The sequence below is a fragment of the Acanthochromis polyacanthus genome, chromosome 23, assembly GCF_021347895.1.
Source record: "Acanthochromis polyacanthus isolate Apoly-LR-REF ecotype Palm Island chromosome 23, KAUST_Apoly_ChrSc, whole genome shotgun sequence".
Classification (NCBI taxonomy): Eukaryota; Metazoa; Chordata; class Actinopteri; family Pomacentridae; genus Acanthochromis; species Acanthochromis polyacanthus.
The window spans coordinates 17,809,542-17,934,501 of record NC_067135.1 but is presented as its reverse complement, the minus strand read 5'-3'; the positions used below and the strand labels follow the sequence as shown (position 1 = coordinate 17,934,501).

The window sequence follows — 124,960 nt, the reverse complement described above, 5'->3', positions numbered from 1 at the left end:
GAAAACTCTCACTTTTATTCATGAGCTAAGATAATGACTCAATGGTTTTCAAATCAGGAATAGCCTTTCAACATAATTAGCTAACACAATTGAAACACAGGAGTGATGGTTGCTGGAAATGTTCCTCTGTACCCCTATGGAGGTATTCCATTAACCCTTAGATGCAAGAATTGATGTTTTTGTCCTTTTTGGTTAAAAATAATCATTTGTGCTATTGTTTGTATTATATTTTTGTCCACACAAGAATGATTTAAGGTTTGAGATTTTAATTTTTCACTTTAAAGCAAATTTTGAACATTTTGATAATTGAAAAAGAAGAACACAGAGCAGCAATACAACAAAGTCAACATCCACATTTTTCCACTCTTTTCCTCCAGTTATTGCTGCTCTCGGTCCCTCCAAGTTTGTGCATCACCTCTTGTATGATATCAGTGATAAAGAGCTTGGAGTAGTAATACAAATATTGCAATTTAAAAGTATAAAAGGTAACCTAAAAATTTAAATGGAATGATATAATGAACATGTTTTTTGACGAATACCTGGAATATAAAATGCTAACTTTTCATTCTAAAGATATTGCAATTGCATCTAAGGGTTAAAAATCAGACGATTCCAGCTAGAAAAGTCATTTACCACTTAAACAATATCTAGACTGTATTTCTGATTCATTTAATGTTATCTTCACTGGGAAAAATGTTCTCTTCTTTCCAAAATGAGGACATTTCTAAGTGACTCCAAACTGTTGAACGGTAGTATGTGTCTAAAAAGTCAACTTCACTTTTTAACTCAGGAGCAGAAGAAATAATTGTGATCAGTGACACCAATCTAATGAATGCGACCTCACCTGTGCTGCTTTTACCCTGAACCAACTGCAATGACAAAAGACAACCAGTGTGCAACAGGAAATGAGGCGAGGGATGGAGAGAGCCTACATATTGGACATCCCACAGCGATAAATGGTTGACCTGATATGAAGCTGTTGGAAGGACATCTGGACATGGAGCGATGATCACTGTGATCTATCTGTTATCTATCTGTCCCCCTTTGAAGGCACAGTATTGTTATATCATCATAAGCAGCACAGAAGCAAAACCACTTGGATATTTTAACCTTCTCTCTCGATCCTTGAACCCAGCAGGTTGACTTGCGGTTTGTCGGTGAGCTCTCCTTCCTTGCAGAACAACAGTCTGCTCCCCATCACAGTTCAGCACCTGTCAACACTTGTGCCAGACCAAAAGTGAGGGGAACTTTTGGGAAAACAAAAACACTGCATTTGGATTCATGGCAACCAGGATAATTTTCCACTCTGCTCTTTGTGCCAACCATGATTTAGAGCCAAAACGCTCATGATTGTTTTTTAAAGACATCTTTCTTGTTGTGTAGAAACAGAAAAACACATCAAGTCACCTGTGGAGGGAAGGCTGATGTGTGTTTTGCTTTTATCAAAAACTGATCATCTGGATAAACATCCTGGTAAAGTTTATGTCAAAACCTCGTCTATTATTCCCATCCTGTCCTTGCTGTTGCACACTGGAGGGGAGAGAACATGATCTCTGTGAAGATCTGCTCGGATGATGAGGGGGTTGGCATGTGAGATGCTTTTCCACGTTAACAGAGGATCTACTTGCATCCTCTGAACTTTGATATCCACAAGAATTACGCTTTATTGTCACTGTTAAAGCTTTACTACTAGAAGATGCTGCTGTGATTGAGGGTAATCTTGGCAGACCATAGACCAACATAATGATGTTATTACTGGTATAATAGCAGAAATTTGGAGTGGATTAAAAACTTACTGAAGAATATTGTGCTGCATGTCCTCTAATGATGATACTGAAGTAGTTTTTACTCCAGTGGATCAACAAGCTGAGTAAAATGTGACGCTAAAATTTCATTTGGGGAAAAGATCTTTCAGAAATCATGGACTACATTTAAAGAGATTTTTTTTTTAACAGAATTTCAAATTTGCATATAACTTGACAAGTTCTAAAAGTATCATTTTTAATCTATTTTGGTGGAGAGTTACGGTCAGATATCTAACCTCCGTCTTTATTTTTACCAGTGATGAGAATGTCAAACGCTACCATTGAAACGTTTAGGGTCACTCAGGCAATTTCATGTTTTCCATGAAAACTCACATTTTTATTCATGTGCTAACATAACTGCACAAGGGTTTTCTAATCATCAGTTAGCCTTTCAACACCATTAGCTAACACAATGTAGCATTAGCACACAGGAGTGATGGTTGCTGGAAATGTTCCTCTGTACACCTATGGAGATATTCCATTAAAACTCAGCTAGAATAGTCATTAACAATGCCTGCGCTGTATTTCTGATCCATTTAATGTGATCTTCATTGAAAAAAAAATGCTTTTCTTTGAAGAATAAGGACATTTCTAGGTGACCCCATCTTTTGAATGATAGTGTTTTGGTTTTCTTCATTTTCTTCTCACCATGGCTGACTGCTTGCTCATTGGTAATCACAAGTCAACTTTGGATTGTTGGATTCTCTGTTCCTTGTTTGAACTTCGTAAGGTCTTTGTTACTGCCTGAAGTGCTATGAGATAATACGTGTTGTGAATTGGCGCTATATACTTCGTCCCTTCCTCTGTCTTCGTTGCAGATCAGCACACCAGCTCGCCTCGACTTTCCCCTAAAACTGTAGAACTGCTCTGCACTTCACAATGGGAAGTTGTAATTTTGGAGTAAGTCAGCCATACATGTTACAATTGGATACTGATTCTGAAGGAAAAGAATGATACAGAAGGTCTCACCCTGCATTGACAGGATTAGTCTGAATCTGTGTTTGTGAGATGGCCACTGGTGAACAGTATTGTAAGTCTTTATATTTTTACCAGTGATGAGAACGTCAGCATAATTGGGTTGAATGTTGGTTTGGGCAAAAAGCCAAAACTCAACCTGAACTATGTGTCATTCTTTCCAAGGCATTTGTCAATTTTATAGCTGCTTTTTCAGATGTGTATGTAATTGCCAACAGTGTTCATTTTTACTCTGTCAAAACTAATAAGCAAAAATGAAGAGGACCTAATGTTGATCCTTGAGATACACCCTTTGTCTTCATTTAACTTTTCACTGAGTTAAAGACCTTCTAAAAATGTCCAACTTAAAAATGTATTAATGGTTTTCTAGATTTATTTTAAACTATACACAAGATTCAGCTCATTTCAGCTTCTACTGGTTTGTTTTTTATTTTTCTTAAACTTTTTTGCTTTTTTGTAAGCCCAACATTAGTTATTCTCCACCCAAAAAGTGCCTTAAAGCTCTCACCTTGTTTCTTTGCTCAAATAATTGAGGAATGAATGTGGACAGTGCATGCAAATGTCATTTATTTCAACTCCATGCCCATTGCTGATGGTTAAACCGAGCTGCAGTGCCATATTGTAGCACTTTTAATGGCGCAGCTCATCCATCAAACAGAGCATTGTGAAATGTGCTCCTATTCCGTCGTGGTGAGTTAATGTTGACTTTTATAATTGCCCCTTCATGGTATTTTGTTTATTGTGATTTTAGTCTCTTAGCACACTCGTAGCTGCGGGGTGCAAAATCTGGCAACACAGAGGACCTGTCATGGGCCACCGTAAGAGTTTTATTAAACAGTTAAACATTTTTATTAAGCAGTTTTCCTATGTCTTATTTAGGGATGATTCCCGTTATTAGCTTGTATTTGTGTTTTTAAAATCATTCATTAAACGCATCAGTTTGTCTCCACTTCCAGCTAAGAGCACTGAAACCCCTTGTGCCCTCGTATCTGTGTTGCCAAAGTGCAATATTGACACACAAACGTGCTATTTGAGCCCTCAATTTTGCTTTATTAGACTTGTCCTGCGTCCAAGGATAGCATTTCTTAAGAGCATTGTAACTACACACTCTCAAACACACTCGTACACACAGAGCACACCTGGGGAAACATTCCTCGAGGGAAGCCATCAATCAGTTTTATGTCTTTCTCTGGGAAAGTTTCCTCCTCTCCAATCAAGCGTCCTCCCTCCCTCCTTCCCTCCCTTCTCCACTCCCTCCCCCACCCTCCGCTTCGATTCTTCTAATATTTCCATCTGTATCAGTTTTGCTTCACATCTGAGAACGATCCACTCCGGTCAATTAACCATTTTTTCCCTATTCCACCGAGGGATAATTGGAACAAATCGCAGAGTGAGATCTTTGCCCGGATGATATGAGATAAGAATACTGCAACCGAGTTTCCTCTGCGTCCTCAATTTGCCCGCCAGTGGTAATAAAACTGAAGGTGGAGGATCTGCACAGTGTAAAGAAAAAAAAGAAAAGTACTTAACAAGCCATGAAATATTGAACTGAGTCTTAAAATTCTGTTTGAAAGAGGGAAACCTATTTGCACCAAGACTACTTTTTATACTGAAGGTACATTTGCAGAGTATTACTTTATTATTATTGCTGATGCCTTAATGCCCTCATAAAATAAGTATTTCACTGTTGCAGTGGAACTGATTTGAATATCTTTTATGTTGTTGGCTAGTGTATTTGGAATATTGCACAAAATGATCTCATGTTATGCTGCATTAGAGTCTCCAATGGAGTGGATAACTGTTTCTGTTAGATAAATAAAGGATATAATACTTGTAGCCTCAAGTCAAGTATGTGCACTTCAAAATAAAAACTACAAAAAACTTTTAGTTGCATGCAAGAACTGCATGAACACACAAAAATGCAGTTGGAAATTGTTAAAAGATGTTCAGGAAAGAATGGAACTTCTTTATCTGGAGGCTCTACAACTAAAATCTGCCACACAAAAACAAAGCTTCATCTCCTAAAACACTGAAGTTTTTTTTTAATGTACACTACTGTTCAACAGTTTGGGGTCACTTAGAAATGTCCTTTAAAAAAAAAAAAAGAGTAGAAGATAACATTAAATTAACCAGAAATCCAGTCTAGACATTGTTAATGTGGTAAATGTTATTCTAGTTGGAAATGGCTGACTTTTAATGGAATATCTCCATAGGGGTACAGAGGAACATTTCCAGCAACCATCACTCCTGTGTTCTAATGCTACATTGTGTTGAAAGGCTAACTGATGATTAGAAATCCTTTATTATGTTAGCACATGAATAAAAGTGAGAGTTTTCATGCAAAATGTGAATTTGCAGGGGTGACCCCAAATTTTTTGAACAGTAGTGTGTGGTGTATATCATTCCAGAATTGGAGGACATTTACACATTTTTGAAAAATAAACCTTCTCTTTCACAATTTTTTGCTCCATATTCATAAGTAAATTAAAGTATCAAAAACTTGATTGGCTCAGCTTACACATCAATGCTACCATTTTTGTTCCATGTTTTATTTAGTGTTTGCTAACCCTACACTGATCACAGAAACAGGGTTGCTAATTCATGCTAGTGTTAGCTTTTCCTCAGGAGTAGAAGCTAGATATTTAGCTAGCTGTTACTGCTGACCAAGAGGACAAATTGACTGAGGGAAAATGTTAAAAGAATTTGTCTTATCCTGATAATATGAGGTAGAGTGAGACATTCAATGAATGCTGACAATATTATGAAAATATGAAAAATAGAAGAGACGACACAGCTTTGCTCTACACATTCTTTTGGAAAACACCACAAAACAAATTTCATTATAACTGTTTTATTTGAGGTTTTATTTTGAGATTCATCATTGGGGTGGGAAGAATTTTAGGGGGAACTCCAGACTTATTTGGTATTTAAAAATATTTTCAAACATTTTCTAGTTTCCTAGTTTTTTAGATTTGGTCTCAGGACAAGCACATTTACACACGTTTTAGCATTTTGTTCATGGATTATTAGAAATTTCATGTATGGGATGTAAAATGTCCTCCAATTCTGGAATGACCCTGATATATTCCATACAAGCCAGTTAGAAATTACAGAAGATATCTTACTTAAAGTAAAACATAAATGAACTGCAGCTTCAGTGAACAATGCACAGAACAAACAAAGCATTTCCTATGGATGCATAAAGAGTTCCAAAACACATTAAAACCCTTTTTCTATCTTAGTAGGTACAAAATGAAGACAAGTTGGTAAGTGGGAATCAACATTAGACCATGTAAAACGTTTTCCAAACCTGAAATTAACCAAACACAGAACTGTAACAGAGTCCATGCGATTCATTCTTTAAAAAAAAGAAAAAGAAGAAAAACATTTTTGGCTCAGGATTTGGCACAGGCGCGCCGTGCGTCAAACAGAGACTCCTCTCGAGGTGGGAGCTTTTGGCTCAATGCACTTTCTATTAGGAGAGACACCTCCCCGCTGATCCCGTTAATTTGCAGCCCTCCTGCCCTCCTCTCTCTCTCTCTCTCTCTCTCTCTCTCTCCCTCTCCTCCAGGTCCCGGCGTGTTGCCCCCTCCCGGTAGGTCGCTCTGCTCCTCTGGATGTTCGGACACTTGCTGCGCTCCGCTCCGTGATCAGGAGGGACCGCGGGAGCAGAACAAGTCCGGAGAAGGAGAATCACTGGGAGGCACATGGTGAGCTCTTGTGATTGATTTCTCTCTTTTTTTTTTTCTTGCATCATCCCTCGAAATGTTATCTGCTGGACGTCTGTGATTGGCTACTTGTGAAGTTTTTATCTCTGCTGAAGTCGCTGTGAGGAGAAGCAGGAAAGGAACCGCAACTCCAGTTTGTGCGTTTATTTTTATTTTTTTGTTGGTTTGGTTGGTTTTTTTTGGCACTATGGTAAAAAAAAAAAATAAGGCAGTCATTCAGGGGGAAATAGGTGAAAATATGCCTAATAAATGACATTATATGACATTTTAAAACTGCTTTGCGCTTTTTAAAATCTGAAACTGATTCACCAAGCAGACCGTGGCTTCATATTTGGCCCGACATCGCTTTTATTATTCTCATTTTATTTCTAATTTAACTTATTTGGAGCGGTTGAACCATAAGACGAGCAAAAAATGCATCCTATATTATATTATAATAAAAGCCCAGGTTGAAGTTTTTGTTTACATTTTTTCTTGAAAACATATTGGGTCTGAATGACCTCCTAAGAGCTTTTTACGCATTAGGCAGGTTTATTATAAATCCTCTGTTTTTGTGTCTTTTTAAAATATTAATTTAAGCATTTAGTTTCTTGTCATTATGTATAATTGTAAAACATCAAAAGCGTAATATGATCAGAATTTCTAGACTGATCCTAAATGCCAAACATACGCACGACTAATTACATGTTGTTTGTTTAAATCTGTTAGATCAAACTGTGATAGCCTCTAAGATATATAAATATATATATATATTGTTGTTCCTCTCTGTGAGATAAAGTTAATTGAGTGCAGCTAATTTCTGCAGAACAAGTGCAATTATCTGAGCAGAACTGAGGCAATTAGTCTCCGGACTTCACTCTCAGCTCTTGCCAAAGTAATCAAACTAAATACGATCAAAATGTATATTTAATGGACCGTGGCAAGTGAATCATTAGTCCCTGCTTAAATGCACCCCTCGCAACCTGCATGTGGCTGCAGGCCGTTTGCCTTTTTAGGTCCGTTTGCAGTTCGTTAGTTTTCCTTAAATCCCTTTGCAGGACAACGCGCAGTCAAACGGGCAGATTGCGCCTTTTTCAGCATATAGGGGCTAAAATGTTACACCCAGAGTCTCGAACCCTCTTCAACTTAATTAACCCAAGCTGTGTTTTTCTTTTCATAATCATTTTAAAAACCAGTTTAGATAACAAATTTGCTGACACGGGGTCATGGGTGCGTTTTATTTGCGGTCATAAATGCGCAGCCCTGCGGTGTTTTCTGTTTTGTTTCATTATTAAGCCGCCTCATGAGACTGTGTGGATTTAATTGAAGCACAATTAAAACCAGAGGCCTTGCATTTGTTGGTCCCCCCCCCAATCATGCCCGGAGTTGTCTTTGGCCTGACTGCAACATGGAATCACCATGATTTCATTTCCATCTGCTTTTCAATATCATCATGTGAAGCTGGAGCTGCATTTAAAGCGTCCTGCCAACTTGTGAGGCTGTAAAGGGGGAGATTTGACAGGAAACTCGCCTTTAAATATCAAGCGGGTAACATGTGGTTTTTTATTTAAAAGTGAAGCAAGCAAAGCTCCGGGGTCGCTGCAGAGGCGGAGGCACCTTCCATGTGCCTGTGGAGGTACAGTTGGCCCCTGGGGGCCCCGCATACCCACCAGGTTGGCAGTTTGTTGGAGGTGCAAACGTGAAGGACAGAGGCCTTTAGCTAAAGATACAAGCAGTGATAATCCATTTTGTGCTGTCTGTTGCTTCCACCTCCTGGGCTGCCCCACTAAAATTAGATTATTACACCTAAAACAGAACCCCTGGAATCCGCTCCGTGTGGAATAACACACACATGGGCTTCGACTGTGCAGGCAGGAATGCAGTTTGGGAATACAGACCGCATGCATAGCCTCTCTCTTCTCACCCAGATTCCAGTGTTGTATTTCTGACGGCTGAGGACAATTGCAAATTAACAAAGGTGTCAGTTTGGTAACATGTGCCAACAGGTGCCTTGGTGCAGCTTCAAACATGTCAGCTATAAGAGAGAGCTTATATAATTGATCATATTTATTTAAAGGCTCCGTGTCTTGGAGCAGAGTTGCAACATAGAAGCCTGGGAAATCTTCCTGGCGACCATCAGACTGATATAAACCTGTCTTATTAAACTGCACAGCCTTGCGTTTGTTTACCACGATTCAGCCCTTTGAAACGTGTCGCAAAGTAGCAGTGCATTTCCAATTCAATACGTTTCTCCTCCGTCTGCTAGGCCCGAGCTGCTGCCCATGACGAGGAATGTTAAAATGTGTGAGACGGGCCAAATCCAGCTCATCTGCTCACCAGAACAGCTTTCAGACCCAGACAGGCCTGCAGCTCTAAAGTGTGAACAGGTCAGAGCGAGTTAGCAGGTAGCAACACAGAATACCACACGCTGGCTTTAATTAGATTTCAAAATAAAGCTGCTTGCTCATCGTTTGGCAAGAAATCACAAAAGGCGTGCGTGTTGCGAAAGAGAAAGTTACAAAAAATGGCAGTTTATCCCTCAAAAAACTGATAAAATCTTATATTGCTGCTTCTTGTGAGGTGATTCCCATTTTCTGCAGCTCTTCTAATGCAACTAAAAACATACAGTGGTAGAAAATAAGAGCATACAGGAAAAGAATGTTTGATTACACATTTTTCTCTATAGCCCTGTATAACTATAACATTAAAAACACAGACCCAAATGGAATAAAACTTGCTAGGAGGAGTTAAATACTGCAAATTGTTCTATTTCATATTCAATTCAAATTCATTTCCACACTAGCAGTCAAAAATTTGGACTCGCCTTCTCAATCAATGCTTTCTATTTATTTGTGAGTAATAATGAGGATTATCACTGTTTTTTACAACATAATTCCATCTGTATTCTTTTACAGTTTTGAGGTCTTCAGTATTAATCTACAATCTGTAAAATAATTAAATAAAAACCATTAAATGAGAAGGTGTGTCCAAACTCTTGCAATTAATTTTGATGCATTTTTAAAGATACAATTCACCTTGCAAAAGAAAAGGCTAGCTGCATTTACTTGGATTAAATGTTGCAATACAATAAAAAAAAATGTGCACATGAGCTTAAATTGCTCCACGCTATTAATCAAAAGCTTCGGTTTCTGCCCTCGGAAATAAATGAAGACTACCGAGCACGAACACGAGCGTCGTTCTCTTCGCTCTCCACTGTTCGACTATGCTGTAAACATGCCCCCAGGTTGTCAGCAAGTATTTTTCCAGCCCCTTGCCAGCCAAGCATAGCTGCTTCTAAAGATCACCCGCTGGAGATGTTGTTGATCTCATCACACCACTATTTGGCTGTATAAGCTATTCGAAAGGCGAATTACTGCCAAGTCATTTCAAAACTTTCTCAGTAGAGTCATAAAAATGAATGCACATTTGTGTTATAGATAGTCATTCTTTGCATTTTAATTTTAATTTTGCAGCTACAGGAGAGAATAAAATGGGATGATATTCAAGCAAGGCTCATTTTGCAACTAATGCGCATTAACAAAAAGAAAATTGCGTGTTATTCTCATCAAGAATCCGTTCATCTTCAACACGCTCGTCCGACACGCCGGCTGTGTGAATTTATGGAAAGCGGCAGAGAAAAAGCGTTGAAACCATATCCGGTGGGTTATGTTGGTGGTGCCAGACAGATGATCTGGTTTCGGAAGAGAAGAGAATCTGGATTTGGCCTAGAGGGGCGCATTAAAAACCTCAGGGGCCTCTCTCCGATGAGCATCCATTTATCAAAGTGGTTGTAATGGGCCAATGTTTAATTAGTCATGTAATGTGACAAAGACAAGAGCAAGTGCATGTCATGGGAATGTTAAACAACTTTCCCCTTTCTCCTCTAGCCTTGTGTGTTTTCACCCGCCCCAAGCCTGAACCTCAGCCGCCTACGCACACTCATAATTCCCCATCCAGAATGAATTCTTCAGTATAATCTCAACAATCCACCACTTCCCTGAATCCTCTAATAACCTTTGCCCTGCTCACATTCCCTTTGAAATTTTCACCCCTTGTTGTACAACCACTATACTGACACCATATGAAATCAGAGACCTAATTAATCATGCGATCGACTTATAAGTCTTGCTTTTTATCAGCACGTTCAAATTCCCGTGGGGCATGTCTCGACATGTCAGGAATGGCCGGCCGAGGCATTCTGGACCCCAGGAATGTGGCTCAATGGGACCAGGGTCACAGTCAGACCACTCATCACTACACTTGTATGCTTTCATGCTTGCAGCGTTTCCTGTAGCAACACCTTAAAACAAAGCCGCATGACACGCCTCATCTTCCCCTTTTGTCCTCAACCATATGTGATTGGCTCACTTTCCAGCGGGTCTTTGTTTTTGGAGGTCAGGAACGGAGCAGTTTGTCCAAGGCAGCCGAGGGAGTGCTATGGCCTCCACGCCGGCAGGCCCCTCAGAGCTGTGTGGTCCCAGAGGGAAGCCTCATATTTCGGTTGCTGGCTAATTGAGCTGGATGACGAGGCCGAAGAGGCTCTCAGCCCCGTCCTCTCCTACGGGTTTGGTTTATGCAGCCCTGCTGACTTTGCTGTCAGTGTCACACGCTTGTTAGGGCACCATCAATCTCACAGCAGTTAAGAATATTCCCAGAACAGAATGAAGGGGGCAGGTGATAAATGTTCAAGGAGATGGAAGAGCAGAGGGAAAGTTGTTTGAAAATGCACAAGGAAGGTAGTTATTGATGAGAAAATGACAGGTAAGAAATGAGAATTTCTCAAAAGTTAAACAGGAAGGTGATGAACTTTTTTTGCGAGCAGAGCGGCTTGTTGGGAAATGTGCTGCTGGGCTTTTACGTGAGTGGTTCAAAACAATAAATCATTGGTTTCAGAGGAACTACGTGCATTGTTCATTTTGTCCACATGCCAAAATTAATGTTCTCCAGTATCAAGTCATGACAGAAGAATAAATTACATTCATCACCAGTTGTAATAGACGGGAAGGGATTTGTACGCACTGTGGCCTTACACAAGTCTGTGTTTGTCTTTACCACGGAAGTACCCAAGCAGGGGCTCAAGTCGAACACACATTTCAAACTATAAATCATTTCCTACCATCCTAAGCACTAATCTCCAGCTCCTCTTCCTCCCTCCCCTCTTTCCTTTCTGTCTATTTTCTCATAGCCTCTATTCTGGACAGTGACACTGCACACTGCTTGTGCTCGGGCCCTTCGCCTGCAGCGCTGACCAAGGGTAAAATGATTTAAAAAGACAGCAATAAATGTGATTGATGTGGTGCAGCTCTGGGTTTAGGCCCAGCTGTCGGGCATGTTTTTTGTCATTTCAGACAGATCCGCTGGGTGCGTGCCCTTCTTCACCCGCACTCATCCACTCTTTTTGGGGTTGAGGGGAGTTTTAAGATGGATACGTTCATGGGGGTTGTCAAGGTTATGGGTTCAAACCGGTGGCTGATGCATCTGTGAAGATTGGAGATTACATTTTTACGGGATGAGGTCTTTACTGGAATCTACCAAAAGCCAATAAGATGCAGTTGAAGCGATGCAGCAAGCTGGTATCATGTGTTTTCAATAAAAGCACAAGTGGTCTATCTTAGATTTCCGTCTTTGACTTCAAATGCACATCATATAAATCAATCAGTTAATGTTGTTTTTTCCTTTTATGATCTAGCTCCCGTCGTCTTGTCTTAAATTTTTATTTTCTTCCACAGGCTCGATGACATGATGTTCCTACCCTTTTCCCCTCCCCCTCCACCTTTCTCTTTCCTGTCTTCCTTCTACTCCTCCTTCTCCTCCCTCTGTCCCTCTTCTCCTCCCCCCTTTCCCACCCCCCGTTGAGCTGGACTTCACCACATGACCCCTGCTACCATCCAGATGGCCGTCCACGACACTGCCTGTCAGAGTTCATCAACGCCGCCTATGGGGTCTCGGTCAACGCTAGCCACTCGCTACAAGGGCCCGACAATGACAGCAACATCACCACGCTGACTGACCTTCACAATCCCCATAACCTCACCTGTTGGATGACCCATACAGGTCCTGACACCGGGGACTGGGTCCTTACGCTGCCACTGGGTCGCCGCTTTGAGATCACCTACATAAGTTTACAGTTCTGCCACCAAGGGGAGCCATCAGACCCCATCTCCATCTCCATCCTCAAGTCGATGGACTACGGGCGTACCTGGAGGCCGATGCAACACTACTCAAGCAACTGCCTCGAGAATTTCAGGCTCCCCTCCCAGACCATAGCCAAAACAAGACACCAAGAGACGGAGCCCCTCTGCTCAGACCCTCGGCCCCTGCAGAGGCAGCGGGGCGGCATGGTGTTGGCTTTCTCGACGCTGGACGGACGGCCGTCATCTCCTGACTTTGACTACAGCCCCACCCTTCAGGACTGGGTGACAGCCACAGACATTCGTGTGGTCTTCCACCAGGTGTCCAAAGATATCAAAGTGGGTAACTTGGACAAGATGGACGACAAAACACATGATCTCAGAGGGACTGGTGTTCTGAGGTGGAGATCAGGCCACAAGGGCCGCAGTGAAGACCAGGTTGATAAGTTAAACACAGATAATACACTGGCATTTTTTGACAGGGAGACAAAAAAATCAGAGAGGAGGGGGAGGAACAAAGGAGAGAAGATAGATAAACAGGGCAGGAAGGGTCACTATAAAGGTACAGGACAAGGTGAAGATGGACACAACGTGACCAGCAAGGAAGGGGGAGACAGTTTAAGCACGGACACACTTGCTTCTCCAAAGAAAGGTGGAAAGGGCAGAGGGCGTGGTCGCAAGAAGGAAAGCAATCATTGGCTGCCTTGCCCCAATGGGGGCTGTAATTGGTCGGTTGAGGGGCAGAGCAGGAGCAACAAAGGGCGGGAACTGAGAAAGAGACGGAACAATAATCTCAACACAAGACAAAGTGTGAGGAATCTGCAGGTGCTACAGCCACCTGCTTTTACGTCTCCTGCCCAAGCTCCTCTGGCGCTGTCTGACCTGCAGGTTGGAGGCAGGTGTAAATGCAACGGACACGCTTCCAGGTGTCGCCGTGACGACGCAGGCCATGCAGTGTGCGTATGTGAGCATCACACAGCAGGGCCGGACTGTGATGTGTGCGAGGATTTTTACTTTGACAGACCGTGGCATCGAGCTACACCCACTCATCCAAACCCCTGTGTTGGTGAGTCCTGCATGCTGCTGACTAAAGCTGTGTTTAAAAAAAGTTACACAGGTTCTCCCCCTTTTTAAACTCCACTCACTCCAGTAAGTGAAGTCACTGAAATAGCTCAAACCAGACATCTGCTTTCAACATTCGCAGTCATTTTTTCCATATCCAACAGTAGACCTGATGGTGCTGGATTTTTGAGCCAGATCCAGGTGCCAGTATTCGAGAGTTTAAAAATGTAAAAACAGTGTGTCCTCTACTGTTCTGTTTTCTTCTTTCAGAAACACATTACATGAAAACATTAAATATAAGTTGTTGAAGATTAGTGACTAAAATACACACACTGGGAAAAATGCTCCTCTCAAAACAAGAAAAAAAATTTTTTTTCAAAGAACTTTTATCTTGAAACAAGTGAAAAAAAATCTGCCAATAGAACAAGTGAAAATGACTTGGTAAGATTTCCTGAAATAAGATATGATATTAGAATACTGAGATCTGAAAATTAGCTGTGAAAGCTTATTTTAACCTTCCTGTTGTCCTCATTTACGAGCACCAAAAAAATATTGTTTCCCTGTCTGAAATGTTATTTTAAAAATTCAACAAAAAAATTGCAAAATCTTCAGGAAGAAAATTCCTTAAAAGTTTCGATTAAAAAAATTATTTTTAAGAAAAAAATCCTCAAATCTGGCAAGAAATAAAAATTTGAAAAAGAAAAAAGAAAATTGTAAATATTTGCAAAAAATGAATAAAAATCTTCCAAAAAAATCCTAAAAATATCTTAAATGATTACATATATATCAATAAAGCTTCTAATATTTTCTTTAAGAACATTGAGGGAAAAAATCAACCAAAATTCATCGAAATTTACTGGATTTTGGTTGATTTTTTTCCCCCTGAATGTTCTTAAATAAACATTTTTTTTAAGCATTTCTTTATTTTCCAACAACAAATGTTCAAAAAAATTCCCCCAAAATTTTGAAAATGTCGAAGTTTTCACTGTGAATATATATATATATTTTTTTCCCACATTTTTAAACTTTAAAACGGGTTAATTTGACCCCCAGGACAACATGAGGGTTAAAACAAGCTAATTTCAAAATTGTTGGACTTAACAAGACATTTAAGATGCATTGTCTTAAAACAAGTCCCTCCATCTTGCTGAAATGTCACTTGTCAAGTGAATTCATCTTAAATCAATTGGAATGAGACATTTTGACTAAAATAAGACAAATAGACTTGGTAAGATTTTTACTTTTTGCAGTGTACTGAGAGGGACATTTTGTCTGAAAAACACACTTTGTGATGGAGAAATTATGCCTGGAATCCAGCTCTAACAAACACCCTGCCAAAAATGTCACGACAGCAAACACTTTGCTTGTTTTAGGTCAAATTAAAAAGAAACCTTGAGCATTTCTCACGTTTTTATCAACCCCTGGGCCTGTACATTCATACAGAACAATCCAAAACATCAGAGGACTTTTTCCAAGCATGTTCTTCTTTGGTGTTCATTATTTTTCCCTCTGTCCAGCCTGTGAGTGTAACGGCCATTCAAACAAGTGCCGCTTCAGCATGGAGGTGTTTCAGCAGTCGGGCAGGCGCAGTGGAGGCGTGTGCCAGAAGTGTCGCCACCACACGGCCGGACGCCACTGCCAGTACTGCCAGAATGGATACACCCGCGACCACAGCAAGCCGCTCAACCACCGCAAGGCCTGCCAACGTCAGTCACTAGATGTGTGTGTTCAGCGTGTGTGTGGTGGGGGAAGAGGGCTGCACTGACTGTAGTGGTGCAACCAGATGTTTTTCACAGGAATGGGCAAGTTAAAGCCATTAGCTATACTGGGATGGCACAGTGTCTCCTTAAATGTTGTATTTGTTTTATCATATTGCTGAAGAGGGCTGCACATTAGCTTGGTGGTTAGCACCGTAGCCTTGCAGGTAATAGATTCCCAGGGGATCTTTCTGCATGGAGTTTGCATGTTCTCCTTGTGCATGTATGGGTTTTCCACAGATTCTCCGGCTTCCTGCCACGGTCCAAAAACATGCTGAGGTTACTTGATAGCTCTGAATTGTCCGTAGGTGTGATTGTTTGTCTGTATATGTAGCCCTGTGATCGACTAGTGACCTGTCCAGGATGTCCCCTTCCTTCACCCTAAGTCAAATGGGATAGACTCCAGCCCCCTATCCTAATGAGGATTAAGTGGTCAATAGATAATGGATGGATGGATGGATGAATATAGCTGAGGGCAAAATAGTAATTATTTGTTATTAGCTTCTTCAGGCAAGACTGTAAGAAAATCTGTGTAGAAATTCATGAGAACTCATATGTAGTATAACAATCCTTTCCAGTGTCGCTTTTCGTCGACTAAAAAGTCTCGAACAGTTGATAGTCATACATCTTAATTGCTGGGACAGATTATAACATAACTACAATCTAAATCACATTAAATAGATACACCAAAGGCATGCGTGTCAGGACATCCACCAAATTAAGACACATTCATCCAGCCTTTCTTTACTTTCTTTTGGCTGCAGGTTCTGGATCAGTCTGGCATTGTTTTTCAGCTTGTACCTGTTTTTTTGTCGTTTCTAAAGACGGTTTCACATCTATACGAGTCTGTACAAGAGCTCAACTGACTCCACAACGAAAGCTAAATCATACACAGCTTTTTTAATATAAACATGTACAAATAATTTTTTTATTTACATATTAAAAACTGAGGCATTTTTATACAGTCTTTACATTTTGTAGTGACAATAGCAGAAAAAGGAGTGTTCCAAAATGATTGCAAATATTCTATGGTTGGCCACTTGAATGGGAGCAATGGTAGCAGTGAAATGGTTCCACCAATAAGTTTTGCCACAAAAGTAGCAACTCGATAGCCTAGCCGCGCTAGACAACCCATGGCAACGAATTTAATTCTCTGCCAGAGTGGGTCTAGTTACCCTCCATAAGGCTCGAGGCTGGATGCTCCTAAAACCGGCCGGATGAATCACCATGAAGTGTAGAGTCAGAAGGCGGGCGTAACTAAGTGACAACAGAGGCGCGACGATTCTGACAGAAACAACCGGAAGCAACTAGCCTAGCCGCGCTAGACAACACACGGCAACGAATTTAATTCTCTGCCAGGGTCGATAACAAAAACGACAACAGTCGTTGAGCTCCATTAGCACCGACTCTGAATAATCTTTCTGTTAACATGTCTGTAATATACTTGAGCTTCACCCATTGACTGTATAAGTAAGGCTTCACCGAACTCCCGCATCCTCCGATTTCCGGCGCTCTAGGAGCCTATTCGTTGCACTGATTGGTTGTATACCTACCCAATTGCTGCAGAGTGATTTGATAGACAACCTTTGAGCCCGCCTCCCTCCCTGTCGAGCGTGCCTAGACCCTTGCGTCTTCAGAGCATGGGTCTAGCGCGGCTAGGCTAGCAACTAGATGTAACTCCAGTTCTATGAATATATCCATATATTACGCTGTTGGTTGTGTGAGGTGGCCAGAATAGACCAGTCTATGGTGTCCGTGACCACCCCTTGGCTCCATCCCTAGTTGAGAACACGGAGGAAGAGCATGACGCGCACCTTTGACTGACTGTACATTCCTTGGAAGATGAAAAGCAAATCAAAGTGTGTGACGGTGTTTATGTCTGACTGTCTGAATTTGCGTCGCCGTGTGTGTGTGTTTACACGACCGCTCTGTCTCTGTCCGAGCGTACAGAAGTGTTTATGGGGTGGTTACATTGTGAGAGAGGACAGCTATTCCTGTTAGCGATAGAAAGTCAGACAAACCCCACTGAGCTGCCACCTGTATCGCCCCATCGTGCGACCCCTGACCTTTGACTGGTCACACGTCCGGAGGGACTGTGACACTGAAGCATGCTCCTGCGGAAGCTTGAACCTTATATATCCAGAGTTTAATGGGCTCCCAGAGTTTACACACGTGCAGGCATGAAAAAAAAATGCAAGCTGGAGCTAAACATCCTTGTTGTTTATCACTATTTATGCAAGAAATAATACTACTTGCAAATTCAAAAGCACAGCAACAGAATGGTAGATGTGAGCTTTAATTTATTGCTGCTATTCTCACTGAGTTACCATTTAGAGAGTGGGGATATAATCACTCATTTTCCCCAGTCGGGTTGTTTGGACTCATTGTAAGGATTTGAGTAAACATTCTACGAGTGTGAACAGAGCTGCTGAAGTGTGGCTTCCTTTCTCTATCTGTCTTCTCTCATCGGGTCTTATCCTGTGATAGTAGTGGTAAATAAAAAGCTTTGCTATGTAAACCGTGGCAAATCCAGGCAGTAATCATTAGACAGCATCATGGCCCATACTGAGGGGAATAAAGGAGAAAATTAATTTATTAGGAGAGATTGATTTGGTTTCCATCTGGATGAAGGCGGTTCTTTCTCTCTAAAATTCCCTCACGGAGGAATTTGTCTTTGTTCACCTATCAGGACAGGTACAAAATAAACTCTCTGCTGTTAGCAAAGGCCTTTTGTCTTGTTCACCCCTCAAGGACAGATGCCTGCTGTCATTCAGGATTAAACCTGGGCCCTGCCAGTGATGGATGCTCTTCTTAATCCTGTCTGTTTTATGTCACATACTTTTACTCAAGTTTTTTTCTTATTATATCCTTCAAGAAATGATGAGAGTTCCTTTCAACTCTCCATAGCAGTGTTTGCTTATTTTGGATCATTGTCACTGGCACACAAAGTTACAGAGACTAGCTATAGAAACATAGAAGCATTTAACAGAAAAGCAGCCAGATGTTTTCCTCGGTCGCTGGTGGAGATCGAAACTGAGCTGAAAAGAAGATTAATCTGGGACATGCCGATGTCAGATGACTTTAAAATTAATGCTTATGTTGTTCCATTTCTGCTGGATATGTGAATAAGCAACAAAGTGCACGTTATTGATGTTGTTTAACCCTCCTGTTGTCTTCATTTACCCAAAAATATTGTTTTCTTGTCTGAAAAAAAAATCCCAAAATTCAGCAAAAAAATCCTCCAAATATCTGAAAATTTGCAAAACCTTCAGGAAGAAAATTCCAATATTTCCTTAAAAATTTCCCTTAAAAATTTTATTTTAATAAAAAAAATCCCCCAAATTTGGCAAGAAAATTATTGGAAATATTTTCAAAAAATGAGAAAAAATCTTCCAAAAAATGACTAAAAATATCTAAAGTGATTGCAGACATATCGGTAAAACTTCTATAATTTTCTTAAGAATATTCACAACAAAATCAACCAAAATCCAGTGAAATTTGCTGGATTTTGGTTGTTTTTTGTCAGTGTTCCTAATAAACATTTTTAACTTTTCTTTTATCCACTAAAAAAAATTTAAAAACTTCCCAAAAATGTTGAAAATGTGGAAATCAGAAGTTTCACTGTGAAAATTTATTTATTTTTCCACATTTTTGAACTTTTAAACGAGTCAATTTGACCTGCAGGACAACACGAGGGTTAAAGGTACTAAATATAAGAATCAGTTTCTATTCACCAAGTAAGACTCTAACCTCATCTTGTTTCTTTTCCAGCGTGTCAGTGCCATCCTCTGGGAGCTGTGGGTCGCTGGTGTAACCAGACGTCAGGTCAGTGTCTGTGTCGAGATGGAGTGACCGGCCTCAGGTGTAACCGCTGTGCTCCAGGATACAAACAGGGACGGTCCCCTCTGAGGCCCTGCATACGTAAGTTTACCACCTGTACTGTTGCATATTCCTGATCTGATCAAATGTGGAGACTTGTAGGAAATATGACAACATTTAAAACGATCCATCCATTATCTATACGCCACTGCAGGGCTACACATAGAGACAAACAATCACACTCACATTCACTCCTATGGACAATTTAGAATCATCATTTAACCTCAGCATGTTTTTGGACTGTGGGAGGAAGCTGGAGAAAACCCACCATGCACATGGAGAACATGCAGAAAGATTCCGCAAAGGCTGGGACACAAACCGGGATTGTTTGATTGAATCGAGCCATTGTGCAACCCCATTTAAAATCAACTATATTTATTTTCCTGAGAAGCGTTGGGTTGCCTTATCAGTCCCCACTTTTATCCATTTTCATCTAAAGCTAAACAAAATGGCTGGAAATATATCAAGCAGCTCTCCCCTACTGATGGACATCTGAAAGCATAGCCTTCTCGTTTTGTTTGTTTATTTTGGAAGACTAGATTTGATGGAAATAATGAGAGTAAGCCTAATTAAGATGCTCTCTTTGCATTCGATACGTGTCACCCTCTGGCATTTAATAGGTTGTTTTCAGTCATGACAAAGTGACCCCCTTCAATCTCATTTGTTCGCAGCCTAAATGGATTAAAGCCTCCTATCGAGCTCTCTAAGCCTTTATCAAATAGTAGCTCAATATAAAAGGAGCCGCTGCCCTCCAGACTAATTTGGCCCAGTCACCCTGCGTGTCTCCTTTTCAACATCCCTGGAGACGGTTTCCACAGCAGTGTTAACATGAGCTGACTGCTACAGGGAAACCTCATCTCTCCCTGATCTGGGAATCAAGAGGATTGTTGCTACTCATATCTCGATGCACAGCCAGCACCAAACTTTAGCCAGGAGCGATAATCCACGTGCACGTCCCCGGCTAATCACACGAGAGCCGACAACTGCACAGACTCTGACGCTGTGTGAGCCCCAATCAGGTGACATAGGGAGCCCACCGCGAGGAGCTTCACACCTGTTGCACACCTCGAAATGCCTCCATCGCAGGCCCAGACCCATAACTCTCCCAGCGAAAGGAGTGAGTGAAAGAAAACCTTGTTTGTTTTTACTGCCAGACCATCACGGGCTATGTATAGCATCTCTCAACCCCCAACACCACCTCCAACACCTCGCCATCGCCTCCTCTCCTCGCAGGCTGACCTAAAGGCATGGAGTGAGGCTAAACTCAAACACAGACCCAACTAAACCATTTTATCTGCACTGTAACCATCTCAGGAAGGATGTGTTTATTGTCAAGCTCCACAAAGACGACATATCAAGTCAAATTCAGGCAGCAAGACATCTATGCAAGAAAGTTACATTAGACCCGTGGATACAAAGCTATGACTTCTACCAACTAGAAAAGCACACAGAGAGCATAGTTCTCCACCAAGGCTGCTCAGTTGTTTCATCATTTCCGACGGATGAAATCTTGTAAAACTTTGTGGCAGAAATCACAGCACCATAGAAGGTGGCCTTTACTATAGATGTACCCACAAACAAAACGACCTTACACTGAGCACAGGAGTGTGTTATGCATGTGTATGTCAGGGTAGAGACTGCGATTTGGTAGAATTGGAGTTTCTACCAGTAGAGATTGCGATTGGAGTCTCTACTAGTAGAGATTGCGATCGCAGTCTCTACGAGTAGAAACTCCAATCCTACCAGTAGAGATTTGTCAGGGCTAAGGTTAGACTTTTAAGGTTAGGGTCAGGGGTCAGATTTAAAGTTCCATCTCTACTGGTAGAGATTACAATCGCAAACTCTACTGGTAGATACTCCAATCGCAATCTCTACTGGTAGAAACTCCAATTCTACCAAATCGCAGTCTCTATCCTGACATGTACATTATATACGGATACCAAATCGCGTGACCTAAATATGTAGCAGATGAAACTTGGAAACATCCCCAGAATTTAGTCTATTGTTCCTTGTGTGATTTCCTACGGATAACTTCTGATAAGTCCGCAGCGGCTGATTTGTAGTAGGATCGCAATCATGTGATTGTCGGCAGGCAAGCATTCACTTGTTGTCATGGTTACAGTGACGCTGTGCCGCTATCTAAGAATGATGCAGAAATCTTTAACAAATCCATGGATCCAGACTATAAGCTGCATCACTGCCAAAATCTAATCAGTTGGTCCTTGCGTCATTTCTGGCCTTCCCTGAAAATTTCATCCAAATCTGCTGATCCATTTTTGAGTAATGTTGCTAACAGACAGACAGACAGACGGACAAACCAACGCCAATCATCAAATAACTCCACTGCATTCCTTGTCGGAGTAAAAACTTCCTCAAGCTCAGGTTGGTGAAGAACAGGGCTCCTTAGCTACCCAGCTAAAAATCAACACTTAAGATAGTTGAGCTGCACACAGAGTCACATCCTATAAGGTATCGTTAAATAATTGGTTACATTCTGAGCTCCATCACAGCTGTTCAGTATATTTTTATTTTACTGCAAAATTCTGATGTGGTTGCTAATGTGAAAATATTACACATAGCCTATACCATAGAAAACACATTTTACTCTTTTAGTGTAATTTGCTGTAGTTGGATGAGTTAAGATTAGGCTAAACGGAAATCTCAGTGTTGTTAGTAACAGACAGGTTTTTTTTTTAAACAGAGGTTTTTGTTCGTGTGTTGTAGGGTTTTGTGAATTTTTTTTCTCCTCTTCTGTTTTCTCCTGGATCGTTTAAAGTTAGTCAAGAAAATTGCTATTACTATAAATTCATTATTACACAGAAAAGAGTATAAATAACCAATCTCACTTCAGCTTGTTGCTAAAAGCTGCCAAGCCTCATTTACCTCAGGGGTTTTCAAATATTTCTCTTTCAAACCATGTAAATCATCACAAATAAGCTAATTCCATTGAGAATGAGCATAGAAAGCAATGGAATGAGCTTACTCTGCCAATGCCTCACATTTTCTATTCATTTTTTTCTCTTCAAATTGGTTCAAAAATCTACAAAAAAAAGCATGAAGAGCTAAGCACCTATGTTTTAAGATCTTCTGGCTAAAACCTTGAGAAATGTACTCATTATTCACTCCATTTTTGTCATTTTTGACATCTTAGTAAATAGTCTTTCTTCACAGCTAAATGAAACAATACCTAAATACAGTCATTTATGAGAAATAACATGCTTTAAATACCTTTAATTTACATGAATAAATTAAACTAATTGATCACATTAGCTTCAATGCGTTTGCATAGAAAAAAAACAGAGAACATCTGTACACAATTCGCATGAGCTTGTAATTCCAATAAAGTAAAATAAAGTTTCATTTACTGTCATGTTGTAGACTTATTTTACATTTGTGCACAACTGCTTGTTGTCAGACATAATTTCATATTTAAACTTCTTTTTTCATCATATTTAATATTGTCATAATATATTATTTACAGGCCCTTTTAAAACACAAAATGCTTTCATAAAACATAAGAAAACACACTGAAAAACCCCAAAAACAATATGAACTAAGACCCATGAAGGCTATAAAACACACCGAGAAAGAAAATGTCGTAAATAAAGTCACTGAAAGCATTTTTTTTAAAGTTGGGTTTTAAAGGTGATTCAATTCTAAGTGAAAACATTATTAAAGAAAAATGTATTTTAAGTAGGATGAGGGGTAAAACATGGTCTGCACAGCACTGAGTGAACACACAGGTAGCCTCAAATGCTTCATTACGACCCCTCATTTATACTGTAAGTTCATACAAACACACACATACACACCTTCCTGACTTTTAAACATGGGGGACCGTCAGCTGGGTGGGGGTGTTGGGTGTCACTGGCCCAGTTGTGTCAGAGAAGACAGGACATTGACGGGGGAACGGAGCGTGAGCTTATATGGCGGCGTTGTCTCACACACACACACACTTTTACAAGAGGCCTGGGTAATGCATGTGCAGCCAAACAGGTTGTTCATTTTCAGTCCCCAAGTTCACTGACATGCAGCCGGTGAGGGAACTTTACTAGACTCTGTTTAATGTTTGGGACAAAACCATGCAAGAAGTGAAGGTCTGACCTTATTAAAGTACAGAAAGTAAAGTGTGTGTCAGTGTCACAGTGTTTTCAGATATTTTTAGCTGAAATCATAGATCAATGAACATAGAATGACCTTACGCTGCCAGTGTTTCACATTTTGTATTCATTTTTCCCCTCAAATGTCTTTAAAATGGTTTAAAAAATCCACAAAAAAGCGGGCTGAGCTAAGCCCCCATGTTTTAAGATCTTCTGGCTAAAACCTCAATAAATGTATTTACTACTTACTGCATTTTTTTGTTATTTTTGACCTCTATCTAGTAAATATTTTTTCCTGACAACTAAAGGAAACAGTAACTTAATACAGTCATTTAACGAGAAATAAAAGGGGTGTGTGTGTGTGTGTGTGTGTGTGTGTGTGTGTGTGTGTGTGTGTGTGTCACAGTGTTTCTGGGCCGTAAAAGGACCACACACTCGGCGGTTTTGACACTTGCTTATCTTCTGTGCGGGCATGCCTCACGTACCGAGAGGCATTCAGACATAACTGCAACAAACTGACAGCTCATGAAGGTAGCCTGACGCCTCCCTGTATCTGGTCCTGCCACCTCTTTCAAGAGTCTGTTTATGTTTGCAGGAATTCAAGAGGTCGCCCCGACACCGGCCTACCAGCCTCAGTACAGCATAGGTGAGTCAAACAAGGCATTATTCTGCATTCTTATTTGAAGTTCAGGTGAGCAATAAGACCGTTTCATTCACTTAGTGGCCACTTTATCTTGTGAAACCTGATACAATCCAGAACAATGGCTCCTCTATAAATTCTCGCGTTACGAAGCTTCTGCATTTCAGTCTTTCCTGACTTTGAATTTGGCTTCATGTTTATTACTGAGGTCATAGAGGAGAGTAATATGCATTTGATTCTACATGTTCTTATTTTCTTCCCCTCCTTTAATGGAATAGACAAAATATTAGACATGTATGCATATGTTGTGTCCGTCTTTAATATCTGTAATTGTATTTGCTCATTGTAGGCAATGTAGCTTATTAATTTGAGTTTTTATTTTGAATTATCCATGACAGGTCTGTTTTGTGGCTGTTTGTCTATTTTTTTATTTTCTTTGCAACAATCCGAAAAAGCACCTCGATTTTCGATGCAATAAGAACTAAGAAAATTTCTGGAGACTATGTTGTTGTTTTTTAAAAATTCTTGTCTTGATAGACAGTTTTTATTGCCCAATAATATCATAGTGCTTTTTGTGGCCAACTTCTGAGTTCTCCCACTCCCATGCTTGTATTTTTTACTACCGTTAGACAGTTTGGGGTCACTTAGAAATGCCCTTATTTTTGAAAGAAAAGCTTTTTTTCAATGAAGATAATATCAAATTAATCATTGTAGACATTGTTAATGTGGTAAATGACTATTCTAACTGGAAATGATTGATTTTAATGGAATATCTCCATAGGGGTACAGAGGAACATTTCCAGCAACCATCACTCCTGTGTTCTAATGCTACATTGTGTTAGCTAATGGTGATGAAAGGCTAATTGATGATTAGAAAACCTTTGTGCAGTTATGTTAGCATATGAATAAAAGTGTGAGTTTTCATGGAAAGCATGAAACTGAATGGGTGACCCCTAAACGTTTGAATAGTAGTGTACGTTTTATTAATAAATCAAATGGAACATGTGTGAGATTTAAGTTAAAAAGTTCAGCAATCTCCACTGGAAGGAAATTATGCTTTTTACATGTGATAGTAAATTCTGATGGGTCATATGTATTTCAAATAATCTTTCAGTTGTAAATTCTGTGATTCAGTATTTCACCACACTACGTCCTTCCATCATAATAAAGTATGGGAAAAGCTATAAATGACAGCTGCTTTATTGAACTCGCCAGTCTTTCTCTTCTAATTTAATAACAGGTTCTCTAGTCGGTGTCAGCTCATGTACAACATTCAGATTTATGGCACTTGCATGAAACCATATATCAAATCTTCTTGTGAAGGCAGTGGGCTGTCTTTTTTTTTTTTTAACAGATCAGTGCTTGAATTGCTTCTGGAGCCGCTCCTCTGAGTCCTCATGAGGTAGCTAACCACTCCCTCCTAGCGGCGGCCTGAAGAATGTCCCACCTGCTGCAGTTGGGATCATCTGTTAGTCAAAGGATACTGTGATGACAAATAGAAGCAGCCATATTGTAATTAGGGGAAAAGACATGTGCTGATGTGCTTGCTGTGAAATGATACCCTCTCATTTGATGCATTCTCCGTCTCTCTTTCTCTGATGTAGCGGAGGAGTGTGTTTCCTACTGCCAGCCCTCTCAGGTTAAAGTCAGGATGAACTTGGAGACTTATTGTCTCAAGGACTATGGTGAGTGTCAGGTTTTTATTTATTACTTTGTCAAAAAACATAATAATGGATTAAAACTGTTCTTGTTTGGCTATTTATTATATTAAAAGCCTACACTGACATTCAAAAGTTTGGAGTTATCCAGACAATTTCATGTCTTCCATGAAAACTCACACTTTTATTCATGTGCTAGCATAACTGAACAAGGGTTTTCTAATCATCAATTAGCCTTTTAACCCCATTAGCTAACACAATGTAGCATTAGAACACAGGAGTGATGGTTGCTGGAAATGTTCCTCTGTACCCCTATGGAGATATTCATTTAAAAATCAGCTGTTTCCAGCTACAATAGTCATTTACCACATTAACAGTGTCTACAATGATTCATTTAATGTGACCTTCATTGGGGAAAAAAATGATTTTCTTTCAAAAATAAGGACATTTCTAAGTGACCCCAAACTTTTGAACGCTAGTATAAGCCTAGTATAACCCTCCTATTATCTTTGGGGTCAGTTTGAACCCATTCAATGTTTAATGTAAATAAGGATTTTTCCTATGTCAATGGGGACAACTGGGTAAACATAAAATGAATGTGATGATTTGTTTTCAGTGTCTTGTACATATGTTGTACATATCAGTGTTTTGTGGAGTCCATTTCACCCTAGGCTTCCAGCTGTATAAAACATTTGCTTTGGATGATATTGAGATCACTGTAACATGCAATTTTAAAATCTTCAAAAAGCTTTTGGACCCTGAACTTCTTGAAATTGTGTCCTTTTATCCTGCAGTCAAATTGACCCTGAACATAATACATGTTACTGTTCTTGATAATATGAATTGTTTTTCATTCTAAATGTTATAGATAACAAAAAAATATGTGTTTAGAAATTATATAAAGCCATCAAAACACCAAAAAGATGTCTGTCTCCAATATTAAGTCATTCAGTGAGATTTTTTTTGTGATCTGCAAATTTCTTCATGGTTGCGCTCCAAGTATTCTGGATGTATGAGGGTAGTGAGTGAGGGGTTGTTTTATTGAAAGGACTATTTGGATAGTCAACAGACAGACATAAAATACCCAACACAAAAAACTGGGGAACAATTTTAATTTAAATACTTTTCTGGAGGTTTAAATTTCTGGAGTCAAATTAACCCTGAGGATAAAACGTGAGTAAATCTCAAGGCAGTAGGAGGGTTAAAACAGTATTTTTATTGACTTTTTAAAACTGCTATAATGTATAATTAGAAATCAAATAGATGTACGCAGAAAAATGAATCAAAATCTTACATGCTGAAAATGTTCAAAGAAAATAAAGTAATGATAATGCCAGAATATCATGTCAGAGATGTCTAAATATGTTGTTTCTGTCCTGGTCAGTGCTGAAGGTGCAGGTCAAAGGGATGGAGCGTTCAGGTCCCTGGTGGCAGTTCTCCATCTCTGTACAAACTGTATTCCGCATAGGGTCTACCTCCCGCGTCCGCAGGGGCCCCCAGTCCCTCTGGGTCCCCGACCGCGACCTCGGCTGCGGCTGCCCCGCCCTCCACGTCGGCCGGACGTTCCTCCTGATTGGAGCCGAGGAAGGAGAGCGGGGCTGGGGTCCGGAGGAGAGTCGCCTGGTGGCCGACCGCTCCACTCTGGCCCTCCAGTGGCGGGAACACTGGAGCCCCAAGCTCAGGGGCTTCCGGGGGCAGGACAAGAGAGGACGCTGCCCCCCGAAATCCACAAACAGCCGCCAGCACTCCAAGGAGCACAGAGGGCCTCAGTCTGGCTACATCCCCCCTCACCTGCTGACTGAGAAGGACTCCGATCCCCACGGTGGGAACACACACTCTGGGAACGCTGACGAGGCTCAAGCCTCAGTGGCGTCACACACACTCTCTCACACACACAGACCAGCTAAATCCACTGAGCCGACCCCTTCTGCTTTTTCCACACCTGCTCTGGTGTGTTCTACTCTAAACCCTGAGTAGAAACCACAAGAAGACATAAAAAATGATTTGAAGACTTTTATCCTCCATCTGCAAAGCTAGACATGTTTTTTTTTTTTTTTAACTTCTCTGGAGGTTCCAAGAGAAACCAGAATGGAATTGTCTCCAGAGTCAGAAGAAACCTGAGAGAAATCAGGAAGCACACACCCCTGTTTCCTCCTGTAACTGTTTGTGCTTTTTAGATAATATAAAGCGGTAAATCTCACGGATGATGAAAATATTCCACTAAGACAAATGTCGCTGTGTGAAATATTAATATCAGAATTTTAATATTTTCTACTAAAGAGTTTTTTTGAAAATTAAAGCCTGAAACATCATGCAGGATTTTACTCATGAAGACGTTTTTTTTTTTTTGTCGTGATATCAAGACTTCACTACAACTATTGTGGACTCAAAAATTAATAGTAATGATATTATTGTGATATCTAAAAATTGAAATATAAATCATATTGATATCAGTCAAATTGATTTTTAAATTTGTTTGTGTTTTGTCACTGTTTTGCCAAAGAAAAATGTATTAAGTGTTATGAAAGAGAATTTATAACCATAAATACACTGTATGCTATTTATGTTGGTCCATCCACCTGGTACAGTAGTTACTAAAGCTGGATTATTTACATTATTATTATGTGTGTGTTATTAAAATGAGGTCTGTGTTTTCTTTAGTGGATATCACTATTATCATGAGTACATACACTCCTGTTCAAAAGTTTGGGGTCAATTAGAAATGTCCTTTTTTGTGGAAAGAAAAGATTTTTTTTCTAATGAAGATAACATTAAATGAATTAGAAATACAGTCTAGACATTGTTAATGTGGCTGAAAATGGCTGATTTTTAATAGAATATCTCCATAGGGGCACAGAGGAACATTTCCAGCAACCATCACTCCTGTGTTCTAATGCTGCATTGTGTTAGCTAATGGTGTTGAAAGGCTGATTGATGATTAGAAAACTGTTGTGCAGTTATGCTAGCACATGAATGAAAGTGTGAGTTTTCATGGAAAACATGAAATTGTCTGGGTGACCCCAAACTTTTGAACAGTAGTGTATATATTGGGAAACCCCTACTCAAGTCTTTCATTGAACCAACAATATTTGCAAATTTACTAGAATAATCAGAATTAGAAAAAAATGTACCTCTATTTTTGTGCACAAAATATTTAAGTTAAACTTAGTATTAATGGTTTCTTGTAAATGAGTCCAAAACAATACTGACTTTTGTATTTTGAGTTTATATTAAAATTTAACTCAATGAAGTTAATTTTCTTCCTTAGAATTTGCTAAAGTTAAAGGTTTATCTCACACAAATATGCACATTCTTTGTGACTTCATATCTCAGTTCAAACTTCTAAAATGGGACATTTCTTTACACCAAATGTTCACCTAAAACTGTGAATTTTTATTATGTCAACAGCAATGTTTTTATAGAATTTGAGTTGCTTTTTCAGTGATTGAGGCAAAGAAAAAATAATACAAACCTCTCTTCCCTCACACCTTGCACTCACACGGTACAATATTTTTGGGAAATTGACTTTATCTACAGTCTGTTCCCTCGCTAGAGCAGCTGACACACAGACCAAACTAACCCCGGCTTGATTTTCTAACCGTGCAGGAATCCTCAGACAGGTCGTTAGGAGCCCAGATATGGATCTTAAAAGCATCGGTCCAACCTGTCGTCATGACTTGTGTTTCCATTTGGGAGATATAGCGTAATGGCTCAGGGGAATGATGGTGTGTGTGAGTATTAAGACAGATGGAAAAGCTCCTATTTGTTGAGCAGGCATGTTGTTTTGGTAGCTCCTGTGTCAGTGATTGGCTGTGCTGCTGAGTTGAAGCCTCCGATTGAAAATAAAAAGAGAAAAATAGACGCGCTGAGTGACGACCTCGCAGCCGAACTGAACATACAGTACACCGAGGGGGGTTGGAGTGTGTCTTTGAGCTTCTTTCTCTACTCTTATGAGGTCCAAACGTCCTAACAACCACCTGGCGGCTTATCCAAGCCCCCAAACAACCACATCACAAAGTCCTGCGATAAATTATCCAGAGGAGAAATAAATTTAATCAGTAAAGAGAATCCTTTGAAAGTTGCTTGTATCTCCTTGATGTTTAAGAGTTTGGGGTCACTTAGAAATGTCCTTGTTTTTAAAAGAAATGTAGAAGATAACATTAAATGGATTAGAAGTACAGTCTAGTCATTGTTAATGTGGTAAATGAATATTCTAGCTGGAAACGGCTGATTTGTAATGGAATATCTCCATAGAGGTACAGAGGAACATTTCCAGCAACCATCACTCCTGTGTTCTAATGCTACATTGTGTTAGCTAATGGTGTTGAAAGGCTCATTGATGATTAGAAAACCTTTGTACAGTTATGCTAGCAGATGGATAAAAGTGCGAGTTTTCCTGAAAAAGGTAAAATTATCTGGATGACCCCAAACCTTTCAACGGTAGTCTATATTAGCGATAAAACATCCCAAGTATTACATATCGATTTCAACAAATTCCAAAGGCGAATCTTTGTCTCCTTTTTCACTCTGCAGCAGTTTAGACTCAGAATTGGCAAAATGTTAACACAATCTGTAAATATCTCTGATCAAACATAATAAAAAAATCTGAATTTTTATATATAATCTGGTAAATAGGTCCTACAGATTTCATTTTCATCTGATTTTAAAAATATTGTGTGTGTATTTTTATTGTCATTTTTCAAGTTTTTCCTACTGACTGGTGTATTTTTGTTTATAGAGAAATGTATGCAAGCTGTGTGTTGCTAAATTGGCTGATTCACATCGAGGTTCCCTGGTTAGATTGGTGATGCTAGCTGGTGATTAAAATATTATCCCTATTTTTTTCCACATAGTGATTTGAAAGTGAAAAATACAACTTTTGCTTCAATATGGGGTAAAAGCTACTAACATTTTGTACAACTATAAAGAATGCCATAATTAATACATAAACACTATGACACCATTAGGAGCATCTTTCAACTCACTGTTTTGATTTTAGGGCCTGTGGAGTTACTGTTTTGATTCATTTTCATTGCTCTCATTAACGTTGCTTTCAACAGCAGGCAGCTGTTTTTTTAGTGAAAAGGTTCTAAAAGATAACTGTAAGCTGCACTATTGAACAGACGGACAAAGTTAGCAACTGATTCATGAATACAGTAGAGCACTGAGCAGCTGAAGACAGAGATGTTTCCCTCAGGAGATGGTGGAGATCAAATCAGAGCTGAAAGGAAAATGAATTTTCCATGAAAACTCACACTTTTATCCATGTGCTAACATAACAGCACAAGGGTTTTCCAATCATCAGTTAGCCTTTCAACACCATTAGCTAACACAATGTAGCATTAGAACACAGGAGTGATGGTTGCTGGAAATGTTCCTCTGTACCCCTATGGAGATATTCCATTAAAAAATCATCTGTTTTGATCTAGAATAATCATTTACCACATTAACAATGTCTAGACTGGATTTCTGATTCATTTAATGTTATCTTCTACTTTTCTTTCAAAAATACGGACATTTCTATGTGACCCCAAACTTTCCAACAGTAGTGTATATTTTAAAAAAAAACTTCAGTGTTTTAGGAAAGGAGGCTTTTTTTGTGTGGCAGATTTTAGTTGTAGAGCCTCCAGATAAAGAAATTCTTTTCTTTCCTGACCATCTTTTAACAATTTTCAACTGCATTTTTGTGTGCTCATGCAGTTCTTGCATGCAACTAAAAGTTTTTTGTACTTTTAATTTTGATGTGCACATACTTGACTTGAGGCTACAAGTATTATATCCTTTATTTATCTAACAGAAACAGTTATCCACTCCATTAGAGACTCAAATGAAGCATAACAAGATCATTTTGTCCAAATAAACTAGCCAACAATGTAAAAACTATTCAAATTAGTTCCACTGCAACAGTAAAATACTTGCTTTATGGGGGCGTCAAGGCATTAGCAATAATAATAAAGTAATAATCTGCAATTGTACCTTCACTATAACAAGGAGTCTTGATTTTTTTTTTGCTAAACAAGAGGCATTTTTTTTTCCAGCTGTGGCAGTTATAGAATTTTAAGACTTGACATTTCATGGCTTGTTAAGTACATTTTTAATACTGTTATTACCACTTTATTCAACAGCAGAGTAAGTCCACTCAGACTGAAGTAGAAGCTAAAAAAAATCCACTGAAGGTTTTAAACATGACAGTTTTGTGTTTCAAGCTTATTGTTGGCAGAAATGCTGACTGGCAGCTCAGCCAAGGCTCGAACTGATTAAAAGTATCCGACAGCACAATCCAGCTCTTCAAAACAGTACGGACACAGCAGCTACAAGAGTTAACTTTATTCTGTAGGAGAAGCAGGGGGTGGGAAGAAAGCGTGTCATTGTATGTGTTGGTATATCCACAATCTGTGTGTGTGTGAACATGAAGCACCTGCTGCGTTCCTGCAGGAAGCACCTGTCAGCGGTCGTCTCCTCGGCGTTGCCTCTGTCGACATGAGGGTTTGATCCCCAAACTCCCCAAACGCACACACTTACACAGACACTAACAGACAGCTTAAGCCCGCGGCTCGCTCTGCTGCAGGGGGAGCACATCATCTGCGGCTTTGTTCACGTTAAACCCGACAACACACTCTTTTCTGAGGCGCTGTGGACGAGGGCAGGCCTACTGTTTTGGTGGCACAGAAAAATGAGATGAGCTTCTTCTCTGGCATGGGAGGCAGCAGTGTGTGTGTTTGTGAGTGTGTGGTATTATGTTTACAGCCTGCTGAGGGTACATTTTACGAGAGGTGACTCCTGCTGCGCCGCAGCCAGAGCCAAAGTTCAACTAGACTTCTTGCAAACACAGAAAACCTCTTTACCCATTTGTCATTTTGTTTTCTCTGTCACATGTTTGCTTTCTTACGTACACAACTGTTCAAAAGTTTGGGATGACTTAGAAATGCTCTTATTTTTGAAAGAAAAGCATTTTTTTTCAATGATGATAACGCTGAATTAATCATTGTAGACATTGTTAATGTGGTAAATGACTATTCTAGCTGGAAACGGCTGATTTTTAATGGAATACCTCCATAGGGGTACAGAGGAACATTTCCAGCAACCATCACTCCTGTGTTCTAATGCTACATTGTGTTAGCTAATGGTGTTGAAAGGCTAACTGATGATTAGAAAACCCTTGTGCAATTATGTTAAGACATGAATAAAAGTATGAATTTTCAGACAAAACATGAAATTGTCTGGGTGACCCCAAACCTCTCACACACTCCTCATTGTTTTCTCACACTCAAGAGTCCAAGTTTCACTGTCACACTGTTTTCAGGACACACACACACAGGGCTTCTGTTAACCTGAGAGGCAGAGGGTCAATCCCTGTGATCCGCAGCCTGCATGCCTTCCATACAGACACGCCGCCGACACAGCAACCCGACTCCCAGCTAGATTAGGACTAATCAAGCATGGCACAGCTCCGGGCAGCAAAGCCATGACACACACAGCTACACCGTGGATATGCTGTGCTACAAACATGTGTGCACCAGCAGCATTTCCTGCTTTAGATTTCCTATAAGCTATTGACAAAAAGTATTGTCTCTCACTGCCAGCATCAGTTGTCCTGGTGCTCTGTGGGTGCTGGGTGCTTGTTTTTTAAATTTTTTTTTTACCACCTATGCTTCCGTCGAACCAAAACACACTCTCAAAAAATCTTTGCGCTTTGACATACAGCATTTAAAATCTACAAGTTAAATATAAAAGCAGCATGGGGTATTTTTTGTCATTCTACTTTTTGAAATATATTGAAATAAGTATGTATGGTTCCAACAATCAGCATCTTTATCCCACGCCATCCCGTTCTGCCCCAACAACGTGACCAAGTTGGCACACTTTTTTTTTTGTCTGAACTAATTTCTTAGACGACAAGTGGTGCAGTTGTGGATATTCTACATCCCTAATAAATCTCATACCAGCATCCAGCAAGGCAGTAGCCCATTCTCATCCTTCTTAGATCAATAATACACCTGGAATTTGATTTTAACTTTGATGTAATTTGTGTAAGAAATCTGCTTTCCTCACCAATAAAATGTGATAGATATTTACAACAAATACTACAAGCAGGGGGTTAAAAAAGCAATAACAACAAAAAAAAAAGGTTAAGTAAAGATCTCCCAAAAGTCACAAAATGGATAGAAATAATTCAGAAAATATACATTATGGAAAGACTGACTTTTGCTTTGAGAGATGCAACCCAACTGTTTTTCTTTTATTTATTTTTTTCTATTTTGGAGCGTTGTTCTCTTCATTTTCTTGACAGTAAAGAGGGAAATATGACGTCACCCTGACATCACCTCATTTGACCAGCAGTTTTTCTTAACAACGGCTCCTTTATAATGTTGGAAACCTTGCATCCAAAAGAAAAAAAACCCATCTGTTTATTATTGCTGTGGAAATACCTCAAAATCCCACAGATCATGCACATTTGGAAGCATCACATCGAAAAGCAAGAAAAGCACTCAGAGAGTGCAGTACTTGTGTCCAATGGTGGATTTTCCATGGGGGTATGGTGGGGCTAGTGGCTCCCCCTGTAATCTGATTGGCCACCCCGTGTGCCCTTCCAAAATTTTCGTTGGACGTTTACATTACTGATAGTCCGATTTCCAACGCTCCTGAACGCAACTTCGTTGTCCGACTGCACCTGAATGCACCAATGACGTTAGTTTGATCTTTTGATTGTATTTCCTTCGGATTTAAAGAAACTTTGAAGACGTTTCCTGGTGCTCGTTACAGAGTGAAAGCAGCAGTTCCTCCTTAAGGTCAGAGATTGCAGCATCTGAGGGCCTCTCCAAAGAAGATGCAGTTGATGAAGATGTTCTCCAGCAGGGCCAGAAAGACCACGACCAAGCAGCCTGGAGATCTTAGGCAGCGTCTCCCTCAGGTGGGTGTCAACGGTGTTCACGGTCAGGTCTGTGGTAATCCTGTCAAAAAACGAAACAGAAAAAAATCTGGATTATAAATCAACATGTAACCAAAGCACTCTGTGTATAACACCATAGTATAGGATGGAGTTCAGAAAATGTCGAAGTGTAGTATACTTTTCAAGAATAACATAGTATGGCCTGAAGTTCATAGTATAGCATGTCGGCAAAAAAAAACCCAAAACGTAATAAATTTTAAAACTGTTCAAATTCTTATATGTTGCTAAAAAAACAAAAAAATAAAAACTAAAACAAAAACATGTCATAGTAACATGTCAATTAAAAAGGCCTGTAGTATAGTAGTTCATCCAAAAACATCATAGTATAGCCTTTGGTCCACAAAACGTTGTTCTGAAGTAGGTGAGGAGCAACACAAAACAGTCCAAACGCTGGTTTCCAGAGGGTTAGACGAGTATTTATTTGAAAGAGTAAGTTTACAACAACACAACATGTGAGGGGGTTAAAAGCAAATGGGTGTTAGTAAAATAAAAATAAATAAACAGAACTAAAAGTGAACTTCACATTGACGTTGATGGGCATTCCAACCAGGAACAAAGTAAAAGATCATCAACATGAAAAAAAACTCTTCCTGTTCACCTCTTAAAACCCCAAAACACACCACAGTAGCACCCTAAACTAAAACTACCAATGGGTTCCCTGTTTTTCCTTCTGAACTATTCAAAGGTCCCTCTCTATCTCCCCACACATCCACCAACCACTGGAACACATCTCCAAAGTTCTGCTGAAGCTCAGCTTCCCCTCAGAAGAAGTGAAGATGAAGATGAAGGAGCCTTTTAAGAGGCAGCTGGCATCATGATTGGACGGTACTTTGGTCTGTTCCAGTCCATCTTCAGCTCCAGAGACGGCAGGTGGGACGAGTCAACGGAGGCCGGGTGGACGAAGACATGCAGCTGAGTACAATCCAGAAAACACCAGAGGAGGAGAGCAGTGGCCCAGGGCCAGAACAAACAGAGTAGCATTGTATGTCTCTGAGAAAACATCATAGTATAGCCTTTGGTATGAAAAAAAGCCATCATATACATCGTATACTGTACAAATAACAAGTCAAAGTAAAGAGACATACATTGTAGAATCGTAGTAATTGTGGGCTGACTGATTTACTGATTATCAGTATTTTGGTTTTTACTGATTTACGGTACATTGGCTCCACTACTTTGGCTCTGAACCTTTATCTAGCTGTGGTCGCTCTGTCTTCTGGAGTGATTTGATTGATTATACGTCACCAATAAAACTCCTTTAACTTAACATCTGGAAACAAAACAAAAACGTATCAACAAAGTTTTCGGTTAGAGTTTGTGTTCTTCTAACTTTAACTCCAAGATTTTAAATACTTTCATTTACTGCAAATGAGTATCTCCTCCAAATGTCTCACTAATAATCATTTTCAGCCTTAAAAACCCACAAAACACCCCTCTATACTCGACCACACTTAGTACAGTCCGGTTCCCCCTTCTATAAATCTGCTTGGAATCTTCCACTTCCTGTTTGTCAAAGTGGCCTTTTACCTGGACAGGTTTTGTTGGAGCTCATGCAACAAACATTTTGGGTAACTGCACTTTAATATGGATGGATGACACTGAATTAGAGTCTGTTTTAATGAGACTGAGTTCAGATGTGTAGCTCTGTCATTAAATAGGAAATTATTTCTCAGAATTCACAGAGAAAAGTCTGAAATGTTTGCTAGGTTAGCGTCCCACATGTTCTTTGGCTCAGCTGAAGCTAACTCTCTCCAACGTCTGGTTCTCTGGAGTTGCTTGTTGTTAAAATATCTTGCTAGAGGTGCTGAAGCTCAGAAAGTCTGAGATGTTTGTTCAAAATAAGCTCATTCTCAAGTCTTATCTGAACTGTCCTCTTTTGTTTGAACTTTCCTTAAACTTAGGAGTTAATGACAGAGCAGCACATCCAGACTCAGTCTCATTTATGTAGAGGTTAAACTTCAGTGTCATTCATTGATGTTAAAGTGCAGTTTTTCAGGTGTTTGTTGCACATGCTCCCGACCAAACCAGTCCAGGTGGAAGACGATGTGAAGAGAAGCTCCAGAGGCTGAATATCACACATTTACATTGGAAATAAATGTCCTTTAGTTAGACATTTTCATGCAAAAGTTGGATTTCCCTTCAATGATGTTCAAATCTTTGTTGAATGTTTTGTTGATGTTGCTTTCTAAATGTTTTCTGACACTCGGCCCCAAAGATTAAAACCTTTTACGGCTCACAAGCTGCAACAATTCACACATTATCAACTATCTTTCTGACTAAACTAAGATAAAAGTGAAAAACTGCCTGATTCCTGCATTATGAATGTAAATCTTTTTGGTTTTTATGACAGTAAACTGAATATATTTGGGTTTGACATTTTATAAACCAAAACAAGAAATGAATTACTACAGAAAACAATCAACAGATTACTGGACAGAAAATGTGTTTTCCAACATATATGGCTGAATTCCTCCAACATTACAAGATACATAGAATTTAAATTCAATTTTATTTATATAACGTCAATTACAGGTCAAATTGTCTCAAGACGCTTTATTTTTATATTTTTTGTCTTATTTAAAATATGACAAAGTAAGAAATTTAAACCTCTTGACTAATCCAATTTATTATTTGGTTTTAAACAGATTAATCAACAATTAAAATAACTTTCTCCACTAAAACTAATAAACATGGTCAAATAGAAGGAACAGTTTTAAATCCTGCAGTCCCACGATGACAAGAATAAAGTTTCTCAACAAAAACTAAATCTGCTGGTGGATTCCATGAAAGTCCTAATAAATGATAATAAAGTTTGGTACTAAAGGTTTGTGGTGCTAAAAATCTCAAAGTAAAGATATCAAGTTGAACATCTGGATGGAGGTTGATAAAAGTTGACCTCCCTTCATTTCCGTGGATTTTAGGGATGCTGGTTAAAGACCTGCTCTTCTACTCGTCTTCCTTCTAGTCGCTGTAAAAAGTCACTCCATCCTCGCCGACTTCAACACCTCTTCATGACTTGTTCTGCCGCCGACCTCGTGGAAACTCCAGAAACTCGAGAAAACCCGTCGAGACGAGGATTTTCGAAAAACTCGTCAGGTGGGGGAAGGTGTGGTGGGCAGTGGGGGGAGGTGGGAGGTAGAGGGGGGAGGCCACCACCCACCTCCCCTCCTACTCTCCGCCCTGACTCCACCCTGACTCCGCCTTGGCTCCACCCATGTGGTCACTTTATTAGGAACAGAAACTACGATGTCAAAGGGACGACGAATTTATTTTTGTTTATCTAATCTGTAGCTCAGTGAGTTAAGGGTTTGCCTATGGAGCTGCAGGTTGCTGGTTCAAGGTCAGACCCTTCTTAAATTTTCTGAAAAACTTAGACAAAGAAAGAAAATTGCCAGTGGTGGGTCTTGAACCTGTTACCTCCCACTTGGTAGTCTCTCTTCTTACCCCCTGAGCTACTCACTCAGATACTAATTTATCTTTTTTTTGCGCATTTATCATCGATGTTTTGCCATTTTCGAGGTTTTTTTAACTCGAGTCTCAACTTGACCATTTTTCTCAGGAGGTTGGGCTTCAGCCTTTGTGCTGGAGGGTTGAACCCTCAGTTCCAAGACATTCCAAAGCCTCCAGACCTCCCGAGTCCTCAGGACCTGAGCTTTCACACAGTCTGAGAGCTGAAATTTTCTAAGTCCCACAGTAGATCTCTGTTAGATTTAACTTTCAGACAGTCTGAGGACTGATATCTTCTAAGTTCTTGAGTCGTTCACTGTTAGTTTGAACCTTCAGACAGTCTGAGGACTGAAGTTTTAAAAGTTTCTCAGCACTTCTGTTAGATTGAACTTAGTGCTTAACAGAAGCCTTAAAACTTGTGACCATGAGTCTTGATTTCACATTTAGATCATCCATCTGAGTTCTTCTCAGACCTTCACCTGTGGGTTCTTTAGAAATCCTGAACAAACTTTGATTCTCTTCACTGAACAGTAAAGTTTGTGGAGATCAGAAGGTAACATTAGTTTGATCGATGCCTTCAACTACTAGTAGACTTTATCTGGAAAGCAGTTTTCTGAAATGAGCTCTTAGTAAATCTGTCCACAATCAAACCAAGGACACAGAAAGAGGAAATGTTTGAAGAAACAACTTGATGTTTTCATTTCAGACTAGAAAACACTTTAAGACCTTTATCTATTTTTGCACTTGATGATCATTTTATTGTCTCTTCTGTTTAATTTGATCTTCTAAAGTCTAACTGGTGTCTTTTCAATGTTTAGTCTTTAGTTTCTTTTTAAATGTTTAGTTTTGCTCTTTTCTCACCTTTTATTCTTTTCTGTCTGATTTGATTTCAAAATGTTTTGTCTTTTTACTGTTTAATTGTTGTTTTTTTTCAAATGTTTTATCGGCTTGTTTGAAAAATTTCCTTTGCTTTCCCAGTGTTTTATTTTTAGATTAAATCTTTAAGGTTTTTCTTGTTAAATGTTTTACCACCTTTTAATGTTTAATTTTCTTTATAAATAATTCATTGTATTTTCTGTTTAATTGCTATTTAAAGTTTTGTCTTTAAGATTAGATTTTCTAATTAAACATTTATTTTTTAAATTAAATGTCTTTTTAAAGGTTTAATCTAATCAAATCTTTTACATATTTAAATGTTTAATATTTTTCTAGTTTAATTCTATTTTTTTTAATGTTTGAAATATTTCATGTTTAATGTTTAATATTTTTGTTGAAAAAAATGTTCAATTTCATAACTAAATTCTAAATCTTCTGTTTGATTAAATACTTTAATATAATTTAATTGTATTTAATGTTTAATTTTCTTTTTAACAGTTTTATTGTATTAAATGCTTTTTTCCTTCAATTTAATTACTTTTTTTAATGTAGTTTATTTCTTTAATCTTTTTTCTGTCAAGATTTTAACCCCAACCTTAGAAATGAAACAAACCCTTAAATCACAATGAAAATACTTCTGTCATCACAATCATGAGTTAGTCACTTATTCAGTTTACCAGTTCAACTTTATTTGTTTAGCACCTTTCACACAGATGACAGAACTAAACAAGCAAAGAGAAAAACTATGATTAAAACTCAAAAACATTTTTAAAAAAAAGATTTAACATGGTAATAAAATATGTTGTGTTCAGGGGATGGAGTGAGTTTATTGAAGTCTTCTTGGGCTCACACAGTAAATCATTTAAAATAGAAACTTGATATTCAGTCTGAGGAAACTGCAGAGCGACAGAAGAACCAACAATATCTCCGTTTTTCTCCTTTAATGAGTCGACTCTTCTTGTGCTTTCAGACCAAAGAACTACAGACTCTTCACAACCTGCTCAAACTCTTGGTACAGGACCTCACCACACGGGTCAAGAAGGTTTCCTTCTCATTTCTACTTTGAAGCTCACCTTCTCCTGCTCAAACTGCTGACAAATGTTTCTGCTGCTCTAAAGTCTGGTCTCCAGAACTTCCTAAAAACTCTCAAAGTCTCTTCTGCTGCAGGTTGCTTTGTAGAACCGTTACAGAAAACCTCACTAAACCACATGGAGGGGCCTCAAGATAGTCGTCCAAATGAAACTGTACGAAAACCAAACTAGCACAACCCAAACGCTAAAGTCTCCTGCAGCCTACCAGAGAAGCTCTTTAAACAGAGAATCAGGACAAGAACTCTTACCTTCTGGACAACCAATGTTGGTTCACAAACAAGAACACAGAAAGACACAACTCAGCTGCACCAAATCCACTAATCACTGCACACATTAGCACCATGTGCTAACTGTGGCTAAAGAACCACATTTACCAAGACAACTATCCAGTACAAAGCCCTGAAACACATTAAAGAGGATTTTACCGCTGGAAGCTGCAAGCCAACACCTAAAGAACAAACTAAAGCAACGGAGATAAACCCAGTTCAGTGAAGACAAACAGAGGAAATGTTTGACTGCAGACATAAAGCAGGAAGACACTGAGCAGCTCGGGTGTTCCTGATAACACCAAGCAGCCACCTGGACAGCCAATAGGAACACAGCTTACTGGAATCCAGAGGGCTGGCTTAGTGAAGTAAATTTAGTTTAAAGTTGAAGCAGAAAGTTAACAGAGAAAGTTGAAAACCACCTTCTGATACCTGAAATCTCTGAGTTTTCACACAAAGAACGCCTGAACATGTCAAACTGGTTCCATAGTAGAACCTCCACTGTAAAAACATCATAATATGGTGTGCTGCTCAAAAAACATTACAGCCGGCTGTCTAGGGTCGCCGAGGACCGACACAAAAACAGGATAAACACTGGTTTCCAAGGGGTTAGGAGGCTATTTATTTGAAAGAGTAAGTTTACAACAACACAACATGTGAGCAGAAAAATCACAAAGTCTGTCTTTAGTTCAGCTGAAAATATTATTTTTTGTCTTTTTTATTGACCAAACTTTTCAGGAAGTAGATGAACAATAACTAAAGCTCTCATGTAGAAGTCCAGCTTATTTTGGATCCTTGTGGAGAGTTTAAAGGAATATTCCACCTTAAATCTTTGAATGTTGACCTAAAAGGTTGGTTTCAGGAAGTATTCCACATACAAGGTCCTCACACATCCACCTTAAAGGAACATTCCACCAAAAATCCCTGGACATGCACCTGAAATGTCGGTTTAGCTGAGTATTTCATCCAAACCCTCAAAGAGACCTGAGGGGTTGGTTAAAAGGAATTTTCCACCTAAAACCTCAACTAGGGCAGTATGTGTAGCAGCGACAGCAGAAAGAGGTCCTCTCTGGGTGGAAGAACTGCATCCGAGTGGCAGCTCCCTTTCTGCTCTTACCTTACTCACTAAACTCAAGTGCCATGGAGGACTCCAGTAGTTGACGTTTCCTGCAGCAACCTTCTCTTTTTCAGCTTTCTTCCATGTCCCATCACTCCCGACCCGGTTTTTGTTGACGTTTTTGACCCTTTTTCTGAGCTTTGACCGATCCGAGTACATCATTGGCATGGGTGGCGTAACCAATGGAGGGAAAACCACCCTCACCAACCGCCTGATCAAGAACCTGTCCAACTGGTACGTGGTTCATCAGGATGACTTCTTCAAGCCCCAAGATCAGATTGAGGTCTGTGAAGACGGCTTTTAGCAGTACGATGTCATCACTGCTCTGGACATGGACGCCATGATGAGTAGGATCTATGCGTGGCTGGAGAACACATTGAAGTTTGAGAAGTCTCGTGGCATTAATAACACCCTGGACACAGAGATGATCCCGAAGTCTGACCACAAAGAGGAGGAGGAGACTCACATCCTCATTGTGGAGGGCTTCCTCCTTCACACCTACAGGACTTTCATGGACGTGCTAAACCAACGTTACTTTATTTCCATCCCATATGAAGAATGCAAAAAGAGGAGGTGCTCTAGGAAGTACATGGTGCCAGACCCCCCCGGTCTGTTCGACGGCCACGTCTGGCCATGGACCTGCAACACAAACACTTCTGCTCACTGTGAAAGATTATTGAGAGCAGCTTTTTGTGATTTCTATGCAGAACACTATGATGCTTGCTGAGCTGTGAACTATTAAATGATCGAAGAATATGGAATATTGTTACTGTTCATTATTGTTCTCAGGTTTATTGATAAATGTATAGAGTGTTGCTTATCGTATTTTATTGTATTTGATTTGAGAATATAGAGTACTTTTACTGTTTATTCTTCTTCTCAGGTGTACTATTTTGATTTATACTGATTAGCATACAGAACCCTATGATGTCTAAAGTCTATAGCTGAGAACAAGCTGCTAAAAGTACAGAATATTATCTCTTATTTTAGGTGTGATAATCGTCAGTAAACATTCTAAGAAGTGGAAGTAGGCCTTTCTCGCGGCCTAATTTACATTATTTCATCATATGGCAAGTTTTTACGACATGTTGGAAAAATGCTTATTTTTTTCAACATAGTATACTATGGCATTTTTTTTGGACAAAATTCATGATGATTTTATTTTTCAAAGAAAACTGCTCCATAACGTTTTTCGTGGCCTACTCAACATTATTTCATCATATGGCATGTTTTTATGACATGTTGAAAAAATGGCATTTTTTTTCGACATATGGCGTTTCTTTGGACAAAATTCATGATTTTTTTTTCAAAGAAAAGTGCTTAATACTGTTTTTCGTGGCCAACTTTACATTATTCATGTTGAAAAATTGCATTTTTTTCGACATAGTATATATACTATGGCGTTTTTTTTGGACAAAATTCATGATGATTTTATTTTTCAAAGAAAACTGCTCTATAACGTTTTTCGTGGCCTACTCAACATTATTTCATCATATGGCATGTTTTTACGACATGTTGAAAAAATGGAATTTTTTTCGACATAGTACACTATGGTGTTTCTTTGGACAAAATTCATGATTTTTTTAAAAAGAAAACTGCTTAATAGTGTTTTTCGTGGCCTACTTTACATTATTTCATCATATGGCATGTTTTTCCAACATGTTGAAAAATTGCATTTTTTTCGACATAGTATACTATGACGTTTTTTCGGACAAAATTCATGATGATTTTCTTTTTTCAAAGAAAACTGCTCTATAACGTTTTTCGTGGCCTACTCAACATTATTTCATCATATGGCATGTTTTTACGACATGTTGAAAAAATGGAATTTTTTTCGACATAGTACACTATGGTGTTTCTTTGGACAAAATTCATGATTTTTTAAAAAAGAAAACTGCTTAATAGTGTTTTTCGTGGCCTACTTTACATTAGTTCATCATATGGCATGCTTTTACAACATGTTGAAAAATTGCATTTTTTTCGACATAGTATACTATGACGTTTTTTCGGACAAAATTCATGATGATTTTCTTTTTTCAAAGAAAACTGCTCTATAACGTTTTTCGTGGCCTATTCAACATTATTTCATCATATGGCAAGTTTTTACGACATGTTGAAAAAATGGCATTTTTTTCAACATAGTATACTATGGCGTTTTTTTCGGACAAAATTCATGATTTTTTTTTCAAAGAAAAGTGCTTAATACTGTTTTTCGTGGCCTACTTTACATTATTTCATCATATGGCATGTTTTTACAACATGTTGAAAAATTGCATTTTTTTCAACATAGTACACTATGGTGTTTCTTTGGACAAAATTCATGATTTTTTTTTAAAGAAAACTGCTTAATAGTGTTTTTCTTGGCCTACTTTACATTAGTTCATCATATGGCATGCTTTTACAACATGTTGAAAAATTGCATTTTTTTCGACATAGTATACTATGGCGTTTTTTCGGACAAAATTCATGCCGATTTTTTTTTCAAAAGAAAACTGCTCTATAAAGTTTTTCATGGCCTACTTTACATTATTGCATCATATGGCAAGTTTTTATGACATGCTGATAAAATGGCATTTTTTTCGACATAGTATATATACTGTGGCGTTTTTTTTTTTTTGGACAAAATTCATGATGATTTTTTTTCAAAAGAAAACTGCTGTATAGCGTTTCTCGCAGCCTACTTTACATTATTTCATTATATGGCAAGTTTTTACGACATGTTGAAAAAATGGAATTTTTTTTCGACATAGTATACTATGGCGTTTTTTTTGGACAAAATTCATGATGATTTTATTTTTCAAAGAAAACTGCTCTATAACGTTTTTCGCAGCCTACTTTACATTATTTCATCATATGGCATGTCTTTACGACTTGTTGAATAAATGGCTTTTTTCGACATAGTGTGGCGTTTTTTTTGTTTTTTTTACAAAATTCATGATGATTTTTTTTCATAAGCAAATGGCTAATGAAAGAATTTATGTATAAATTCGTCACTGTGTGTTTTTGCACAGGACAGCCAGAACCTGCACATGGCCATGACTTGACTTCTCCCATTAAGTTCTTCCCCCCAGCTCCAGGTGTCGAACAGTCGTCTGGCCCTGTGTTCGGCCACAAATGTCTGGGATGTCTCAGGCCGTCCTCAGCTCCCTTCTCTTTGTAGTCTGCAATGGGAACCTCGTTTTGTCTTTGTAGTCGTCAAGCGGAACCTTATTTTGGCAGCCACCGTGTTAGAGGGGAAAGGTGATTTATGGCGCGGAGGGCAGCAGGCTGATCCCGCTTTTCGTTTCTTCTTATTTGGGGGGGTACTCGCTCTAGATGTTGTTATGGCGTCCGGCACACACTCTGCAGTGTATTAGTACACCGAGAGCAGGACTTGGGGTCCAGGATTAGCGATCAAAAGACTAAGGGGCGGGGGGTTCTGGGGTAAAAGGTTGGACGTAACACTAGCCCGGCCTGCCCAGGTGGTGCGGCTGAAAAGAGACTCCCATCTGTGGTGTGGATGGGTCGAACATGGGCCGCATGTGTGTGTCGGCTTCCAACACGCTGTGAGTGTGTGTGTGCATGACTTTTACGAAGCATACACTCTGCGGTGAACTCTGTCTAGTTGGACTTGAACCGTGACCGATTGGATTTCAGGCTCGAAGAAGCGACCCTTAACCTTTTTACAACATGTGCGCCCCTGATTTTTCCCGAACCACATTTCAACTTCGCATTACTCAGCGTGCCACCCAGTTCATCCGCACAAAACAACAAGGACACTACTAGCATAGTGTAATGTTTAACCACTTCTTTTCTACAGCCTTTACGAGCAACCTCAAAGAAAGAAATGAAACTAAATTAGTTTTACTCATTTGTTGCTGTGGTTTGACTTAACTCTCGTGTCGTCCTGCGGGTCAAAATTGACCCATTTTAAAGTTTGAAAATATGGGAAAAAATATATTTTCACAGTGAAATGTCTGATGTCCACATTTTCAACATTTCTGAAAATTTTGAAAATTTTTTCCTTAAGGACATTCACAAAAAAATTCAACCAAAATCCAGAGAAATTCACTGGATTTTGGTTGATTTTTTCAATGTTCTTAAAGAAAATATTAGAAGTTTTACTGATATACATGTAATCACCTTAGATATTTTAGGATTTTTTTGGAGGATTTTAACTCATTTTTTGAAAATATTTACAAGAATTTTCTTGCTATATTTTGGGGATTTTTTTAAAATACAATTTTTAAGGGAACTTTTAATGAATTATTGGAAATTTATTCCTGAAGGTTTTGCAAATTTTCAGAAATTTGGGGATTTTTTTCCCTGAATTGTTGGATTTTTTTCAAACAAGGAAACAATATTTTTTGGTGCCCATAAATGAGGACAACAGGAGAGTTAATTAACTTCATTTCACCAGGATAATCTCCTCAGTACATAAACACTACCTTTCTGGAGAGCCTTGGGTACGTGTAATAAAAACTAAAAGACTTTCTGGGGTGACTAAATGTTAATGTTTCTCACAGGTTGTGAAAAAACTTTGAAGCATAATTTTGAAGCTGACATGGAAGAAAATTTAAAAAAAAAAAAGATATTTTCAGTTTTGAGATATAATACAATTGAAATGTCCAGCATGTCCAACTATTTCACACATTCAGCATGCTAAGCTGTGATTCAGTATGAAATTGCAGACATTTCAGTTGTGGGCCAAATCAAATGTGTGTGTTGTGTTTCTCTTGTCTGACAGCCACATTAAAACACAACTCATCTAATCTGTCTATACGCAGTTCAGCATGCATAAAAAATTAGAAAAATGTAACAGAAAGTGACAAAAAATACACAAAAAGTCCATATTTTATCATCAATAAATACCTTTATTGTCTTACAGTCCTCCCTCACATGATTCTACACTCTATTTGAATTTCCTGCCGGCCGCAGCACAGATGGTGGTCTCACATGTGGGTGGTCTCATCTTCAGCATCCGTGTCATGTGGCAGAGAGATCTGGGCTTCGGGGAGGTTGTTGCACTGCAGGTAACAGTAAACCACTTGGACCTGACCACAAACATGCAGGGAGACACAACATGTCCACACAGGAAGTAGCAGAAGTTTATAAAATGTCCATTATCCTTCACACTACATCCGAATATACTGGAAAATGCCTGCTCGTGGCACTGGAATACCTCAAAACTATTGAAATACTCAAAAGCTGTTTATTAAAAACGATATGGGGATAATTGTATTTTAACTGATGTCAAATTGAGATAAGATTTAAATGACTTGCACTGAAAAATGCATGTAAGGTCACAGATTTTAAGCCATCTACTACTGACAAATTCTTCCTCCTCTTCTGTATGTTCACCTGTATCACAACCTCCTGAGAGATATCCATAGTGGGGCCGTTGTGTCCCACTCCAGCCACAGGAGGGCGTACAAGGCTGGGGCCGAACACTGTAGCCAGGTTAAGTAGCGACATCTTGTTAACATCTTGCCTCTCTGACACTCTGGACAGAAAAAAAAGGATTAAAAACAAACATGAGGTGCAGAGAACTAAAAACAGCTCCACCGATTCTGATCATGAGCAATACGAATCAGTGATTTCAGAAGCTGTGTTGGTCAAAAGTAGGTCTGTTTTGATTCAGTCACAAGTGAATTTCCGTTTTTTTTTTTTTAATGCGGTTAGATGTGGCCTTATTGTATGGTTTAAGTAATCATACTTCTTGCCATTTAATGCAAACAAGTTTAATCTGATCGATGCTGGTAAAATGGAAGCGTGAGGCTTTTAGTGCAACTTGGTGATTGCAGGACTGAGTATTTGTGGTTGTGCTGTCTGATTCAGACCGTTGGAGATGATGCAAGAGGTAGAGGAAGGTGTGGCGGTTGGCGTCAGGACAGGACTGCAGCAGAGACAACATGGACACCAGCCGTGAGTTCAAGTCCTGGATGTCTGCAGGCAGAGCAGGTCACATCTAGTTAATTTTAACAGTCAGAGGCTGAGTTTGTACAGTTTGTATCAGAGACGAATATTTAACAAAAGCCTTGTTCATGAGGGTGAACCTTTCAGGGATCTAATAGGTGTTTCACATTTAAAAAGGCTAAAGTGATTTATTTATCCCAAGACTAATGTTCTGCATGAGGTACAAAAGGAAATAAGATCTGAACTTTTTTTTTGGCCAAAATATCAGATGTTGGGGTTAAAAGTGAATCGAGGACAACAGCCAGGAAAACATGGTTAGAAGATGAAGGTACCATATGGCTGAAACCTCCGTATAAGCTACTAAACAGGCCTGGTGGTGAGATTTGTTTTCTCATCAGCTGTTTCTCCAGTCAAAAAGGACCTTTCAACTTTAGGGTTTGAGGTGATATGGATAAGAGGTCTGCATTACTTAGAGGTGACATCCTGATATCTACACGACCGTTCAAAAGTTTGGGGTCACTTAGAAACATTTTTTTTCACTGAAGTTAACATTAAATGAATCAGAAATCCAGTGTAGACACTGTTAATGTGGTAAATGTTATTCTAGCTGGAAACGGCTGATTTTTAATGGAATATCTCCATAGTTGTACAGAGGAACATTTCCAGCAACCATCACTCCTGTGCTCTAATGCTACATTGTGTTAGCTAATGGTGTTGAAAGGCTAATTGATGATTAGAAAACCCTTGTGCAGTTATGCTAGCACATGAATAAAAGTGTGAGTTTTCATGGAAAACATGAAACTGTGTGGGTGACCTCAAACTTTTGAACAGTAGTGTACGTCGTTGGATTTCATGCTAACTATTAAATTATACCTCAAAAATATGAAATGATACGGAACTGAAATGATTTCAGGAACTGTGTCTTTACCAAAAATCTATTTCCATCTGTGTGTAGGATGTAGAATAAAAAAGGAAATGGTTCAATTTTGATAGCTCCTCTGTAAATAGCCTTTAAATGTGTAAAGAAACTTTGACATCCCCACTGAGAGGAGGCCAAAAGAGGCAACCGGCTGCAATAACGGTTTCAAACATTTCAACATAAACACTTAGGTAGCCCCACTTAGGTTGCAGTGAAGCATGTATTGGGGTTCTTATGTGCGGAGGACGTGTTCATCTTACCCAGAGCTCTTGCCAGACTCTGAAACAGCTCAGTGGGTATCAGAGGTTCTGGCAGCTCCCTGAAGTAGAGCTTGAGGACACCAGAAACAGCGTTCACTTCGGCACTTCTGAGCCTGCTGACCGCTTCTCGCAGATCTGAGCAGAACAGACAGGAATAAACATGATTAGTAATTCTCTAACTTCTTTGGCATACTCTTCCCTGATAATATCAGTGATACATAAGTGTGCCATCTAATGAGTATGCAGACCAGCAGCTGACAGATTCTTGCATTTAAAGATCTGTGTGAATTGTTCCTGACCTGTATCCATTACAGCACATTTCAACATGTGTTTTCTTACTGCTGTTGAATGCAGACTTGAGCATGCTGATATCGCTGGTGGTTCCTGATACCCTGTAGATTCCCACCTCATCCAAGCCTCTCCTCTCCACCTCCTCCACACAGCATCGCACCACATGAGGAACAAGCACTCCCTGCTGTCTAACGGAGAACAGAAATATATTATGCAGTTCTTGTACAGTTATTTTAGATGTTTGATTCTTTGGTTGTTTAAAACTCCACTCTTGCCACACTTCTGCTTCCCTTCAGCCCACTCACTCCCATAAATTAAACCACTTCTCTTCTGGAAACTAGCGCACAAAATCACACAAGAGGGAAATAAAACCCTGAGCTGAACTGCGGCTTTCAGTTTCAGTTACACTTCCAATCAGCCCACATAACATCAGCTGTACGACCAGGCTTGGACTTACTGCACCACACTTTGAATGGACACACAGAAGACGGGCGGTTGTTGAGTTGTGGAGCTGGGAGGTTCCAGTGGGTGGGGACAGTATTTCAGGGAGAGAGTCACCTCCACATGGCCCAGCTGTAGAGTCTGTCTTCTCCATCGCTTATTTAGGGTTTTAGACTCCAGCTGATGAACACATAAAAGATAGAGACATCAATTATTTTTTCTCCCTGTTGAAGGGGTTTGTTTGTTTCCTCCCACTGTCGCTAACAGCGAGCTCATAGGGAATCCACGGGCAACTTTGGATTGTTGAGTTCTCTGTTCCCTGTTTAAAATTCTTAAGGTCTTCACCTTAATGTCTAAAGTGCAATGAGATGACATACACTCACCGGCCACTTTATTAGGTACACCTGTTCAAGTACTTGCTAGCACAAGTAGCTAATCAGCTAATCACATGGCCGCAACTCGATACATTTAGCATGTCAAGACAATGTGGTTTTGACGGGTTGGTCTGAGTATTTCACAAACTGCTGATCCACTGGGATTTTCAGGCACAACCATCTCTAGGGTTCACAGAGAATGGTCCGAAAAAGAGAAAATATCCAGTGAGTGGCACTTGTGCGGACCAAAATGCCTTGTTGATGTGAGAGGTCAGAGGAGAATGGGCAGATGGGTTGGAGATGATAGAAAGAGAACAGTAACTCCAATAACCACTGGTTTACAACCAAGGAATGTAGAATACCATCTCTGAATGCAAAACACGTTGAACCTTGAAGAAGATGTTCTACAGCAGCAGAAGACCACACTGGATGCCACTTCTGTCAGCTAAGAACAGCAAACTGAAGCTACAATCCATACAGGTTCACCAAGAAGATTTGAAAAACGTTGCCTAGTCTGATGAGTCTCCATTTAAGCTTTGACATTCAGATGGTCAGAATTTTGCATAAACAACATAAAAGCATGGATCCATCCTGCCTTGTAACAACGGTTCAGGTTGTTGTTGGTGTAATGGTGTGTGGGATGTTTTCTTGCCTCACTTTGGGCCCCTTAGTACCAATTGAGCATGGTTTAAACACCACAGTCTACCTGAGTATTGTTGCTAACCATGTCCATCCCTTTATGACCACAGTGGACCATCTTCTGATGGATTCTTCCAGCAGGATAATGCACCTTGTCACAAAGCTCAAATCATCTCAAAGTGATTTCTTAGTTCACTGTACTCCAATGGCCTCCACAGTCATCAGATCTTAGTTCAATAGAACCTTTTGGATGTGGTGGAACGGGAGATTGGCATCATGGATGTGCAGCTGACAAATCTGCAGCAGCTGTGGATGCTATCATGTCAATTTTGACCAAAACCTCTGAGGAATGTTTCCAACACCTTGTTGAAAGTATACTATGAAGATTTAGGGCAGTGTATCTAATAAAGTGGGCAGTGAGTATATGTTGTTAATTGGCACTGTATAAAGAAAACTGAACTGAACTGAACTTGACGGCAAGTAAAAAAAAAAATCTTGTTAAATGTTAAAAGCTTTTAACTGTTCTTAAGATTTTGATCGGGAGTATATCTACATTATTTTGGATGCTTCTTCATTGTTATCGAAAATATTCTTCTGAAAACCAACTTTGGGGATAATAATAAAGCTGATGGGAAAGTTCTTGAGTGTCTTTGTACCTTTACAGTAGTTCTTCCCAGGACTGTATCGTTCTGTCCATCCGACTGACTCACACATAGCACACTCATGTTCTGTGCACCATCTACCTGGAAAGACAGCTCCTGTTTGAAGTAAAGAAGACGACAGATTTCAGTTTCCTCAAGCTGCAACAAGGGAGTTCATGTCTTCTTCTAAGCCTTCTGCTACCACTTGGAATTAGTGTAGATTTCACTGCCACTGATGGCATTTAAAGCATGGCATGAACAGACAACAGAGTAGACTTTCTTAATCCTCTGAGTTGTAGTGAAAACTACCATCATATCAAATGCTGTCTAGACATGCAGATGTCATTTACTCCCTACTACTGCAGTATCATAAGACATCCCGTCACATGTGGTGCTTTTGATGTCAGTTATTAAATCTGAGGATGTTTTCCTTGCATAGAGACAATTCTAAATAGTGATTTTAATTTAAAGAGCTTGAGTCATACCTGGTCCCAGTGAGGGTTGAGGCTGTGGACTGAAGAGTGTGTCTGGGCCTGTTTATCGTAAAACTCGTAGCCGTCTACTTCCACACACACATACAGACCTGAGAAAGAAAAAGATAAAACCACAAATGAACTCAGAGGTTTAGGCCATCATTCAGAAAGAGGATCTGCTCACTTACAAACCTACCAACCTTTTTCGTAATCATTGTGATTTTCAAGTTAAATACTAATAATAGTACTAATATTAATACAACATACAAGCTGGTTGATGCAAACCAAAAGCGCAATGGACTGCCACACTCAAAGTCCCACATAACGACTCCTCGTTCTCTCCTGGAGATGGATGAAGACAAAAATATCACTTTATTGAATAAGACTGAACAAAAGAACAACAGTAAGACAGAGGAGGCATGAATAAAAAGAAACGTGTTGAGCATGATTGTGGAAGATGTGAAAAGATCTCTGGTAAAGCGTCACACAGCCAGTGTATTGAATTTCAAACACAGGAAGTGATTCTGTGGTGAGAAAGAGAAGACAGACAGGCAGACGGTACCAGCATTAGCGGTTTGTAGCGGTGGCTGTTGGGTCATTCTCAGTTTTGCACATGCACTGGTGAGAGTGAGCAGGTCTGGAGGGACGGTTTCTATGTCTGGAAAACAACACATGGCAAATGTTGGCACCAGTTAGCTAACAGACATGGGCAGAAAAGACACATGTGCCTTAAAAACGAGTGGAAAAAACATGCAGTTATTAAAGATAGTGGCTATATGTTTAACAAAAAATGCTAAGTTATACAAAAGTATGCTTTCTTGATAATATATTAAATACTTTGACATGTCTAGGCTTCGAAAAATCCCCAAGTTCAAGAGTCTGCACTTCCACACTACGGCAACACTCTGTCGCTAGCTGTTAGCATTACCTCATCATAGCTGCTTAACAATTACTAGAACATTTTCTATTGTCACTTTTTCCAGTAATCAGTCAGTCAGACCCTTTTGCATGGCACTTTTCATGCAAAACAAATCATATACATGTGCAAGCAAATCTTTCATCAGATGCTGGCATGGACATGCAACAAAAATATCCAATGCTGACGCTAATCTTAGCCTACTGTGTACAGTTAGCCTCGGTGGAATTGGGTGAGATGTAATCAGATCTTCCACAGTAGCTGCTTCCCACCCCCAGACAAGACATCTGCCTCTGTGCAGATTGTAAGAGTTAATCGTTTCCCCAGAGTGTATTAAGTTGTTATTACCCTCTTTTTTTTTTGCATGTGGGAATGAAGAAATGTGACCTTACGTTACCTTAAAATATATTTATGGAGGGGCAAAATGTCCTTGAACACAACAGGCAAGCCCTTTCAACAACAGAAGTGTATGTTTACTTCTCACCTATGCAGAATGTTGATCTTGTCACAGCTATGTTCTCACACCTGCAGACCATGCCACCCAACTGTCACACAAGTGTGGTGTGAACATCTCAGTATCTCAGTATAGTACATAGACACTCCCTTAGTGATGACAGTATTGACATTAAAGCAACTTTGCATTGAAGTGACATATACACATTTAAACGATCATATTTTCTTGAAATAAAGAGCACCATCAATGTAATACTTTGCTACAAGACAATTTGTGCTACATTATCATTTATACTTTGAACTGAGAGATTTATTTCAGTAGGTGCTAATGAAAATGTGGATAAGCTATGTTAATGTGTTAATGACATGCGGATATTAATCAGCCATAACATTGACAGGTGAGTGAATGTCATTGATGTTCTTGTCATAATTCTATGTTCTGCTTGGACACCTTGGGACAAAGCACACCCCCAATGCCTGCAGCCAGCCCCAATAGGACCTCACACCCTGCCACACCACAAAACATGCTCAAGAACAGTTCAAAACGACAACAAAAGTATCGACCAATCATCCAAACTCCCTTGATAATAACCTGATTGAGCACCTTTGGCGTACAGTGAAACAAATTCAATGCACTGATGCCCCACCCTGCAACCTAAAGGACCTAAAGGATCTGCAATCAACGCCCTAGTGCCAGAAACCACAGGATGCTTGCGTACATGTGCTATACATATCCTAAACTACAAGTTACTTTAAAGATCTGTTTTTATAAGCATACATAAAAGAATAACAAAGATTTCTGCCATAATGCAACAATTATGGCCTCAAGAGTAGCCTAAAGCTATGAACTCACTGTCTGTGGTCAGTTTGTGGATGGCTTCTCTCCATTCTTCTAATTCATACAGGGAGGAGAAGAGGAGAGTGTGACTCTACAGTGAGACAAACAGATCATTTTGGAATTATTACCCAAGATTGCAACTGCGCTGAAAGTATTAGGATGCATGTGTGTGTGTGTGTGTGTGTGTTTCTACCTTGCCACTGAGGCTGTGCAGCTCCAGTCTGTAAATCGGAGAGAGTGTGAGCTGCATCAGCTCCATCTGTTCCAGTTTCTTCCTGCTACGAGCCGCCATAATGAAGCCTCTGGAACCCTTCTTTATACAAAGAAATGTATTAATGTTTCACTCATATGTAAAAAAAACAAAACAAAAACAGATCATATTCCTCTGTGTGTCTCTTTACAACACACCGCATGTTGTCGTAGCTGCTGGCGTAGGAGGTACATTTTGGTTCTTATGGAGTGTAAGCGGATGTTTGCGTCAGATGGTCGCTCCTGGTCTGCAACCCAGTGAAGTCTGAGACCAGCAAGAGGCAGATACCAGCAAAACCTGTACTGGTCCTGCTTCCTGGGAGAAACGCAAACAAGCATGCGCATAAATGTTTCCGCAAAGATATTTTAGTGCAATATAAGGTTCATCTCATTGAAACTTTTGACATTTAAACACTCACAGCTTTAAAAACATGACGTGTTTAAGAGTTGAGAACAAAGCTGCTGCATATTGTACATGCAGAGTCGCTGCTCCTAGTTTGTGAAGATGCTGACCACATTACCCACAAGCTCTCGTGTTCTCTCTTTCACTCACCCTCTGCCTGCATGTTTGAATCTGGTGCACAGAAGTAGGTCGGTGTAAAGGAAGAGGTGACGCAGGCTGCGTTCCCCATCACTCATATCCACAACAAAGCCGTCACGCATCAGCTGACGCCTCTGAGGGAACACAAACAGACACGCTGTATTCTGAGAGGGCATACTGATTCCTATAGTCTCAGGTGGGTGGGATCTGTGAGGGTAGCTGCATATGCAAACGAGCATTTCCCCATGTGCATTTGGGCATATTTTGAGCGACACAGAACTCACCATGCCGTGACTGAGCGTGACCTCCCGTCTGCACTGTGAACTCTCATTGACACCAGACAGGAAGCTGCGAGACAATCTCAGAACTTCTTGCAAGAGCACGTAATCTCTGTGTTCCACTGGTGTCGTCTTCAGGAGGTCCTACAAGATCACAGAGAGGTCGCCGCGTCAGAGAATGAAAAATGAAACCAAATGAGCTGAAGATCACTGTTTGTCGTTCAAGCTGCTCTTCATGAGACACTATTCCGCAAATTATTGATGAAAGATGCAAAAGAAAAAGCAAAAAAAAAAAAGCACAGAAAGACAGTTGCAGCTATAGGAGTGAAGCTTGAATTGAATTGAATGATAGAAACAGTTTTCTCACACGCAGCACTAATGTGGTCTTCGTTACTCTGTCCAAAGGCTTATACAGTAGAGCTGTAAAGGCAAAGACAGCTATTAGATGCTGACATACAAAAACGTATTCAGTAAAAACATACACTTGGAAAGCCTACCTTCGAATGTGTATTGAGTCCGAGCTTTGTCTGCGCCGTTGTTAGACATCATGCTCTGGAAAAGCAATGGATAAAGTGGCACCTCATGCAGCTTTCAAGATGGATAATCATGCATTCATTCTGGTCTGGAAATGCGTAATGAACTACTAGTACCTGGGCCAGAGTTCGGAAGCGAGGATCAGAGTGTGTGCACTTCCTAACAACTTCGACAGCCTTTTCATAGTTTTCAATGAAACCACCGTACAGACCGATCTGGTTCACCTACAAAGCAATAGAGTGGGTGGAGATGGGTGAAGCACGTCCCAAACAAGACAGAGTGACACTCAAACGGAGTAAATATTGTGAAGTTGTAGTTCTCTTTCTACAATCATCTGATGTGTGGTGTAAACAAAAAGAAGGTGCAACATATTCTTATTAAAACTTTACTCCACTTTTGCAGATGGAAGATGCTCTGATGCTGGTAAAACTACCTCACGCTCATCGTCCTGATAGAGCTGCTTCTAAGACTCATCAAAAGCAGTCAGATGTCTCACAAGGTGAAAATCAGTTTCTTTTGTGTTTTGTATTTCTTAACATTTTGGAAGTCTGAAATAAAAGCTGTGAAAATGTGAAGGTTCTCACTACAGGGTGGGGAAGCAAAATGTCCTATTGACAGATTTGAATGTCCTGCCCAAACAGTGAGGGTAATCAAAACAATAATTAAAATCAAAGTTCCTTACCTTTAATCAATCTTTTTAGTGTTTGTCAGACCTTGGTGCATTGTGAAGTGAGCAAGCAACAAGCAAAACACAATAGGGTTTGTGATCTCCTGGATGCCCAAATCCCTCAGAAGGACATTGCCAAGATTGTTGACATCAGTGAGAGGACCATTCGCCGCATCCAGCATGCCAGACAATCCAGTTTGGGCACCAAGAGATCTCCAGATGGTCCTGGGAGTCTTGGGCTCAGATGGCAATAAGATGCCCCCCTACTTCTTCAAGCCAGATCAGAAAATTGGGGCTGATGTGTACTACAAGGTTCTGAGATACACCGTTTTGCCCTTACTGATGGCCACCTACCCTGACAACAACTATGTGTGGCAGCAAGATGGGGCTCCTGCTCACACATCAATCAAGGTCCAAAAGTTCTGTGAGTAGAATATGGCGAACTTCTGGCCCAAAGACATTTGGTCCCCAGCTCACCTGATCTAAACCCCCTGGATTTTTTCTGATGGGGTGCCATTGAGTTGAGGACTAATGCCACCCCTCATGCCAATATGGATTTACTGAAGGCTGCATTCTCCAGGGAATGGGAGGCCTACCTCGAGGAGGATATCAGGTGGGCCCGTGCCTCTTTCGGAGGCTGTATCGAGGCCTTCATCATGGCTGATGGAGGACATATTGAATAAACATGTTCTGAAAGCTTTAAATTTGTGTTCTTCAAGAAATCAGTTCAAAATTCCAGAGAATAAAAAAGTTACACCCATTTATAGTTGTTTTTACCTGACAGGACATTTTTGCTTCCCCACCCTGTACTGCAGTTCATCTACTGCTGTGTTTTCATGTCCCACTGATGTGCTTCAGTGCATCCTCAGCTTGGCCAGCTCCCTGTGCGATTTTTAATACATTCAAATTGCCACTAAAGCTGTTCTTATTTGCATATTTTTCTGTGTCTGTTGTCAGAGAATGGAATGAGGATGAAACTGTGACTGTGACGGCCGATTAGACTGCATGTCAACCAGCAGTCACTTCAGAGACATTTCAAGCTGTTGCTGTGGCCATAAAACTGCTGATTTTTCCATCTATCCATCATTTATACATTTATAATCCTCATTAGGGTGGCAAGAGGCTGGAGTTTATCTCAGCTGACTGAGGGTGAAGGCAGGGGACACTCTGGACAGGACTACATATAGAACCAAACAATCACACTCACATTCACACCTACGGACAATTTAGAATCACCAATTAACCTCAGCTTGTTTTTGGACTGTGGGAGAAAGCCAGTGCTTGCACAAGGAGAACATGCAAACTCCATGCAGAAAGGGATTTTCTTGCTGCAAAGCGACGGTGCTAACCACCAATCCGCTGTGCAGCCACTACTGATTTTTATTTCTGCATGGAACAATAAATAATAATAACAGCTAGGCTATGAATTTGGCAATATTTCCACATAAAAGTGTCATTTAAAAAGAAGATGAGATCAATTAAAGGCTAACTTGTGCAACTTTAAGTCGACATAAATGCAAACAAACATGAAATCTTGGATTTTAATGGATTAAAGGCACATAAATGTGTTATTAGCTTTCCTCAGCCAGCATCAACAGGGTTACTCTTACATGTCAGTATGAAACAAGAAAGGAGGAAGTGATGGGACAGTTTAGATCTCTTCTTCTCTTGGTAGATTTCTAAAACTGAGGCATGGCAAAGGATAGAAACAAATACAGCAAACTTACCATTTTCAGAAACAGGTCTCCCACCATTAGCTCAAAGTCTTTGTGTCTCATTCCTGTTTCCTGTTCAGAGCTGACCTCAGCCTGGCAGTGAGTGCTCAGACGGGCTTTCAGGTCGGAGTAAAAGCTTTGGTGCACGTCTCGGAGCTCAGGCACCTGATAGAAAACAGTCTGGACCTGCTGACTGGACAGAACTGGCTGGGAGGTCCCAGCTGAGGCCCTCAGAGCCTTCATGGGCTGGAGAGGAAGATAAAAGCAAAATAACTGAACTGTACAAGCAGAGCGAAAGGTTAACTGATGTGGGTGACAAGAATATGCTGGTGGGTAGAAGATGAAAATAAAAACAGCAAAGGCTGTGTTGAAGTGAGAGAGAGATGAATGTGTGAATATACTAAATCAAGAGCACAGCTCACATTTCCTTCACCACTCTTGTACATTTCAACATCCTCTTAACTCTGGTTCATGCTCTCAAACCCCAGCTCCACAATGCTATGTGCACACTGCCGAGCGACAGCAGCACAGACAAAATACAGCAGCTTTAACCAACAACCCCGACAGTCATCACCTTTCATCTCATTTCTCCCATCCACGTTTCATGCTTTTGTTTTCTTTTTTGTGAAATGAGCTACAACTTCTCAAAAAAAAGGGGAAACAGGCATCGCTGTTGCTATTAATTGCAGAGGGAAAAGGAGAAATGACCCAAAAAACCCCAGCACTTGTATTTACACCATAATTTCCTGCCTTAAATATCATGTATTGTCACCGTAAACAGCTTAATGTGTCACTCGGGTCAGGCATTAAACCGCTTGAAAACAAGATAACACTGACCAAAAGCAGAAACAGAGCTCCTCTGTGTCTCATTCAAGCAGTAGATTTACTTAAAATGTTTTGGCACTGGTGCATTTTCTATGACCACTGTATGCCATTATTGGTAGCCAGTCAACAAAATTCACTAAGTTAAGAATGAAAGTCTTCAGATATCATCATGTATAAGAAGTGACATGAAGGAAATGGAAGAAAGCAACAAGGTAAGGCCAGAGAAGAAGAAGGAGGAGTTATCCCCTGTTATTATTGCTATGTTGGATCACTAGATTGTAGAATATTATTAACCTATATATGAGATATTATCAATCCTTGTGTAATTTAGTGCAAACACTTTTGTCAGCAGGCACACTTTCCATATAATTATAGTAAATCATCATAATAGGATTCATAATAAAGCACATGATTAGAGAACCACTGGTCTAGCTAGGCTGTACTCACTGTGATATTAAGCCTCATATATTGCGTACATTCTACATGCATTTTCCTCTGAAAGAATTAGAAAATTGTACAATATTGAGCTTAAAATCTTTTTTCTGTTCAGGGCTAAGTTTGTAGTAGGATTGCAATCATGTGATCATCAGCAGGCGGCTGACGTAGTGTTCACTTGTTGTCATAGTTACAGTGACACCTATCTCACAATGATACAAAAATCTTTAACAAATCCATAGATCCAGACTATAAGCCGCATCACTGCCAAAATCTAATCAGTTGGTCCTTGTGTCATTTCTGACTTTTCCTGAAAATTTCATCCAAATCCGTTATTCCATTTTTGAGTGATGTTGCTAACAGACAGACAGACAGACAAACCAACGCTGATTGTCACATAGCTTCACCGCGCTCCTTGACGTAGTAAAAATGTTTTGCTCTCACTGACAATCAGCTGAGACAGTAATGAATTTTAATTACATCTTGAAGAATACGGTTGTTCAACTTCTTTCTGAGAAGATTGCCTTTACTGAAGCTAAATGCTTGCAGCAAATTTGTGGATGATGTGCAGAAAAAGCAATAGCATGTTGTTTTAAGGTTACCAGTGTTGCCTACTAGTGACAGACTTCTGGCAACAGTAAGACTTTTTTGTTTGATTGTTTGCTTGGCGAACATGTTCAGCAGTTTGCCACCAGAGTTTGTCCCTACATTAGTGCTCAGTTTGTGCCAGCTAATGGATAAAGTTTAGCATGAAGTTGAAGCCAGAAGTCCACCATATGCCACAAATTTTTGCTTACTAATGTCAACAACAGTTGTGTGCCTAAAATTTGTAAATGTTTTTTTTATTTTTGCAAGGGTGATGTAAAATAAAACTGTAGGATTTATGTGAAGCATAAAGACTAGCTAGCTTGGTTTCATTCAGGTAACTGGCACCTCTAAAGTTTACTAACATGTTATATAATGGTTCTTTACATCTAAAAAGTCAAAGTGTAAAACTATGTGTTTTCATAGTACTATATGCAGATTCTGTCACCTTTGACTAGAGCCATCCCCTTGTTTACAGCCTTTATGTTTAGCTAAGCTAATCCAGCTGCAACCTTCATAATAACTGCACACATAAGAGATGTAACAATCTTTTATGAAAAAGAGGAACCTTATCTGCAATGCAGAACGATATAAACCACTTTAAAAACGGAAGCTGAACAATGAAGACATTGAATGTGAATGTTGGACATAATGATGTATAATGCAGGCAGAAAAACAAGCATGTACACTGCCATTCAAAAGTTTGGAGTCATCCAGACAATTTCATGTTTTCCATGACACCATTACACTTTTATTCATGTGCTAACATAATTGCACAAGGTTTTCTAATCATCAATTAGCCTTTCAACACCATTAGCTAACACAATGTAGCATTAGAACACAGGAGTGATGGTTGCTGGAAATGTTCCTCTGTGCCCCTATGGAGATATTCCATTAGAAATCAGACGTTTCCAGCTAGAATAGTCATTTACCAGATTAACAATGTCTAGACTGTATTTCTGATTCATTTAATGTAATCTCCATTGAAACAAACTACTTTTCTTTCAAAAATAAGGACAGTTCTCAGCAACCCCAAACTTTTGAACAGCAGTATACTTACTGCTAACATTCAGATACAGCAAACAAAGAAGAGAATGAGCTTTAGCATGATTATTCAAAATAAAAGAAAACTATCATTGGAGGCCACAGTTGATTAAGAGATTTGTATAAGAGTAGTTACAGTTAAACAACAAAATGGAAGTTCAACAGAAGGCTAATACTAGAAATATCAATGGGGCTTTTCTATTTTTGCAATATGATTCAACCTGCAGAGCAAGTGTTCTGCACACTTCGTCTGCATAAAAAAATCCCCCTTTTTCCAGGTTTCTGTGTGTGTTACCATCAGCAGGGCGTCCAGCTCTCTGAGATAAACCTCCTCACTCTCCAGGATGCCTTTCAGGACCACAAGTCTTCTTTCTAACATGTCCTCCAGGCTGCATGATGTCTGTATCATTCAACAAAATGTCAGAATACACCACAGTCAGAAACATGTCTCTGGAGTCCAACTGACCCCAAACATAACATGTGAATAACACACTGTCTTTTCAAGATAAACAAAACAAGCTTTACTGGATGTTCTGACATTCAGGCCTAAAAGCAGAGGCCATCAGTCCTTCACAGTGGTTGCTCCTAATCTCTGGAACAGCCTAGCAAGAAGTGCTCAGACTTTAGAAACTCTTAAGTTGCAGATCTTTTGTTAAAAAGCTTGATGCTCTGATTACATGCTTTCTTGTGGTGTAATTTTTCAACTTTTGCTGATTTTAAATATATCCATTATGTCCTTATTTTGCTGCTTTTTGGTCCTTTCTGACGTAGTAACCTCAGGCAGAATTGTAGTCACAGTGGTGGGCTATTCCTTCTGTCTGTGTAGTCGTCAACATTTTAATTTGTGCGATACCCTGCTTTGTTCTAATGAGCACTTACCAGCATGCAAACTTGCAAGGGCACACAGTACATATGAAACATCAGTCAAGGTTTGTGGTTGCAGGAGTATTAAAGTTAGATGCTGGTGTTACCATTAAGCTAAATACAGCCTCACAGAGCAGAAAAGTGAGCTAAGCGTTGGGCTTTGCTGACTGCTTCTTGTGCGTTATGGTTCCCTTTCAATTTCACTAAAATACACATCCTAAACCTTTGTTGTCATCCAGGCAATCTCATGTTTTCCATGAAAACTCACACTTTTATTCATGTGCTAACAGGATTGCACAAGGTTCTCAAATCATCAGTTAGCCTTTCAACAGCATTAGCTAACATAATGTAGCATTAGAACACAGGAGTGATGGTTGCTGGAAAGGTTCCTCTGTACGATATTCCATTAAAAATCAGCTGTTTCCAGCTAGAATTGAAAAAAATGCTTTTCTTTCAAAAAATAAGGACATTTCTAAGTGACCCCAGACTACTGAGCAGTAGTATTAGTCAGCTGGGATAGACTCCAGCCCCCACCCTACTGATGATTAAGCGATGTGTAGATAATGGATGGATGGAATGGAATATAAGATGTACCCTGAAGAGTTATTTTAGTATTTAAAGGTTTTATGGTGCATCTCCACATGCCTTGGTTTCCTTTTCTTGCTGCTATCATTAGATTAGCACTAGTAGACTGAATGCCCGCTTACACAGAGCCTACTGAGAGATATTTGGGATGATGATGAAATGTGAACTCACGGGGGTGTCGGGGAAGTCTATACTCTCTGTGATAAGAGGAGAAAGAAAGCAGGACTCTGCCTCCTCCCGGAAAACATCCTCTTCCAAGACATCTGTATCTGTTTCCACTACAACACAGACAGACAATCAGCATGGTTGAGTGATTAAGGTCCCAAAGAGGAAACGTAAATACGGTTTTCTTGCATCCATAAGTGATGCCTCTTCAATACAATATTAGTTGCGCAATTCAAGCAGAGGGTATGGAGCATTTTTAATAAGTCAAATGAGTAAATATTCAATTTTCCACTCACCTGGTACATGTTGTGACTCCAGATAATGCACAGCCTCCTGGTAGACGTCCATAGCAGAAACTAGTCCAGTCTTCGCTGTGCACGCTGAGCACCGGAGGCGCTGCATGTGAAACACACTCAGCTGGTGACAGAAAACTTCCTCTTTCTGTCAAGGATACACAAAAGAGGAAAATAAAACTTCCTGTGTATGTAATGTAAAAAAAAAAAAAAAGGTAAAAGTTGATGAGAACTGGCACCGAGTGTTTTATCAAGCCTCACAGTTACACTTCACTTCCTGTAAATGGGTTAATTTCAACATACCGTCAGCAGAGTGTTCGCAATATAAAAAATACTGAATCTGTTTACAGGTGCTTACATTCTGTAAAAGTCCAATTACTAAGAGATTAATCGATTCGTTGTCTGCTATTGAATTTCTCACCAACTATTCTGACAGAAGATAAACTGATCTTAGTAATTTTTAAGTCAAAATTCTCTGATTCTAGCTCCTCAAGGCTGAATGTTTTGTGGTTTCTTTCCTCCTCTATGACAGTAAGTATGTGAAGATATAATAAGTGAATTAAGAGGTCAACTTGGGCTTTAGGAAACACTCATTGACATCTTTCAGCATTACAACAACTAATCAAGGAAATAAGGAAATTTAATAACAGTGAACATAATTGTTGAAGCTCTAATGTTCTGAAACAAAAGTTAAAACGTAACTGCTAACTTTTATTACTCATAATATGGTAAACTCAACAGTCTGTTATAAAGAAATTGCAGCTAGTGAGTGGAAACTACATTGCAAGTGATGAAAATTTTATTTAACAAATAAAATACACAGTATAAAGCATCGCTTATCATACTAACCTCTGGAGATCCAACTAGTTGTGCTACCTGAGTGTAAACTGTGATTGCTACAAACATTTAGTGGCATAATTACTGCCCCAAAGACAATCAAAGACATGATTTACAAATTAAGTTTGCTGCATCTTGCTGTATTGTGATTGCAATCTCCTTTAACAGGCCAATGCTGCCCCCTACAGTAAAAAAGGTGTTAACACTTATATGCCTCAGATGAGCTTCTTTTTGTATTTGGTTGAGCGTTTAAGGATTCCAGGAGTCAAGGATATTTATTGTCGTTGCATGTCTACAACGAAACTTTGATGGCAATCTTAAAAAAAATAACACAGTATAACAGACAACACCAAACAGGGTTCGTGGTCCGTGTATTTTTCTGGCAATTGGATTTTCTGTTCTGAATCGTGCATTGAACAACAAAAAACAAGTGGTTATTTGATTTTCGTTTTAAAAGAACAAAAATAAAATTGAAATACAAAGCGCTTTTCTTTTCATGATCAAAAAGGAATATACGAAATTTTAAAAATGCTTTGATTTTCATTTTATATTTACAATAACAAAAACGTAAAATCAGTAAGAGACAGAAACAAGAAAAGACCCGTTTTTTCATTTTCCGAGACCAGAAGTGGTCATCAGCAAGTATGGAGCCAAACAGAGTACGGCGCATAGACTGTGTATATATTTTATATCTGCTGAGTCTCTGAGGTCAAATTGGAGAAAACAGTAAATCTGCCCTCTAGACGTTAACATTATTTAATGACTGGATCACATGTTGTAGTACATATTCCTGCAGTGTAGATTTGAAAAATAAACTCCCAGAATATGTCCAAAGTAATGATGAACACTGCAGTTATTACATTTAAATTACAGCACAGATAAGACGGATAATAAAATCCTTTCTCCTGAAGCTAAAGTGGCTACAGGCATTTCTGTCTTTCAGGGCTTGGAAAATAGATATGACAGAGGAAATCATTCCAGGGATACTTTAAAATGAACCTTTGCTGTTGATGCTGATGCTGTGACATCTCTCTTCATCTCAGGTGTCTCATGTTCACTGTGAGGGTCTTCTGAGTGAAGCCAACAGAAGGAAAACCTCATCTGGTTGTGAAGGAGACTGAATGGACGACATCGTCAGTGAACCACTTCCTGTTTAGCTTTCACTTACAGAAGGACAGACCAACTGTTTCAGCAGTTTATTATTCTCTGTTCAGCAGACAGGTGCTCTGCTTTGGAGCGTGACGATGTCATCGGTGATGTGGAGACTGAAGTTTCTGTTTCACCCACAGCGTGATTTAGGGCGGCTGGGTCAGATTTCATGTTTGAAATACTGACCGACAGCTCAGATTTAACTGTCTGCAGTTCCATTTTGATGGATGTTAAATTTTCACTAAAAGCCGCCAGGAGCTGGGTCTTTAAAATAACCGTTGTCTCGTTACAGAGTGAAAGCAGCAGTTCCTCCTTAAGGTCAGAGATTGCAGCATCTGAGGGCCTCTTCAAAAGAAGACGTAGTGATGAAGATGTTCTGGAGCAGAAAGACCACAACCAAGCAGCTTGGAGATCTTAGGCAGCGTCTCCCTCAGGTGAGTGTCAACAGTGTTCATGGTCAGGTCTGTGGTAATCCTGTCAAAAAACAAAACAGAAAAAAAATGTAGATTATAAATCAACATGTAACCAAAGCACTCTGTTTATAACTCCATAGTATAGGATGGAGTTCAGAAAATGTTTAAGTATGGTATACTTTTCAAGAGTAACATAGTATGGTCTGTAGTTCATAGTATAGCATGTCAGCAAAAAAACAAAACAAAACATAAACATAGATTATTATGTGGTTCAAAAAGGGCAAAATGATATGATGTTGCCTAAAATTGTCATGTTTGATCTGTGGTTCAAAAAATGTGATTGTGCAGTATGTTGTCAAAATAGTATGTTATTCAAGAAAACAGAGTATGTCATCAAAAAATGCCATAGAATATTAGTTCATTGCACAATTAAAAGTATAGTAATTTTTAAAACTGTTCAAATTCTTATTGTTGCTAAAAAAAAAAACTAAAACAAAAAAACACGTCATAGTAAGCCTATAGTATAGCGCGTTGTTCTAAAAACATCATAGTATAGCCTTTGGTCCACAAAACTTTATGTCCCGGCTGTCTGAAGGTGAGAAGCAACACAAAAACAGTCCACACGCTGGTTTCCAGAGGGTTAGACGAGTATTTATTTGAAAGAGTAAGTTTACAACAACACAACATGTGAGGGGGTTAAAAGCAAATGGGTGTTAGTAAAATAAAAATAAATCAACAGAACTAAAAGTGAATTTCACGTTGACATTGATGGCATTCCAACCAGGAACAAAGTAAAAGATCATCAACATGAAAAAAAAACTCTTCCTGTTCACCTCTTAAAACCCAAGAACACACCACAGTAGCACCCAAAACTAAAACTACCAATGGGTTCCCTGTTTTTCTTTCTGAACTATTCAAAGGTCCCTCTCTATCTCCCCACACATCCACCAACCACTGGAACACATCTCCAAAGTTCTGCTGAAGCTCAGCTTCCCCTCAGAAGAAGTGCCGCCAGATGAAGGAGCCTTTTGAGAGGCAGCTAGGATCGTGATTGGACTGTACTTTGGTCTGTTCCAGTCCATCTTCAGCTCCAGAGACGGCAGGTGGGACAAGTCAACGGAGGCCGGGTGGACGAAGACATGCAGCTGAGTACAATCCAGAAAACACCAGAGGAGGAGTGCAGCGGCCCAGGGCCAGAACAAACAGAGTAGCATAGTATGTGTCTGAGAAAACATCACAGTATAGCCTTTGGTACGAAAAAACACCATCATATACATCGTATATTGTACAAATAAAAGTCAAAGTAAAGAGACATACATTGTAGAATCGTAGTAATTGTGGGCTGACTGATTTACTGATAATCAGTATTTTAGTTTTTACTGACTTACGGTACATTGGCTCCACTACTTTGGCTCTGAACCTTTATCTAGCTGTGGCCGCTCTGTCTTCTGGAGTGATTTGATTGGTTATTCGTCACGAATAAAACTCCTTTAAACAAACGGTGTCAAACGTAACTAATTCTGTGTCAGCAACTTACTTAGCTTACTAACAACCGCTCCGCTAGCCTAGCACAGTCGCACGCGGCAAAACAGCTGTATCTTGACATAAAACTTCGACAAAACTCGACTCTAAACATTGCACATTATATCCAAGAATTCACAACGCAATACGCCCTTATTCTGGGGTACATGCATGTGGTTTTGAGGAATATAAACCCACCTGTATGTGTAAACAAAGAGACGCTACGTTTTAGCTTTCATCCAGCTCAACTGAAAGATTTGTTCTGCAGCAAGTGTCTCAATGCGGTTATATGTTCCTCTCTGGCACTGTGCGCCATCGAGTGACCTGTTTGAAAATTGCATTGACACAGAAACCAGTAATACACCATGAAATTCAGTCTTTTAAGCATACTTAAAACATAAAGAAATAGTTTTTAAAAAATTTACATATAGGGGTATCTATCTATATTTTAAACACGTTTTTAAACATAACTTATTTTTAGCAATTAGCTGTACCAGTCTCAATGGCTTTTTAACCTTTTCCTGACATATTTAACCTTTTAACTGTGTTTCTGTTCATCTCTAAAATAAATATTTTTAACCCTTTACACGACCAGATAGCCAAACAGACAAACTAACGCCGATCATCACATAACTCCACCGCATTCTTTGATGGAGTAAAATTTCTTTTCTCTCAGACAGAAATGCAATTTCAATTATATCTTGAGGAAGAGGGTTGTTCAACTTCTTTCTGAGAAGACTGCCTTTACTAAAACAAAATGCTTGCAGCAAATTTATGCATGATTTGCAGAAAAAGCAATAGCATGCTGTCCTAAGTTTTCCAGTGTTGTCCACTATGACAGACTTCTGGCAATAATTACACTTTTTGGTTTGATTGTTTGTTTGGCATGCGACAGACTGGCGACCTATCCAGGGTGTCCCCTGTCTTCGCCTGAGTCAGCTGGGATAGACTCCAGCACCCCCGTGACCCTAATAAGGATTAAGCAGTGTGTAGAGAATGGATGGATGGATGGATGTTTGTTTGGGAACATGTTCAGCAGTATGCCAACTCAGTTTGTGCCAGCTAATGGATGAAGTTTAGCATGAAGTTAAAGCCAGAAGTCCACCATTTGCCACAAATTTTAGCTTACAAAGGTTGACAACAGCTGTTTGCCTGAAATTTGTAAAGGTTTTTATTTTTGCAAGGGTGATATAAAATAAAACTGTAGGATTTATGTGAAGCTGCATCTAGCATTTGGTTAGCTTAGTTTGGCATAAAGACTAGCTAGCTTGGTTTAGTTCAGGTAACTGGCACCTCTAAAGTTTACTAATTAACATGTTCCATAATGGTTGTTTACATCTAAAAAGTCAAAGTGTAAAATTATGTGTTTTCATGGAGGGATTAGTAATATATACATGCAGATTCTGTCACCTTTGACTAGAGCCCGGCTAACAGCGTCGGATTGTTTACAGCCTTTATGCTTAGCTAACCTAACCAGCTGCAAGCTTCATAACATCCGTACCCGTAAGAGATGTAACAATCTTTTATGAATAAAGAGAACCTTATCTGCAACACTCATTGACATATTTCAGTATTACAACAACTAATCAAGGAAATAAGGAAATAAATAACCATGAACATAATTGCTGAAGCTCTAATATTCTAAAACAAACATTAAAACATAATTGCTAACTTTTATTACTCATAAAGTGGAAAACTCAACAGTCAAACAAGAGCCAGTGTCTAGTATAAATAAATTACAATAAGCTGCAGCATAATAACAACTCGTGAGTGGAAACTACATTGCAAACAATGAAAACTGTACTTATAAACAAAAAAATACACATTGGATAGTATTGCTTATCATACTAACCTCTGGAGATCCAATTAGTTGTGCTACCTGAGTGTAAACTGTGATTGCAACAAACATTTAGCAGCATAATTCCTGCCCCAAAGACAATCAGACATGATTTACAAATTTAACAGGCCAATGCTGCCCTCTCGGGGGTGAAATGGAGGCTACAGCTTTGGGGGAAAGCTCTTCCTCAGCCTGCTAGTTTGTGTTTTGATAACGGTAGTGGGATGAACAGGAAGCGCCCTGAGTGGCTGATGTTGCAGCCCGATCTCACGTCCTGTGTGTGTTGTTGTTGTTGTAAGGCGGACGTAGACCAGGTGGTTTTTTCCACGCATCACCATCGCTGTTGATCTGTGACTCTATGCGTGCCCATCTCACAGCCGATGTGAAAAAACAAGTGAAGCAAATGAACTCTGAGCTTGCTGTCATTCCGGGAGGCCTGACAAAGGAACTCCAACCGCTGGACATCGGTGTGAACCGGCCGTTCAAAGTAAGGCTGCGAGCGGCGTGGGAGCGATGGATGACCGATGGAGACCACAGTTTCACTAAGAGTGGAAGGCAGCGCCGGGCGAGTTACGCCACAGTTTGACAATGGATTGTAGATGCTTGGGCTAACGTGTCTGCTGGCACTGTTCTTCGAGCTTTCGCAAAAGCCGGCATCATTTCCGAAGCGCCGCACGGCACGGAAAGTGACTCTGACAGTGAAGAAAGTGAACCTGGCATGTTTGATGGAGGTTTAGCGCAGCTGTTCAATTCAGAAACAGAGGATGAGGACTTCCATGGGTTTGATTGATGACGATTACCGGTAAAAAAAAAAAAAATGTGAATACCAAACTCAGTTTTGCTCCCGCTCTATTTTTAAATACGCACACTTGTGTGCTTGTTTTATCTGTGTTTTACCATGCCCGCGCCTATTGATGATTAAAAAAATGTTAGTACTTTGTAATCAATACTTAAATAAAGCACAACCAAACTCAGTTTTGCTCCGGCTCTATTTTTAAAAACGCACACTTGTATGCTTCTGTGTGTGTTGTAAGGCCGACGTAGTAGAGGACACCATGAGAACGTTAAAGGGGGAAGTGTGGACGTGGATTGTATATAAAACCCTCGCCATATAATCAGGTGCGCCTTATGTGTGTGTTAAATACAGTAATGGCACACATAGCTGAGACTGCGCCTTTTGGTACAGTGCGCCTTTTGGTCGTGAAAATATGGTATATATAGAGTCCAAGTCTGTGAGCTCAGCTTCAACAATTTTCTTATTTCTGTACCACTGTTCCCACTCATGACAAATCTTTCCTGTCTTATGCTGTGCAGCCACTGTACAACACTGTGCCGCCCTGGCAGAGGATGCTCTCGATGGTGCCTCTGTAGAAGTTTCTGAGCAGTTGTGGAGCCAGACCAGCCTGCTTTAGCTTCCTCATGAAGAACATCCTCTACTGGGCTTTCTTACCAGGTTGGAGGTGTTTAGTGTCCATGTCAGATCCTCTTCTATGCTCATATGAAGCGGTGGCTGTACGACTCTCCTGGTCCTCCTGAAGTCTTTGATGACTTCCTTTGTTTTGGTGGTGTTAAGGACCAGGTCGTTGTCTGCACACCACGCTACCAGATGTTGGACCTCCTGCCTGTACCAGGTCTCACTGTTGCTCCTATAAGGCCTACCACCATAGTATCATCGGCAAACTTTTTCAGGGTGTTGGAGGAGTGGGTGGGGACACAGTTCATGGTGAAGAGGGTGAAGAGTGATGGACTAAACACACACAGTCCATAATCCATGAGCACATGACAGATCTTAAATCTTGAATCTTTCACTACAGTCTAACCTTCAGTTGTTGATTCAGCTCATCATTTCCGTATTCTGACTGGGCTGGCATGACAAACTCCACCACACCTGTGAAACTCTCTTTCCTGTTGTGTCAACAACATTTTGTAGCTGTTGGTTGTGGTTTGTGGTGTCATCAAACTATATCTAGCTGCTGCTAGTGTTGTTTACGAGACAATACATTGTTTTTCACAGCATCAAGCTGACATCGACTCATATTTTAAACAGTAACTAAATTAATTAAACAAATGAATTAATTTCATGAATCACTGTGTTTCACCATCAGACCAATAGCACTCAGCAGCAGAAAGCATGCATAATTTACATTTAGTTTTTGTCTGGTGTTTATCATTGACGTTTTCATAAATTGGGACAACCCCACATTTTCAGTGTGGTGGTTCTGGTTATCGCGACCTTAACAGCACCCAACCCCTCATAATTCCCAGTTTATCTATGAATGAACAAAGAGATAAAGTGGGACTAGAGCTGCGGTGGGTCATGCAAAGGCCTCTGCCCTGTCAAGATGCTCACCTGCCTCTTCAAGAAGAGCGCTCTCTGAATTATGCAAAACTTTAAGCCTTAATGCAATTTAAAGAGGGGAGCTACGTAAAAATCATCCCCTGTGCACCTTTCACGAATACTCCAAACAGCAAAAACTGTATTTTGTTCTGGGCTGTAAACATTTATTCTATAAACTTGGGAGTTTAACCTGGAGCTTGACGGGAATTGACTCGCTTTTGGAGCCAGCCTCAACGGGCCATTTGAGGAAATGCAGTTTTTGACACTTCCACAGCCACAGTAGCTGTCTTGGTATAAGAAAATAGAATACAGTGATTCATCAGTAAAAGAACAAAAATCTTCTTAATTGAGAATATTCATTTGTTATGTCTTCAACTGACCTCAATTCATTTTCTCTTAATATAGTCCACACCAGTGGCGGCTGGTAATGAAATTTGTTGGGTGGGCTAACAAATGCATAATACCGATTAAATGGTTAACAGCTGCAAAAGCAACATCACCTATGATACACACAGTTACATCAATGACAGGTACACTTTACTTTTTTAGTCCTCTACATCAATACTCTCTCTCTCTCACTCACTCACACACATACACACACACACACACACACACCACTACAAAACGTGTTCCAACTGCAACGACTGCCCACAGATAGCCTGCTGCAACTGTCTTATTACAACTGTTTGGCGACATGTAGTGCAAAACACGCCTTCAGTACAACAGATGACCTCAGCAAAAACAAGGTGTCACAGTCCTTTAACAGGTCAACATGGGCCTACCTTATTTGTAAAGAAGCTCACATCGACGGCCGATGTGATCCCAGTCTCTTAACTTCCAGCTTTTCCTCCAAAGACATTGTGGAAAATGGACATGAAAGCAAATAATCCACCTCGTTCATGATAACGCCCGTCATAGCTTAACCTTTTCTCCCTCCTTTCCAACTCTGGCACAAATAGCAGCACCGCTGCGTCAACTCGCTGCTATTGGTCAAAAGTCAGTGGCCTGTGGGCTGAGTGAAGCTAGCCCAATGATCAGTAAATCACGGGGGCGGGACATGACACCTGTCAATCACTTGCAAGAACGAAATGAATGAAAGCGGACTGTATCTGCTGGGGCTGTAAAAAATAAGCCCATTTAGAGATATTCTATGTTTTTCTTTTGACTGATTGGTGCTGTTGCTACCTTTGTTTTCACCTAAACTTAAAACAATCTGTTGTAAGTTATTTGAAAAAAAATTTTCTCATCTTTTTTGTGTTGGTCTGGGAGGGCTTAGCCCTGTTAGCCCATTTATACCAGCCGTCCGTGGTCCACACAATACTTTTCTTAGCTGTTAGTAACTTTTTTAAATACCAAACCGCGGCATCAGGGGTAAGATATGGACTGACTGAATAGACTGAATTAAGTAGTAGTATGTAGTGTATTTTCGAGCTGCTAATTGATCCACTTTCCTCGCCAGATAAGAATCATCGAAGTGAATCAAAACAATCTGCAGTATATGTACAAATGTGTTTTGTTGCTATTCAAATTAGTAAAACTAAATCACACACACACAAAAAATTACAAAAATCCAATGAAGTTATAACTCCCAGTCTGGCAACCTTGAAACATGGCACTACTATTACAGATTGTTCTTCCTCCAATGATGCAATGCCAGATCCAATTATTTCTGTCATCACTGTATCACTGAGTCTAAAGGAGGTGTGTCCAATTTCTCGTCTGATCCTCCTCTCTCTTTCTCTGACACACACACACACACACACGCACACGCACACACACACACATGTCACTGTGTTGCCTAATTTCCAAGTAAACAGAAATGTCAAGGCCAGAGCCACTTTGCTTTCACTTCTTCCTTAATACCAACAAAACAGCAAAAAACTAAAACCTCAGCATGAGGAAACTTTTATATCTATTAAACTTATAATGACCGAGCTGCATTATCACACGAACTACAATGTGAGTGTAAGAATGAAACACCAGGTCAAAATGAAGTGAAACACTCAAATGTTGAACTCATTTTTCTGCTTTGCCTTTTCTTGTCTGAGAAAACCATCTTTAAGTAGTGTTAATGTGTTGTCCACCTTGCTGAAAGTGAAGCAAATATTTACTTTACAGCGATGACAGTTGTAAAACACAAACCACCGACCATAAAGACTTCCAGAAGCGGCGGTTTGTGTGTTTGTGGTTGAAGTTGCCATTAGTATATATTGAAGGAAGAATGCTGTCCAGCTCCTCTTGTCCTATGTGAAAAAGTAATTGCCCCCTTAGCTACCAATCTGCCAAATGACCAAACTGATTTGATAATTGGGTTCAATTTAAAAATGTTGCCCTGTAAGCACTAACTCAATTTTAAAAAGCTTTCTCCTGTACTTCCACTTCATCAGCTTTGTACCTGTACTCTTTACGTCACAGGGCATGCGTGCCGCCTGTTGTAATCTTGTAAAATGACTGTTGAATTTTAACCTCAGTCTACAAACTAACTGTTTACAAATTATCGTCCACACCCTCCAATGCAAGCATTAGATAACTTCAGTGACTCATTGCGTTCAGTAAGCTGGTGATCTTTTCAGCATCTGGCTACATACCAGATATTCTGAAGCACAATCGCACCAAGTTCCACCATCAGACATACAGTGGTGGCCAAAACTTTAGACCAAAGTGCAAAACTGAATGTTATTGCATCAAACTATTAAATACAATCTTGACATATTTACTGTGAATTACCCAAATTCACATGTATTAACACCACAATTGAAATTTTGTTCCACATAACTAAAGAGAAAGAAAATGTTTTCTAAATTCCAGATGGTCTAAACTTATGACCGTTTTGTTTGTGCTTCAATATGTAAAGAAAATTAGTCCTAAATTGAGGTCAAACCACATTTTTATTTAACAACTACCAATAATATAGTCTATGTCAATATTTTGTAGGGTATCCCTTCTGCTTGATGACTTCTTGCAGCCTGCGAGGCATGGACTCTACCAGTTTTCTGCAGATGTCTCCAGTAATTTTTGACAAGGTTGACTGACAGTCTTCCCACAGCTCCTCTTCATTTTTGATATGAATGGACTTGTCCCGATAGTGATTAAGGATTTTCCACAGGTTTTCAATGGGTTTCAAGTCTGGAGACTGTGGTTGCCACTCCAAAACTTTAAACTTCTTCTTGTTCAGCCACTACTTGTATGCCTAATCTGTAAATAACATCTGAGCGGACAGTGTGCCCATTTCATATCTAAGTGGAGAATGAAACATATTATTGGGTCTCTGTCATTATCATCTAAATGGTAACGGCAGACAGACGACATGTTTTGACCTTCTGAGCCAAGAGGTCCAGTTATTTCTGACTCACTTCATCATATATGGCAAAGAAACAGTTAGGCATACAGCTGGAGTTACATCCAGTGACCACTTTTTTTCTGTCAGAAACAGTTTAAAAATGCACCTGTTTTCAATTTTAATAAAGAATCTGTTTCTGTATGTTTTTAAAAAAATTATGTGCAACCCACTGCACCCAAAAGAAAGAAACAAAATGCTGGATGGACACAGTTAGGTGTGTGTCCCGAGCAGAACAAGGATTCCTTTGACATTAGAATATTGTGGATATTTATCTTTTATAATTGAAATCATAATCATCTTATATTTTACAAAGTCAAATTTAGCAACCCTTCAGATTTTTATTCAGTTGAGGGCTACATAAAAAAAAAGTTCATTATATTGTATGTGAGTTTTCATATGCTTCTATATGGCAGTCTTACCTAAGAGCACTTGATAAGAGTCTGAGTAATATTCTCAGCTTGACTACCTGTATAAAAATTCTCTGGCTCTGCCATTGCCAGCATTGCAAGGTCACTGGTGGGAGTGCAACTTCTCCTGACTTTATGCCAAAGGCAAAATGCCTTCCAAAGTGCATGATGAATAAGAGTCCCCATTGTGCCCGCAGAACGACGCTCCCATCAGTCCCAGCTGCATTTTGTTTTTGTCGCTGATCAGCTAATGTTAGCACGTTGAGACACTTGAGACATCCATCCATCCATTATCTGTACACTCCTTAACCCTCACTAAGGTCACGGGGGCTGGGGTTTATCCCAGCTGACTTAGGGTGAAGGCAGTAGACACCTGGACAGGCCACCAGTCTATCACAGGACTACATATAGAGACAAAAAATCACACTCCTATTCAAGCCTACAGACAATTTAGAATCACCAGCCACACCCAAACTGTAAAATTTTTTTTCTCTATACATCAGTTGTGTTTAATGTGGTGGACAATACCAATGACATGGTCCTGTTTATGCTTCTGGAAGCCAAATTTAAAGCAGTGATGCACCGTTTCTTGATTTATTATTCAGAGCTCTTAAATGTGTCTGTTGATGGTTGTAAACACAGAGGACAGGAGAGGAGACTTGATTCATCTAAACAAGAAAAAGCAAGAAATACAGAACACAATCATCTGCGTACAACTGTGCTTAAAAAATCCAAAAAATGTTTTTGATGCTGTTTCTACACAATAATCTGTCAAATTTTTCTGTATTACATACGTAACATGACATTTGAACTGTCTACTTATTAAATTAGTCTGGTTTTTTTCATTGAACTGTGGGAGGAAAGAATCAGAATCAGATTACTTTATTGTCATTAGGGAAAATTACATCAGAGACGCACTGCAGAACGAAATGACAATGCAGGGTCAACAATAAAAACAATTAAAAACCCCTGTGATGAAATGCATTAGTTATGAATACTGGTGCAGTGGTGCAGTGAATGAAATAAGTAAAACGAGAGAAAAAATAAGACGTTATTGCACATGTCCAAGGTAACTGCACTTGTGAAAGGCAGTAGTGTATATGTTAAATATTTACAGTCCTCTGTTTTAAAGATGGATGGCGGTGTGAGAGAAACTGCTCCTGAACCGAACAGTTTTACACCTCAGGCAGCGGTACCTCCTGTCTAAGGGTAGGAGAGAAAACAGTCCACGGGCAAAGTGAGTAGTGTCCCTGGTGATCTTTGATGCCCTTGACAGGCAACGTTGTTCTGCCAAGTCCTTTACAGGTAGTAGCAAGATTCCACTGATCCTCTCAGCAGCCCTCACCACTTATTTAGCAAGCTAAAAAAACATCTCCAGACGAAACACTCGACACTTCAAAACAAGAACTGGGACTATTTTGTCCCAAATCGAGGCCACTTTAATGAGAAAAAACACAAAGGTGAGTGAGAGAGCTCTCAAAGCTAGCTATCAAGTAGCTGAACTCACAGCCAAATTTAAAAAAGCCCCACCCTGTGGCAGAGACATTAATACTCCCTGTCTGCTGAACCATCGATGTTTGGCCCTGACGCGGCTAAAGAAATAGCTAAGCTAAAGTATAGTATGTATTGATGACACATCTGCATACATTGAAAGTGCTGTTTTGAAAAAAATATGCATCAGTGGCAAATTTGCATTGCAACTTGATGAAGAAAAACACCCAGATGTTATTGTCATGCACTGTTTGTTACACCATGAGGCACTCGTTGCAAAGACTTTACCAGCAGCTCTACGTAGCTGCTGTGTTGGATGATGTTGTGTGCACTGATAGTCTTGACTGGGTTGGGGACCCATGCAGCTCAGTAGCATTTTTTGAAAAGGAAATGACTTTGCAGGAACAGGAGGAAATAACTGGACTGAGATAAGATTGTGATTAAAAGCTAAGCTTTGCTGACCTACCTCTGGACAGTTTTGGTTGGCTGTTGTCACAGAGTTCCTCATTCTGGCGAACAGAAGTATTTTGACATTGCTCCCATTTTCCACAACATGTCTGTTAGAGCTGAGCTTATCAAACTTGACTGCTATAAAAACTAAAAAAAGAGAGCTCTTGAGGAAGAGCTTTGTGGGGGCCTTTCTTCAGTTCCTGCCAGGATATCAGCTTTGTATTCATCTAAACAGTTCCAGGTTTCACACTGAGTAAGTATAAATAAATAGAGAGACTAAATTGTAAGTATACATACTATATTGGACTACAGTGTGTCCTTTGTAACATTTTTGGTTGATGGTGTGCTGCAGGATATTTTTTAATACAATAAATGTGCCGTACCTCAAAAAAGGTTGGTAAACACTGGAGCAGACTATATATATGTAACACCCACCACCACAACTTATTTAACACTTGGATCAATATATCAACACTACAAATCTTTATGACATCAGGGAACGTCGTACTAAGTGAATAAAAAACTAAGATGTATCAGTTTTGACCCCATTATATTGGTCATTTGCCTCTCAAGACGATGCATCATATGAAGTTTTTCTGGTGACTCGGTTCAAACTTAACTCGAGAGAAATAAGATGACAGACATTTTGTTGCATGAAACAAAAATATTTTATTGACCAGGGTGAACCAGAGTCAGTGATCTCACCTGAATCCTAACATTCAACATGTTATTATATAAGCAAAACTCAAAACATCTGGAATTAATAGAGAGTTTAAGCAAGCTTTTTTCACTTAACAGCTAATATGGGTATTTAAAATTCCAGAACACTACCATACTAATCTTTATGATGCTCGTGTTAATTACTCAAAGTAAATGCTTTGTCTTCGTGCTAATGCTTATAACTGCACAAACAGAACTAATCTTTTCTTATGTGTTTTTATCATAACAGCAGTAAGAAAATAACAGAGGCCGATATTTGGACGACATATGCCCTCAACCCACAGCCCCAACAGCTGCATCCTAAGTACGGACGACCTGCGAAGTGGCCATTGGGATCATGGCCGTGCCCTGGTTCTTCCTGAGCTTCAGCTCACGATTCATCTGGCACCAGACGCATGTGTAACAAAACATCAGTTTACAGCAGTCATCACAGAATGAGCCCTGCAAGACAAAGAGACAGAGAGAGAGGAGGCCGCTGTAAAAATGACAGTTCACTTTTGTGAACCATTCCATGCTCTTATGTATGTGAATGCATACAAAATAGCGTGGAATGGTCTGCCTGATCTGAACCTGAACAGTGCTTTGTTATTGAACTTCTGTGCTAGCCATAGATTCGCCATAACGAACACCATGTTTGAGCGTAAGGTTGCTCATAAGTGTACCTGGTACCAGAGCACCTGAACCCAAAGGTTGATGATCGACTTCGTAGTCATATCATCAAACCTCCAGCTGTATGTCTCAGATACTACGGTGAAGAGTGGGGCAGAGCTGTCAACTGATCACCGCCTGGTGGTGAGTTGGATGGTTCAGAAGACTGTCGGACAGACCTGGTAAGCCCAAACATGTAGTGAGGATGAGCTGGGAACATCTGGTGGAGGCCCCTGTCCATGGGGTTTTCAACTCCAACCTCCGAAAGAGCTTTTCCTGCATCCTGGGGGAGGTTGGGGACATGGAATCGGAGTGGGCCATGTTCAAAGCCTCCAATGCAGAAGCAGCTGTTAGGAGCTGTGGCCAGAAGGTCACTGGTGCCTTTCGCGACAGCAACCCAAAAAAACCTGTTGGTGGACACTGGCGGTGAAGGACACCATCAGGCTGAAAAAGGAGGCTTTTGGGGCCTGGTTGGCTCGAGGGTCTCCTGAAGCAGCTGACAGGTACTGGTCAGCCAAAAGGGCTGCAGCTGCAGCAGTTGTGAAAGCTAAAACTCAAGCGTTGGAGGAGTTTGCAGAAGCTATGGAGATGGACTTTTGGTTGGCCTCGAGGACTTTCTGGCAAACTGTTTGATGCCTCAGAAAGGGGAAGCAGGCCTTTGCTCAGGCTATGTACAGACGGGTTGGAGAACTGCTGAAGCGTACTCAGGACATTGTCGAGCGATTAACAAAAAGCACTTCAAGGAACTCCTGAACCCGGTAAACATGTCCTCTGTGGAGAAAGCCGAGCCTGAAGACTCAGGGGAATCTTCGTCCATAATCATGGCAGAGGTTGCCGAGGTAGTTAAGAAACTCCTCTGTGGCAAGGTGCCAGGTGTGGATGGGATTCGCCCTGAGATGCTGAAGGCTCTGGACATTTTCAGACTGTTTTGACTGACATGTCTCTTCAAGGTTGCATGGGCATTGGGTGCGTTGCCTGTGGAGTGGCAGACCGGGGTGGTGGTTCCCATTTTCAAAAAAGGGGGCCCGGAGAGTGTGTGCCAACTAATGGGGTATCACATTTCTCAGCCTTCCTGGGAAAGTTTACTGTAGGGTGCTGGAAGGGAGGCTCCGACCAATTGTTGAAACTCAGATTCAGGAGGAACAATGCGGATTCCGTCCTGGTCATGGAACAGTGGACCACCTCTTTACCCTTGTGCTGCTCCTGAGGGTAGCATGGGAATTCGACCTGCCAGTCTACGCCCGTGTCCCCCAAGAGGCTCTGTGGGGGGTACTGGGAGAGCATGTTACATTGTTATGAGCCATTCGGTCCCTGTACAAGCAAAGTGACAGCTATGTCCATACATTCTTAACGAAGTCAGACTCCACCAGGGCTGCCCCTTGTCTCCGATCCTGTTTGTGGTATTCATGGACAGGATCTCAAGGTGCAGCTGGGGTGAGGAGGGTGTTTGGTTTGGAGACCTCAGGATTGCGTCTGTTTTTTGCAGATGATGTGGTTCTGTTGCGTTCATCAGACCGAAACCTTCAGCATGCACTGGAGCAGTTTGCAAAACGAATGTGAAGCAGCGGTGATGCGGTTCTGCATCCCCAAGTCTGAGGCCATGGTTCTCTGCCGGAAACCAGCAAATTGCTCCCTAAGGGTTGGGGGTGAGTTGCTTCCCCAAGCAAAGCAGTTCAAGTATCTTGGAATCTTGTTAACGAGTTATGAGACAATGGAACACAAGAGGGACAGGTTGATTGGTGCAGCGGCAGCAGTAATGTGGCCATTGTACCGAACTGTCATGGTGAAAAGCGAATTGAGCCACCAGGTGAAGCTCTTGATTTACCAATTCATTAATCTTCCAAACCTCACCTATAGTCATGAGCTCTGGGTAGTGACCAAATAAATGGGATTGCGGGTACAAACAGCCGAAATTATACCGAATTGTTCGGTAGTCATGTTTTCCTTGTACCTGTTCTTTAATTCACTCTCATGCCTTGGTAGTATCAAGTTCGACTCAGTTTTCTGAGTCTCTGACTTCAGCAACGTAGCATACTCACATGAATGAGACCACTTGAAATCTTAAAAAAGGCCGCAAATGCAGCCATTTTAGGTCACAGTTCGGAGCCCTGCTTACAACAAAACTGAGTGTCTGTGCCAGTTAACATATTGCCTATTATTCATTGCACAATCCTCAAGCAGTATGGTAACTTAGAGTCTCTAAGCAATGCGTACTTGTACTTGCGTACATATACACTGCTCAAAAAAATTAAAGGAACACTTTGAAAATACATCATATTTCAATACGGGGAAAAAACAAACTGGATATTAGCATTGATATGGACCGGATAATGTGTTAGGAATTAAAAGTGCCACATTGTTTGATGGAAATGAAAATTATCAACCCCCCAGGAGGGCTAAATTCAAGACACCCCAAAATCAAAGTGAAAAACTGATGTGGCAAGCTGGTCCATCTTGCTGAAATTCCTTGGCAGCAACTCAAAATGGTATTCAGTAGTTTGTATGGCCTCCATGTGCTTGTATGCATGACTGACGATGTCGGGACAAGCTCTGAATGAGATGACAGATGGTGTCCTGAGGCATCTCCACCCAGAACTGGACTAGGGCATCGCTGAGCTCCTGGACAGTCTGAGGAGCAACCTGATGGTGTCGGATGGAACAAAACATAATGTTCCAAAGGTGTTCTATTGGATTCAGGTCAGGTGAGCATGGGAGCCAGCTAATGGCATCAGTTCTTTCATCCTCCAGGAACTGCATGAGTTCTCTTACCACATAAGACTGGGCATTGTCGTGCACCAGAAGGAATTCAGGACCACTGCACCAATGTAGGGTCTGACAACGGGTCAAAGGATTTCATCCTGATACCTAAAGGCAGTCAGAATGCCATTGTCCAGCCTGTAGAGGTCTGTGCGTCCCTCCATGGATATGCCTCCCCACACCATCACTGACCCACCACCAAACCAGTCATGCTGAACAATGTTACAGGCAGCATAACGTTCTCCACGGCTTCTCCAGACCCTTTCATGCCTGTCACATGCGCTCAGGGTGAACCTGCTCTCAGCTGTGAAAAGCACAGGGCGCCAGTGGTGGACTTGCAAATTCCTGTGTTGCCAGCCAAGCTCCACGGTGCCAGTCAGCGAGCACAGCGGGCACTAGAGGACGCTGGGCCCTCAGACCACTCTCATTAAATCTCTTTCTGATTGTTTGATCAGAGACATTCACACCAGTGGTCTGCTGGAGGTCATTTTGTAGAGCTATTGCAGTGCTCATCCTGTTCCTCCTTGCACAAAGGAGCAGATACCTGTCCTGCTGATGGGTTGAGGACCTTCGACAGCCCTGTCCAGCTCTCCCAGACTAACTGCCTGTCTCCTGGAATCTCCTCCATGCGCATGAGAATGTGCTGGGAGACACAGAAAACCTTCTGGCAATGGCACACATTGATGTGCCATCCTGGAGGAGTTGGACTGTCTGTGGAACCTCTGTAGGGTCCAGGTATCGCCTCATGCTACCAGAAGTGACACTTACCCTAGCCAAATGCAAAACTATCGAAAAACAGTCAGACAATATTAGGAAGGAAAAAAATGTCAGTGGCCTTCACCTGTAAACTCATTCCTGTTTTGGGGGTTGTCTCATTGTTACCCCTCTAGTGCATCTGTTGTTAATTTTATGAACACCAAAGCAGCTGAAACTGACTAAAAAGCCCCTCAGTTACTTACTTGACCAGATCAGTATCCCACATGTTTCACTGATTTGATGCAATATTTAGATTAAAAAGTGTTCCTTTAATTTTTTTGAGCAGTGTACTTTAAGCAGGTATACCTGCAATACATGTATTTAAACGTGTACTCAGCCTTACAGGGATGTTGTAGCGCTTTCTCATGTCGGAGCGGAGCATACAGGATACCACGCCACAGCTGCAGGAGTCCAGTAGCGGCATACAGTAGCACCATCCATAGTCACTGGCTGTCTGACACTGCATGCAGGGGAAGCACCAAGAACCAAAGCAACCTTGAGAGCAGAAGAAAAACTTAGAACCTGAGAGACAAAATTGTTGAAGTGGCTGTAATCAATGTTTGCAATGACAATGTTAACAATATGACATTTTAAAAGTTTTTTTTGTACTTGTCCCACACGTTATGGAGAGTTATTGTGAGTTTCAACTTAGTGTTTGGCTATCTGACTATATACACACGTGGACAAAATTGTTGGTACCCCTCAGTTAAAGAAGGAAAAACCCACAATTCTCACTGAAATCACTTGAAACTCACAAAAGTAACAATAAATAAAAATTTATTGAAAATTAAATCATCAAAATCAGCCATCACTTTTGAATTGTTGATTAACATAATTATTTAAAAAAACAAACTAATGAAATAGGGCTGGACAAAAATGATGGTACCCATAACTTAATATTTTGTTGCACAACCTTTTGAGGCAATCACTGCAATTAAACGATTTCTGTATTTGTCAATGAGCGTTCTGCAGCTGTCAACAGGTATTTTGGACCACTCCTCATGAGCAAACAGCTCCAGTTGTCTCAGGTTTGATGGGTGTCTTCTCCAAATGGCATGTTTCAGCTCCTTCCACATATGTTCAATGGGATTCAGATCTGGGCTCATAGAAGGCCACTTTAGAATAGTCCAACGCTTTTCTCTCAGCCATTCTTGGGTGTTTTTGGCTGTGTGTTTTGGATCGTTGTCCTGTTGGAAGACCCATGACCTGCGACTGAGACCAAGCTTTCTGACACTAGGCAGCACATTTCTCTCCAGAATGCCTTGATAGTCTTCAGATTTCATCGTACCTTGCACACTTTCAAGACACCCTGTGCCAGATGCAGCAAAGCAGCCCCAAAACATTACTGAGCCTCCTCCATGTTTCACCGTAGGGACAGTGTTCTTTTCTTCGTATGCTTGGTTTTTGAGTCTATGAACATAGAGTTGATGTGCCTTACCAAAAAGCTCCAGTTTGGTCTCATCTGTCCAAAGGACATTCTCCCAGAAGCTTTGTGGCTTGTCAACATGCATTTTTGCAAATTCCAGTCTCGCTTTTTCATGAGTTTTTTTCAGCAGTGGTGTCCTCCTTGGTCGTCTCCCATGAAGTCCACTTTGGCTCAAACAACGACGAATGGTGCGATCTGACACTGATGTACCTTGGCCTTGGAGTTCACCTTTAATTTCTTTGGAGGTTGCTCTGGGCTCTTTGGATACAATTCCAACGATCCGTCTCTTCAATTTGTCATCAATTTTCCTCTTGCGGCCACGTCCAGGGAGGTTGGCTACTGTCCCGTGGGTCTTGAACTTCTGAATAATATGAGCCACTGTTGTCACAGGAACTTCAAGCTGTTTAGAGATGGTCTTATAGCCTTTACCTTTAAGATGTTTGTCTATAATTTTTTTTCGGATGTCCTGGGACAATTCTCTCCTTCGCTTTCTGTTGTCCATGTTCAGTGTGGTACACACCTTTTCACCAAACAGCAGGGTGACTACTTGTCTCCCTTTAAATAGGCAGACTGACTGATTATGAGTTTGGAAACACCTGTGATGTCAATTAAATGACACACCTGAGTTAATCATGTCACTCTGGTCAAATAGTTTTCAATCTTTTATAGAGGTACCATCATTTTTGTCCAGGCCTGTTTCATTAGTTTGTGTTTTTAAATAATTATGTTAATCAACAATTCAAAAGTAATGGCTGTTTTTGATTATTTAATTTTCAATAAATTTTTATTTATTGTTACTTTTGTGAGTTTCAAGTGATTTCAGTGAGAATTGTGGGTTTTTCCTTCTTTAACTGAGGGGTACCAACAATTTTGTCCACGTGTGTATTTTGCTGTTTTTGGTTTCCTCTTCTGCTGTTGCTATGAACTATGGCTGTTTTACACAAAAAGGCTCCAAGAACCCATTCAGCCTCAACATAAAATGAACATAAAGTGGAGCATTTAGCAGCTTCAGGAATGGATAGAAAAGATGCTGTTGGCATTCCAAAATCTTTTTTTTCTGAGTACATCATGTTCATGGAAGAGCTATTCTAAATAGCTCTTCCATGAACAACTCATATACTTAGTTTATTTTACAAAGGTGTAGACCAGTATTTTATGCTTCTCATGAATTAACAACAATATAACTCAGATTCTCGAAATGTTTTGCTGTTTTAAGGATCTCAGATAAACTCTAAGCCTGAGCTTTGATGATATCAAGGATGAGAGGTCCTTAAAATCCAAACATAAATGATAATAAGCATATCTATAATTCCATGACAACTGGGAAGCTTCATCTGCTGCTGTAAACTGGAGACGAAAGTCACTGGAATTGAAAAGTAGTCGTTTGGTTGACTTACAGGTGCCCATGTCAGTGCAGCAATCGCACATGTCGGTGCTCCAAGCTGAAGGCCCTTGAGAAGTAGTGGTAACCATCACCACCTGGGCTGGCTGCTGTATGAAGGCCATGTCTGAAGGATACGAGGCACAAATGGAGACAGTGGGAAAGAAGATGGTGGTCATTGCTCATCAGTATATGACTTTAGTGGGAAAACTGCACAAGTGTCTGCTAATGGAGCAGCGGCCACCAAAGGCTTCATGAGCAGAGTGAGACACCCACATGTTATTGTTGCGCACTGATTTTTGCACAGTCTGGCACTCGTTGCCAAGACTTTACCGGCAGACCTCGTCGCTGTGTTGGATGATGTTGTGCGCGTGACAAACTTTGTAAAGACAAGACCGTTAAAAAAGCTGCACATTTGGATCTTTGTGTGAGGAAATGGGAGCGAACCATAAAGCCTTATTGTTCCACACGGAGGTCCGATGGTTGTGGCATGGCAAGGCGCTGGCCATGTGTATGAGCTGCTGGAGGAACTCAAAGTGTTTTTGACTAATGAGATCCGATAATGCAAAGCTGCTTGCATGTGATGAATGGAGTGCAAGGCTGGCATACATGGCAGATGTATTTCAGCATCTGAATGACCTGAACACACGGATGCAAGGCCAAAATAAAAACTTGCTCTCAGGTTCAGATCAAATAAATTGATTCCGTTCAAAGGTGCATCTGGCAGCAACATTTGGAAATTGCCAACTTGGACATGTTCACACTCACCCAGAAATGGCAAGATGTGAACACTGCTGCACTGTGTGAGATAATGGGTAAACATCTGAAAACTCATGAGGAGAACTTTTCATTTTATTTCTCTACAGCCTCCACTGATAGTCTTGACTGGGTTAGGGACCCATGCAGCTCAGCAGCATTTTTTGAAAAGGAAATGACTTTGCAGGAGCAGGAGGAAATAACTGGACTGAGATAAGATCGTGGTTAAAAGCCAAATTTTGCTGACTTACCTCTGGACAGTTTTTGGTTGACTGTTGCCAAGAGGTTCCTCATTCTGGCAAACCGAGCTATTTTGACATTGCTCCCATTTTCCACAACATATCTGTTAAAACTAAATTTTTCAAGCTTTACTACTATAAAAACAAAAAACAGGGAGCTCTTGACAAAGAGCTTCATGCAGGATATCAGCTTTGTGTTCATCTAAACAGTCCCAGGTTTCACACTGAGTGAGTATAAATAAATATTGTTGTTAATTTTGTCTATTGTTTACTGTTTTTCTTGTGACTATGCTGCTGCCCTCTTGGCCAGGTCTCCCTTATAAATCAATGGGACTAACCTGGTTAAATAAATGCTAAACAAATAAAACAAACAGAGAGCCTAAATTGTCAATGCAGTATATATATATATATATATATATATATATATATATATATATTAGACTACAGTGTGTCATTTTGTAACATTTTTGGTTGATGGTGTGCCACAGCATTTGTTTCATACAATAAATGTTCCGCGCCTCAAAAAAAGTTGAAGAACACTGCGCTAGAAGCAACAGCCAATGCTTCACTGTTAGATGCTAGCTAGCTATGTTCTGTTTGTTTTTTCAATTTAACTGATTAATGACACAGCATTTCAATTTTTAGTATTCACTACTTTGTCACATCGTACATCACAGACTGCCTGCAGGCTTTGCTTTTTATATTAATACAATAATAGAGGCATTTGCAGAATAAATTATCTGTTTAGGGTTGTTGGCTAACAGGACAATCCATTTAATTGTCCTGCTAACTTCGATGTTGAACTAACCTACTTAAAGCGGTCAGAAGAAATTATTCACATGTTGATATAATGAAACGGCTTTAATAATACATTTTAAAGAAGGTTTAATACACGAAGAAGATTAATACACACACACATAAATATATATTATATAGTACATTCATGCAAATATTTATATATTTATATTGTACATTCACAAATATTTCTAATTGTTCTTTCTGGTTTAGGCTAAAATACAAATAAATACAGAGCTTTTCTTACCTTTTCTCTGGTTCAGTGAAAAAAGTGCGGGCAGCTCAATGTACAACACTAGAAAGGAATGAAGAGAAGAAAAATTAAAGAGGGCTTGGCTCTTCAAACTTCCTATTTATGAGAAAAGTTAAGTTGAGCCCCTCTACCATTTGTTCACGAACACACAAAAATCCCATATACACCAATATGCCACTCGAAAATGTGCGTTCCAGTTTGCATGAGAAAAACAAACACTGAAAACCAAATTAACTCAAAATAACTTACAGAGTATAATTTATACAGAGAGTTCTGGATTCAGTACTTGTGTAATGTGGTCAACATGTGAGAAAGCAGCCACATTTCCCCTTTTTCAATAACTGAATAATTCAATTCAGTTTTATTTGCATGCTTATTTACATGCTTCCCCGCTCCAACACACCTGATTCAAATGATCAGCTCGTCATCAAGCCTCTGCAGAAGCCTGATGACGAGCTGATCATTTGAGTCAGGTGTGTTGGAGCAGGGAAGCATGTAAAACATGCAGGACAGTGGGTCCTGAGGAACAGGGTTGAGAACCACTGCTTTAGAGAACCCATATACCTGTACCCTAAGAGCAAGGCATAAGGCGGCAGTGGCAAGAAAAGATTTTCTTTTAACAGGAAGAAACCTTAAGCAGAACCCACCTCATATGGGGGGAACCATCTGCCGCCGGCCGGCTGGGTTGAGAGGGACAGAAGGAGGAGGGAGAGAGAGACGGTGGGGGACAAGGAAACATATAACACACATTGGGATCCATATATGATAAGAGGAACATAGATAATACATACAAAGTCAACGTTGACACTGATTCATAAGTTTACTGTTATGGTCTAAGACTCTGGCATTAGATATACTACTTTTATAGCTGATACTAAGATGCAAACAGTGTGTAGATGAGCATACCATGTATTGTAAGGGCGATGCAGAGTGGATTGGTGGAAATGTGCACCTGGAAGCAGTGGAATGGAGGAAGGTCAGCAGCAGCATCCCCCAGTGGACATGATGGAGAGAAGACCAGTTGGTGGGACAGCAACCGCAGATCAGAAACATCTAGCTCTGGGACCAGGAACACTCAGAGAAAGGACACAGGGGTCACAAAGTCAATGTAATGGAATAACGGTATACACTATACTGCCAAAAGTATTCGCTCACCTGCCTTGACTCACATATGAATGTAAGTGACATCCCATTCCTAATCCATAGGGTTCAATGTGATGTCGGTCCACCCTTTGCAGCTATAACAGCTTCAACTCTTCTGGGAAGGCTGTCCACAAAGTTTAGGAGTGTGTTTATGGAAATTTTTCACCATTCTTCCAGAAGCACATTTGTGAGGTCACACACTGATGTTGGACCAGAAGGCCTGGCTCTCAGTCTCCGCTCTAATTCATCCCAAAGGTGTTCTATTGGGTTGAGGTCAGAACTCTGTGCAGACCAATCAAGTTCATCCACACCAGACTCTGTCATCCATGTCTTTATGGACCTTGCTTTGTGCACAGTCATGTTGGAAGAGGAAGGGACCAGCTCCAAACTGTTCCCACAAAGTTGGGAGCATGGAATTGTCCAAAATGTCTTGGTATACTGAAGCATTCAGAGTTCCTTTCACTGGAACTAAGGGGCCAAGCTCAGCTCCTGAAAGACAAGCCCACACCATACTCCCCCCTCCACCAAACTTTACACTTGGCACAATGCAGTCCGACAAGTATGGTTCTCCTGGCAACCGCCAAACCCAGACTGGTCCATCAGATTGCCAGATGGAGAAGCACGATTGGTCACTCCACAGAACGCGTATCCACTGCTCTAGAGTCCAGTGGCGGCGTGCTTTACATCACTGCATCTCACGCTTTGCATTGCACTTGGTGATGCATGGCTTGGATGCAGCTGCTCGGCCATGGAAACCCATTTCATGAAGCTCTCTGCTGAAGCTCTGTTCTTGAGCTAATCTGAAGGCCACATGAAGTTTGAAGGTCTGTAGCGACTGACTCTGCAGAAAGTTGGCCACCTCTTGGCACTATGCGCCTCAGCATCCACTGACCCCGCTCCGTCAGTTTACGTGGCCGACCACTTGGTGGCTGACTTGCCGTCGTTCCCACACACTTCCACTTTCTTATAATACAGCTGACAGTTGACTGTGGAGTATTTAGGAGCGAGGAAATTTCACGACTGGATTTGTTGCACAGGTGGCAACGATTTAATAAAGTCTGGGGAAAACTGTATTTGGACATGCAATTAAAGTTTAAATAAATTTAAAAACAACTTATTTAACACTTAGATCTATATATAAACACTACAAATCTTTAAGACATCAGGGAATGTCGTACTAAGTGAATAAAAAATTAAGATGTATCAGTGTTGACCACATTATATTGGTCATTTGCCTCTCAAGACGATGCATCATATGAAGTTTTTCTTGTGACATGGTTCATACCTAATATAACTCAAGAGAAATAAGATGACAGACATTTTGTTGCATGAAACAAAAATATTTTATTGACCAGGGTGAACCAGAGTCAGTGATCTCACCTGAATCCTAACATTCAACATGTTAATATATAAGCAAAACTCAAAACATCTGGTATTAATAGAAAGTTTAAGCAAGCTTTTTTCACTTAACAGCTAATATGGGTATTTAAAATTCCAGAACACTATCATACTGATCTTTATGATATTCATGTAAATTACTCAAAGTAAATGCTTTATTTTTGTGCCAGTACTTATAACGGCGCAAACACAACTATTCTTTTATCAAAACAGCAGTAAGAAAATAACAGAGGGTGATATTTGGACAACATATACCCTCAACCCACAGCCCAAATAGCTGCGTCCTAAGTACGGACGACCTGCGTAGTGACCACTGAGGTGACGGGCGTGGCCTGGTTCTTCCTGACCTTCAGCTCACGATTCATCTGGCACCAGACACATGCGTAACACCACATCAGTTTACAGCAGTCATCACAGAATGAGCCCTGCAAGACAAAGAGACAGAGAGAGAGGAGGCTGCTGTAAAAATGACCGTTCATTTTTGTGAGTGGTGTGTATGTGAATGCATACAAAACTAGAAAAGCATTCAGAGAGCGCAGTACTCCGCCAAGGCTGTTCACTCCCCCATATGGCATTGTCAGAAATGTAGCATTTGTTGATTAATTATTGATGATCAGAAATCACGGTAACATACATGTACCCACAAACAAAAAGACCTTGCACTGAGCACAGGCGTGTGTGATACATGTGTACAGATACCGAATAACGTGACCTAAATATGTAGCGAGTGGTGGGAATTGATGGGACAATTTAATCAATTGATGGATGAGTCCCAATAAGTCCGCAGTGGTGGATTTGTAGTAGGATCACAATCACGTGATCATCAGCAGACAGCTCATGTAGTGTTCACTTCTTGTCATGGTTACAGTGACGCCGTGCTGCCATCTCACAATGGATATAAAAAATCATACACTAAAAACACATTTTGATTTATTTTATGAGTACTGGACAATATTAATATGTGGCTTCATGTGCTTTAGGGATCAAAAATGTTGTTGACCAACTATATTACTGCAAGCAATTACTCAACAAGCCATCAGCTGTTACTAAGCTTAAGCAATATGAACTGTTGGGCAAAATGATATCTTTTGGTTTGTGTCACACCATGAATTCTTAATTGTTCAGCAGGCTTTGAATACATCGCTCAACTACCTCGCAGACTTTTGTGTCTATTATGTTTGGTATTAGACGTCTGATTTGGTGAGCATCACAAGCAAAATGACTTCCAAGAAATCCACAAGTGACAATACAATAAACATAGTGATGACACAGAATGTCACACTGGCTTCAAATAGGGGGAGATTGACCATCTGTAAAAACAGGACAACAACCGGCAAGGCAGTTACAATCCTGCACATCGTACTAGTCTCCCATAATCAGGGCTCCAGATTAGCTTTTTCACTGGTTGCACCTTTCACATCCTGAACATCTGTGTATCCTTAGACACTACATTTACCAGTGTTCCCTAAACGCCTCACCTTGCAGGCTTCGGTAGAGGCTGCTTGGTGGCTGCAGTGTGCTCAGAAAGAGGTCTGACCAAAAATGACTTTGATCAGAGTAAAATAGGGCGTTCCACTGTCAGATCTGCCCAAAATGTGTGGTTTTTCACAACATGCGCCATTATCTATGACAGGATAAAACAGTACATGTGTGTGCCGTGTTTTAAACCACAGTTGATCATGTTCATGTAACGGTGGGAAGCTAAAATCATTACTGTGATTAATGTGTGCCCTACGCCTGTGCTAGCCTTTGTAATTGAATGTGTTGCTTTTTTTTCTTCCTGCCTGCACCTGCACATCCTCCTACTTCCTCATTTTGCTTTCAAATAATCAGCTACAGACCGCTATATCTTTTTAACGTCAGTTTGTTTTACGCATCAGGCGGGAACAGACAGACAAATCACTCAAGGGTAAAAATAGTACTTTCCACCTGTGGTTATGGTTAACACAGCAGCTTCATGTGCCTGTCAGAGCGACACGAAAACAACTTCATGATCAGCACATACTGTCACCAGTGAGAGCTTTTGAAATTTTAACTCGCACACCCTTAAAAACAGCAAATGCAACCATTGAAGGTCAAAGTCTGGAGCCCTGCCTACAATAAAACAGGATGAAACAAGTGAAATGAAACTGCCGGTTTACATATTATCCATCATTCATTACACAATCATCCAATCCTTTATGGGAACTGAAAGTCTCAAAGCAATGCGTACGTGCAGAACATGGATTTAAACGTGTGCTCAGCCTTACAGGGATGTTGTAGCGCTCTCTAATGCCGGAGCGGAGCATGCAGGACACCACGCAGCAGAAGTCCAGGAGTGGCATACAGCAGCACCATCCATACTCACTGGCTGTCTGACACTGCATGCAGGGGAAGCACCAATAACCAAAGCAACCTTTAGAGCAGAACAAAAGAAACGCAGAGATCAGAATCAGCTTGAATGGCCGAGTACGTACACAACATACAAGGAGTTTGGTTTCGGCTATTAGTGTCACCCTAAGAATATGGAAGAGAATAATAAAAAAAAAAGGAAACAACAGAAAGAGGAAAAGGGAGGAAAAAATAGTAGTAACATAATTAAATCTAACTTACAGATATTTGCTTGAATTTTAATTTACATTTAATTTTCTTTACTTAACGTTCTGATAAAACTGTTAAAGCGGCTGCAGTCAATGTTTGTCATGACAACGCTAACAATATGACATTTTGAAAGGCGTTGATGGAAAGTTATGGTGAGTTTCAGCTCAGTGTTTGGCTGTCTGGCCTGATATTCTGCTGGTTTTGTTTGCTCTTATCTTATCTGCATAGTTTCTGTAGAAGCAGCTTTTGTTATTTTATTAATGAAGATAAGTCATTATCAACTCAGTTCTTCTCTTATCTGGACTACAGTAGCAGTTCAGTATTTACCCTGAACTATTAAAACTGAAGGGGCCGACATTAGGTTACTAAAAAATGAGAGGGGTATCCCTAACTACAAGAGCTCACATCTCACCTTGGACATTGGGAAAACAAACAAAAAAATCTTTGTTACAGTTTAGCATCATGGAGTTTGAAAGATGTGGGCTATTACTAAAGAGAGAGGGTTTAAAAATATGCTGTTGGCTTCTTAAAATCTTTTCTCTGAGTACATCATAATTATGGAAGAGCTATTCTAAATAGTTATTGTCCTAGTGTCGAGAACTCATATATTTAGTTTATTTTACAAAGGTGTAGACCAGTATTTTGTGCTTCTCGTGAATTAACACCAATATAGCTCAGATTCTCTAAATGTTTTGCTGTTTTAAGGATCTCAGATAAACTCCAAGTCTGAGCTTTGGCGCTATCAAGGGTGAGAGGTCCTTAAAATCCAAACATAAATGGTAATAAGCATATCTATAATTCCATGACAGCTGGAATTCTCACTGGAATCTAAAATTAGTTGTTTGGTTGACTTACAGGTGCCCATGTCAGTGCAGCAATCGCACAGGTCGCTGGTCCAAGTTGAAGGGCCTTGAGAACTGGTGGTAACCATCACCACCTGTCCTGGCTGCTGTGTGAAGGCCATGTCTGGACGATAGGAGGCACAAATGGAGACAGTGAGAAAGAAGATGGTGGTCAATGCTCATAAGTATAGGACAAAGGTCACAGACTGGTCTAAAGCATTCCTGCAACATGTTTATCAGGGTGTGTTCTGGTTCATGTGACTGCGATAAACACCTTGTGTTGTGTAAGCAAAATCTTATCATTCATCAAAATGTTTATGGTCAATGAAGAAAAGTAGTAAAGCAGGACTACTAGAAGGCAGTATTGGACACACTGCCATTATGTTTTAGCACTCTTATACATTTGGCCATGTTGTGATGGGCCTAAATGTCTTTAAATAAAAAAAAAAAAAGCAATTTAACTACTTACTTTTACTCCCATGGTTTGAAAGTTTAGCCGTCTTCACATTAATGTTAGCATGTCTGACTAGCTCGAACAGATTTAGAAATTTGCTGCTTGAAATTTCAAATATGATCCTTCAATTGCTTTTTTTTTTCATAAAATACATTTTCTGATTATAGTAGCTGCTTAATTTAATCTGAAATCATTTTGTCTGACAGAAATCACAAGCTCTTTGTGGGTAAAGAATCCTATAGATTAGCCAGTGGCTACTAATTAGAAGCTACAGCTAATGCTTCACTGGTAGATGCTAATTAGCTACCTTTTGCTCGTTTTGTCAGTTTTTAAATGATTAATTACACACTATTTGAATTATTAGTATTCATTATTTTGTCGCATCTTCTATCATAGACTGCCTACAGGCTTCACTTTTAAATTAACACAAAAACAGAGCCATTTGCACCTGTTTAGGGTTTGTTGTCTAACATTCATCCATTTAATTGTCCCGTTAGCTTCGACTTTCCATTAGCTTTCGAGCTAACTTACTCAAAGCAGTCAGAGGAAATTATTCACATGTGCTGATTTTATGAAACGTCTTTAATTATACATCTTCAAGAAGCTTACTCAGATGACTATAAAAAGCGAATAGTTGAAAATGCAAATGTGGCTCTAACATGTCAAATAAAAATGAATTTATGAGTCTTAAAATGATAAAATCAGACCACTGAAAGTAACGGTCTTCGGATTGTTCCTGTTTCTTGACAACGAAACTAGTCCTTAAAGTTGACACCTGTGGGCTGTAAATTCAATAACTACAGGCTAAAAGAAACTAAAAATGTCCTCTCCGCACTCAGTTTTGGACGTTTTAATTACAGCAACTAGCATGTGAATTACAACCAAATTAAATAATAATAATACCGGCTAAAATACGTTTCATATATCTACATTGTACATTCACGAATATTTCTAATTGTTTGGTTTGGTTTAGGCTTAAATACAAAACTTTTCTTACCTTTTCTCTGGTTCAGTGAGCACCTGATGAAAGTGTGGTCTGCTCAGTGTTCAACACCACAAAGCAATCAGAAGAAAAAATAAAAGAGGGCTTGGCTCTGCAAACTTTCTATTTACGAGGAAAGCCAAGCCCAGCCCCTCTGCACAAACAAAACGCTCACACCAATATGACTGGAAAAATGTAAATTACAGTTTCCGGGAGTACAACAAACATTGAAAACCAAATTAACTCATCATAACTTACAGTGTGTATATTTGTATATATTTTTGATTTAAATCTAGTCCTGGTATAATGTGGTCAACGTGAGAAAAGAAAGTAGGCACATTTCCCTTTTTTTTAGGTTTTTGTTTTTCAAAAAAATGTGGAAGTTGGCTTTAGACAGAAACTGCATTTTAAAGAATCCTTAGCGTCACATGGACACTTGTCCAGATTTGATCAGACAAATATGAAAGTGGGTTTCAGACAGCAAAAAAGGGTTTATCTGAAATTAAAATGTGTGTGTGGTTTTCCTTTGACTGTTACATTGGAAGATTTGATCTTTCATCTAATATATCACATAGCCAGCTGGTGATCATCTATTTCTAAGTAGGTGTAGGTGAAGGTAGTACAACAGCTAGGTGTTTTGCATACATATTTGAATAAAATGACAAATAAATTACACATACATAGCCTACAGCTGGGAAAACCCAAAGCCAGTGTAACCTGCACATGTGGACTGTAGAGAAATTTCAGAGATGTCACACTGGCGACCCTGTGAGGCTGTGGTGATCGTTACACATCAAACAAACAGCTAAATGGATGAAAAAATGGGAGAGGTCTGTCAGTTCTAAAGGCAAAAGGGAGTCCAACCTTTTACAAGCCAGTGTACCTAATAAAGTGGCCAGTGAGTGTATAGAGGTGGCATCTTTCATCACAGGTTGATGTAATGTTCACACTTCGGTTCAGAAAACTTTCCTGCTCACAGCAGCAGGTGGCAGCAGCATACTATCTGTACGATTTTAAACAGGCTTTATAAACTGATGGAATCCTGAAATGTACATTTTAAAGAAAGGAGCTGTCACGGGAAAATGTGAGTAATTACGACTTACTGATACAGACACAGACAATGTATTATTAAAAGCTGTTATAGCTAAAACAATTCTGCAACTCTAGTTTAAATTTCTATTAGTTATTACTAAAGACAATAAGAAAGTGGAGCTATTGTCTAGCCTATATAATCACTGCTGGAAAATACAAGTAATGGCTGACTGGGGTCATGCTTGGATGGGTTTAGTCTAACAGCTTCATATTGACATTTCTGAAGCCAGAGGACTGTTAAAGGAGGAGACTGAGTTTTTGCAGTTAAGAACCGAGTTGTGATGGTTAACCTCATGTCGTCCTGCGGGTCAAAATTGACCCATTTTAGTTTGAAAATGTGGGAAAAAAATATTTTCACTGAGAAACTTCTGATGTCCACATTTTCAACCTTTTGGGAAAATCTTTGAACATTTTTTGGTGGAAAAAAAATGCTAAAAATGTTTCTTCGGAATGTTCACATAAAAATCAACCAAAATCCAGCGAAAAATATTAGAAGTTTTACTGATATTTATGTAATCACCTTAGTTATTTTAGGATTTTTTTGGAAGATTTTAATTCATTTTTGGAAAATATTTACAAGAATTTTCTTGCCATATTTTGGGGGATTTTTTAAATACAATTTTTAAGGGAATTTTTTTAAGGAATTATTGGAATTTTCTTCCTGAAGTTGTTGCAAATTTTCAGAAATTTGGGGAATTTTTTTGCTGAATTTTTGGATTTTTTTCAGACAAGGAAACAATATTTTTGGGGCCTGTAAATGAGGACAACAGGAGGGTTAATTAACTTCATTTCACCAGGATCATCTCCTCAGTATATAAACATTACTTTTCCTGAGAGCCTTGGGGATGTGGAATGAAAACAAAACAGTGAAACTTCTGATGTCCACATTTTCAACATTTCTACGAAGTCTTTGAACATTTTTTGGTGGAAAAAAGAAATGTTAAAAATGTTTTGCGAATTTCACTGGATTTTGGTTGATTTTTTTGTGAATGTTCTTAAAGAAAACAGAAGTTTTACTGATATATATGTAATCACTCTAGATATTTCTGATTTTTTTGAAGATTTTTGCTCAATTTTTGAAAATATTTACAAGAATTTTCGTGCCAAATTTGGAGGATTATTTTTTGAAAATTTTTAAGGAATCATTGGAATTTTCTTCCTGAAGGTTTTGCAAAATTTTTAGAAATTTTGGTAATTTTTTTGCATAATTTTTGGATCTTTTTCAGACAAGGAAACAATATTTTTTGGTGTCGGTAAATGAGGACAAGAGAAGGGTTAATTTTTTGTGAATGTTCTTAAAAATAGAAGTTTTATTTATATATTTGTAATCACTCTATTTTTAGGATTTTTTTTGGAAGATGTTAACTAATTTTTTGGAAAATATTTACAAGAATTTTCTTGCCAATTTGTTTTTTTTAAAGTAAAATTTTAAGGAATCATTGGAATTTTCTTCCTGAAAGTTTTGCATTTTTTAAATTTCTTTTTCCTTTTTTTTTTTTTTTTTTTTTTTAGAAATTTAGGGATTTTTTTTTGCTGAATTTTTGGATTTTTTCAGACAAGGAAACAATATTTTTTGGTGTCGGTAAATGAAGACAACAGGAGGGTTAAGAAGAATGCATTCTGTCAGTGAGGGACTACACAAGTGACAGACGCATGTGCGAGACAGACAGACAGAGACAGAGTAAAGCACAGAGGAAGTTTGAGTCAGTCTTCAGAGAGAGCTCAGACAGAGAAGATGATGCGGCGGACAGCGTTTCTTTCCCACCAGCTCCTCTGCTGCCCTCATCATCATCCAACAACAATCCATCGGATCCCAGCTGAGGAATAATGTCCTCCAACAGCACCGCGGACTCCGACACCAGCATCGCGGACTCCTACACCTGCGTGCGCTTCTACGTCTCCACCGTGTCCTTCTCGGTGCTGCTCTTCTTCAACCTCATCATCAACTGGACCATCGTGCGCGAGGACCGGCTCCGCAGCCATGCCCGCTTCGTGCTCGTGTTCCACCTGCTCGTGTCCGCCCTGGTCTACCTGGGCACGAGCAGCGTCTTCTACTCCCAGATCCACCTGAAAGCGCGTCCGGGCCGCCCCGCGTGCCTGGCCATTATCACGGTCCTGATCAGCAGCGCCTCCAACATCCTCCTGACGCTCACGGCGATGGCTCTGGACCGCTACTGCGCCGTGTGCCACCCGATGCGCTACACCTCCGCCTGCACCGCCCGGCCCTGGCCCTGGCTGCTGGGCGTGCTCACCTGGATGCTGGCTCTGGTGATCCCCCTCAGTCTGCTCCTTCAGACCAGCTCGGAAGCGTACCACGGGGAATGCGGGCCAGATCAGCTGAGGAAAGGTGAGCTGCAGAAGGTGCTGTTCATCGGTCTGTGCACGCTGATCATCCTGTACAGCTACGTGAGGATCCTGGTGGAGAGCCGCCGCTTAGGAGTGCTCAACCGGCGCAACAAGGCTGGGTGTAAGACCATCGCCCTGCACGGCTCGCAGCTGGCCGTGTACATCCTCCCCAACTTCGTGAGCTTCGTGCTTTCCATTCTCTACAAACGGAAGCTCATTGAGAAGGACGCCAAAGAGCTGTCGGCCGTGGTCATCTTTGCCTTCTTCAGCCTGGCGCAGTGCGTTGCGCCGGTTGTTTATGGTTTGCGTAAAGAGGAACTTTTGGAGCAGTTGAGTCACAGGTTCCCCTGCTGTTCCCGGTACATGAAGGCTGTCCTCGGGTGGACCGTGAGAGCCAACTGGCCCCAAACGCACCACAGAACAAGGTGATGCATTCACGTCCACAGATGTTTAGATGCTTTATGAGACAGAATCTGAACCGTTAATTCTGCAGCCACCTTTATTAATCTAACAGAAACAATAGTGTGTCACCTAAAACTGTAAATTTAATAGCCTTTGATAAGTGCAGTTATTTATGAAGTGAGAGAGTACTAGCCAGTAATAGTGGAAAGTTTTTACTTCAGTACTTTGAGTATTTCCATTTTCTGATACTTTATACTTTTACTCTCTTACAGTTCAGAGCCAAAATAGTTTTTTGGTGACTTTAGATACTTTGCGAATTTGGTTTAACAATAGAAATTTGAACCACCTAATATATTATGATGTATTAGATACTTTTTGAAGTTGGTTTTGACATTTCAGTGATAAACACACGAATGCATCAGTAATAACAGTCCAATAATGTACCTATTCTCCTTAATCAATACATTACTTTTTGTACTTTAAGTGTATTTTGATGCTAATACTTTTGTTCTTTTAATTAAATGCAGGACTTTTACTTGTAACACAGTATTTATAGATGGTAGTGTGGGTACTTTCCCTTTAATATGAGATCTGAGTACTTTGTCCACCACTACAGACTGCAGTCAAGAGCTTAAAATAACTTCTGATGTCCACATTTTCAACATTTCTGGGAAATTTTGAACATTTTTCTTGTAAAAAATGTGAAAAATGTTACTTTAAGAACATTCACATAAAATTAACCAAAATTCACTGGATTTTGGTTGATTTTTTGTGTGAATTATCTTAAGCAAATAGAAGTTTTACAGATATATATGTAATCACTTTAGATATTTTTAGGATTTTTTGGAAGATTTTTACTAATTAAAAAAAATATTTACAAGAATTTTCTTGTCAAATTCGGGGATTTTTAAAATAAAATCTTTAAGGGAATTTTTAAAGAAATTATTGGAATTTTCTTCCTGAAGTTTTTGCAAATTTTCAGGAATTTGGGGGAATTTTTTTTCTGAATTCTTGGATTTTTTTTCAGACAAGAAAACAATATTTTTGGTGCCCTTTAAATGAGAACAACAGGAGAGTTAAGAAAATAAGTGTCCTGTGGGAATAAGATAAATACCAGCCAGAGACTTCCTTCAACAAGCTGTTAATAAAAACATTTGTTTCAACCTATTCATTCTCCAGCAAGAGTTACTAAAACAAAGATAGTCATAGTACCCTAAAGTAAAGTACAAGATATGAATGTACAAACTTTCCCCCTGTTTTTATGCGAGTACTGATATTTGCATCTAGTGGAAAATTATTCAGATTTTCACATGTGAAGAGAACACCGTCACATGAAGTCACATGAAATGCCGTCTGAGTATAGCGCCCAAAATAGTCCAACTCTTCCAAAACCTCCATTTAGCATGTTTTTTTCTTCTCACAAACAAATGGATTAATAAATAATGGCAGGAGTGATTCAGTGAGACAGAAGGTTCATCCACTCTTACTTACTTTGATAAAACAACCACGTCTCCATACAGACGTTACTGTAATTCTCAGAACATTTTAGTGTACAATGGAGGCAAAACAGCACAAAAAAGAGAGTAAAATGCAGTTTGGTCAAATGAGCAGAAGTGAATTCTATGAAGAAAGGTGAGTAATACCAAGATAAGGATTTACAGTAATGTGTGAAACTAGTTGATTTGCCTAAAGTTCAGTGACTAATGCCACTGTACTATGACTAAATGTGTAACAAAATTGCATGTTTGTAGGGTGATTTCACAATTATACCACATCTACACTCCCAGTCAAAAGTTTGGGGTCATCCATGAAAACACACTCTTCTATTCATGTGCTAACATAATTACACAAGTGTTTAATAATCATCACTTAACCTTTCAACACCATTAGCTAACACAATGTAGCATTAGAACACAGGAGTGATGGTTGCTGGAAATGTTCCTCTGTACCTCTATGGAGATATTCCATTAAAAATCAGCCGTTTCCAGCTAGAATAGTCATTTACCACATTAACAATGCATAGACTGTATTTCTGATTGATTTAATGTTATTTTCATTGAGAAAAAAGATCTTTTCTTTCAAAAACACAGACATTTCTAGGTGACCCCAAACTTTTGAGCGGTAGTTTAAATATAAATACTTTCTTTTAAAGTATTTTGGAAATTTGAGTTGCCACACCACAACAAAAGTAGCAAATGAGCTCATTATGCCTTCTGTTTCCTCTTCAGGGAGCGAACACTGACGGCTCAAACCATCATCTCCCTAGAAGTCCCCCCAGTTACAGAAGAGGAAAGGGAAACCACGCCGATGCCTGTCAGGAGCTCCTCACATGACCTGAATGCATGTCACAGCAATACAGACGATGCCTGATGGGGAAAAACGTGGGTCGATGTCAGGATCTTAACTGTAATGGGACCACACGGATGTGCGGCTGGTGTTCTCGGACCAGAAAGGAACTAAAGGGACCACTTTAAAGTTCATAATACCAGCCAGAGTGGCGTTATCCTGACCTGAGAACGTTTATTCGGGAAGATGCAGCTGCACGGGGAATCGGTATATTTTTATTTTGGTCTATTTTTGACCGTTCGTCTGGTGAAGACACATGCTGACTAAGAGTGGAACTTGCTCACTGACCAGAGGGAACAGTTCTCTTTATGTAGATTTCCTGGCTGGTCCAGGGAATTAAGTCTTCAGGTCACAACTCTGCTTCTCTGACCTCAAAGCTAAAAACAGTCCATCTGAGCTTATTCCGACATGGATGGACGATACACTCATATAGCATTTCATGTGGAGAATCTCCCTCTTATTAACACGCTGGATTTTAAAATGTGAATTTGTCTTGAGAGGGGAGGTCATGTGAAGGCATTTAACAGTTTATTTTACAGTATGAGTCAATATTTGCTGTGATAATCAGATGCATATCAGGAGAATACAAGCAGAGCGCAAAGGTTTCATAGCAGTGATACAAAGGGCAGCTTTTGTTTATTAGCTGTGTGTTTGAAGACGTATGACTTCGTACTGAACTTGTGATTTCTTGTCTCATCGTCTGCCTGCTATTATGCCCAACACAGCGGGTTGTTTCATGTAGAGGTACAACGTACGGCGCAACTAGAACTTATTCTTATAATGAAAGAATGGATAGAATTGAATAAAGTAATGCAATCTGCAGGTATTATTTGTTCAGTGCAGTTTGTTGATGGTTAAATATATTCAGAAGTAGCCTAAAAAAAGATGTATATGCACCTCAAATTGTCTCTACAGTACATTAACATCTTATATTAATGGCAGAAAAATTGGCTAGTGATGGTGAGAGGGTTAACTTTGGTTAAATAAGTAGGGAACAGCTAACATGTCCAAACATCAAATCACCACATTAGCATTGTGGTAATTTACTCAAACAAGATGGGAGATGGTAACTGGTGAATTAAATGTGTCTTACATTTGGCAAACTAAGCTGGGAAGGAATTGTGAAGCTAAATATGAAGCTGCAGTAGTGAAGAGAGGGTTAGCTTAAAGAGGAGCAGGGTGAAACACTAGTTAGCTCCTCTGAAAATCACTAATTTTAGCAAGTTACAGCTCACAAATCTTAGAAATTGACATCTTTACATGATATTTTCTGTAAATATCAGATAAATGTTTTAATTAGTGAACTTTGGAGGTGGTGGTAGTGTTTTTTTAAGATTAAATGTTTCCAGTTTTAAGCTAACTATATCCTAGCTTTAGTTTCACATTTCACAATAAGACTATGATAAAGTTGACTATATTCCTATCTGGTCAGCTCTTGGCAATTTATGTTTATGTCCCCAAACCGTTTCTTTTAAAATGTGTGTAATTTTGAGATGCCTGGTTCTTTTTTGAGAACTTTCTCAAATCAAAGCTGACCTTTTCTTTCATCTCCATTGAATGCTTCCTCTTAGTGTGCTAAACATGAGGGGAAATACACCAAATGGGCACTGTGACAATTTTGTGCAGAGTACTCAAACAAGCTGAGACATGATAACTCGTGAATTAAATGCATCTTACATTTGGGAAACTAAGCTGGGAAGGAATTGTGAAGCTAAAAATGAAGCTGCAGTAGTGAAGAGAGGGTGGAACGGCAAGTTAGCTCCTCTGAAAATCACTAATTTAGCAACTTGCATCTCACAAATGTTAGAAATTGACATTTTTTTTGCATTACATCTTCTGTAAATATCAAAGAAGTGTTCAAATCAGTGAGCTTTGGAGGTGCTGGCAGGGTTTGTTTTTTTTTTTAGATGAACTGTTCCCAGTTTTATGCTAAGCTAAGTACATCCTGGCTTCAGCTTCACCTGTAACCATATGAGGATAATAAAGCTGACTATACGCCTATCTAGTCAGCTCTTGGTAACATAGCGAATAAATATTTATCTCCCCAAATGGTTTCTATTAAAATTTGTGTAATTTTGAGATGCCTGGTTCTTTCTTGAGAGCTTCCTCCATCTCCATTGAATGCTTCCTCTTAGTGTTCACTACTGCTAAAAATAAGGGACAAAAATGCAGTCATTGTGGGGGTGTCAACAAGCAAAGCCGTTCTGCTCGACCTGTTGCATGGCTGCTGCTGAGCTCGTCTGTTGGTTTTAGTCAGATGGAGAGACACATGCGGGGGGAATTCTCAGTGTTTAAACCACAAGCCTTGATAGGCGCCGATGCAGCCTCATTATGTCTCACGCACTGAAGTAACACTTGTCAAGTCAGTGAGCATATAGGTGCAGGAAGGGGTTTCTTATTTGTATTTCACGGCGGAACCCGTATGCAACAACAGCAAAGCACTTACTGGCAAGCCTGTACTTCCCTGGAAGAGCTCGGCTGCAGAAGTGAAACCAAAGCGGCAGGTTATCAACGTGACTGAATAGGAAGTGAGTTTGGCGGGAAGGGGGTAAAAATATCTGATGGGTCTACATTTTTTCAGAGCTTCAATAGTTTTAGCTACAAAGGCTCCTAAAAAACACAAACCAGCGACAAAACATGTCAAAAACGGTGCAGAGGCAGTACTTTTTTCAGGCAGATGCCCAACAAAGCTGTTTAATGACAGAAAAATGGCAGTACAAATAAGCTACACTTACATTATGGACATCCATTGCACTTACACATGCTTGCTAAGGCAGATAAATTGATCATGATTAATCCAAATTGTATGTTTAAAGTGGATCTTCTCAATCACTGAGACGCCACTAAATTAATACAATTAGTCATGCGTTGTCTCTCAGATCCCTTTTTACATAATATTTGATCTCTGAAGCAATATGATCGCATTTAACAGCAGTTTTGTTTCAGAATATTCACCTGTAGATTGTGTCACTCCGTTATATGTACATACACAGTCATAAGCCTGAAGTCTGAGCAGTAAGAAATAAGCATTTCTGAGAGTTATATTACAACTAGGTAAGCACACTGTTATATTCTCTACAGTTAACAATGCTTGCTACCTTGAACTGAGGAAATGAGCACTTATGAAGTTAATGTGAGAGCCGTAAGTAAAGAATACAGCTGAAGAGAAGGTTTTCTGTGTTGCTTCAAAGAGCACCTGTGAACCAGTTTCTAAGGCAAAGGTTTTGTTTCCGACGTTTATGTATCTGTGAGCACAAGAGGCTGAAAGGCATGGCAATACAGAAACACCAGCCCGTCTCTTACATTCAAACACAATGTAGGTAAGTGTAAACAAAAGCTAAAATCTGTCCTTTAATATCACTTTTCCCATACATTTACTTGCTTACAACAGATAAAGTTCCTGTTCACTGGCCTCCTGTCTCACAGCTGCATTGATGTTTGCCCTTTGTTCGTGTTAAACTAACAAAAATGACATTGTAGCTTAATGTTACAACAGATTCAATAGCAACAATCATAAAGGCTGATATACAAAGCAGATGGTGTCTCAGATGCACACACTGGGGGTGTCAGTCATCGGACATTTTAGATGCAGGTAGGAGGACTGACTTTCTATTGTGATATTTTTGAGCAGTTTAAATATTTTTTAGAACTCCAGCTCAAGCGTTAAAGGCTTTGAGTCAGAGTTCAATAAATAAATGAGATAAAGATGGAACAATGACTAACAATGTCTGTGTAAAATTAGGAATCTTTCCTTTTGCAAACCGAACTCCTGTATGAACCTAATCGTACAAAGCAGGTATAAGGGCACTGGTGTGTGACGGAGCAGGGATGGCAATAATGACGTTGACGAAGTTTGGGAGCAAGGCCCAGAGTCTGCGTGGAGGAAGTGCGAGAAAAATAAGATCCAAAAACAGATATCGAGCTGTAGAGAGTGTGTGTGGACATGTAGCCTTTAGAAGCCCAGTGGGTGAGGAGACACTGGTCCTCCGTTCTCCACCAGTGCAGTAGAGATGGCCCGCAGGTTCTTGAAGAGTTTTCTGGATTCACCAGAACGCAGCAGCTTGATGTCACGCATGACGCGGTCAGAAGCCTGAGGGGTGGAGAGAGGATGAGATGGAGTTAAAAGGGTTTTATCTCCAAAACTGATAAGCCTGACACCAAACATCCAAACAGTAAGGGTTAGATGACACTCTCCGTAAAAGGCATTAAAGTCATCAAAGTGAGGCAACACCAACTATGCTGAGATAATACAAAGGATGTCCTGATGACAAATCTTTCTTTAAAGCAGAAAGCTACATTTATATCTGTCTTTAGAAGGAAAACACTCATAATTGAACACATTTTAATAAACGAGCGACATCATCTTTTCAGACCAACTGCAATTACAGCATTGTTGCTAATGCTAGCAGTTCCTTCTTACTGTGCCATATGGGGCAACTGGCGGGGTACTGAGTGCTCTTCTAGTTTATAAATGCAGTCTGCGCGAATGGGCACAATTTATTACTGGACCGTGGACCAGTAAACAGTAATTTTTTACTGGACCGAAACAGTTTTTACTGGACTGAATATTTTATGCACAAATGTACCAAAAGTTGATGTATAATTTAATTTTAATAATTGTTATACAAATTTACTACTTTATTAATTATGTTTGCAGGTATGTATGAAACCATGGGCGAAGAGAAATTACCGTTTTTATATAGAATAAACCATACAAAATTACCTATTGGATAAAGAAAAGCACTCATTAGAGATCAAAAAATAAATCATGTACTCAACCATGCTAGAAGTACTATAAATCACAGAGCAATGTGGCTGGGTCAAGCAGAGCGACCTTGTAGAAGCGAAATGAGGTGTGGTTTATTTATTTTCTGTTTATATCATGTGTTTTTATCGCGTGATATCGCTGTTCACACGAGAGCCTCTCTGAGGAGCAGCCCTCCCCATCCGGACGGCGTGCCGCTGCGCTGCGCTTGCTGTGTGCTTTGACTTTCGGAGCAAGACAGCGGCGCTTCGTTCCGTTGCGCGGCGCGATCGCATTATGTGGAACTTCGGGGTTACAGGAAAAAAATTACACCGGACATGAGACCAGTAATGTAGTAAGTTTTACCGGACTTTTGGTACACAAATCGGATTTGACCGATGGTCCGACGTCATTGGCGCACACTGTAAATGTGTGTTACTTAAAAAAAGGATCTGGGGGAAAAAAAAAAAAAAAATTCCATATAGAAAAAAAATACAATAGAATTTGAAATTTTATATAAAACATACATTTTTGTTCCACATATCGCAAAGCAGCAATGTGTTTCTGCAAAAACATATGACATCCGTGTTAAACATGTTATCATATGTGGTGGAATACAACTCTGATCTGCAGACAATTGTTCAACTGGAATATCATGTTACTAGATATCATCTGGGATTTTGTTTGATGGAATGGATGAACTGAAATTGCTCTTTTTCCACTGATACTAATGTCTATTGCACTTCAGTGACACTAACATTTATCTATGTATATATTTGTCACTGCAAAATTATTGACAACCATCTGTCAATGTTATCAAACCTAAAATAATTTCTTTTTACATTTCTATATAGCATCACCACATCCTGTAAAGAAGCTACTGGCTGTGAACAGGACCTTACCTCCATGCACCATGTCTCACACAGCATCTTCTCATACTGAGCTGAAGCATGGCCCTGAGTCAGAGCGCGTGAAGCCCTGCAGAAAGGGGAAAAAAAAACAAACCACAAGAAAAGGTGCATGAGGCCGCGTAGGAGTTTGCATGCGGAATAAGAGAAGACCGTAGCGACCGAGTGAGGGTGTAGAAAGCGTGAAACGGGCACAGGCAAAAGGCCAAGGGCGGTTAGGTGGGAGAAATAAAAACTGAATCCGACACCGTTTATTGTTTTTGCATTTGCACATACCTCGACAGGACAACCACCATGGCGTAGAGGTCGATGGCGCAGTCTGCGACTCTCTTCAAGACAAACTGTTCATCTGAAAAATGAAGCCGCTTGTTGAGCTAACAGACGACAAATTTGTTACACGGGCACAGGACAAACTTGCCAAGTGATAAAATGATTCCTTGCAAGCATCAAGAAGTAAATTATTTCACTTTCATGCAGTCCGACGTGACCGGAATACTTCTGTGGAGCAGCAATGGTCTTTCAAGTTAGCTGAAACGTGCAATTCTAAACATCTGGTGCAGATTGACACCCACACATATGCGCACTTACCGATGATCTTCTTGCCATGCTTGATCAACATCTCCTCAATGACCAGTCCAAACTGTTCAATGGCTTTAACCGTCTGGAAAGCAGCAAAAACACAACATAGAATTACACAACATGACACTTATGATTTCAATTAGAATTAAAAGCAACACAGCAGAAAAAAATCCACTAATTTCATGACAAACATAAAAACAAGGGGTCGTGCTGCTTTCGGTAAGAACTTAATGTGCTTTATTGCTGAGCAGGGATTCACATACAAACGATTTCAGTCAAAAATTTAAAAAAAGGTTTACCAGTTCACCGCTCTGTGCCAGCTCAGGATGTACAGTTCCCTGCAGTGTCAGACCTGTGCTCAAACCCGCCTTTCTGTAACAAGAAAGAATGTTAATTGACCATAAAGTACACGCTTATTGAACAGAGACAACAGCATCTGGTCCATCCTCACAGAAAGAACAAAGATAGGCCACTCAACAGCTACTGTTTAACTCTCTGTATCTTTTCTATCAGATGAATTGAAACAGATGAAACGCACTGCTACAGATTCTGATATGTAAGGATGTACTGCAGTTAGTTTTCAGGATATCCTGCTTTATTATGTAGAAGTCAGTGTTTTCATCAACTAAGTGTTAATCCTCCTGTTGTCTTCAGTTAAAGGGTATCAAAAAATACTGTTTCCTTGTCTGAAAAAATCCAAAAAATCTGTAAAAAAAAAAAAAAAAAATTCACCAAATTTCTGAAAATTTGCAAAACTTTCAGGAAGAAAATTCCAACAATTCCTTAAAAGTTTCCCTTAAAAGTTGTATTTTTAAAAAAATCCTCTAAATTTGACAAGAAAATTCTTGAAATATTTCCAAAAAAATGAATAAAAATCTTCTAAAAAAAAACTCCTAAAAAGTGATTACATATATAGCAGTAAAACTTCTAATATTTTCTTTAAGAACATTCACATAAAAATCAACCAAAATCCAGCGAATTTCGCTGGATTTTGGTTGATTTTTATGTGAATGTTCTTAAGAAACATTATTAACATTTCTTTTTCTCCACCAAAAAATGTTCAAAGATTTCCCAAAAATGCGGACATCAGAAGTTTCACTGTGAGAATATTTTTTCCCCCCACATTTTCAAACTTTAAAACGGGTCATTTTTGACCCACGGGACGACATGCGGGTTAAACTGCTGGGTTAGTGGAGTGGGGACGGCAAAGAGGGCTACAAAAAGCGGGATAAATTTGAGCCGTCACATGCTAATTTCTGGAAGCAATATTTGCACGATGAATTTTGCTGACGGAGGAAGCTACTATCAATTCCTCCAAATCCTGTAAATGCTGCTTTTTCTGTAAGTGGAAGAGATGATTACTGTCAGTTAGTGGGTTAAGTTTCTGCTGAGACATCAGCTGCACCTGAGCAGTTGCATAACAAGCGCCGGAACGGATATCAGTCGGGAAATCAAACTGTCTCATGCATGTAAAGTGCACTGTAAGAGGTGTCCTCATCTCGTACTGTCAGCTACAGCAGTCTAACGCTTCCTTCCTCCAAAAAAAAAAAAAAAAGGAGGAAGTGTGTTTCTAAAGGTGGTGCAACCTTTTGGCTCTCTTGGTGAGTTCTCCCGCAAGCAGCCCGGCGTTTCCAAGAGGGTTTTTCAGGGCTTTCTGTAAACCCTTCAGCTGGTTTCCAGCACTCTGGAGGGAAGCAGAGAGACACATTGAGTGGATAGGTCAAAATAGTGTGGTCACTTGGGTTATTCGTTATGTGTTCCATCCTATTAAAGTGGCCCTTCGTCTGTCTGTCCAATCAACTGGGTGTGTGGGAAAGCAGACCAAATACAAACGGTGTCAAACACGTTTAAGGAAGTTGCTTCTTGATCACCCCTTTTTGAAACTACAAGATGCTGCTGCACATCGCAAGACACATAGGAAGTACTGAGAGGAGTTTCAGTCAGCAAGCAGAAATCATTTCCTCTGTGTTTTTCCACACGCCCATTATCAAGTCACCGCAGCAGAGTCTGCCACAAACATTACAGCAAAGAGCTTTTACGCTACCTGGAAGCCATTGAGAGCCACGAAGAGCCTCAGGATGTCATTTGTGCCCTCAAAGATCCTGAAAATTCGCAGATCCCTCATGATTCTCTCCACTCCAGCATCCTGTGGAGACAAAAAGCCGATAATGACTCTGAAGAGAGAAGCATAGGCTACTTTCTTTTCGAATAATTGCTAAATACAGCTGCGTAAAACCACCAATTTACAGTCATAAAAGCACAGATTTCACATTTTCTATTACAGCTACTCTGTATTTTTCGGGGTAAAGCTGGATGTTTGTATTGATCGAGCAACATTATGAGGCAGTGAGCTGTGATATTTATCACGTCTCACACATGTTAAAATAAGGTAATGAAAACCCCAGCTGCAAAGAGGAATCAAGACAGTTCCTGTTCGCTGCAGCGCTTTCTCTGCAAGGCAACATTTGTATTTAAAGCAGCACAGAAATGAAAATGTCCATCGAGGCACTTCTGACTTTTGCTTCCTTGGTGAAATGAAACCCGAGTCAAAATGCACACTACGAGCAGAATTAATCAAAGCCTGTTTCAGTGTCTTCACCCCTCATTCTGTCGGATGGCTCATGCTAGCAGAAACGTGGCTGCAGCAGCATCGTTTTTAATACTTTGATTAATCTGTACAGTCATAATGTAATATTCTGTATTAAAAGCTTAAATGTTTCTGATATTATCGCACTGATGCTGAACTCATCTGCACTAAATTCTACAGGTTGTTTTCACCTTTCATCCGCCCCCATGGAAGTGCTAACAGAGGACAATGTGCACCAAAATAAGGGTGCGTTTCCATGACAGAGCACACTTTCCACTCTATTAAGAACACGGTAAAGTAGCACGTGTTTGCAGGGCGGTCCGCTGTATTGTGGTTTATTTTAAGCCGAACGACTTCAATGTTTACAAACTTCGCTTCGCCCCCGTATCTTCAGCAAGCCTGTCAAAGTCTATTCTTGTAAGCGACTTTTGTTTGCTACCTGAGGAAACCATCAGTGTGGTTTTTAGCATTGCCTGAGTGCAAGCGTGTCTGTCACATGTCGCAACTTTGTGACTCAATACCTCAACGGCAAGCCGAGCAATTTCCACCATGTAGTTACTGCTGGCTGCTTAACCCGCGTGTCATCCTAAAGGGTCAACATTGACCCATTTTAAAGTTTGACAGTGAGTGAGTGTGTGTGTGTGTGTGTGTGGGGGGGGGGGGGGGGGGTAATTTTCACAGTGAAACTTCTGATGTTCACATTTTCAACATATTTGGGAAATCTTTGAACATTTTTTGGTGGAAAAAAAGAAATGTTAAAATGTTTCTTAACATTCACAAAAAAATAAAAAAAAATCAGCCAAATTTTTTGGATTTTGGCTGATTTTTTTTGTGAATGTTCTTAAAGAAAATAGACGTTTTACTGACATATATGTAATCATTTTAAATATTTTTATTAATTTTTTGGAGGATTTTTACTCATTTATTGAAAATATTTAAAAGAATTTTCTTGCCAATTTTGGGGGATTTTTTTTTTAATTTTTCAGGGAAATTTAAGGAATTATTGGAATTTCCTTCCTGAAAGTATTGCAAATTTTCAGAAATTTGTGGATTTTTTTTTTGTTGAATTTTTTTCAGACAATTTTTTTTTTTTGCCTGTAAATGAAGACAACAGCAGGGTTAAGTACATATTTAAAGTTGATGACCTATAAAATCCACTACACTGCTACTGTCTGTGTAACAACATAGTGGTTACTCATCAGTGTAGAAATATGCTATGACTGCTAACAGGATAGTGGTTGCATTTGCTTTTTGGTATTGGTTGTGTACACACTAAATACACAGAGTAATCCGGGTAAAGCAGGATATCAACAGTCCACAGATTCCCTACTGCAGTGTTCATGGGTGATTCAAAGGGCACACGAGGAAGTGGAACCGAAAACAAGAGTAGCTACAGAGAAATCACCTGGGTTCTGCATCATGTTTAACAGTCATGTATTTCAGCTTTCTAATTACATTGTATCAGCTGGAAATGTCACGTTTTCTCACGTGAATGTTGGGAATAAGTTAAAGCAGCCTTTACACTTGTCTGATGTGTTAGTGGTGTTTGAGAGGGCAAACCATGTCCTGGAAGTTCCAGCTCTAGAATCTGACATTTATGCTGAAGCACTGACATCTTTGGAAATAACAGCTATGAGCAAGAAATTATTCAGACCCTAGTCTTCAGCTCAAAACACAATTAAGGCTGGGGTAGGCAATATTGGGGGAAAATTTTTCTAATTGCCTTTCAGCTTTCACCTACAAAAAACTAGACTTTTCCACCTCTTCTTGGCTGTTTCTGGTTTAGAGCATCTAGCTGATGATGAAAGGCTTCAGCCAGTCTGTGGTTCTTTGACCCAGATCAGATAAGATCTTATAAAGAGACACCAAGTCCATATTAAAAGTAGAATATAGTGGCTGAATGTGTTAAACAGAGGACTGCCACCCAGCAGAGTGGTGTTTGAATTGTGTGAAAAGCCACAAGTACACAGTGACTTTTAGCATGATTATGTTGTACATGTCTGAAGTGCATACATACACTGATGTGTGGGGCTGAGGGCAAAAAGGGGAAAGCTGCAGGACCAGGGCTGTCTCTTCAAATTCGGGCATTTTTTCATTTGTTTCTTTGTTTTGGTTTGTTGTCGTTCTGCAACGTGTCTCATTTAAAAAAAAAAAAAAAAATCCATAAACAGAAACTGTTTGCTCTGACTAGATTTTGTAAAAAAAAAATAAAATAACACTTTTAATTCCACACTCCTTGAGGCCATTATTGACTCAGCTGCAACTAATAGTCACATGATTAAAATTCAGGAGCTTCTCAGCTGAACTGAGCCGTGTTTGTACAAAGCACCAACTGAAAATGAAAGTATTAAAATATTAATAGTTTGTAGAACCACATTTTTACTCTGTCAAGGAGTTATGTGATGATCAGCGTTGGTTTGTCCGTGTGTTAGCAACTTCACCCAAAAACGGATTTCAATGAAATTTTCAGGGAACTTCAGAAATAACACAAGGACCAGGTGATTAGATTTTGGCAGCGATGCAGCTTATAGTGTTGATTCTAGTGGATTTGTTAAAGGCTTCTGTGTCACTGCGAGATAGCGGCATGGCATCACTGTAACCATGACAACAAGTGAACACTGACAGCTGCCTGCTGACGATTTACATGATTGATCCCATCACAAATCCACCGCTGCAGACTTATCAGGACTTATCTGTTGGATATGATGCAAGGAACAATTGATTAAATTGCAGGGCTGTTTCTGAATCCCATTGTTTGGGTATCCCTACATAACGTACACATGCATAACAAACGCCTGTGCTCAGCGTAAGATCATTTTGTTTGTGGGTACATCTATATTAAATGGCCACATTCTATGTTGCTGTGATTTCTGATCATCAACAACTAATAAATAAATACTGCATTTCTGACAATGCCATATGGGGGATTGAACAGCGTTGGCAGAGTACAGCACTCTGGGTGCTTTTGTTGTTTCTTTCAGTATAGGTAACACGTGTGCACTTGGGAAAGTGTTTTAAACATTGATTCCAGGTTTTTCGGTTTTTGCAAAGCAAGTAATTAACTGAAAGTTTTTTCATTTGTTTCCCATCCGATCCAATCTGAGTCATTTAATATTTAGCATCTGCCAATACGAGGCACCATTTTCCTAGATAATACACATTTAGCTGTAGTACCTAGCTGTGCCACCAGTCACTGCTTAATACTGTGAGGACCTTAGGAGGCGGGCTATTCATTGTTGGCAAGCAGAGAGCATTGTGGGAGAGTGCTGTATAAAGGACTTCTACGTGGCTTACTGAATTCACACCAATGAACAAATGGTTACATAATTCATAACACATCCCAATAGAATATCTGATTACCATTTTTGTGGCTTTATTTCTTCAGTGTTAGACTAATTCCTTTCCGGTATTTCAGTTTTCCCATCATTATAGTTGAAAGTGGAGACTGAGACAGGAAACGTGGGGAGAAGAGTGGGGGAAGGACATGCAGCAAATGGCCACGGGTCGAACTTAAACTCATGCAACCCGCTGCATCAGGGACTATAGCCACTGTTGATGGGTCACCCACTCAACCAGCACCCATATTTCACGCTGTTAAAGTACATGCAGATACTTACTAATTTAATTTTTTTGATATAAAAATACCTCCCTAAGTCCTGCAGTAAAACTAGCCTAATCCATCCTTAAAGAGGGTATTTTTTGGGTCAGGTTCCTGACTTCAGAGAAAAAAAATGTTTTATTAACTTGCTGTCAACCATTTCAAACTATATCTACTGTATACGGACTATCGAGTGCGATTAAGAAGCAATTCCAGCCGGCAGCAAAACACACTCTTAAAACTGCTTGAGCAATAGTTCCACACACTTCTCAGATGTAACACGGTTCGTATGTGACAGGATGTGGACTAAGCACTCACCTTCATGAAACCCATGCCACCCATAACCTGAATACACTCGTCAGTCACGTTCCATGCTGCTTCCTGTCACAATTTAAAAACAAGCATACACAAAGAGATGCAAATGAGCTTGGGCTTTGTCAAATGCACCACCAAAGTTCATGCTAAACAGTAAAGAAGCCTGGGGACAGCTACTTCCTCTATTTGCCAACCACAGTCTACAGGCTTTTTACAAAATAAGGAACATCATGAATATTATGCAAGAGGTGCTGTGTTGTTTAACAAGTAAATGTATAAAAAAAATACATGCATTACTAGAAAATGAATGGGAGAAGGATGCAATCATTTCTGAAAGATTAACAAGTTAACTTAAAATCTGACATTGGAAACACACATTAGCCTCAATAAACTGATAAACTGACACAATATGTGCTATTAAAGTTCTTACGGAAGCAAAGATCTTGCTGATGGCGGCTTCAATCTGAAATTCAGTTGCTCCACTGTCCATGTTCCCACTGATCATGTAGGCCATCGACTGAAAAAAACCCCCCAAAACAGACACAAAACATAACATCAACATGAATTATGGCATCTTGTTCATTAATTCTCTACATCAATAGAGAATAATAAGTACTAGAATGTAATTTTCTCTAATCAGAATTTTAACCTAAACCTATAACTGACGTCTATCAGGGATAACACACTTATTTACACAACTCAATGCACTGAGGCAAACTAGCTGAAATAAATGTGACTCTGACTGAAGTGCAGGTAAAGAAAAAAGTCCAACGACTGACCTCAGTAACGTACTGCAGCATGGTCATGCGAGCCATCTTCTCCTGGATGACTCCATAGTTGTGGATCTTGCTTCCAAACTGGGTTCTGTTGGCTGCATGGTCCACCTGATAAAATTCAAAAAAAGAAATGCTGGTCACTAGAATAGAATTAAATTTATTGCCATTTGCACAGGTACACGGCAGTGCAGGTACACTGGAATTCTTGTGCGCGACTCCGAGTCAAAAATGTAATAATTTAGCAACAATTAAAAAGAAACAAGACTATCCCTGCCTTTGCTCCAAGTCAGCTGGGATAGGCTCAAGAGACCCCAGTGAGGATTAATCGGTGTATAGATAATGGATGGATGGTCACTATCATGAGGGAAGGAGCCAAGTGGTGGCCACAGTCTACACAGACTAAAGTCTGGTCACCCCACACCATAAACCTTATGAAGCCCAATAGAGGGCTATGTGTGTACTCACAGAACTGCAGTTACACCCAGTAACCACTAGCTTTTTGCAGACTCCTGTCTCTATAGTTGTTGTTCCTTTAAAACTGACTGTTCCCCATTCGACCCACTACAGCCAGTTCTGGCTACTTAGAAAATGTTTAAATTGGTTTTGAAGCCATTCAAAGATTTCAGAATACTGAGATTGAAATGTGTTTAGATCGTATAAAAGCATGTATGTTTGTTCAGTATTTTTATTAGTGTGTATGATTTAGGTTCAGTTGTGTAGTTTAAAATCATACAGATTTACAGTCTTGCCTGCATGAGCAAAAAAATGAGAGGAAAAAAAAGACTGTAAGGCCTAGTAGTAAACTGTCAGTTTACTAAAGCTTGAGACCTACAGTTCCTTACACTTACAGGATCCTTTTTGTGCTCTCCAGAAACACCATTATTGTCTAGTTTTGTGCCGAAAGAGGAAGTTTGGCCGGTTTGCTTGCCACCACAGTGGGCATGATCGCCGCTGTGGTGAGCTGCAAAGCTGGTGGCAACATGACAATGCCACAAGTAGGGCTGTCAAAATCATCAAATCGCAGTTAACGATTAACTGCCATACAAACAGCTGTGATGATTTTGCTGTGCTTTTCTTTTCTGGATGTCCTTCTTAAAGTGGCTGGTCAGACTTGTGCAGAGATTTTTTTTATCCGGTTTGACCACAAGTCCGCTGTGGCTGCATCACAATCCACTGTGACAGCTCGGTTTAGGCGTGTGCCTTGTGTTTTCATGCAGCCCTGGGATCGCAACATGGGAAAAATAAACCTGTGATGGTGTTTTTAAAACTTTTGTGACATTTCATCTCATATGTAACATTTCATCTGTGATTTCGCTCCATGCACCAATTACCAAATTTAAATGCAGGTCTGTTACAGAGTGACAAATTAATGATGACTGACGCTTGTGTAGAAAATATAGGGAGTAATCGCTTTATGACGTCATCGATCTATGGAGTTTCGTTGGAACTAGCCGACAACAGGAACTATAAGACGGCTTTATTTCCATGCCACCTTAGATTGTGCTACATTCACTAACTTTTTGCACTTCATTATGGCTCTTAAGCGCAAGTCAGACTCTTCTGATGGCAGTGCTTCCAAGAAAAGGAAAGCCATCTCAATGAAAGTGAAATTAGATAGAATAAAACGCTCGGAACAGGGCAAAACACTGACGAACAGCAGTCAAGTTGCAAAAACAGCACAACCTACTGTAGCGACTTAGGGAGACTTTATCTCGTTCTCTGGTTGTTTATTGAACCTTCACACTGGCTACTGTGGGCTGTAGCGAACGCCAAAATAACTACAAAAACCCTATAACTTAGCTCCACAATTAGCCACCACACACAGACACACAGACAGACACAGACACACAGACACAGACACAGAGACACACACACACACACACCTGACTCTGAGCCAATCAGAGGTGTCCCAACCAAACATGACACATTCACTGACATGAGATAAATCTGAAACTGAACAATAAACGCTGAAACCTCAACATCAGCAACAATATCAGTCTGTTTAAATGTTCTGTTATCTTCTTGTAAAATGACTCATATGAAGAACTGATCAGTATCGTGAGGCACAAAACTGCTTTGTTTACATTTTCACAAAAATCCAACCTACATCGATCAGCAGGAGCAGAACTCCCTGTATGTAAACGGTCACTGCATTAAGTACAAGATTCAACACTGTCTTGTTTACGTCTGGGAAAGTGTTAGATATTAGGAGCTTTTAGAAAACACCGCAGTCAGTTTAAAGTGTTGCTAGCATTACATAACACAAACCAGACAAACTGCAGATCTGGCTGTTAATCTGAAAATGAAACTCTTCAAGGAAACCGGGCCACGCAAGAAAGGGATTTTCCCAGCAGCCCACAATGAAGGAAATGCAAGATTGCAACAAAGGGTGTAACAGATAATACAGGTAAGAATTGAACAGGAAACCACACAGCACAGTCAGTAAAAGTCACAGGCTTCAACAGAAGAGCTCTACTGTCCCCTTCTGGTGCTGTAGGGAGTTTACTTACAGCTTTGGCGATGGAGCTCTTCATAGTGCCGGAAAGGGCGGCCGCCATGCCAAAGCGGCCATTGTTTAGGATGTTCATGGCCACCTTGAAACCTCCTCCCACCTCGCCTAGCACACAGTCGGCTGGAACGCGAACATTATCGAAATAGACCTCGGCTGTGTTGGATGCCTTGATGCCCATTTTCTTCTCTGGAGGGCCACTGCGAGAGAGAAGATGAGGTGACGTCGACAAGAGGAAGGAAATAAAACATGAGAAGAATGATTTCAATGATCCAAAACGGAAAAAAAAAAAAAAACACAACCGTACAATTAAAGAGCAAATAGTAGCTCCAAAGCATCTAATCTGAAAACCAGAATTTAGCAACAAGCAGCTGATAAGTTCAGAATAAGTTCGCTCACCTAGTCACTCCTCCAAAGCTCCTCTCAACAACAAAAGCTGTGATCTTGTCTTTCATCTCCCCCGTCTTGGGATCCTTCATGGGCGTCTTGGCGAACACCGTAAAGATCTCAGCCAACCCTCCATTGCTGGCAGGAAGAAATAATGTTTCAAGATGGAAAAACAACAACAAAAGAGCAGCACCTTCAAAGCAATACTTTGTGTTTTTAGACATTTTATGCAAAGCTGCCTCCCTGTGGTGTAAGTACAAAAAAACGTATCAAATATACTCAAACAGAGCCCTCACCTGATCCAGATCTTGCTTCCGTTGAGAGTGAAATACTGTCCGCAGGGGGACTGAACAGCTGTAGTCTTGATAGAGGCGGCATCAGAACCGCTGGCTGGTTCAGTCAGGCAGAAGGCGGCTATATGCTCACCTGACGGGACACAAACACAAGCCCAGCATAATATACAGGCAAACACTCATAGGAGTCATTGATCGGATTCATAGTTTGCCTTCAGGTACGGCTAGAGCAGGTTTATTGTCTGCCCTGTAACACAAAGCTAGGAATGCGTCTTGTGACCAACATACAGTAGCGTTCAAAGGTTTGTGGTCACCCAGGCAATTTCATGTTTTACATTTCAACACCATTAGCTAACACAATGTAGCATTAGAACACAGGAGTGATGGTTGCTAGAAATGTTCCTCTGTACCCCTATGGAGATATTCCATTAAAAATCATCTGTTTCCATCTAGAATAGTCATTTACCACATTAACAATGTCTAGACTGCATTTTTGATTCATTTAATGCTATCTTCTTTGAAAAAAAAAAAAAAGATTTTCTTTCAAAAATAAAGACATTTCTAAGTGACGGCAAACTTTTTAACAGTAGTATATATTTGAAATGGCGATAAGTCAATACGACCGAGTACACAGAAACGCCTGCTGTTTACATAACTCAGCTGGGGAAATCTTTTTTTTATTATAGTGACCAAAGTACAAATAGCCACAGCATACAATTTGCGCAATATGACCGCTAAAGTCAGAGCTGGAACATGTCAAGCACCAATGTTAATAATCAGTGGACTGTGTCAATATTAAAGTATCTGATTAAAAAAAAAGAAGCAAAGCTAAAAAAATACAATAAAAGAAATTTGCGACAGATACGCAATCACAGTGTGGAAAAAAAACGTATGAAATTCCAGGTGCTACAAACAGGCTGGTTTGAAATGACTCGGTAATTGATTCAACTGATAATATTACTTGATTATATAATAACAACCTGCTGTTATATTTTTAGCAATATCTCAGTCTGGTTAACTGCTTGAGTCAATCACCTGATTCCTTTTCTGCATCCTAGCTATCAGAAAAGATGGACTGCAGTGGCAGAAGAGGGTAATTTGCTGCGTTGTTTCCAAAGGGCTGAGTGAGAATCACCATATTTATGGATCTGACAGAGGTAGGTGACATCCCACACAGTACTGATTTCTCACCGTAATCGAAGCACTATTATGACAAGAATCTTGTGTTAGTTCTCCTCCCTCTCCACTCTTTATCCCATTTATATACACACATGCACAGATGTGCAATGGTAAAAGAAGAACAAATAAATAAGAAATAACTAGAAGAATATTTGTAAGTTGCACTGTTGTTCCTAATTATAAAATTTCACAACGCTGTCTTCAAAAATTATGACAAAATGCAACTGAATGGGTGCCACCTGAAGGGTTTCATCCTATCCTCCATGCCACAGATCTGATGGGAAACTCCTTTTAGCTGTAACCCGTGCAAAAATACATTTATCTTCAACCTTACCTTATAATAAACATGTTCACTACACTGCATAGCTACAATTTAGGATAGGAATGCTCGTCTTTTCACCTGTGGCAAGTTTAGGCAGGTACTTCTCCTTCTGGGCTGGATTCCCAAAAAGCAGGATTCCCTTGAAGCCAATTGACTGGTGGGCTCCTAGAGTGATGCCAACACCCAAGTCGTGCCCGCCGACGATCTCAACCAGCCGGGCGTACTGTAGGACGGATAGAAACGATCACATTAGACTCACCGCACTCCTCTACCTGACATAATTAACAAGCAGAAAACATTCATTAATAAATACGTGTTGTTACTCGAGCATACATATGCACCTGGGTGTTTGAGAGGCCGAGTCCATTCAGGTCAGCCGGCACCTGCAGACCAAAGGCCCCCATCTCCTTCAGTCCCTCCATGGTGTGATCCTCCACCTTCTCCAAGGCATCATTCTTGGCAGCATCATTGACCTCCTGTCCACAGGAGAAACGTGGAAGCACAGAGGGAAGTCAGACTGTTGTAAAGAGACTGACGCCATGAGATCAAACAAATGCATTCAGAGGTTGAAAATCACCTCGAAAAACTTGCCGACTGGCCCCACAAGCTCTCGAAGGAACTGTTCCTGCTCCTGGCTGAGGACTGCAGCACAGGCAAAGAAGATTACGGTGTAGCTTTTCAATCATATGTTGGAAAATTTTCCAAACAAATATGGATACGAATATCTTGGGGATTACCTGAGGGAAAGGGAAACACCTGAGCAGTCGCAATTTGCCCCTTGAAAATGCCGACAGCAAATGATTTGGATTCCTGTGGAAAATTAAGCAAACACAGTAAATCTTGTGCCAACACAACATACAAACGTTTACTTAAAGATGCCTTAACTGCACACACACATCACCCTTAATTGTTCTTATGCATGAGTGAGGCCTTGCAAATTTTCTGCATTTACAAGCAATAGCTTTAGTTACTTTCATGTTCAGTAGCTTGCAGTTTCCTCCCCTGCCTTTAGTGGTGCATTTCTGCCTTTTTTTTCCCCCCATAACTTCCACCTGCTAGTCGATGGAGTAGGCTGAAGCTATCAGCATGGACTGTCATTATGGAGCGCGTAATTATGGGTCTTCTAATACAACAGTTACAGCATGTGATGTATCACTGAGGCATTTTCCATTATACTTGTTGATACTTGTTATACTTCATGTATTTTTTCTCTTGTTTGCTTTCAGTTGTAGCCTGAGACCACCAAGGTACACTACAGAACGCCACAGGTCTTTCCTCCCCCTTCTGCAGGAGGGATACATGATCTACAGACTTATTTCCATGTGCAACGTCAGACTTTTCCTTAATAGTCCCACTATGTGTATTATCATTGTTCAAATGCAATACATCTGTTTACTTTTACTGTCAGTTAATTTGTTTCTTGTTACAGTTAACATTTTGTATTTGTGCCATTATATTTCTTTATTTTTTCTAGACACCATTCCTTGGCATCCACTGAGACACTTTGCATTTTTTACTTCGTATTCTTTTTCATTTCTGTTGTACTACTAACCTCTGTGTAACTGTGTATTCCATTAACCTTTGTTTATTCTATTGTACTTTAGCAAAACTATTTCCTCCGGGATTTATTAAGTTGATCTTCTATCTAGTTTACTTTTGCCGTTTCTACAATCCTGTATAGTACAGTGTCCCTCGTCTATTGCAGGGGTTACATTCCAGACCTCCCCACGATAGACGAAAATCACGTATATATTTTACTATTTGTGCATATTTTAAGGCTTTATAAACTCTCCCCACACACTGCACAACACCGCAGAGCAACACGACGTGCAGTGAGTAGACGTCTATTTGAAATGGAAAAGAGGAGATGCTGAATGCTACTACACGGGAGACAGAGGAGACTGATGCTGGGGTCGCTGAGCCAATCAGAGGAAGGCACTGTACGCTACGCATTTTGTTTCAATTTAATATTCTTTTAATTAAAAGTTATCTATTCTTTATATTGTTTTCAATTTTTTGTGGGCTAGAATATGCTTATTTTACTGCAATAATAATTAAATTAATGTAGCGATCACAGAGCTGGTCCTATGACTGTTGTGCTGCAATGCACCATGGGAGTTTGGGGGGGGTTCAGGGATTAAATGTCATTTTTCTGGTTTTTCATAATGTTCCAGTATTAGTGTTTGTGTTTTATTGTGTTTTTGTGGTTGAGTCAGCCTAGAAGTGTAATGTGTGATGACTTCCTGCCACATTTTCTCCAGTATCTGTGTTTCAAAATAAAAGCATCTGGAAGGTGCACAGCGCATGAAAGGCAGATATCTTTTCTCCAGTGTCGTTCAACACAGCTCACCACAACAATAAGTATAAAAAAGATACCTATATGCCACAAAATCCCACAATATAGCAAAAAATCTGTGACACCAAATGCAAGTTACAAATCCACGATACAGTGAGACTGCGATATGGTGAGGGACCACTGTATAGCTTTCATTAACGAGATGTGTAAACTTGATGCATCGATTTGCACCGACAGAGGCCAATTTTAACCATTAACATGCTGATTAATAACCTTTACAAATAAAAAGGCAGAATGATATAATCTCAAACATATTTACTTATAAAATAATAATAAGAGACAAATGAACATACAGCAGCAGCGGCCTTGTTCTCCACTTTAGTTGCTGCATCGCTGCCGACTGCTGCAGGCTTCTCCAACACTGCCTAAAGAGAAAAAGCAAAACAGGGCTTGAACACAGCAGAGAACAAGCTTACAAACAGTTCAGCAAAAAAAAAAAAAAAAAAAAGTGTTGTGAACTGTAAACTGAAGCAGTTCTCCATTCATCCATGACTCTGGAGCTGCAGGTTTCTGGTCTGTTAAGAGCCCAAACAACCCGATAAGCGTTTGCTTTGTTATTTCTCAGTGATCGTCTTCACCGTCTGCTCTCCTCTACACACAAACCAGTCGAGTCAGATGACCACCCATCCTGCACTGCCTGAGGAGGATTTGTTGAGTGTCTCGCTACAATATCTTCAATTTTGAAGTTACCATAGAAGGTGCATTGAGATGACTGCGTTTGCTTGATGCTGTATGAGCAAAACAGAACTGAAAAACTAAAATTAACCGCAGTCTGTATAGTCTGCTTAGATTTATAAAACAGCTGGGATGAATTATTACGTCAAAAGATGCAATCGAAAAAAAGGTTTGCCCTCAAGTGAAAAAGAGCCACTGGGACAAAAGGAAATGGAGTCAGTGTGCTGTCCACTGTGGTTTCATGACGCAGCGTTAAGTGCCAACAAAACATTTTTCCAATTCCAGCCAGGACACCTGCTTGATACGATGCATAAAGGACTGCTCCTAAGGTCCAACTGGGTGAGAGGGGAAGCCAGTGTCCCATGACCGAGTCATCTGAGTACTGTGCATATGATATGAATTTTTCCACACCTTGCAATATTAGTAAAGGAACAAAATGTATGTCACCAATTTACTTTACTACTTCCTTCCAGCTAATTGCATGTTATAATAAGACTCTTTACACAACTCTTGCATAGAACCGTGTATGATTATAGAAAGGAGCTACCCGAGAGTAAACCTGTAACATTTAGCATATATGGAACAACATATAACTGTAACATACTTATTAAAAGAAGGCTAAGCTATTATATACCTCAGTGAATCAGTGAGAAGAGGTGGGCAACATTTAGAAAATCAAACACTCCACTTCAGTGTAACCACAAGCAAAACAGTTGGACAAATCAGACTGACCAAAACGTATGAAAACGTATGTAAAAGGTTGGACACACATTCTCATTTACTGGTTTTTCATGACTATTTACATTGTAGATTCTCACTGAAGGCATCAAAACTATGAATGAACACACATGGAATTATGTAGTAAAAAAGTATGACGCAAGTCTAAATGTGTTTTATATTTCAGATTCTTCAAAACAGCCACCCTTTGCACATCTTTGCATTTTCTCAACGACCTTCATGAGGTAGAACCTGAAATGGTTTTCCAACAGTCTTGAAGGAGTTCTAAGAAATTTAATAATAATCTCCTTTGCTTTAATTGGCATCTCTTGTGTTGGAACCATGATTCATGTCAATCCACTTGGTGCAACAGCTCCCTAAGGTGTGAGGCTCCTTTTTAACAGCAGACTAATGAGCACATTAAATCTGATGCAGGTGTTACTTTTGGAAATGGAAATTTACAGAGTGATTCCATATTTTTTTCCCTCTCTGCTTCATCAAAAAAAAGCAATTGTCATTGACTACAACAATTTTCTTTCTTGATTTCATTTAGTTTCTTGAAACCAGAAAGCTGCCATTTTAAATGATTTCAGTTTTGTGGCATGTCTGTGATCTGCTTTTTTTCTACTAAATTAAACAACTGAATGAACATCCTCCAAGGCTGGTGATCCCATAAGTTTTGCCAGAGGTTGTAGAACTCTGTGTGGCATTCATCTGGGCTCTAATCTGAGCTGCTGTTAATTTGTCATTTCTGAGGCTGGTGACTCGGATGAACTTATCCTCGGCAGCAGAGGTGACTCTTGGTCTTCCTTTCTTTCCTCATGTGAGCCAGTTTTGTTGTACCTTATGATGTTCTTTGCAACTAAACTTGAGGATACATTCAAAGCCTTTGCAATTTCTCAGACTGACTGACCTTCCGTTCTTAAAGTAATGATGGACTGTGGTTTCTCTTTTCTTAGCTGATTGATTCTTACCATAATATCGATTCGAACAGTTGTCAAATAGGGCTGTCAACTGTGTACCGACCTGACTTCTGCACAACACAACTGATGGTCCCAACCCCATTAAGAAGGCAAGAAATTCTACATACGAACCTTGATAAGACACACCAGTGAAGTGAAACTATTTCAGGTTCTACCTCATGAAGCTCATGGAGAGAAGAGCAAGAGTTTGCAAAGCAGTAATGAAAGCAAAGGGTAGAATCTAAAATATAAAACATGTTTAGAGTATTTCACAATTGTTTGTTTGCTACATAATTCCATACATCTTGCTTCATAGTTTTGATGTCTTCAGTATGTATCTACAATGTAGAAATAGAATAGAATAGAATAGAATAGTCTTTATTGTCATTGTACCGGGTACAACGAGATTAGGATACCAGTTCCCATTTGGTGTCAAAGCAAAAAAAAAAAAAAAAAAAGCAATAAACAGTACAATTTAAAAAGAAAAATAAATATATGTACACAAGGGCATAAATGCAATGTAAAAATAAAGAAAAAACAATTAATAAGAAGGTGTGTCCAAATTTTTGACTGGTAGTGTATATGAACAAAAACAATGTAAACCACAAGAATATTTCAACAAGACAGAAAAAATATAAAAAGAACAAATAAGAATAAAATTTACATGTGTATATAAAAACACATATAAAACTCAATGCAGTATATTTTGGTGGGATGTGTTAATTCTAATTATTCTGAACCATATTGTATCTTTTAACTGCTACTAGTGATGGTTTCATTGATAAAAACTAGCTACCCCTGCTTGACTTCTAAAAATCAAATGGATATAACAACGAGCCAGTCTTTTGAACAACACAAATCCCACCTCTAAAAAAGCAGCAGATGTGGAAGTTTTGTTAAATGCATCAGTGCACACATAACACCTTCCACTCAGCTGTCCTGCTGTGAACCCTTGTCTGGATAGCAGCAGTGTCACCTTTAATAACGGAGTCACATGACCAGTGAACTTTCCCCCAATTCCAGCGGGAGAGGCTGGTGACGTTATGTCAGACAGACATTGGACCAAACAAGGACAACAAACTGCAGATGCACAAGTCATGGTAAAACCTCAGTGAGGAACAAACATGTCGGACAAAGTGATATAAATAATGATTAGAATAAGGAGCATGTTAAAGGTATCGTACCTGGGCAGCTTCACTGGCGTACAGACGGCTGTTCTGCAATGCAACCACCCCGGCCTGACGCTGACCTCTGTAGTCCAGAAACGATAATTTGCGCAAAACAAATCTAATTTATAATAAAGAAAAATGCAGCAGCTTCTACAACAACTTATGCATTATTACTCACCCAGATAGCACCGGAGGAATCCTGAGAATGGTACCACACAGGGCGGAAGACTGGCTCACTTTACGAAGCAGCATGGTTTTATTTTGTTCTAAAAGAGACGAATTATATGCAGCTTTTAAATATATAAAAAGTCAGAAATTATAAAACGCAAAGACGGTGAAGGTTAACACAGTTGCTAGCTAACAGCTACGTAACGACGTCCGTTTGTTTTGTAACTTGGCCAGTTTCACTCCTCGAATAAAAACAGGAAAAGGCTCAAACATGTTTGTTTCCTCCTCGAAAACCAACAGCATCGATTTTTACGACATACCTGTTCAAATAATATTAAAATAAGCCCTCAGCGTCCGAGCAGCAGCCAGCCGTTCCAGCAAATGAACCGCAAACCTCAAAACAGGTCAATTTCTTCTTCTGTTTTTCTGTGTCCCGCACCGCTTCTTCTTCTTCTTCTTCTTCTTCTTCTTGTTTGAGGCTTATTGACGGTAGCAGCGCCACCACCTGGTATGACGTGTCGATCACATTATCTCACACGTACAACTTTCTGTCGTCTTGTTCTCCTACAGATTTTTAGCTTCTCGTTATCCAGTGGTATTATATTGTATTACAATAAAAAGATTTAAAACATAAATGCTCCTACATCTACTAAAAACATGGTGTGTTTGCACTTCCGGTTAAAAGCTAGAATAAACACATCAAGTACAATAAAATAGTTAAAATCTTACTAAATATACACTACTGCTCAAAAATTTTAAAACACCCTAATTTTTCAATTTTTTAAATTGAAATTCAAGTAGTTAAAGTCCAATGAATAGCTTGAAATGGTACAAAGGTAAGTGGTGAACTGCCAGAGGTAAAAAATAAATAAAAAAAAAGCTGAAAAATAATGTCCATCCATCCATTCTCTATACACTGTTTTATCCTCACTTAGGTCGCGGGGGGTGCTGGAGCCTATCCCAATTTCAGAATTATACAAAAACGCCTTTTTCAGGGAACAAGAAATGGGTTAAAGCTGTTCTGCAGCAATGGAGGTTGATCAAGCCTTGAAAAGTGGTGCTACCAAATCCTGCAGGTATCCCAACTTTTCTTGATTACTTTCAACCCCCTCTGCCTGCATGAAAGTAGTGCTGATACCAAATCCTCAAGAGCATTATTTGAACAGTATTTTACTGCAGTTGCTATAAAAACAGCAAGGAAAGAATAACTAACTAGAAGACAGACAGACCATCATA

The 124,960-nt window shown here is 39.9% G+C and overlaps 6 protein-coding genes and 1 pseudogene across 9 annotated transcripts; 3 read left to right on the top strand and 4 right to left on the bottom strand.

Moving 5' to 3' along the window:
• Positions 1–12,226: 12,226 nt before the first annotated feature.
• On the top strand, positions 12,227–28,367 carry ntn5 (netrin 5). The gene is given in 7 exon segments (XM_051944092.1): positions 12,227–12,248; positions 12,251–13,684; positions 15,198–15,386; positions 19,209–19,358; positions 24,012–24,062; positions 25,661–25,741; positions 27,099–28,367. Coding segments are annotated over 7 exon segments (2,520 nt in total). The 3' UTR covers positions 27,692–28,367.
• Positions 28,368–29,420: 1,053 nt separating this feature from the next.
• LOC127532493 (nicotinamide riboside kinase 2-like) lies at positions 29,421–44,505 on the top strand (annotated as a pseudogene).
• A 1,786-nt stretch (positions 44,506–46,291) lies between these two features.
• On the bottom strand, positions 46,292–71,457 carry si:dkey-33c9.6 (active breakpoint cluster region-related protein). Of its 4 annotated transcripts, none has more exons than XM_051944032.1 (24): positions 71,259–71,457; positions 64,218–64,841; positions 62,385–62,529; positions 62,095–62,201; positions 60,770–60,874; positions 57,598–57,831; positions 55,320–55,427; positions 55,167–55,221; positions 55,037–55,089; positions 54,676–54,813; positions 54,404–54,525; positions 54,010–54,166; positions 53,795–53,911; positions 53,617–53,692; positions 51,957–52,052; positions 51,662–51,736; positions 51,407–51,504; positions 50,937–51,038; positions 49,284–49,447; positions 48,875–49,014; positions 48,536–48,670; positions 47,281–47,386; positions 46,802–46,943; positions 46,292–46,494 (listed from the first exon to the last, which is right to left on the bottom strand). In XM_051944032.1, the coding sequence occupies exons 2-24, from the start codon at positions 64,317–64,319 to the stop codon at positions 46,393–46,395; spliced, it is 2,679 nt and encodes an 892-aa protein (XP_051799992.1). In that variant the 5' UTR covers positions 64,320–64,841; positions 71,259–71,457; the 3' UTR covers positions 46,292–46,392. The 4 variants fall into 4 exon arrangements, with proteins under 4 accessions (XP_051799992.1, XP_051799990.1, XP_051799991.1 ...); XM_051944030.1 differs by having other exon boundaries at positions 53,795–53,914; positions 71,259–71,456; XM_051944031.1 differs by lacking the exon at positions 71,259–71,457 and adding an exon at positions 66,500–66,611 and having other exon boundaries at positions 53,795–53,914.
• A 5,357-nt stretch (positions 71,458–76,814) lies between these two features.
• Positions 76,815–85,052, bottom strand: LOC110964665 (placenta-specific gene 8 protein-like). Its single transcript, XM_022213449.2, has 3 exons — positions 83,869–85,052; positions 81,389–81,540; positions 76,815–77,325 (listed from the first exon to the last, which is right to left on the bottom strand). The coding sequence occupies exons 1-3, from the start codon at positions 84,029–84,031 to the stop codon at positions 77,185–77,187; spliced, it is 456 nt and encodes a 151-aa protein (XP_022069141.1). The 5' UTR covers positions 84,032–85,052; the 3' UTR covers positions 76,815–77,184.
• A 3,305-nt stretch (positions 85,053–88,357) lies between these two features.
• LOC110964659 (cornifelin homolog B-like) lies at positions 88,358–95,753 on the bottom strand. The gene is made up of 4 exons (XM_022213445.2): positions 93,310–95,753; positions 91,872–91,982; positions 90,686–90,831; positions 88,358–88,861 (listed from the first exon to the last, which is right to left on the bottom strand). Exons 2-4 carry the CDS (start codon positions 91,978–91,980, stop codon positions 88,721–88,723), a joined length of 396 nt encoding a protein of 131 aa, XP_022069137.1. The 5' UTR covers positions 91,981–91,982; positions 93,310–95,753; the 3' UTR covers positions 88,358–88,720.
• A 136-nt stretch (positions 95,754–95,889) lies between these two features.
• Positions 95,890–101,559, top strand: zgc:194312 (uncharacterized protein LOC794943 homolog). Its single transcript, XM_022213444.2, has 2 exons — positions 95,890–97,157; positions 99,363–101,559. Exons 1-2 carry the CDS (start codon positions 96,214–96,216, stop codon positions 99,502–99,504), a joined length of 1,086 nt encoding a protein of 361 aa, XP_022069136.2. The 5' UTR covers positions 95,890–96,213; the 3' UTR covers positions 99,505–101,559.
• A 582-nt stretch (positions 101,560–102,141) lies between these two features.
• Positions 102,142–124,192, bottom strand: acadvl (acyl-CoA dehydrogenase very long chain). Its single transcript, XM_022213450.2, has 21 exons — positions 124,045–124,192; positions 123,735–123,822; positions 123,572–123,638; positions 120,327–120,398; positions 118,415–118,487; positions 118,255–118,319; positions 118,019–118,153; positions 117,756–117,900; positions 116,180–116,309; positions 115,896–116,021; positions 115,498–115,696; positions 112,991–113,095; positions 112,642–112,728; positions 112,215–112,277; positions 107,756–107,857; positions 107,298–107,395; positions 106,011–106,083; positions 105,721–105,793; positions 105,409–105,481; positions 105,127–105,202; positions 102,142–103,570 (listed from the first exon to the last, which is right to left on the bottom strand). Exons 2-21 carry the CDS (start codon positions 123,806–123,808, stop codon positions 103,433–103,435), a joined length of 1,974 nt encoding a protein of 657 aa, XP_022069142.2. The 5' UTR covers positions 123,809–123,822; positions 124,045–124,192; the 3' UTR covers positions 102,142–103,432.
• Positions 124,193–124,960: the final 768 nt, after the last annotated feature.

Bases quoted from the DNA above. Each gene is read 5' to 3' on its own strand.
- LOC110964665 (XM_022213449.2), bottom strand. From the start codon at position 84,031: ATGACCACCATCTTCTTTCCCACTGTCTCCATTTGTGCCTCGTATCCT. The intron at 81,541-83,868 runs GTAAGTCAACCA...TCTGCTCTCAAG, and splicing joins CTGCACTGACATGGGCACCT to GTTGCTTTGGTTCTTGGTGC. The intron at 77,326-81,388 runs GTAAGGCTGAGT...TTTGTCTTGCAG, and splicing joins GAAAGCGCTACAACATCCCT to GGCTCATTCTGTGATGACTG.
- acadvl (XM_022213450.2), bottom strand. From the start codon at position 123,808: ATGCTGCTTCGTAAAGTGAGCCAGTCTTCCGCCCTGTGTGGTACCATT. The intron at 120,399-123,571 runs GTACGATACCTT...TTTTCTCTTTAG, and splicing joins ACGCCAGTGAAGCTGCCCAG to GCAGTGTTGGAGAAGCCTGC. The intron at 115,697-115,895 runs GTGAGCGAACTT...TCTCTCTCGCAG, and splicing joins AGCTTTGGAGGAGTGACTAG to TGGCCCTCCAGAGAAGAAAA.
- LOC110964659 (XM_022213445.2), bottom strand. From the start codon at position 91,980: ATGGCCTTCACACAGCAGCCAGGACAGGTGGTGATGGTTACCACCAGT. The intron at 90,832-91,871 runs GTAAGTCAACCA...TCTGCTCTAAAG, and splicing joins CTGCACTGACATGGGCACCT to GTTGCTTTGGTTATTGGTGC. The intron at 88,862-90,685 runs GTAAGGCTGAGC...TTTGTCTTGCAG, and splicing joins GAGAGCGCTACAACATCCCT to GGCTCATTCTGTGATGACTG.
- zgc:194312 (XM_022213444.2), top strand. From the start codon at position 96,214: ATGTCCTCCAACAGCACCGCGGACTCCGACACCAGCATCGCGGACTCC. The intron at 97,158-99,362 runs GTGATGCATTCA...TTTCCTCTTCAG, and splicing joins CAAACGCACCACAGAACAAG to GGAGCGAACACTGACGGCTC.
- si:dkey-33c9.6 (XM_051944030.1), bottom strand. From the start codon at position 64,319: ATGAGGTTTTCCTTCTGTTGGCTTCACTCAGAAGACCCTCACAGTGAA. The intron at 52,053-53,616 runs GTGAGTTCATAG...GTTGTTTTCCAG, and splicing joins CCACAAACTGACCACAGACA to ACATAGAAACCGTCCCTCCA. The intron at 49,448-50,936 runs GTACAAAGACAC...TGTGTTCATCAG, and splicing joins TGGGAAGAACTACTGTAAAG to CTGGAGTCTAAAACCCTAAA.